This window comes from Heptranchias perlo, chromosome 33, assembly GCF_035084215.1.
Source record: "Heptranchias perlo isolate sHepPer1 chromosome 33, sHepPer1.hap1, whole genome shotgun sequence".
Lineage (NCBI taxonomy): Eukaryota > Metazoa > Chordata > Chondrichthyes > Hexanchiformes > Hexanchidae > Heptranchias > Heptranchias perlo.
Window position 1 is genome coordinate 25,708,606 of NC_090357.1, and position 109,221 is coordinate 25,817,826.

The window sequence follows — 109,221 nt, forward strand, 5'->3', positions numbered from 1 at the left end:
GCACCTGCCCTCCGAGTCATTTCTCCCCCAACAGAAACATGCAATTATTAAGGGTCTTCAATGGCAAATGTCACAGAGGAGAAACAGAGCAGTAAGAGGAGAGGTCGGGCAGATTTCTGAAAAGATCGGTCTTGAGGAGGCACTTAACCACGGGAGAGAAGAAGTACGTCGTAGAGTCGAAGGACGGGAGTTCTGGAGATTAGGGCCAAGAAGACGGTGCCATCAATGGTGGAGCAGAGGAACAGACAGGGTGCTGAGTGGGCCAGAGCCAGAGAATGAAGGGCTGAGATGTAGAACTGGAAAAAACTATAATGGTCGGGCAGGAGGGGAACCATAGAGAGATTTGTAAACAAGGACGAGGATTCTGAGTTCTGTTGGGAGACAGGGAGCCAATGGAGGTCGGTGAGGACGTAGGTGATGGGCACGTAGGATTTAGTGCAGAGATGGGATGGGGGGCAGTGAAGTCCTGGATGGTGTTCGTGTAGGGAGGAGCTGAGGAGGCAAGCGATGGATAAGTAAAGTCAGGAGGTTGGGAAAACGGGAAAGAGTTTCAGCAGCAGCGTGGGTGAGGCAAGGGCAGAGGTGGGCGATGTTGCAGAGGTGGAAGTGAGTGGTGTTGGTGAGGGCACAACTGGCACAATTGAGACAAGAACTTAACTTGAGAATTTAACATGCCACAGACCCATAGACCACATCTCCATTGGTGCTCCAACACATTAAGCCGTCACTCAGTTTTTCAAAACCTTTTTTCATTTCTTTGCAATCACAAACTGGAAACACGTCATCATGCCACCTGTGTGTGACATTGTTGTGGTGAAAAAGACACCTGGCCTTCGTGCCTCTCTCCCCTCCTCAAATGGCGCTGGACTGTCGACCTACAGGTGCCAACACCCCTCCCACTACCTCACTCATACGGGCGCTCTTCATGTGTGAGCCTGGACATCGCGTGTACACAAGCTGATCAACCTTAATCAGCATCACAGCTGAGCCCGAGACTGTCCACCCTCAATGTGCACACACCAAACCAAACAATTCTCAATGAATCAAAAGGTGTCAGCTGTGGCTCAGTGGGTAGCACTCTCACTGAGTCAGTAGGTTGTGGGTTCAAGTCCTAGTCCAGAGACTTGAGCATCTAATCCAGGCTGACTCTCCAGTGCAGTATTGAGGCAGTGCTGCATTGTCAGAGGTGCTGTTTTTGGATGAGATGTTAAACCGATGCCCTTTCAGGTGGGTGTAAGAGGTCCTGTGGCACGGTCCCAAAGAAGAGCAGGGAGTTCTCCCCGGTGTCCCGGCCAATATTTATCCCTCAACCAATCACGTTATCATTATCACATTGCTGTTGGTGGGATCTTGCTGTGCGTAAATCGACTGCCGCATTTCCTACATTACAACAGTGACTACACTTCATTGTCTGTAAAGCGCTTTGAGACACCCTGAGGTTGTGAAAGGCGCTACATAAAGGCAAGTTCTTTCTTTATTTTAAGAATTCGGTGATTTAAAGGCATGCCGACCATTGAGTGTAACTAGACTTGAGCTGGCTGTTTATTCCCAATCACTGGCCATCTGATGCGACAAAACCGATGACAACAGGAAATGTTTTTAATGCAAACGAGTGAGAGGGTTTCACCAGACTGGGTTTTCACTAAATCTAAAATTCATCTGAGTCTGAAACCAATGCCAACATTCCTCAGCCAGCATTTTCCCAGTTTGCTCCCAGATGTGACCCAGTTCCTGTTTCCATCCCATCATTCACAGTCCTTTTGGATCAGAGAGTGACAGAAGATTACTTTGGCAGATGTGCAGACAGAGTGTGCGTGGGGAGATCATCCTGGGACACAGCATCCCCTGTCGTCCCAGTCCAGCGATAGCTCCCTGCCTTGTTGCTCGGTTCCTGAAGGAGGCGGCTACATCCCTCCTGGACACTCAGTACATCACGGAGTGTCGTGGGCTGGTACAGACCCCAGACCGACAATGAAGCCCTGGTGCTGTGAAAGATAAGCTCACGATTTGTCACCCCTCAGTGCCATCCCATTCGGGCAGTGCTTGTTTTTTCCAAAGCCTTGAAGGAGGTTGTTCATCTGGACTGTGTTGAGTCTGGGGGTCACCTATAAGTCAACTCATTCGGAAGCCTATTTCGTGTTTTGAGGTAGGAAAACAACACCAGGACGATGTTGCGTCTGGGTTTGACTGAGAAAAAGGGTCCTTTAAAGTCAGACAGCGGCCAATAAAAGAAGGAATGTTCTATTGTGCCTTATGACTTCCTCTGAATGTTCCTCATATAAAATCCATTAAAAACTTCACTTATTTAAAACATACTCCCACATTAATAACGGAGGATGGAAGAAAAGGGAAGCAAGTTAGTAAAAGATTTTAAGATTAATCTGGAGATGAAGAAAGAACTCAGATTTATGTAGCACAGCCATTAAATCACTTAAGTGGCGTCACTATTGTTCAATAAGCAAACGCAGCGGCCAATCTGTGCAAAGCAAGATCCCGCAAACGATACGGGATAAATGACCAGTTCATCTGTTTTTCTTTATGTTTGAGGGATAAATATTGGCCAGGACACTGGTGAGAACTCCCCTGCTCTTCTTCAGATAGTGCCATGGGATCTGTTACGTCCACCTGAGAGGGCAGACGGGGCCTCGGTTTTTAACGTCTCATCCGAAAGACGGCACCTCCGACAGTGCAGCACTCCTCTGGCCTCAGCCTAGATTTTGTGCTCAAGTCTCTGAAGCGGGGCTTAACCCCATGACCCTTCTGACTCAGAGGTGAGGGCGCTACCACTGAACCGCAAGTAAAATTAAACTTAAATAAAAAGAAAAAACCAGGGAGAGTGAGACTGGGAGGAAGACGGGGACAATGGGTGAGGAGAAATAAGAGTCCTTCTCTATAGGCGCACTGCTGATGGGAACATCGCCCGGCGGTACAGAAATTCGTGTCCCACCCCCCGGTTTCCGATACGTGTGGTTATCGAATCCCCGTGCTGCCAGTGAGTCGGAAAGTTACCCCTAAAGTAATTTTCCTCACACTTCTGTGAAGCACCTTGGGACGTTTTCTACATTGAAGGCGCTACATAAATGTACTTGCTGTTGTAGAGTGGTTAAAGTATTTTAATTTTAATTTAATGTTATGATTGCATACATATTCTACTTCTAGAATTCCTATTACAATAACAAAGCTTTTGCTGATGTCACATTGCACTGTTAATGTAATTATCAGGTTTATTACATCGTTGTAATCCAAGAGCTGAAAACATAGACAAAGCAACCAGCCCGGGGAGACAGGACTGATCAGCCGATGTTTGCAAACGTTATAGAATCTTACAGCACAGAAGGAGGCCATTCAGCCCGTCGTGTCTGTGCCGGCTCATTGAAAGAGCTATCCAATTAGTCCCACTCCCCTGCTCTTTCCCCATCTCACATTTGGATTCCTTGCTCCCGAACGCCACTGGCCCGGTGAAATGTTCGGAGGTTGAATGAACTGCCTCTTCCTGGTGGAAAATGGTCAGCACTTCCGTGTTTCAAATCACCGTGTGTTGAAATCGCAGCCACAGATCCATGACTCATCACTTCACATTGCAGCACTCCTGAGAGTGGCCCCCCCAGCAAATTGTTGTTTGGGACTGCGGCACTCGAGAAAAGTTCAATGAATAACAATAATTTAATTAGGCAATAATGGACGTTGTGGAGAGGGTGTTTTACCATAACAACAAGAACAACAAGTAGTGTAATCAGACATAAATTGACACCGAGCCAAAGAAGGAGACATTAGGACAGAAGACCAAAAGCTTCGTCAAAGAGTTAACTTCTAACGAGCGTCTTAAAAGTAGAAGAGAGAGGTGGAGAGCCAGAGAGGTTTAAGGAAAGAATTCCAGAGCTTAGGACCTGGACAGCTGAAGGCATGGCCGCCAATGGTGGAGAGAAGGAAGTGAGGCTGCACAAGAGGCCAGAGTTGGAGGAACGCCGAGTTCTCGGAGGGATATAGGGCTGGCAGAGGTTACCAAGCCAGCAATCGCTGGCCCAATTCACCTAGAATTGCTCCATCAGGACAGGATCAGGTTTGGCTGTGATGCCCCTGCAGTTGAGTAGCCTGCCAACACACACTGTCTGGGCACTTCATGAAGCACTGAAGGGCGACCAGTGCCCAGACTGTAATCAGTAGTCAACACCCTCAGGAAGAAAAGCTGACAGAAAGAGAGGAGAAAACAAATGTCGATGTGGTGGGGACTAGTTACACGGTGTTGGCTGGGATCAGTGCAGTCTGGGCACACGAACAAAACCAATCACTCAATCACACTAATTTCACAAATCCAAGAAAGCAAAGTTAATGAGTTCAGTGTGTTCCTCTACTAATACAGATTCGACTGGCCGAGGCCCGAGATCTGAGTTCTTCAGTTTACACTTGGCCTCTCCCACCCCACCCCCTCCACCCCCCCCCTCCCCTCCCCCCACCATCTCCCGCAGGAGCCTCTTAAAAAATTTTGGCTCAAAAATAGTAATAAATCTGTTTATAAGTTATGGGCACCAGGGAACATTACTGAAGACCTACAGGACACAAAAAGAAAGAACTTGCATTTATATGGTGCCTTTCACGACCTCAGGGTGTCCCAAAGCGCTTTATCGCCAATGAGGTAATGTAGGAATCGCAGTAGCCAATTTGCATTTACAGACAGCAAGATCCCACAAACAGCAATGAGATAATGACCAGATAATCTGTTCTTCAGTGATGTTGGTTGAGGGATAAATATTGGCCAGCATCCCGGGGCGATCTCCCCTGCTCTTCTTCAAAATAGCACCAAGGAATCTTTTGCATCCACCTGAGAGGGCAGATGGGGCTTTGCTTTTAATGTCGCACCCAAAAGACAGCACCTCTGACAGTGCAGCACTCCTAGTGACAACCTAGATTTCGGGCTCAAGTCTCTGGAGTGGGGTATTGGGGGATGTGCCTCCTGGTCACTGTGGTCTCCTGGAACTTGTTAAATTGTCTTCAGGGGGTCAGAGAGGAATTCCCCAGTGTGTTTTTTTTCCCTCCTAACTTGGCCGAGGGTCTTTTTTTTGCCTCTCCCAGGAGACTGTGCGGCTGGATGTTTGGGGGGAGAGGGTAGATGGGGGTCCTGCTATGCGTGAGTTGCCCATGACAGATTAGGGGCAATCTGCTCTTTTCCTGTCCGTTGCTTTCATATATTCACACGTTACCCATTCAGCTGCCTCTGCCGCATAGATCCCTTTCTCTTGCGCACCGAGCCAGGCTTTATCAAACCAATCTGAGATGTGTTTCTCTGCAGCCTCCAGAGATAGCTAACAGTAACCAATTTTAACTCAGTGTGTGCTGTAAGCAGCAATAAAGAGTCCAATAAATAATCCAACAAGACAAATAATGTTTCATTTTCATCATAGGCACTAGAACGTATTGATGAGGCTACATTAGGAGAACTGCGTCCCAGTTATGGTCCCGTTATCTTCAAAATAATTTGGATTGAGAGGTTAGTGACTAGAATGAACAAAGGATTCAAAATGTTAAATTATAAGCAAAGACTGAAGAGACTGAATGATTTTCATTGCAGAAAACACTGAGGCAACATAGTTCGAAACTTTAAAGTGATGAGAGGAACGGACAATACAGTTGTAACTCCGTTTTTCTCCCTTTAGCTGTATTTGTGAGACTACAGGACATTGATTCATGATTATTAAACATCATGTGAGGCAGGGACTGGTAGCAGTTTAGTTTCTCTGAGTGATCGGTGTGTGGAGGCGAGATCCGTTCAATCAGTCAGCACTGGTTCACTGAGCTCCTTTATGAAGAATTTGGGTGGAGACTACAGGGATCGGCTGAGTTGATTAAATAGATCGGGAACACCGGGACGTTGTCCAATATATGGCAAGGACATGTGGATTTTTGCTGTTTCTGCTTTTTTTGGAAGTTTTCCCTGGTACACATTGGCTTCCTCAGATGTTTCAGACTGGGTTAGGTGGAGGCCAGATTGAAGGTAATAAAACCTTCTGCAAAGCTGGAGACTGCAGGTGTGCGCAGACCGTTGGAGGGGATGGGCTTGTTGGCCAAAATTACTTTATCCCTATTGCTTCTGATGTACTTACCAAGTTGAGAGATATCATTCCTGTCCGGTTTCCAGTACGAAATACCCTCCCCTCCAGGTTAGGCACTACATGGCTTAGGTGCAGAATAAAGCTCCCTTCACACTGTCCCATCAAACACACTAAGATTATGTAGAACACAGTGCGATGTAAAATATTGCTCCTTCAACACAACAACAACAACTTGCATTTATATAGCACCTTTAATGTAGTAAAATGTCCCACAATGCTTCACAGGAATGTTATCAATCAGAATTTGACACTGAGCCACATAAGGAGATATTAGGATAGGTGACTAAAAGCTTGGTCAAAGAGGTAGTATTTAAGGAACATCTTAAAGGAGGAGAGAGAGGTAGAGAGGTGGAGGGGTTTATGGAGGGAATTTCAGAGCTTAGGGCCTAGGCAGCCAATGATGGAGCGATTAAAATCGGGGATGCGCAAGAGTCAAGAATTGGAGGAGCGCAGAGATCTCGGAGGGCTGTAGGGCTGGAGGAGGTTACAGAGATAGGGAGGGGCGAGGCCATGGAGGGAATTTGAAAACAAGGATGAGAACTTTCAAATCAAGGTATTCCTGGAGGGGAGCCAATTTGAGTCAGCGAGAACGTAGGTGATGGTTGAAAGGGACTTGTTGCGGGTTAGGATATGAGCGGCAGATTTTGGATGAGCTCAAGTTTATGAAAGGTGGAAAATGGGAGGCTGGCCGGGAGAGCATTGGAATAGTCAAGTCTAGGGGTAACAAAGGCACGGATTACACTGCCCCAACAATGAGCCTCAGTCCCTACCACAGAAGACTGACACTGTGTAAATAGTTCAGTTCATTACTCCGGTCATTCTGTGTCCTCTCTAAATGAGATTGCCAATCTAGTTCCAAATCAACAGCAGTTTTATGTTGTTGGCCCATTCTCACTAGGAACTGGTTCAAGTCTGCTCCATCTCGTTTCACAAAGGAGCCTTACAGCCAGCAGACTAATTTGGGCTGGATTTGAACCCAGGTCCCAAAGATGAGAGATTATGGGCACTAAATTGGGCTGTAGTTGAACAACATTCCTGCCAACCATGGGTGGTCTGCTAGGGCTCCCTTTGGGCATTGAGCACGACTGGGAGCATGAGAGAGGCCACACATAGCAGGTCAAGCTGCGAGGAGATGGAGGATGAGGAGGCGCAGGGCACTGAGCAGGAGGCCCTACCCAATGAGGGCCTTCCGGGATCAATTCTCTTACCTCAACATGACCGAGGAGGATTGCATCCGACGCCTGAGGTTCACCAAGGAAGCCGTCATCGAGATCCGTCAACTGGTGCGGCCACAACTGCAGCCCCAGAGCAGGGTGAGGACAGCACTGCCTGTGGGTGTGAAAGTCACCGTGGTGCTGAATTTCTACGGCCCAGGATCATTTCAGGCCTCTGCTGGCGACATGTGTAATATCTCGCAGTATGCAGTGCACTGCTGCATAAGGGAGGTCACAGACACTGTACCACATGAGGAACAGGTTCATCACCTTCCCTCTCCACAGAGACAAGCAGAACGAGTGAGCACGGGGGTTCGCCCGCATTGCTGGCTTCCCCACGGTGCAGACATAATGCCCTGTGTGCCCCGCACATCAACCGAAAGGGCTTCCACTCCCTGAATGTGCAGCTGGTGTGCGACCACACGCATCGAATCAGGTCGATGCCCAGGATCAGGAGGCCACAGCTGGAATATCCCTGGAATGATGGAAAAAAGATCCAGCTTTTCAGAGGCAGTCTGCTATTGGTTGGTGCTCCATGAATTGGAACAAGGAGGGTGAAATTGGTCCACACCAGTCGGACAAAACGGGCTCATAGCAAAACGGAGGGCCTGCTTAACACCGCGCTCGATTTATTTTTCCCACTGAACTCAATGGGGGCTGCCGATCTTGTCCGTCTTGTGCTCCTGGCCAATTGCACCCCCACATATCTGTGATTCCTCGGACAACAAGTATTGTGTTACAGACCCAGGGGCGGACTAACTCCCCTGGAACAGCGCGTGATTAAACATAGAAACATAGAAAATAGGAGCAAGAGTAGGCCATTCGGCCCTTTGGGCCTGCTCCGCCGTTCAAAATGATCATGACTGATCATCTAACTCAGTACCCTGTTCCCGCTTTTTCTCCATATCCCTTGATCCCTTTAACATTAAGAAATATATCTATCTCCTTCTTGAATACATCTAATGACCTGGCCTCCACTGCCTTCTGGGGTAGAGAATTCCACAGATTCACCACCCTCTGAGTGAAGAAATTTCTCCTCATCTCGGTTCTAAATGGCAAACCCCGTATCCCGAGACTGTGACCCCGGGTTCTGGATTCCTTTGGGATTCTCAGTGAGGAAGGTGGCCGTCGATAATCCAGTACCATGGAACCATTCTGCATAGAACCATAGAAAAGATACAGCACAGAAGGGGGCCATTCGGCCCATCGCATTGGCGCCGGCTCGAAGAACAACCAGGTGCCCATTCTAATCCCACCTTCCAGCACCCGGTCCGTAGCCCTGCAGCTTACATCACTTTAGGTGCAGGTCCAGGTACTTTTTAAAAGAGTTGAGGGTCCCTGCCTCTACCACCAATTCAGGCAGTGAATTCCATACACCCACCGCCCTCTGGGTAAAAAAGTTTTTCCTCATGTCCCCTCTAATCCTTCCGCCAATCAGCTTAAATCCATATCCTCCAGTTCTTGAACTCTCCGCTAGGGGAAACAGGTACTTCCTGTCTACTCTATCTGGGCCCCTCATAATTTTGTACACCTCAATCAAGTCTCCCCTCAGCCTCCTCTGCTCCAAGGAAAACAACCCCAGCCTATCCAATGTCTCCTCGTAGCTGCAATTTTTAAGCCCTGGCAACATTCTTGTAAATCTTCTCTGCACTCTCTCCAGAGCAATTACGTCCTTCCTGTAATGTGGTGACCAGAACTGCACACAATACTCCAGCCGTGGCCTTACCAGTGTTTTATACAGTTCCATCATTATATCCCTGCTTTTGTATTCTATACCTCGGCTAATAACTGAGAGAATTCCGTATGCCTTCTTCACAACCTTATCTACCTGTACTGCCACCTTCAGGGACCTGTGCACAAGCACTCCAAGGTCTCTCACTTCCTCTACCCCTCTCAATATATTCCCATTTACTGCATATTCCCTTTTACTGTTTGCCCTCCCTAAGTGCATTACCTCACACTTCTCTGGGTTGAACTCCATTTGCCACTTTTCCGTCCACTCCACCAACCCATTGATATCTTCTTGGAGTCTACAGCTATCCTCTTCACTATCAGCTACACGGCCAATTTTTGTTTCGTCTGCATATTTGCCAATCATGCCCCCTACATTCAAGTCCAAATCATTAATATATACCACAAACAGCAAGGGACCCAACACTGAGCCCTGTGGCACACCACTGGAAACAGATTTCCATTCTCAAAGACCTCCATCGACTTTTACCCTTTGTTTCCTGTTACTGAGCCAATTTTGGATCCAATTCGCCACATTTCCCTGTATCCCTTGGGCTTTTACCTTTCTGACCAGTCTGCCATGTGGGACCTTGTCAAATGCCTTACTAAAATCCATGTAGACAATATCCACTACACTACGCTCATCAATCCTCTTTGTCACTTCCTCAAAGAATTCAATCAGATTTGTACGGCATGACCTTCCCTGAACAAATCCATGCTGACTGCCCCTGATTAAACCATGCCTTTCCAAATGACAGTTTATCCTATCTCTCAGTATTGATTCTAATAGTTTGCCCACCACTGACGTAAGACTGACCGGCCTATAATTGTTCGGCCTTTCCCTTTGTAAACAATGGTACTACCTTTGCAGTCTTCCAGTCCTCCGGTACCTCCCCTGTATCTATTGAGGATTGGAAAATGATCCTCAGAGCATCCGCTATTTCCTCCCTGGCTTCCTTCAATAGCCTAGGAAACAATCCATCCGGCCCTGGTGACTTATCAACTTTCAAGGATTCCAGTCCCTCTAGTACTTCCTCTCTCGTTATGTTTATCTTATCCAATATTTCACACCTCTCCTCTTTAACTACTATATCCGGATCATCCCTTTCCTTTGTGAATACAGAGATAAAATATTAATTTAAAACCCTACCCACATCCTCTGCTTCTACACACAAGTTACCCTTATCATCCCTGATAGGTCCCACCTTTTCCTTCGCTATCCTCTTGTTCTTAACTTACTGATAAAACATCTTTGGGTTTTTTAAAATCTTACTAGCTAATATTTTTTAATGCCCTCTCTTTGCTTTCCTTATTTCCTTTTTTACATCATCCCTGTACTTTCTATACTCCTCTAGGCTTGCTGCAGTATTTAGTTTTCTGTGACAGTCATAAGCTTTCTTTTTCTGCTTTATCTTGCCCCGTAGGGGGCAGCCAGAAAATCTCCTGATTTCCCATAAGGCCAGTCCGCCCCCCTCTCCCCCCCTCCCCACCTCTGAATGCACCAAACCTTAACAACCCATGCCCTTAATTTCTCACTGCAAGCATGTAAAAGGTGATCTCCCTTGTGCTGGGTGATTCAGTAAAACAATTGTCAGTTCAGTTAGAAAGAAATGATGAAATTCCATTAGTGAATGTTATGTTAAACTCGTATCGAACCTTGGTTAGACCGCACTTGGAGCACTGTGCACAGTTCTAGTCTCCATGTTATAGAAAGGATATAGCGGCAGTTGAGAAGGTGCAAAAAAGATTTAATAGGATAATACCAGAACTGGGAGGTTATGCTTATCAGGAAAGGCTGAATAGGCTGGGGCTCTTTTCTTTAGAAAAGAGAAGACTGAGAGGTGACCTAATAGAGGTCTTTAAAATTATGAAGGGGTTTGATAGGGTAGACGTAGAGAAGATGTTTCCACTCAAGGGAGCCAAAACTAGGGATCATAAATATAAGATAGTTGATAATAAATCCAATAAGGAATTATGGAGAAACTTCTTTACCCAGAGAGTGGCTAGAATGTGGAACTTTCTACCAGAAGGAGTGGTTGAGGCGACTATCATAGATGCATTTAAGGGGAAGCTAGATAGACACATGAAGGAGAAAGGAATAGAAGGATATACTGATAGGGTTAGATGAAGTAGGGAAGGAGGAGGCTCGTGTGGAGCATAAATGCCAGCACAGACAAGTTGGGCCGAATGGCCTGTTTCTGTGCTGTAAATTCTGTGTAATTCTATGTAATGAATGGGTGTTCGCGACTGGGATCTCAGAGGCAAGCTCGTGTTGCGAGGGTTCGAAAGCAAGCTCTGACTTGCACCATTAATGATCGGCGGTCTGAGCCCTTCTCACAGTTATTGGCTGTGGCTCCTTCCTTCGCACTGCAGCCGGTGTGTAAAGCGATCTGACTGCAAACAGCAGGGGAGTGTGTGAAAGGATTCAGCACGCCACATAATGACCGCTGTGAGCCCGCTTCTCCCCACAGCTCGAATCCTGGGAAAAGAATGTGTGATTGTGACAGTTTGTGCTGAGACTGCGGGCGGGAATAAAGTGTCACATTGTAACGCAGGCCAGTGTTTTCAAACCACCCACCTGCTCCCACCATTCCCCCACCTCCCTCCACCCAACCTGACAAAATCCTTGCCAAACAGGACATCGACCAAATAGTTCCATCAACTTGTCCGAAACTATGTGCAGTTAAAGTGAGGGATTATTTTGTGGGCACATTTCTGGCTCAGTGTACTTTCTGAAAGCATTTCTGCATCTCTGAGCACTGTCGCGGTAATTAACAGCTGGATTGCTGAAAGAGGCTCGCTGAGGATACATTTCGTTTTACTTCAGTGCTCTCGCTATCTCTAGGGAAGAGTTAGATTAGATCTGCTTGGCAAACCAGCACATGCCTCACTAACTCTGTCCCTCTTTCTGAAGGGTTTGTGATGATTCAGTTCAGAGAGTGGGTTTGCTGAGGTGGTCAGTGCTGTTACTTAACCCTTCTCAGAAAAAACATCCACGTGTAATAAATAAGTAACATTCAGGAAGCTTCCTTAAGTTTGGATAGTTTGACACCTGAGGACAGCCCCTTGGGGATCAGAGATATCTCATCCCCAGCATCTAGTGAGATCATTGGGAATCAGACTCCCCTCCCCATGAACACCATGAAGAACTGAACAAATGAAACTGGGCAGTGAATGTTGGCAGCTATTCGACTGTGGTCAGCATTAAAATCAAGCCTGATGCTGTCCAGGGAATGGGGCCTGAGATGTTCCTGGTCTGTGTGTCTCGGTACCATAATATCAGGCGCTGTATTCACCTACTGAACCACAGACGGAGTTATACTATAGTCCAACTGTTTTCAAATTACTTGTGATACATCTGATTTTTTAAAAATTAATTCTCGGGATGGTGGGCGTCGCTAGCAAGGCCAGCATTTATTGCCCATCCCTAGGTGTCCTAAAGTGGTTTGATACAACTGAGCGGCTTGCTAGGCCACTTCAGAGGGCAGTTAAGAGTCAACCACATTGACTTAAAGGAGCTGGCAGTGGTGGGAGCCTGGATTTAAAGGAACAGTACAATACTACACTGATGGTTCACACCATGGTAACAGGCATGAGGCAAGGGCCGCCGCAAAGGCTCTGTGGGGAAAGGCTACCGTTTAAAGCCTTCCCGCCATTGTTTACCGAGGGGCTGGAATCAGGGAAAAGCACCTCGGGCAGAATGCCAAATGAAAAATGAATGTAATGAAATGTAATGTACCTGTAATCAATAAGCTGTATTGATTGTAAAAAATGAGGCACCCTTGAGTGTCATGAACTGTAATTATCATGTACAATGTGTAACTGTATTGTTGGAATCATATCCGATCTGCACTTTATGTATCTTGCAAATTGTATAATCTGTATCATCTATGTTTTAAATGTGATATGACAACAGTATTGTATGTATTGTTACAAATTTTATGAATAAAGTATATATTTTGGAAAAAAAACAGGCATATGGCAAGATGCCAGTTACAGGCAATCAGGACCCAAAAGGCAGAAGATCAGGTCATGTGCCAGGTCACGCAAGAAACTGAAAGATTGCCATCGCGCCAAGCCGTAAATCACCGAGTGAGAGTGCAGGAGATACCAGACCTACAGCTCGGTGCATTTACTGGAAAAGATGCTTCACCAAACCATCCAACATCTTCTTTCATATTTACCAAGGAGTTCAGGAACAGGGTTAGAGTATCATTGAATGGAGCAGATTATACAGGAGGCTCTTCAATCAGTTATGAAAACTCTGACTGGATTTAAAGATGTAACCCTTAACCGCCTCATTAACCAGCAACTCTGTACAGTTACACAGTGAGAAACCCTGATCCTAACCCTGTTGATTGATGGGGCTCTCTATTTTACGTAACATCTAGCCCTCAACCAGCACCACCAAAAACAGACCATCCAGTCATTTATCTCATTGCCGTTTGTGGGATCTTGCTGTGCGCAAATTAGCTGCTGCATTTCCCTGTATTACAACAGTAACTACACTTCAAAAGTACTTCATTGGCTGGCAAGCATTTTAGGACGTCTTGAGGATATGAAAGACGCTATATAAACGCAAGTTCTTCCTTCCTCCCTCCCTCCCTCCCCCACTCCTCTCCAAATTCTGACCTTTGCCCTATCTTGGACTCAGTGCTTGCTCTGATTGGGGGAGAAGCGCTGCTCACCCTGATAAAAATAAATCCTTAGAGCTGTCAATCAGACGTGTGGGCGGGACTTGGGTCACAAGTTGCTGACACGAGGAGCAGAGCCCGCTGGCCACGCCCACACACTTGACCGACCGCTCTAAGTCGAAGCAGGTAATTGACCTCACTGCACGTCAGTTATTAAAGGGGGCTAATTATTTTCTCGTTATTGTCTTAGAATTAAAATGCAAGTAAAACCAGTGGAACATTGCAGCTATAAAGATGACCTGGACCAATGACCTATGACCTCAGTGCAGCTTGTGTTACCCACACCAGTTGTTTGCTTGCACAACTGTGCCCCACGGAGAGAGTGACCCAGTCAGTGGGTTGGTGAAGACAGCAGAGTTACTCCGCCCGAGGGTGGAGCCTGGGACTGGCAGTGGGTGGAGCCTGGGACTGGCAGTGGGTGGAGCCTGGGACTGGCAGTGGGTGGAGCCTGGGACTGGCAGTGGGTGGAGCCTGGGACTGGCAGTGGGTGGAGCCTGGAACTGGCAGTGGGTGGAGCCTGGGACTGGCAGTGGGTGGAGCCTGGAACTGGCAGTGGGTGGAGCCTGGGACTAGCAGTGGGTGGAGCCTGGAACTGGCAGTGGGTGGAGCCTGGAACTGGCAGTGGGTGGAGCCTGGAACTGGCAGTGGGTGGAGCCTGGGACTAGCAGTGGGTGGAGCCTGGAACTGGCAGTGGGTGGAGCCGGGGACTAGCAGTGGGTGGAGCCTGGAACTGGCAGTGGGTGGAGCCTGGAACTGGCAGTGGGTGGAGCCTGGAACTGGCAGTGGGTGGAGCCTGGGACTAGCAGTGGGTGGAGCCTGGAACTGGCAGTGGGTGGAGCTTGGGACTGGCATTGGGTGGAGCCTGGGACTAGCAGTGGGTGGAGCTTGGGACTGGCAGTGGGTGGAGCCTGGAACTGGCAGTGGGTGGAGCTTGGGACTGGCATTGGGTGGAGCTTGGGACTGGCAGTGGGTGGAGCCTGGGACTGGCAGTGGGTGGAGCCTGGCACTGGCAGTGGGTGGAGCCTGGGGCTGGCAGTGGGTGGAGCCTGGGACTGGCAGTGGGTGGAGCCTGGGACTGGCAGTGGGTGGAGCCTGGGACTGGCAGTGGGTGGAGCCTGGGACAGACTGGCAGTGAGTGGAGCCTAGAACTGGTACTGGCTGGAGTTTGGGACTGGCAATAACTGCGGGAGATGTCACATGACTCGAGAGATGTCACACGACTTGGGAGATGTCACATGACTAACAGAGGCTCTAAGTTGCAGAACAACATTTCATTAAGAAAATCAATAATCACAAATTAACCAATATGAATCTGACCTATGAGGAACGAAGTGTCTCAGACACTCAATTATAAATTGGACAAATCATCCCTTGCCTTTGTTTCAGAACTAAAACAAAAGCCCTGGCTCTCTGACCCAGACCCACGCGGGTCACTCCATGGCCGACTTTCCCCAATTTAACTGGATTCTCGCTCCTCGTCATAGGGACTTTCCAGAGACATAAGTGCACGGAACAAGCAGCAGCGCCATCAGCAGGCAGTGCCCAGGAGTGCCAGCATCAGCAGCCAGGCACAAAACATCACCATACACATAGGTATTCCCAGGATTTAATAAAGAAAGAACTTGCATTTGTATAGCGCCTTTCATGACCTCAGGATGTCCCAAAGCACTTTATGGTCAATGAAGTACTTCTGAAGTTGTAGTCACTGTTGTAACATAGGAAACTCGGCAGCCAATTTGCACACAGCAAGGTCCCACACACAGCAAGGTGATAACGACCAGATAATCTTGTAGTGATGTTGGTTGAGGGATAAATATTGGCCAGGCTCTGTGGTAACACTCTCACCTCTGAGTCAGGGAACTTGACTTGTTCTGCCCCACTCTTACCCAAGAGTATTGAGGCTCCTCCTTAGTGCCCTTATCCCTACTCAAGCCAAGATCAGCTGAGCCAACATCAGCAGAGACTGGGGATTGAACCTGGGCCCTTTGCTGGTCTGTGTGGTCTAGTACCACACTGGGCAGTGCATTAAACCACTGAGGCATTCGGAGTAACTGACCAATATTTATCCCTGAGCCAACATCACTAAAACAGATGACCTGGTCATTATCACATTGCTGTTTGTGGGACCTTGCTGTTGTGTTTCCTCCATTACAACAGTGACTACACTTCAAAAGTACTTCATTGGCTGTAAAGCACTTTTTGACATCCTGAGGTCATGAAAGGCGCTATATAAATGCAAGTCTTTATTAACTCTAGGAGTAGACCGTTTTCTGTTGAAGGGAAAACAGAGTCGACTGAAGTGTTGAAAAAAGGAGATGGATAGATTCCTGATCCAACATGGGGTAGAGGGGCAGATTGCTAGAACTGAACATGGACACTGATGACAGGATTGACCAGGATGGGCTATACGACCTTTCCTGCTTCCCAAATTTTTTTTAGCTTCTAATGGATTTTACCTCCTCCAATTTAATCCTTCTCTTCCGAGGTCGGAAGATGGAGCAGGCCCTTGGCCGCCAAGTCTCCGTTAATGCTGCTGTGGAACCAGGCACCGGTCGGTCGGTGAGAGTATCCTGAGGGGGTCAACCGTTACACATTGGGCAGGAAATTCTCCTGGTGCTGATCCACCAGTTCCCCGATCTCACCCACTGCCCACCCGGGGCATACAGTACAGTGCCCACCACATACACCAACCGTGCTTATCACAGGCAGCCGCCTACATGGAGCAAATGAATCAATTACAAAGGTACTGCTTATAACACATGAAGCACGCCTGCTATTTCGGGAAGCTGTTTGGGATTTTGTATTCCTCCAGAATATGTCAAAGACCTGGACACTACACAGGGTGGAAAGAAAGAGAAGGAAATATTAATAATTTGCCTTTTATCACATTCTCTTTTATATTGTACTTTTCACAGGGTCAGAATTCTTACAGCTCAGGAAAATTCAAGATTCCAAGCGTGGTTACAATTAGATTCAAACGGTGAGGAAAGGCTGATAAGTTCTCTTATATTCTGGTCATTATCTCATTGCTGTTAGTGGGACCTTGTTGTGTACAAATTAGCTGCCATGTTTCCCAATATTACCTGATGTGGAGATGCCGGTGATGGACTGGGGTGGACAAATGTAAGGAATCTTACAACACCAGGTTATAGTCCAACAGTTTTATTTGAAAATCACAAGCTTTCGGAGGCTTTCTCCTTCGTCAGGTGAGTGTGGGATTCCGCATAGGCGGGACCTTTCAAGGAATCCCACACTGTTGGACTATAACCTGGTGTTGTAAGATTCCCAATATTACAACATTGACTACATTTCAAAAGTACTTAATTGGCTGTAAAATGCTTTGGGACGTCCTGAGGTCGTGAAAGGCGCTATATAAATGCAAGTTCTTTTTTTCTTTTTTTACCCTTGGTAGATGTTGGCTTTTGACTCTCCAGAGATGCCAACCTGTTAGCTGGCACAAGACATGCACAGAACCTTAGACTATTGTCTAAATTAATGTACTTAACAGGAAGAATATAAACGCATGCGGCGAAGGGGATTGGAGCGGAGAGCTTCAGTTGAAGAGCCAGCACTGACACGATAGGCCAAGTTGTCTCCTTGTACGCTGTAATTGCTGTGAATAAAGCACAGTATGGAGACATTAAGGGGCAGATTTTCCTGTTCCTGTGCCTGGACCGATTGGATTGTCTTGGTGCAGAAAATATAGGAAAACCAGTGCGTTTGGGAGTGGGGCTAGAACCCTCAACCTTCTGGCATAGAGGCGAGAGCACGACCCACAGAGCCACGGCTCACAGATCACAATGTATTTGTTTCGTAATATCACCTTGGTTTTTTGAGGATAGAAACATAGAAAATAGGGGCAAGAGTAGGCCATTCGGCCCTTCGGGCCTGCTCCGCCATTCAAAATATTCCTGGCTGATCGTCTAACTCAGTACCCTGTTCCCGCTTTCTCCCCATATCCCTTGATCCCTTTAGCATTAAGAAATATATCTATCTCCTTCTTGAATACATCTAATGACTTGGCCTCCACTGCCTTCTGTGGTAGAGAATTCCACAGGTTCACCACCCTCTGAGTGAAGAAATTTCTCCTCGTCTCGGTTCTAAATGGCATACCCCGTATCCTGAGACTGTGACCCCTGGTTCTGGACTCCCCAGCAATCGGGAACATCCTCCCTGCATCTAGTCTGTCTAGTCCTGTTAGAATAGGATGAAGTGTTAAAATGAATTGGTTAAGTGTGCCTTCTCCTTTAAGAATAACTCCGACCTTTCGATGTGAAAGCTGTATCTCTATTGCTTCACAAATGTTTTACAAGGGTTGTACGCTTTTATTCCGGGGACGTAAATATTTGTTTAGTCCCTTTAAGCGACTTCCCATTGCGAGTCGCCTGGGAGTGGAAGGATGGGACTACCAAGGGATAGAAAGGCTGCGCTCTGCTGGTGTTGGGCTGACTGGACAGACAGCTAGAGGAGATTAATGGGCTCCGGGAGTAACGTGTTTCACGAAACAGGAGTCGTGCCAGAGATTCACCAGAAACAAAGCACCAAGGAACTGCAATAATTTCATATTAAACGGGCTTTTGTCTCAATCTGGTGCAGGGAGTTGTGCCGAAATCACTGGGGCTCGTGGGGTTAGGGCAGCGGGAGAATGACACAGTCAGCTAACAACACACACATGAGAAAGCAGGAGGGGTCAGGGGTCACGGCACCCGACCCACCCCCTCGTCCACTCCAACTCAAACACAATAGCAACCATCCCATTGGTTGGGTGCAGTTGTCTCCTCAGTAACACACACAACATACAGTTTAAGTTGGAAAAGAACATTCAACAATAATAATATAAAAACCGGAGAAATACTGCTTGGAATTTTCAGGAGTTTGTTTGTGTGTGTGTCTCTGTCTATGTATGTGTATGTCTATATTTTTGTCTATGTGTACGTGTGTGTCTGTTTATGAGCGTATTGTGTCTGTATGTCTCAATGTGTGTGTGTGTATCTGTGAGCATCTGTGTATCTGTGTGTGTGCTCGTCTGTGTATGTCTGGGTTTCTGTGTCTATGTGTGTCTGTGTATGTCTATGCCTGTGTCTGTGTATGTCTGTATGTGTGTCTGTCTGTGTACGTCTGTGTCTGTGTCTGTGTGTGTCTGTGTCTATGTCTGTGTGTGCCTATGTGTGTCTGTGTATGTCTGTGTGTCTGCGTCTGTGTATGCCGGTATGTGTCTGTGTATGCCTGTGTGTCTATTGGTGTATATCTGTGTGCCTGTGTGTGTATGCGTGTGTGTGTGTGTGTTTGTGTATGTTGTGTCTGTGTATGTCTGTGTGTTTGTGTCTGTGCATGTCTGTGTGTTTGTGTCTGTGTATATGTGTGTATCTATGTCTGTCTATGTCTGTGTCTGTGTATGTGTCTGTGTATGTCCGTGTGTATCTGTGGGTTTGTATATCTGTGCGTGTCTGTGTCTGTGTGTGTGTGTTTGTGTGTATGTCTGTGTATGTGACTGTGTGTCTGTGTACCTGTGCGTGTCTGTGTCTGTGTATGTGTCTGTGTATGTCCGTGTGTACCTGTGTGTGTCTGTCTGTGTCCAACCCGTGGATGTCTGTGTGTCTGTGCGGGTTGCAGATCCTGAACTGAAACCGTCTCTAATCCAAAGGACCTGATGTCACAGCAGCCCCAGTCAAACCTTCAGCTTCTTTCCCAGAGTTCTGGAGGGACAAATTCGACACTCTTGAGAAAATTCCAACACCCCCGGCAACCCCGACATCCCATGCACCTTCCTACCAGCCTGCAGTGCAGCCACTCCACACCAGCGAGAGCCCGTCCTGTCCCATCGCTGTTATGTCATCCATGGTAGTTGGAGAGGAATTCACAATTGGCCTGTCTGTCTGATCCTCCTTCCCGTCCATTATGTTATCAAGAGGTTTAAGCTTCAAATACACAATGGACAGAAATGCTGAAGAGAAGGCCTGCACTGACATTAATTTAGTACAAAAGGACCACATGGGGACTGTCTTACTAAGAGCCTGAGGCCATGGTGAAGAACTCCTTTCTAATGCTGATTGCCTTCTCCAGGAACTTCATTCCACACAGATCAGATCATAGACTGGCTGCACCAGGACCCACTTAAAACTTGGATGAACAACACACAGCCTGTCACAGCGATGAAGGCAAAGAGCTCCTTCAAAATGAAAGCAGAGTTTGCTGAGTATCTTAGCCGGTGCACAGCTACTGAAAATTAATTTCAAGGAGATTGTTCCACAAGGCGAACTAAAGGCCCCTCCCCCTCATCTCCCCCACACCCTCATCTCCACATCCCCTCATATCCCTAACACCCTCATCTTCCCGACACCCTCATTCCCCCATCCCCTCATATCCCCAACACCCTCATCCCCCCAGCCCCTCATCTCCCCACCCCCTCATATCCCCGACACCCTCATTCCCCCAACCCCCTCATCTCCCCATCCCCTCATAACCCCACCCCTCATCCCCACCCCCTCCATCTCCTCATTTCCCCACCCCTCACACCCCCACCCGCTCATCTCCCCGCCCCCATCTTCGCCCCCACCCTCTCATCTCCCACTCCCCCTCATCTTCCTCACCCCCTCATCTTCCCCACCCCATCATCCCCACCCCCTCATCTTCTCCACCCCCTTATCTCCCCATCCCCTCCCCCTACCCGCTCATATAACCTCCCACACTCCCTCTTCTCCCCACCTCCTTACCGCCCCCACCCCATTCCCTCATCTCCACCACCCCCTTATTTCCTGCTCCCCCTCATCTCCCCCACCCCCTCGTCTCCCCGCCCATACTCTCATTTCCCCACTCCCTCAGCCCCCCACCCTCTCATATACATTCCCCCAATCCCTCTTCTCCCTACCTCTTCAGCTCCCCCGTCCCGTCATATTCCCCCACCTCTCGAGTCCCCCTTCTCCACCCCCTCATCTCTCCATCCCCTCATCACTCCCCGGACCCTCATCTGCCCACCCTCTCATCTCCCCACCCCCTCATCTCCCCACCCTCTCATCTCCCCTTCCCCAACCTCTCATGTAACCTCCCCCACACCCTCGGCTCCCCACCTCCTCAACTCCCCCACCCTCTTATGTCCCCTCCCTCTCATCTCTCCCTCCCACCCCGTTCTCGCCCCTCCTGTCCCCTCATCCCCTCCTCCACATTATTCCCTCCTGCCCCCTCATCTCACCTCTCACCTGTCTATCGGCCAAGTCCCAGCCTCCTCCTCCACCATCCCTGGGTATTGCTTGTCCAGAAGTGGGACACGGTGGCTGGGTGCGACCCTAGGTGTCCATGGACTCCACACCCCAGGGATCTTCCTGCTGATCATCACCTACCTTGTCCTCAACTGATGAATCAGTACTCCTCCCTGTGACACACTTAGAGGAAGCACTAGGTTAAGCTCGGACACAGAATGTCCACCAGCTACAGTAGCTCGTCAGTGCCATCACCGGCCAAGCTGGTCGAGTCCTGAAGGACAAAGTTGCCAAACTGGGCCTGAAGAAACCAACACAAGGGACTAACCCACTTACCTCATGTTCACCAACCTACCTGTCGCAGATATGTTTGCCTGAGAGAAAAAGACCATGTTGAGCTGTCGGGGGAGGGTAGAATGAGGAAGAGAAACCCTGTTTTGGCACAGAGAGCATCTCTTCAGTATCCGTGGTTACCAGCACTGAGCGACTGTAAGAGGTGACTAAGAATAAAGAGAATACTAGTGTACAAAATTATGAGGGGCACAGATAGGATGGATACTAAGGAGCTTTTTCCCTTCGTTGAGGGTTCTATAACAAGGGGACATAGATTCAAGGTAAAAGGCGGGAGGTTTAGAGGGGATTTGAGAAAGAACTTTTTCACCCAGAGGGTGGTTGGAGTCTGGAACTCACTGCCTGAAAGGGTTGTGGAGGCAGGAACCCTCACAACATTCAAGAAGCATTTGGATGAGCACTTGAAATGCCATAGCATACAAGGCTACGGACCAAATGCTGGAATATGGGATTAGAGTAGACAGGGCTGATGGCCGGCGCGGACACGATGGGCCGAAGGGCCTCTATCCGTGCTGTATGACTCTATGACTCTATGACTCTATGACTTGCTGACAGTGGTAGCCCACCTTCAAATCCCCGCTCCCTGACACCTTCTACAGACCCCAGGCTAAAAATGCTTGGAGCCATCTCCTCAGACCCGAACAGCTCCTTGACGTTGGGAGGGGGATGGGGGAGTCAGAAGGTCACGACTCGCCCTCCCTTCCCCCCCGCCCGCCCCACAAGCATTTTGAGGTCAGCCAACGTGGCTCGGGAGAACCTCCTCCATTTTGCTGCTAGGAAACTCTCTCATCCGCCTTCGGGCTTCCAGGTTTCGGCCTGCGAGTCTGTGCAGTTTCCGACTCGGCCTTCGGACTACGTAAGTCGACATTCCCCAGTTCCCAACTCCGTCCCCTTCCTGCCAACTCGGCCAAGGCAAGCTCCATCACCTCGTGACCACTTGCAGTGGTTCTCCTGAAGGCATAAACACGACATCCAGATGTGAGGGACGGGCAGAGCCAAACCAAAAAAGCTGCTGCCCATCCACAGCCGATGGCACTGCAGGCCAGGCTCCCTACATCTGCTTCCCATCCACAGGGAGCCTGTTACAATTAGAAGGAAGGGGTTAGCCTCACAAAATTCCGCCAGGCCAGTCCCATCCTGCTGCCAGCACAGATTCTGCCCACTTCCATTGCAAAAATCACAGCGTTAATTATATAAGCCACCTGAACCCCTCGATCAGATTCCAGCCTCTAACTCACTACCGGGAATTCATTATTCTATGTTTATACTATCATTAAACCAAAACCTGCAGTTACGGAATCATACCGTTCCGATGTTATTCCCTTTGTCACATGATGCACTTTTGAAGTGTAGTCACTTTTGTAACGCAGCAGCCAATTTGCGCACAGCAAGCTCCCACAAACAGCAATGTGATAAACGACCAGATAATCTGTTTTAGTGATGTTGGTTGAGGGATAAATATTGGCCAGTACACCAGGGAGAACTCCCCTGCTCTTCTTCAAAATAATGCCATGGGATCTTTTACATTCAACTGACAGGGCCTCGGTTTAAGGTCTCATTCAAAAGATGGCACCTCCGACAGTGCAGCACTCCCTCAGTACTGCACTGGAGGGTCAGCCTGAATTTTGTGCTCAAGTCTCTAGAGTGGGACTTGAACCCACAACCTTCTGAGGTAGAAGCAAGTGTGCTACCCACTGAGCCACAGCTGACACTGGGAACTTGTTGTAACTGTGAGCAATTGGTTTTCCCTTTGCTCTGCTGAAGGCTCTGCATTGTGCTGAGTACGACTGCCCGTGTGTGAACCTAGACGGTGTTGGCAGGCTATTCGACTGTGGAAGACACCGTGTCCGAGCCTGGTCCTGTCCCCACGTGACGTCGTCACACAGGTACCATCGGATGCCCATCAGCAGCCTGGGCTTTGGCTGATTGCTCGCTCCCTGGCCAAGGGAAGCTGAGGTCAGTAAAAGCAGCAGCTGAGGCCGGCTAACCCAGCACAGGCCGGTGATTGAACCTCGGGCCTTCCAGCCTGTGTAGATTAGTCCTACACTGTGCTGTGCATTGACCCGCTAGGCCGTCGGTTATTATGGGTTGTTAGTGTGCACCTGGAAAATCTCTGCCCCTTGGGCTCACGTGTCTGCTCCTAAGTCCTCACAAAAACAAGATTACTGCCACACAGTGCAGATTGAAGGAGATTTGAGAAGGTAAAATGTTTATAGTCTGCAGAGAAGATGTGTGTGCGTCTGACCCAGCCGTAGTTCGAGCGGGGCCCGAGCTCTCTCTCTCTCTCTCTCGCCCTGGGGGCTGGGTGTGCATTTCCAGGGAGATTACTGCAAGCTCACTCTATTAGCGCGGCCTGTCAGCCTGGCCTGGGAGGGTCATTTGAGCTCTCGGCATGACATTCACTGTTTACATCGAACCGTGGGCCGCGGCCGAGGAATTCTCAGACCATCGCGGCAGCCATCTTGAAATGACCACCACTGCTGCGCGTCTGGTCTTACGGCCGAATGATTAACCCAGCAGGGCGAGCAAGGGGGCATCACGAGGAGATAGGGATCCAAATCCCAAAAACAAACAGGTGGCACTGGGGCACAGCTGGCATCAGGGCTTCGGTTCGGATATTTTCTTTGCAGTCAATGCCTTTACTACCCCCCTCCTCCCGAAGGCACTGACTCCCTCAATGGGGTCAGTCACCACCTCCCCCTGCCACCCTACCTCGCACAAGTTGCAAGTTATTTGAGCATGGTGAAGGGAGGGGGGCACCACCGCTGAGCCCAATCCTGCCTGACCCAATGTTCACCCACAGGCGCCTTCTGTAGGAGTCACTGGATGGTGATCAGGGGCAGCAGCCCAGGGACCCTGAGACAGACAATGCTGCCCCTAGCACTGACCTGGTACGATCAGGTACATCAGAGGGTGAAAGTTAATTGAATTCATTATTAACTAATTCCTCCATATCAGGAGTGAGTGCAGGAAACTTCCGTAGGAGGGGAACACAGAACCTCAACTCTGGTCACATCTAGTTCAGCCTGAACAAGCAGCAGGTATCGATGGCAAGAGTTGAATAAGCTTTTATCTTCCCAGTATTCGAGTGGAGGAGATTCATAGGCCATTTGAGATCCGACAGGCAGAGTGACAACACAGAGCGGGGCACGGAATCCAGGGTTTTGGTGGAGAGCAAGAGCTGGCCGTCAGCAGCACTCCTGCCTGGGAACCGAGAACAAAATTACGTGGAGCATCTGCCTTCTTGCAGTTACCTCCTGCTGCCCTCCATAGGTACGTCTGATATATAGATATATACACCACCATGCACATAGAACTCAGCTCCTTCACCCTATGAGGAGCAAAAACCTTCTTGTGCTCATTTAACAACAAAAACTTGCATTTATATAGCGCCTTTAACGTTGTAAAACTTCCCAATGCATTCACAGGAGCGTTATTAGACAAAATTTGACACCGAGCCACTTAAGGAGATATTAGGACAGGTGACCAAAAGCTTGGTCAAAGCGGTAGGCTTTCAGGATCGTCTTAAAGGAGGAGAAAGAGGCAGGAGAGGTTTAGGGAGGGAATTCCAGAACTTAGGGCCGAGGCAGCTGGAGGCACGGCCCCCAATGGTGGGGTGATGGAAATCGGGGATGCGCAGGAGCGCAGAGATCTCAGAGGGTTGTAGGGCTGGAGGAGGTTACAGAGATAGGGAAGGGAGAGGCCATAGGGGGATTTGAACAGGAGGATGAGAATTTAAGATAGTCTGTGATAGGGAGAGTCTCTCGTTGACAATATACAGCCCATGTTTGGGCTTCAGCACGCCTGGTGAGGGAGAAGAACTAAACCAGTCAGTGCTCCTGCTATCTAGGAGCTCTTTGCTGTAACGTTCAAGTCAGGACAGAATTTGCTTTGCTGTGATGCTTTCCATGTCAAATAGCCTGCGGGCGCCAACTGTTGAGACTTACGCGTGTAGAATGGTTTTTGGGCAAGGTGCTGCAGGCTGGCCAGACCCTGTACACCATATTTCAGAAGGTTGTGGGTTCAAGTCCCACTCCAGAGACTTGAGCACAAAATCTAGGCTGACATTCCAGTGCAGCACTGAGCGAGTGCTGCACTGCCAGAGGTGCCGTCTTTTGGGTGAAACATTAAACCAAGGCCCCATCTGCCCTCTGAAGTAGACATAAAAGAACTATTTTGAAGAAGAGCAGGAGAGTTCTCCCCAGTGCCCTGGCCAATATTTATCCCTCAATCAACATCACTAAAACAGATTAACTGGTCATTATCACGTTACTGTTTGTGGGACCTTGCTGTGCGCAAATTGGCTGCTGCATTTCCTACTACATTACAACAGTGTCTACACTTCAAAAGTAGTTCATTGGCTGTAAAGCACTTTGGGACGTCCTGAGGTCATGAAAGGCGCTATATAAATGCAAGTCCTTCTATATCAGCTCGAGTCATTGTTTTCAGGAGAACGAGAGGGGGAAACTGGAGCAGCAAATAGTTTACACAGAGGATTCCAACGCATTTAGATCCACGGTGCTGAATGTGATCTTTCCTTTGTGTGGAACGGATCCCGCAGTCTGAAGTTACCACGTGTCACACAGGCAGGCTGGTGCACAGTGCAGCCAGGGTTGCCATCTCTGGCTGGACATTTTCCTGGAGGTTTCATCACATGACCTCTCGCCTCTCACCACCCCAACCAGTCAAACAGCCATTTCCCGCCCATCTCCAGTATTTTTAGAAAACAACAGTCTTCAAAGAAAATGAAAAAAAAACATTTTTTTTTAGACCCCAAAGATTTTTCTCTCTTGTTGCTCATAGCAGTGTCCAGGAGGTTAATCTTTCATTCCTGGAGACTCCAGGACAATCCTGGAGGGTTGGCAACCCCTTTGAGTATCAGGGTGAATTGCTAGGCCGCAACAGGCCTAGATATTGACTCCGAGTACAGAGCCACCTACAGGGCTGGATGAGCAATTACATGTGACAGCGGCTATTTGCCGGGGGGGGGGGTGGTGGAGGGGGAAGGGTAGAGGGGATGGGTCTGGTAAATGATGACAGGAGTCAGTCTGTAGAAAGGGGGGTAAGCTTTTATTGTGATGTGTAGTGCTGCAGGCGCATGATTCTATTCCTTATGAATATGAACCTGCATTCGGGGAGGCAAACTTCTCGCAGTCAGTCAACAGACTCGTTGTGCTGTTTATCTATTGCCTGCTTCAGGAACCAGCAGTGTGTTTAGACACAGTAACTATTACAGTGAGCAGATCGAGTCCACTGGAGATTGTTTCTATGAGGATTTTGATACTCAGTGGTTTGAAACCTGAAAATCATCATGTGATGGAACCAATGAGCAGAGAAAATTCCTCACCATGTCTTAGACAAGTTGGCTCTCCCGTCACTGTAAGGCACTGAGTCGGGCACCTCCCACTCCCAGAAAAAGATTTGACAGGCAAGTCATTCTGGGGCATTTCTTAGTTCCAGTTTGCACGCAGTTACAAGCTGCTTTTATAATGGCGCTCTTTCAAATCAGATTCCAAGGGACCAGCGTCCATGCGCTCAGCTCCTCCTGTCTGCATTGTTAAATTCGCTCTTTTATCCCCGCAACAGACTTGTGGGCCCAGTTTTCTGTGGGCCTGTGAGTCTGTTGCCGGGATAGGGGAGCCGGGTAGAGGCCAAGAGCCAGCTCAGAGCTGTCACTCTCCCGGAATCTGAATGAACACGGCTGGAAGGTGACAGAGGAATCATTACCGGGGGCTGATGACAGGCCTGTTTGATGGCTTGATTACTTGGGTAGTGGAGTGTGATATGGGAGGAAGATAAAAGAGGGAATCAAAGTTTAAAAATGGGTGCCGATCTGAACATGAGCCGCTGTTGTGCGAGATTACACTCTTACACCACTGTTGGTTTTACGGTCCCCAGGCCGAGTTTTGGACGCTGGCTATCCATGTGTAGGAGCTGTGCGGCCTTCCTAACAGTGGCAGATTCTCCAAACCCCCATCTCAGGCTCTTGTTTTCCAAACTACTTCCTGCGGTTCCCCGCTTTCTACAAACTGTTGGTCAGCCAGGAAAATATAAACAGCACAATTTGTTTTATGTTTTGAGGGAGGGGCAGGAGATCCAGAGAGGATCAACAGTCCGATTGTCTGCTTGGTTCACACATTTCAAATTTTAAAATTCTCAATCCTAGTGTTTAAAAAGCCCCATGGACTCGCCCCTCCCTATCTCTATAATCTCCTCCAGCCCTACAACCCTCTGAGACCTCTGTGTTCCTCCAATTCTGGCCTTTTGTGCATCCCTGATTTCCTTCGCCATTCCATTGGTGACCATGCCTTCCTAAGCTCTGGAAATCCCTCCCTAAACCTCTCCACCATTCTCTTCATGGAGTGTCAGCCGTGGCTCAGTGGTAGCTCTCGCCTCTCAGTCAGTAGGTTCAAGTCCCACTCCAGAGACTTAAGCAGAGAAATCTAGGCTGACACTCCAGTGCAGTACTGAGGAAGTGCTGCACTGTTGGAGGTGCCACCTTTCGGATGAGACGTTAAACTGAGGCCCCGTCTGCCCTCTCAAGTGAATGTAAAAGGCACTATTTTGAAGAAGAATATAGAGTTTCTCCCTGGCGTCCTGGCCAATATTTACCTCTCAACCAACATCACTAAAAACAGATTATCTGGTCATTATCACATTGCAGTGTGCAAGTTAGCTGTCACATTTCCTACATTACAACAGAGACTACTTCACCAGCTGTAAAGCATTTTGGGACGTCCTGAAGTCACGAAAGGTGCTATATAAATGCAAGTCTTCCTTCCTTTTCCTCCTTTAAATCCTACCTCTTTGACCAAGCTTTTGGTCACCTGTCCTAATATCTCCTTATGTGGCTCAGTGTCAAATTTTTTCTGATTACGCTCCTGTGGTGCTCCTAGGGACGTTAAAGGCGCTATATAAATGCAAGCTGTTGTTGTTGGATCAGTCGGCAGAGCCTCTTGGTTTTAGATCTGACGGTTGTGGGTTCAAGCCCACACCAGGAGTTGAGTTTATAATCTAAGTTCCATGCTCTCCAGTGGGGATGCTCCATAGTCAAAGGGACTGTCCTTTAGATGAACCCTTAAACCCAGGTTGTATGCATTCAGGTGGCTATTAAAAGAATAAGCTGTAATTGGAGGACGGTAAGGTTCGTATTCTGGGAGGATAAAACCAAATGGGTTAAAGGATCATCTGTTTCCTGATGGTAAGTTCAGGACATAAGAGGCTGAGATCGATCGACTCTTGTTGGGTAAGGGTATCAAGGGATATGGATCAAAGGCAGGTAAATGGGGCTACAATACAGATCAGCCATGATCTAATTGCATGGAACAGGCTTGATGGGCTGAATGGCCTACTGTGTTCCTTGGAGCAATTCTAATATTTTATCTTTTGTTGTTTTTTGAACGTAATCAAGAAGTGAGTACAGGGTGTGCTTACAGTTTGGAGAGCTCGGGACAACAGAAGACCAGCCTGGCCATCACGCCCACTCCTTCCACTGATGTGTTCATTCTGTTGTAGACTTCACTCCAAACAATGAACAAAGCCAGTGGAATGTTGAACTAATTCACCATAACAAGAGAACGTAAGGCAGAGGAAATCATAATCAAACTGGCCAGGGCTCTGGTCAGAACACAGCTTGAGTCCTGGTTACTGAAAAACAAGGGAGACATTCAAGCCTTTAGAAGCAGTGTAGCGAGGAGCCACATGGCTGATCCCTAGTGACAGGGAGCTGAGATATGAGGAAAGACTGGAGAAACGTGGGCTTGTTAACCTGGAGAGGAGGAGCCCGAGAGGTGATCTTACAGAGGTTTATAAGATAGTTAAAAATATGGAAAAGGTAATTCTGGAATGTTGCTTTAAATTATGGGAGTAGAACAAAAGGACATAGGTTGGAAACTGGTAAATGGTTACTTCAGGTTTGGTATCAGGAGGTTCTTCACACTGAGAGTGATCAACATCTGGGCAGGGTGGTGGAAGCAAAAACTCTGGAACCATTGAACAACAGGGGGAGTGAAGGTTGTTCTGGATCGATGAATCAAAACTGGCACAATGGCCTTCCCCATCGCCAAGTATTTTGTGATCCTGAGGGAGCGTTCTGCATAAATGCTCCTTGATACCCCAAGGTTTACCAAAGGAAACTCCAGATTAAGAAAGATTGATTCGAATTTATGTCGCATCTCACAGGTATTTCAAAGTTCTTCACATTTAATGAGTGACTTTGAAGTGCAGTGGCTGTTGCTATGTCACCAAACACGGAAGCCCAAGGTTGACAGCATGAACCTCTGTTGACCTCATCTCAATGACCTTTTCTCTCACCAAAACCTAATAATCGGAGCTGCAACTGGAGGAGTTGAATTCCATCAAAGAACAAAGTACGTTGGGCCTGCGGTGCGGATGAGGAGTGAGTGGGGGATGGGGAAGAACTGGAACAGGGTCAGGTGCATCGGCAAAGTAAGGAATGAAAGCTGACTGACCCCGGCAGAGGTGGAAAGTAATTGGTCCTTTGCCTAGTGGAATTTCTCGGTCTTATCTCCCTGTAGCAGCGAGGTGCGTTCAGAGGGCTGCCTGGTATCTAATGAAACAGAATCCTAGAGAGAAAATCAGACAGGCAAATTGTTGGACACCTCCGCGGCCATATTGGAGTGTACACCTGCAACTTAGTGAAATGCCCTGTTTAGTAAAAAAGACATTGGGAGAAATTGTGGGGAAAATTGCACAGTTTATGACAAACCAGGGGGTTAAGTCCCACTGTGCAATATTAATAACACGTGCGCCATCTAAGGTTGCCAACCCTCCAGGGTTGTCCTGGAGTCTCCAAGACTGAAAGATTAATCTCCAGGACACTGCTGCGAGCAACACCCAGGAGAAAACATACAGGGGCATTAAAAAAAAATGTGTGCTTCTTTTTAATTTCCTTTGAACACTTCTATTTATTAGTTATAAAAGTATTGGAGGTGGGAAGAAAGGCTGTTTGACTGGGTGGGGCAGTTGTACGCACGAGGTCACGAGATGAAACCCCCGGGAATACGTCCAACCAGAGTTGGCAACCCTAGGACTAGCATGTTTGTAAGAAATTCCTCTGTCACAATAAGGTGTTAACTTTTTATTTTACGTGGGTTAGCATCTTAGTTAAAATGTCGGATGGAGGGATTTCATCCTGATGTTTGTTACAAATAGCACCAAGTAGGATTGAATCCTCAATCAGGTGCTCCAGCGAGGAGCGGAGCTCGTAGGGAGTGCTGGCTTGGCTCTAATTTTAAGAATGTGCCCCGTGGGCATATCTGGATTCCCCCACCCAAGAAAATAGTTTCTCTGTATCTACCCTTTCGAATCCTTTTATCATTTTAAACACCTCATTTAGGTCACCCCTCAACCATCCTAACTCAAGGGAATACAAGCCAAGTTTATGCAACCAGTCCTCATAATTCAACCCTCTAAGCCATGGTATAATTCTGGGCAATCCGTGCTGCACTTCCTCCAAGGCCAATATATCCTTCCTGAACTCTAGATGGGGTCTGACCAAGGCTCTATACAACTGAAGCATAACATTGTATTCCAGCCCTCTTGAGATAAAGGCCAACATTCCATTAGCCTTTCTGATTATTTTTTATACCTGTGTATTAGCTGTTAGTGTGTTGTGTACCTGGACACCCAAATTCCTTTGCTCCTCCACAGTTCCTAGTCTTTCAACATTAGGAAAATATTCCGATTTATCTTTCTTGGATCCAAAGTGGATGGCCTCACACTTCCCCAACTTGAACTCCACCTGCCACAGTGTTGCCCACACGTTTAATCGATCAATGTAACTTTGTATCATAGACCTTTCCACCATCTACAAGGCACAAGTCAGGAGTGTGATGGAATACTCTCCACTTGCCTGGATGAGTGCAGCTCCAACAACACTCAAGAAGCTCGACACCATCCAGGACAAAGCAGCCCAATTGATCGGCACCCCATCCACTATCGTAAACATTCACTCCCTTCATCACCGGCGCACAGTGGCTACAGTGTGTACCATCCACAGGATGCACTGCAGCAATTCTCCAAGGTTTGTTCGACAGCACCTCCCAAACCTATGACCTCTACCACCTAGAAGGACAAGGGCAGCAGGCACATGGGAACACCACCACCTGCACGTTCCCCTCCAAATCACACACCATCCCGACTTGGAAATATATCGCCGTTCCTTCATTGTCACTGGGTCAAAATCTTGGAACTCCCTTCCTAACAGCACTGTGGGAGAACCTTCACCACACGGACTGCAGCGGTTCAAGAAGGCGGCTCACCACCACCTTCTCAAGGGCAATTAGGGATGGGCAATAAATGCCGGCCTCGCCAGCAACGCCCACATCCCATGAACAAATTTTAAAAAGACCAGATTCAGCGCATTGTGTCATAGGTCAGATTCAGCGCGTTGTATCATAGGTCAGATTCAGCGCGTTGTATCGTAGGCCAGATTCAGCGCGTTGTATCGTAGGTCAGATTCAGCGCGTTGTATCGTAGGCCAGATTCAGCGCGTTGTATCGTAGGCCAGATTCAGCGCGTTGTATCGTAGGTCAGATTCAGCGCGTTGTATCGTAGGTCAGATTCAGCGCGTTGTATCGTAGGTCAGATTCAGCGCATTGTACCTTAGACCAGGTTTAGCACATTGTATAGTCGATGAGATTTGGCGCATTGTATCATCAGGTTCGAAGAGTAGAGCTCAGAGTCTGGTCATATATTGTGCATCCTTCATTTCACCTGGTAGGAAACTGAGTCACTTTCCTCATACCGTGAACATTTTTAATGGGGAGGAGTCTTCTTTTGATCTATTTGAGAAAAATTGAAATGCAGGACAAAATATTTTGTTGTGACAACCCACTTAAATCCTCCTCACCCTCCCATCACCCCAAGCACCATTCCCCAGTCCGCAGAAAGACTTCCTCACAGGCCTCTGCAATGGTTCTGTTGAACTCGTCACAAAAACCATGGCCCTCCCCTCTTCCTTGGAGCAGTGCATTGCTATGTCACCATGACATCCTCGGGATACAAGACTCCAGCTTCCCAACTTCAAACTGATCCACCCCAGAGTTTGTCTTTATGAAGAGCATCAAACAGACACACACACAACACGCACAGAAGTGGTGTTCTCACTTGGCCGTGTTTTATTAGCTAGTTACTGACTGATTATACCAGTTAACGAGGTGAAATCAGAAGAGACTCCAGTGCCTGCAGAGCTATTTACGACTTGGCTCCCGCATCCACCATTTATGACCCAATAAACAAGGCCTGTTTCCAATCTGTGAAGGAGAGGCTTTTGCACAAAGCTGCTGGAAGCCAGAGATGATTGAATCAGGCCGTATATCTCAGCTCCTTATGACGCTGGCACATAATGGCCTTGGACATTCAAATAATGAGCCAATTACCAAAACCAGGAGAGGTTTTCCAGCTATCTAATTGAACTGCTGTGAATGTGTCTACAAAAAGTCCACTAAATGATACCTCGATTATCAGCTTGGAAAATAGTGACAACGCTTAATATTCCCACAGCTAAGCCCAGGCTGCTGTCAGTTCTCAAACACATTAACAGCAAAGTCACTCTCTAGACGCAAAGTTATTTACGAACGTGTGCGTTGTGTTCACAACTATTGCCTCCTGTTACCAACTATCACCCCTCTCCCTCTCTCCGTCCACACCTTACCAGAAAACAACTCAACCCCCCCCCCCCAACCGCCACCGGACAACTGTCACCCCTCTCTCCCCCTCACCCCCTTCCACCATCCCACTCACCCCTCCTCTCTGCCCCTTCACTTCCCCCTCTCTCCCCATCCGCTTCCCCGTTCCCCCGCCCCTCCTCGTGGAATCCTGCCCTCACCAGACAAGCACACACGTGCTGGGATCACTGGACAGGAATCAGAAGCTGGAACCCTGGCTGATTCTCTTCATCACTCCAGCCCTAGCGTGCCGAAGTCGATAGAAGTGACCCTCATGTGTCTAAAAAATTTTTTACATAGAGCCTTTCACATCCTCAGAATGGTCCGAAGTGCAGTCACTGTTGTGATGTAAGAAACGCTGCAGCCAATTTGCGCACAGCAAGATCCCACAAACAGCAATGAGATAAATGACCAGACAATCTGCTTTTGGTGTTGTTAGTTGAGGGATGAATATTGGCCAGGACACCAGGAGAATTCCCCTGCTCTTCTTCAAGCAATGCCATGGGATCTTTTATAGCCACCTGAAAAGGTAGAAGGGGCCTCGTTTCACCCCATTTGAAAGATGGCACCTGCTATGTCGCAGCACTCCCTCAGTACTGCACTGAAGCGTTAGCCTAAAATATGGGATCACTTCCTGGAGTGGGGCTCAAATCCATGATTTTAGGACTCAGGGGCGACAGTTCTACCAACTGAGCCAAGCTGACACTTGTTAACCTAACAGAAATTGGGGTTTGAAACTGGGACCTTTTGGTTGGCATGGTTCAGTTCCCCATTAGTCAGTGAGCGATTGCGGGAACAGAAAGTTTCCTTTTCACCCTTTACCTGGGAATTCCTCAGAGGCAACCCCTCCACTTCCACGTCTTGCCTGAGGACAGCTCTACCTTTCTTTGGCTGGGCTCATGTTCAAGCCTTAAACCAGTCTGTTTGAGTCCCATTAGAAACTTCACACCTTAGGCCTTGATTCCATCTCTTTCTCCAGTTGTTCACTCCCACCGAACACAGCTCTGTGCAACCTGTTTGCCAATAGGTCTGTAGCACCAGCGTTCTGGCCATTTTTAGGAATCATATTTTAATCAAATACCCCCAAGAAAGAACTGTACTGTTTGGCAAGCTTGTGGGAGTGGCTTAAAGAACAGGATTGACTGGCAGGAGTTTCGGGCCAGGCTAACTGACTAAGGTACAGTCATATGCAAACGGACATTTCACACTGACAGGCCGATTGATATCATCACCATTTAACATGATTACTGGAAACAATACCCCGAGAGGTAACTCAGAGACACTCAGTCTCCTGGTGGAAGGCAGGAGATGGCCGGGCCATTGTCTTCCAGGAGAGAAGCCAGTTAAACAAGATCGGTTTGAGATCAAAACCCTTTACCCGCTAATGGGGGCCATCAACTCAGGAAACGACAGACACCCAGTAATCAGCACCCATTGTCTCTCCAGGTGCAAGGCCTGGGAGCGGGAAAACAAAATAGCATTTTTCACAAAGATTTCAAAGGTTATGAGTCACTCCAGGCCACAGGGAGAGGTGCCCAGACAGATCACCTGAGTCAATACATCGAGCAGATCAGTATAGTATCAGCTCGGCTCTGCTCGGCTCTGGTGGTCTCTGCTCTCTTCTCTCTGCTCCTCGGCATCAATCTACAGCGAGTCTCCTGCGGGGGGCTCGGCTCGATTCAATGGAACACCGCCAGAAGCTGAGCGCTGCTCTTCATCCCTCATCAACGGACCTCGACTCAAACTGGAACTTGGATACTGCGTCGGCGGTACGGAACCAGGAGCGAGACGTGCAGGAAGAAACTGTGAGCAACAACGAGCAATCGGGGTGAGCATATTGCCTGCGCCTACACATCCACAAATCCACGTGGCTGTGTGAGGGGGTGATTGTAAGTCCCAACCAAACCTTAGAGGGTTTTAGTGCTGGGGGGGGGTCCTGTGTTCGTTTATTTCACGGGGGTGAGGGGGTTTCCCTTATTAGGCCGTGGTAATTTAGCACGGTGGGGCTTATTGGTCAAGCCAGGGTTGCACTGTTTGTACTGTTTACTAGTGTTATTGTTAACTTATTAAACACAATACGATTGAGCCAGAAAACATGTGTCCGAGTCTGATCTGTCCTTATAATCCCCATCGTTCCAGAACTTATAGTAAGAGGTGTGTTTTCGGTACGCCCGAGAAAACCACTGACAGTCCCTCCACTCAGCAATACTCTTCCTCAATCTCTTTGCCGAGCTACATCTCTCCTCATCTCCAGAAGCCTCCTCAAAAGTTGTTTCTTGAACATCACCTTTGGTTATCCCCATCCTGCACAATCCCTCTCCGACATTCATCTAACAAAAGACCCTTAGGCACCCACCACCGTATAAATGAATTTTACTGTTGTAAAGCTGTCTGGGTTGAAGGAAGTGACTTTGGCCAAAACACATTGTTTTGATTAGGCTAATGGTTGGTTCTGGTTACGCAATGGAATGGTATTTTTGTCCTCTCAGCAATACCAACACCCTCAAACTCATAAAAACTCGTTGTTTTTGAAGAGGCCAAAAGTGGAATGAGAAATCACAATGCTACAAAAATAGTTGCCCATGTTAGCAGATATCTGAGACACTTTTACCACTTTCTAATACATACACAGCTCTTAAAATGACATTAGACTTCACACGCCTTCAGCCTGAGTCACATGGCACGTGCACAATTCCCGTTTGCCTGCGACATTCTGAGTAAACGCTGATGCTGAATCAGTCTGGAGCGAAGTATCTTGGAGATACTGACTCAAAATGGAGTGAAGTATCCCCCAGATACTGACTCAATGTGGAGTGAAGTATCTCGCAGATACTGACTCAATGTGGAGTGAAGCATCTAACAGAGACTGACTCAATGTGGAGTGAAGTATCTTAGAGATACTAACTCACCATGGAGTGAAATAACCCACAGATATTGACTCAAAGTGGATTGAAGTATCCAACAGATACTGCTGCCATATGGAGTTAAGTATCTTACAGATAGAAACATAGAAAATAGAACCAGGAGTAGGCCATTCGGTCCTTCGAGCCTGCTCCGCCATTCAATATGGTCATGGCTGATCCTCTATCTCAATACCATATTCCCGCTCTCTCCCCATACCACTTGATGCCTTTTGTGTCTAGAAATCTATCTAGCTCCTTCTTAAATATATTCAGTGACTGGGCCTCCACAGCCTTCTTTGGTAGAGAATTCCACAGGTTCACCACCCTCTGAGGGAAGAAATTTCTCCTCATCTCAGTCCTAAATGTGCTACCCCGTATCCTGAGACTGTGAGTCCTGTCATTCCAGGAATCAGTCTAGTGAACTGCTTGCTGCACCTGCATGTTTGCTTTTAGTGACTGGTGTACAGGGACACCCAGGTCCCTTTGTACATCAACATTTCCCAATCTATCACCATTTAAATAATACTCTACCTTTCTGTTTCTCCTTCCGAAGTGGATAACTTGACATTTATCCACATTATACTGCATCTGCCATGTACTTGCCCAACTTGTCTCACTCAACTCACAATCCCACCTAGTTTTGTGTCGTCAGCAGTTGGAAATATTACATTCCGTTCCCTCATCTAAATCATTGAGATATATTGTGAATAGCTGGGGCCCAAGCACTGATCCCTGCGGTACCCCACTAGTCACCGCCTGCCTCCCCGAAAAAGACCCATTTATTCCTACTCTCTTTTTCCTGTCTGTTAACCAATTTTCAATCCATGCCAGTCTATTACCACCGATCCCATGTGCTTTAATTTTTCACACTAACCTCTTATGTGGGACTTCATCAAAGGCCTTCTGAAAATCCAAATAAACCACATCCACTGGTTCTCCCTTATCTATTCTACCAGTTACATCCTCAAAAAAACTCCAGTAGGTTTGTCAAACATGATTTCCCTTTCATAAATCCATGTTGACTTTGACTAATCCCGTTGATATTTTCTAAGTGTCCTGTTATCACATGCTTTATAATACACTCCATCATTTTCCCTACTACAGATTGTTTTCTCCCTCCTTTTTTAAATAATGGGGTTACATTTGCCACCCTCCAATCTGCAGGAACTGTTCCATAATCTATAGAATTTTGGAAGATGACAACTAATGCACCCACTATTTCCATGGCTACCTCTTTTAGTACTGTGGGATGCAGATTATCAGGCCCTGGGGATTTATCGGCTTTCAGTCCCATTAATTTCTCCAGCACTATTGTTTTACTAATACTAATTTCCTTTAATTCCTCCTTCTCACTAGTGTCCTCTTCCGTGAAGACAGAACAAAAGTATTTCTTTAATTGCTCTGCCATTTCCCTGTTCCCCATTATAAATTCTCCTGTTTCTATACTGACTCAATGTGGAGTGAGGTATCCCCCAGACACTGAACCAATGTGGAGTGAGGTATCCCCCAGATACTGACTCAATGTGGAGTGAGGTATCTCCCAGATACTGAACCAATGTGGAGTGAGGTATCCCCCAGACACTGACTCAATGTGGAGTGAGGTATCTCACAGATACTGACTCAATGTGGAGTGAGGTATCCCCCAGATACTGACTCAATGTGGAGTGAGGTATCCCCCAGATACTGACTCAATGTGGAGTGAGGTATCCCCCAGATACTGACTCAATGTGGAGTGAGGTATCCCACAGATACTGACTCAATGTGGAGTGAACTCCCACAGATACTGACTCAATGTGGAGTGAACTCCCACAGATACTGACTCAATGTGGAGTGAACTCCCACAGACACTGACTCAATGTGGAGTGAGGTATCCCGCAGATACTGACTCAATGTGGAGTGAATGCCCACAGACACTGACTCAATGTGGAGTGAGGTATCCCACAGATATGACTCAATGTGGAGTGAACTCCCGCAGACACTGACTCAATGTGGAGTGAACTCCCGCAGATACTGACTCAATGTGGAGTGAACTCCCGCAGATACTGACTCAATGTGGAGTGAACTCCCACGGACACTGACTCAATGTGGACTGAACTCCCGCAGATACTGACTCAATGTGGAGTGAACTCCCACAGATACCGACTCAATGTGGAGTGAAGTAGCTTAAAGATACTGACTCACGATGAGGTTCACTGCCTCAGCTGCCAGCTGCCCTGAATATCCAATTGGCCATCTTTCACAAGTGAGCCTAGACACTGAGCTTGAGCAGGCCATTCAACTAGAGAGGGCATCACCGCTGGGCCTAATCCTGATTAATACCAGTGTGCACTTTCCAGCAGGGGTCACTGGATGGGAGAGGAAACCTTGTCCGATCTTCCCCCTCTCTGGTCCCTCCATTCATCTTTGTCTATGTCCACATTGTAACCTCTGAGCCTGTTATAGAGCATGAAGTCTAAGGAATAGTTTTTCAGACAGTGCCTGACCGTGGGAGTGAACAAACTAACTGAGTTTGGTTCTGACTAAGTTTTAGATCAGGAGAGATCATTTCCCGTGTTTTTTTCCCTCTGATTTTCTCCCCATGAAGCTTCACGTTGCTGTGTTGCAGTTCCACAAGTGCCAGTGAGTCCCCTGTGCCTCGCCTAAGTGACCGCTCTTCACCTCTGACCCTCCACTGTCAGCTGCCTAACAGTTTGGGCTGAGCCAGAGATACAGGTACCTTGACCAGTGGTAGTTATCCCCAGCACAGGGATCCTGAGGCCAACTGTAGCATCGCCGCTGCTGCTCAGGCTGAAATCAGCTAACTCAGCATAGAGCGGGTCCCAATCTGAGAAGGTCTCCATCAGAGAGGTTCTCCATCAGAGAGGTTCTCCACCGGACAGGGTCTCCATCAGAGAGGTTCTCCGCCAGACAGGATCTCCGTTTAGAGAGGGTCTCCACCAGAGCGGGTTTCCACCAGCAAGGTTCTCCACCGGACAGGAATTCCATTTAGAGAGGGTCTCCACCAGTCAGGGTCTCAACCAGAGAGAGTTTCCACCAGACAGGGTCTCCATCAGAGAGGATCTCCACCAGAGTGGGTCTCAATCTGAGAGGGCCTCAATCTGAGAGGTTATTCCGCAACCCCACACTCAGAGAGGGCACAGGTCGGACCCAAATATTAAACCTCAGGGTATCAGGCCCCAGGTTATCAGTCCCCAGGGTATCAGTCCCCAGGGTATCAGTCCCCAGGGTATCAGATCTGAGGGTATCAGTCCTCAGGGTATCAGTCCCCAGGGTATCAGTCCCCAGGGTATCAGATCTGAGGGTATCAGTCCTCAGGGTATCAGACCCCAGGATATCAGTCCTCAGGGTATCAGTCCTCAGGGTATCAGTCCTCAGAGTATCAGACCCCAGGGTATCAGATCTGATGGTATCAGTCCTCAGGGTATCAGTAACCAGGGTATCAGTCCCCAGGGTATCAGATCTGAGGGTATCAGTCCTCAGGGTATCAGACCCCAGGATATCAGTCCTCAGGGTATCAGATCTGAGGGTATCAGTCCTCAGGTTATCAGTCCTCAGGGTATCAGTCCTCAGAGTATCAGACCCCAGGATATCAGATCTGATGGTATCACACCAAAGAACATTGAAGCTGAGGGTATCAGACACAAATGTATTGACCCAAGGCACCTCACCTCATTGGTGCTGTAGTACTACTGGGATTTATGTGGTAGCAGAATGTCTTGACAAGAAAAACACCTGAACCAGAACACTTACTGCTGTAAGGGAATAGGTAGAAATGTCAGTTATTTAAATCTTCTGCCCCAGTGCATCAGTGACCTGCCCAGTGTGGCACCAACTCATACACACCAGCACCAGATTCAATTTGGGGTCCGTAATGAGTGAACTGGTCTCAGTTGCTGTTACAGTTCACCTCAGTACCTCTGGACCAGAAGAAGGAAAATCAGCCTGGGTTTTGCTCCAGTCTCCAATGATCCGTGCTGGGCAGTGCACAAGTGTGGGCATCGAATGATGAAAGGACCGGGCTCGGCTGCGATGCCAGCAAGGTGTCAGCCATAGCTCGGTGGTAGCCCTGAGTCTCTCCCACCTCTGAGTCACTCTCGCCCCTGAATCACTCTCGCCTCTGAGTCACTCTCGCCCCTGAATCACTCTCGCCTCTGAGTTACTCTTGCCTTTGAATTACACTCACATCTGGATCAAAAGATTGTGGGCTCAAGTCCCACTCCAGAGACTTGAGCACAAAATCTATGCTGACACTCCAGTGCAGGACTGAGGGAGCGATGCACTGTCAGAGGTGCCGCCTTTCAGATAAGACGTTAAACCGAGACCCCCATCTGCCGTCTCAGGTGGACATAAAAGATCCCATTGGACTATTTCAAAGAAGAGCAGGCCAGTTCTATCTGGTGTCCTGGCCAATATTTATCCCTCAACCAACAACACAAAACAGATGATGTGGTGATTATCACATTGCTATTTAGAATTTAGAATGGTTGCAGCATGGAAGGAGGCCATTCAGCCCATCAAGCCCATGCCGGCTCTTTGTAAGAGCAATCCAATTAGTCCCCTTTCCCCATAGCCCTGCAAATTATTTTCCTTCAAGTATTTATCTAATTCCTTTTTGAAAGCCGCGATTGAATCTGCTTCCGCCATCCTTTCAGGCAACGCATTCCAGATCATAACTACTCGCTGTGTAAAAAAGTTTTTCCTCATGTCGCCTTTGGTTCTTTTGTGGGATCTTGCTGTGCACAAATCGGCTGCCAATTTTCCTATATTACAGCAGTGACTACTCTTCAAAAGAACTTTATTGGCACTTTGGGACGTCCTGAGGCCGTGAAAGGCGCTATATAAATGCAAGTTCGTTCTTTCTTTCCCTGGTTGATAAGCTGCTGACACTCACTACGTTCACACATGACGAGAGGTCACAGAGGGTCATCGGCCGCTGTGTGGAATTGTACCTCAGTGAGGAGTCAACATCTTCAGGAGAGGAAGGGAGAAAATTGTGGGGGCGCGGGGGGGGGTTTAAAAAAGCATTTAAATTTATATTCACCCAGAGACCGGCTCGGTGTCAGTACTTAAAAGGAGTGAGGCGTCACATGAAAGGGTTAAATCTCCATGTGGACAGCAGGCATCGGAGGAAACAGGGGAATAGAAATCTGTCTCGAATTCAGGAGGTCGAAGGCATCGCTTACACATGTCAAGCTGTGGTTCTGGCTGTTAGATAATGGCAGTCCACTGACAAACTTGAATAACATGACTCCGCAGGGTCAAAGGTTAATGAGAGCCTTGTGGAGTGCAGGGATTTATGGGCTGATGGGAGAAAGGGGGCCACATGAAAAGGCCGGGGGCTGATAATCCTCCGACTTCGGGCCCAAACGCATTATTCCAATCGTTATCCATTCTTTATCCCTAGCTTTTCCTGATAGTTTTACTCTGAGGTTCTGTCACTGTGTTTTAAGAAGTCATTCAATTGTAGGGGCAAGAAAAAATGTTTACAAAAACGGACCAGCGAAGATGGTGATTAAAAAAAAAACTGAATCTGAGAGTTTCCAGCAAAACCCTCCTGCTCACGACAGCCGGTTTGGGAACTGTAAACTTGAGGGCGGGGGGGACCATTTTAACTTGACTGTGGTAACCTGGCGGCAATTTTTGTCCTGTCGTCAGCTGTGGCTCAGTGGTAGCACGCTTGGCTTGATTGTGGGTTCAAGTCCCACTCCAGACACTTTGACTATAAAATCTAGGCTGACTCTCCAATGTAGTACTGAGGGAGTGCAGTTGCTGTCTTTTGGATGAGGCGTTAAACCGAGGCCCAGTCTGCCCTCTCAGATGGACGTAAAAGATCCCATGGCACTATTTGCAGAAGAGCAGGAGAGTTCTCCCCGGTGTCCTGGCCAATATTTATTCCTCAACCAACATCACTAAAAAGCTGACTATCTGGTAATTATCACATTGCTGTTTGTGGGATCTTGCTGTGCGCAAATTGGCTGCTGCATTTCCTACATTACAACAGTGACTACACTTCAAAAGTACTTCATTGGCTGTAAAGAACTTCGGGAAGTCCTGAGGCGCTACGGAAATGCAAGTCTTCCTTTTTCTTTTGATTGGCGGGTTCTATAAAGAGCGGGGGATCCCCACCCCCAGGTTAACGGGCGGTGAAGTGGAAAATTACCCCCCAGGCGTCGCAGGGATAAGGGTTTAGGCCAAGGGTAGGGAGGGGTAGGGATCCGCCTTGGCCGTTAGTACAAAGTGGGCGGGTTCTCTTCAGCCGCCCGTTGAAGGCCCCGCTCAATATTTGGCTCCATTTATCGCAACAGGTGAACTTCTAGGGTCACAGACAATGTGATAAGATTTTCCTGAGCATTCAGCGCTGGGATGGGAAACCCCGAGAGTCGGTTCTCTGACTGGACGCCAATCGGGAGCGCGGATCTGGGACTCGCGTTTAAGCTGGCAATGGGCAGCGTCCCGGGTCGGGAGTGCGCACTGGAAAAATAACAACAACTTGCATTTAAATAGCGCCTTTAACATAGTAAAACGTCCCAGTGAACTTCACAGGAGCGATTACCAAACAAAGACTAACACCGATCCACATGAAGAGGTATCAGGACACATGGCCAAAGGCTTGGTCAAAGAGATAGGTTTTAAGAACCATCTTAAAGGAGGAGAGAGAGGCGGAGAGGTTTAGGGAGGGAATTCCAGAGCTTAGGGCCCAGGCAGCTGAAGGCACGGCCGCCAATGGTGGAGCGATTAAAATCAGGGCTGCGCAAGAGGCCAGAATTGGAGGAGAGCGTTGATTTCAGAGGGTTTTGGGTCTGGAGGAGGTTAGAGAGATAGGGAGGGCCGAGGCCGTGGAGGGATTTGAAAATAAGGATGTCACAAAAGAAGTGAGATAAAAATGCTGGGAAACACAATGGATCCAGCAGCAACTGCAGAGATAGGTTAAAGTGTTTTCCACAGAATTATTTAGTCTGAGAAAGGGTTCTAAACCGGAAATTTCAACCTGTCTCTTTTCCTTTATGGATGCCAAGGGGCCTACTGTATTTTTTTCCAGCATTTTGCCGCCTCCTTTCCATTTGTTTAAAGAAACGTGAGATTTTATTAAAATTTTAGACTCGGTATCAAGGGCCGAGAGGGCCACACGATGGAGGTGCAAGGGTGATAGGCCAACATAGGCACTGAGAGCATGGGAGGGAGGGAGGTGGTTCCAGGATCAGGCCCTCAGTGAGTCGGCCTCGCCCGATATTTATGTGGCTCTCTCGACGCTTGACATATGAAGCACTGGGGATCGGCCGGGGGTCAGAATGTTGGGCGCCAGCAACAAGGCCGCAGGCTGCCCCTATAGTGCCGCCATTTTTTTTGTTTTAATTGCTGTGGGACACAAAGACCCACTTCGAGAATTGGCCGTTGAAAGCCAGGGAACAACAGCCCCAGTATCAAAGGACGGCCTATTACAGGTCTTTGTGTCCCACAGCAATTAAAACAAAATGGCGGCACTACAGGGGCAGCCTGCGGCCTTGTTGCTGGCGCCCAACATTCTGACCCCCGGCTGACCCCCAGTGCTTCATAAGTCAAGCGTCGAGAGAGCCACATAAATATCGGGCGAGGCCGACTCAGAGGGAACGGCTGAGGACGGGCCTACCCGGCTCACTATCCAAGAGTAAAATTGCTAATTATTAAAATGGGCCTACTCTGGGTTGCCAACTCTGGTTGAACGTATTCCTGGAGATTTCACCACATGACTTCCTGCCTCCCACTGCCCCGCCCCCACACTTCCACCATTGGTCGCCCAACATGTCCATCCTCGTGGTGCCCCGCCTTCCCACGGCCAATTGGAGAGTGAACAGAATCTTTGTTATCCAATTGGATGATTCTTGACCACCAGTCAAACAGTCTTTTTCCCTTCTCCAATATTTTTATAACTAATAAACAAAAGCGTTCAAAGAAAATGAAAAAAAACGCACAATCTTTTTTAATGCCCCTATGATTTTTCTCCTGGGTTGGTCACAGTAGTGTCATGGTGATTAATCTTCAATTCCTGGAGCCACCAGGCCAATCCTGGAGGGTTGGCAACTCTAGCTTACCTTGAAGCTCCAATTGCGATGTGTGGAGATGTCCCTAATTTTGCACAGGCCTTGTGTACAGTCAGCGCACAGGCCCCTAGATTGCTCGGCACTCCCTGCCTGCGTTTCTCCACACTAATCGCATCGAGTGTGAAGTAGGTCTCAGGCTCCAGTGCTCGAGCTGCTTCCAGTCACATTACTGGCCCCAGTGTGTCTTACACTGAGGGTGTGGCGAGTCTCCCCTGCTTTCTCAGAAATGAGGGCTGCAATTCTGCAGGACCACGAAAGCCAAGAGATGAAGGCAGAATCGTAAAGTTCGACAGCTCGCCCGCTCCTCTTTGCCCCTTAAATTCGCTCCCTTAACCCCTCTGCCTCCCTGCCTCCCTTTTCCATTTTAAGACCCTCCTTAATACCCAGCTCTTTGACCAAGCTTTTGGTCTCTCCTCGTGATCTCCCCTCCGTTGGTTCTCCATCCATTTTCTTCCTCACATTTCTGTGAAACGCCTTGGGACATTTTTCTACATTAAAGGCGTCATTGTTGTTACATAAAAATTACAACACGGAAACTGGCCATTCGGCCCAACCAGTTCCTGTTATTGTTTACTATCCACATGAGCAATAGTCCTAACCATGTGCCCACCCTGTTCCCATATCCTTTTATCCCACTTTCCTTCAACCACCTAACTAACGTGCCCTTAAATGTTGACATGGTCTCTGCTTGAATCACTATCTTTCAATAGTGCACTCTAGAGTCTCACAACCCTTAGTGTTAAAAGGTTTCTCCTTTCCTAAATCTCCTACATTTAATCTTGTATCTATATCTCCTCATTCTAGATCCCTCAACCACTGGAATGGGTCTGTTTCTCTCTACTCTGTCCCATCCATTCACCTCTATCAAATCACCCCTTCATCTCCTCAGTTCTAACGAACCCAATTGTTGCTGCTGAGGCTCTCTTCTGAAAGAACAACTGTTAAGAGCTTTAACATGGCAAAATGTCTCAAGACATCTCATGAGGAGGATTTGACGTGTTGTTGAAATGGACGTGTGAGGCAGGAGGAATGAAACGGAGGACTTTGAACCTCCTCCCGCCAGGCCCAGCCACGGAACCTCGGCACGATGTTCAGGCAGCTTCCACTGAAACTCTGAGAGACCGCGAGAAATCAACAACTGTTGGAATTTAATGGTAAACCTGGAGCCTCCTCACTCGAGGGGAAGCTGTCCTGATCGCAGCGAATGAAGTGCTTGTTGAATGCTGCAATGTCAGGCCTTTGTACGGTCAGGTGGTATAAATAATGATGCAACCTCCCAGCCCAGCTTGTGCTTAAAGGGCTGTAGTCCAGATTTAAAGGGATGCAGCCACTTAATGGTAAGTCGCTGCATAAGAGGGGTCTTTTTGTATAAGCTGAATATTGCTCTTAAAGATATGGCAGCCTTGGCACAGGCTGTGTGGGGTGGTGATGGAAGGGGACAGGGCAGGCCAGAGCCAGGTAAGTGTGTGGCAAGTCCTGCAGACATGCTTGATGATGGGATAGTCCAGCTCTGATGTCTTTTGGTCTCCCCGACATGCCTTCCTTCATCTGCTACCACCTCAACCATGAAATATGTCAACTCACACCTTCAATTTTACCTTCATTTACCACATGTACCTAAAGTGCCCGAGGTCTCCTGATGTGTCCACATGTCCCACTTCTTTTATCATCTGTTCCTGTTCAGCCGCAGTCTTTACCAACGGCTTTCAATAATTGGCTACTTTTATCAGGATATCTAAAAAAGTAACTACCGTAATGAGTAGATAAACATTGTCCCAAAAGAAAATAGTCCAGGGGGTAAATATCCCGAGACCTCGTGCGGTCGGTGGGGATCGGGGAACGGTGGGCATTCTGCCCGACCTGTATCGGAGAGTCTGGCCGCTCTGCCCGATCTGTATCGGAGAGTCTGGCCGCTCTGCCCGATCTGTATCGGAGAGTCTGGCCGCTCTGCCCGATCTGTATCGGAGAGTCTGGCCGCTCTGCCCGATCTGTATCGGAGAGTCTGGCCGCTCTGCCCGATCTGTATCGGAGAGTCTGGCCGCTCTGCCCGATCTGTATCGGAGAGTCTGGCCGCTCTGCCCGACCTGTATCGGAGAGTCTGGCCGCTCTGCCCGACCTGTATCGGAGAGTCTGGCCGCTCTGCCCGACCTGTATCGGAGAGTCTGGCCGCTCTGCCCGATCTGTATCGGAGAGTCTGGCCGCTCTGCCCGACCTGTATCGGAGAGTCTGGCCGCTCTGCCCGATCTGTATCGGAGAGTCTGGCCGCTCTGCCCGATCTGTATCGGAGAGTCTGGCCGCTCTGCCCGACCTGTATCGGAGAGTCTGGCCGCTCTGCCCGATCTGTGCGGATTGTGAGCAAGGCCCCACCTGCGACTGGAGTTCTTGGAAAAATTACCCCCAAATATTCATAGTTCTAAAAAGATTAATAAAAATGGAGAAAAACAATCAGGAAGAAAGAAAGATTTGCATTTGTATCGCATCTTTCACGACCTCAGGTGCTTTACAGCCAATGAAGTACCTTTGAAGTGTAGTCACTGTTGTAATGTAGGAAACACAGCAGTCAATTTGCTCACAGCAAGATCCCACAAACAGCAATGGGATAATGACCAGATAATCTGTTTATTAATGATATTGGTTGAGGGATATATATAGGCCAGGGCACCGGGGAGAACTCCCCTGCTTTTCTTTGAATAGTACCATGGGATCTTTAACATCCACCTGAGAGGGCAGACAGGTTTAAATTTTCATCTGAAAGACAGCACCTCTGACAATGCAGCACTCCCTCAGCACTAGATTATGTACTGTAAGTCTCTGGAGTAGGATTTGAACTCACAATTCTTCTGATTCAGAGGCTGGGAGTGCTACCCACTGAGCCACGGCTAACATCAGAAAAACAACACACTGTTAAAAGGGTGCTGAAATAGGTGCAAAACAAAAAACATACAAAGCCTGTGTCCCTTTAAGAGGTCTATTAGACGTGGAGCTTCCTTTAAGCCCAGTCAGCGTGGATTTAGAGAGTAACCAGAACGATCCTGGGGGAAAGGTCAGAAATTTACACCGTCTGAGTATTTGAATATGTTAAGATCACTTCTCCACCCTTAATGAGGTTCCTGCACGTTACATGCAAGAAGACTCACGCCAGAACAGCCAACTGGAAAACCATAGGGAGTAGGAATCGGGCAGGAAACAGGCCTAAGGCCTACTCGCCCGACCTCTTGACCCTCCTTCACAAGGTCCTTATCTACATTACTATCTAGGACTTGGGGAAATCAGTCTTTACATGTCAACTTGACTGAGTTGGTGGTACTCTCATCTCCGAGTCAGAAGGATATTAGTTCAGACACTCCTCCCAGATCAGAATGCTGCTCTGAGGGGGCTGCCACAATTGTGGGAGGTGTTGTCCTTTGGTGAGGCCGATGGGCATTAAAAATCCCGCGGCACTATTCAAACGAGAGCAGGGCGTTCTCCTGGTGTCCTGGCCAACATTCTTTCCTCGGCCAACACCACCAAGAACGGGTCAACTGTGTTACATATCAAGACTTCACCAGATGTTTCTCTAATCCTCAGGGTGTACTCCTGTAAGTGAGTCCTTGCTCCCGATAAACCGGGCTATGATTTTCTATGCACAATATATCCCTCGTAGCATTGTCCAGGGGACGAACTGTAATCACTTACTCAACTGACATGAATCCTCTGGTGTTCCCATGGCCTTCAAACAGCAGAAGGATAAACACTCTATCAGACCATGTGGCTCAGGCTAGAAATTACAAATCACGGTTATTAAAGCAACAGTTAAGCAACAGCAGAAAGTCAATACAGCAGATTTATTTGATTATAGAAAATTTAATTTACCCCTCCTCAAATCATCGTCGCTGGGTCAAAACCCTGGAACTCCCAACCTAACACCATTGTGGGTGAACCTTCACCACACGGACTGCAGCGGTTCAAGAAGAAGGCCCACCACCGCCTTCTCAAGGGGCAACTAGGGATGGGCGATAAATGCCGGCCTTGCCAGCGACGCCCACATCCCATGAATGAATGAAAAAAATATATACATTATCACAAAACATGCAACACCTCGCTAACTCTTACACAGGTGTTTACGTCTACAAACCTTGGATTTTCTCTATGCCGCCTCCACACAGTACAGTGGAACGAGATTAACTGATGAACTGCTGTAAGTTTGCCCATGATATTCCATCTGCTTTGAAGCTCAACCAGGGACAAAGGAAATCAAATATGTATCTTCCACAATTACGTGACTGCCAAACATCCACAGGATCTAAAATACCGAGGAGGGTTACGTTCCAAAGCCCACAGTTAGAGTTGGGCCAGCAGATTCAAATTGAATAGCACAGTTCCTTCTTGGGGTCATAGGATCAAAGAATGGTTACAGCACAGAAGGGGGCCATTCAGCCCATCGAGTCCGTGCCGGCTCTCTGCAAGAGAAATCCAGCTAGTCCCACTCCTCCGCCCTATCCCCGTAGCCCTGCAAATTTTTTCCTTTCAAGTATTTATCCAGTTCCCTTTTTTGAAGGCCATGATTGAATCTGCCTCCACCACCCCCTCGGGCAGTGTATTCCAGATCCTAACCGCTCGCTGCGTAAAAAAGTTTTTCCTCATGTCACCTTTGGTTCTTTTGCCAATCACCTTAAATCTTTGTCCTCTGGTTCTTGACCCTCCCACCAGTGGAAACAGTTTCTCTCTATCTACTCTGTCTAGACCCTTCATGATTTTGAATACCTCTATCAAATCTCCTCGCAACCGTCTCTGTTCCAAGGAGAACAACCCCAGCTTCTCCAGTCTATCCATGTAACTAAAGTCCCTCATCCCTGGAATCATTCTAGTAAATCTCTTCTGCACCCTCTCTAAGGCCTTCACATCCTTCCTAAAGTGCAGTGCCCAGAACAGAGAACAATACTCCAGTTGTGGCCGAATCATTGTTTTATAAAGGTTCATCATGACTTCCTTGCTTTTGTACTCTATGCCTCTATTTATAAAGCCCAGGATCCCATATGCTTTTTTAACTGCTTTCCCAACCTGCCCTGCCACCTTCCATGATTTGTATACACGTACCCCTAGATCTCTCTGTTCCTGTACCCCTTTTAGAGTTGTTCCCCCTAGTTTATATTGCCTCTCCTCATTCTTCCTACCAAAATGTATCACCTTGGATTTTTCTGCATTAAATTTCATCTGCCACATGTCCGCCCATTCCACCAGCCTGTCTATATCCTCTTGAAGTCTATCACTATCCTCCTCACCGTTTACTATGCTTCAAAGTTTTGTATCATCCACAAATGTGGAAATTGTGCCCTGTACACCCAAGTCCAAGTCATTAATATATATCAAGAAAAGCAGTGGTCCTAGTACCGACCCCTGGGGAACACCACTGTACACCTCCCTCCACGCTGAAAAACAACTGTTCACCACTACTCTCTGTTTCCTGTTACTTAGTCAATTCTGTATCCTATCCATGCTGCTACTGCCCATTTTATTCCATGGGCTTCAATCTTGATGACAAGCCTGTTATGCGGCACCTTATCAAACGCCTTTTGAAAGTCCATATTACACCACATCAACTGCATTGCCCTCATCTACACTCTCTGTTACCTCATCAAAAAACTCTATCAAGTTGGTTAAACACGATTTGCCTTCAACAAATCCGTGCTGGCTTTCCCTAATCAACTGAAGTGACTACTAATTCTGTCCTGGATTATCGTTTCTAAAAGTTTCCCTACCGCCGAGGTTAAACTGACTGGCCTATAATTGTTAAGTTTATCCTTACACCCTTTTTTGAACAAGGGTGTAACATTTACAATTCTCCAGTCCTCTGGTACCACCCCCATATCTAACGATGTTTGGAAGATTATGGCCAGTTCCTCTGCAATTTCTACCCTTACTTCCCTCAGCAACCTAGGATGCATCCCATCCAGACCGGGTGACTTTTCTACTTTAAGTACAGCCAGCCTTTCTAGTACCTCCTCTTTATCAATTCTTAGCCCATCCAGTATCTCACTTATCAAGGATCAAGGTAAGCTGCTTTAGTAACGTGGATAGGTTGTGAAATTTCTCATCTATTGAACATTTATGTTACATAAGATAAGAACATAATAGGAGCAGGAGTAGGCCAATCGGCCCTTCGAGCCTGCTCCGCCATTTAATCAGATCATGGCTGATCTGATCCTAACCTCAAATCTAAATTCATGTCCAATTTCCTGCCCGCTCCCCGTAACCCCTAATTCCCTTTACTTCTAGGAAACTGTCTATTTCTGCTTTGAATTTATTCAATGATGTAGCTTCCACAGCTTCCTGGGGCAGCAAATTCCACAGACCTACCACCCTCTGAGTGAAGAAGTTTTTCCTCATCTCAGTTTTGAAGGAGCAGCCCCTTATTCTAAGATTATGCCCCCTAGTTCTAGTTTCACCCATCCTTGGGAACATCCTCACCGCATCCACCCGATCAAGACCCTTCACAATCTTATATGTTTCAATAAGATCGCCTCTCATTCTTCTGAACTCCAATGAGTAGAGTCCCAATCTACTCAACGTCTCCTCATATGTCCGCCCCCTCATCCCCGGGATTAACCAAGTGAACCTTCTTTGCACTGCCTCGAGAGCAAGTATGTCTTTTCTTAAGTATGGACACCAAAACTGTATGCAGTATTCCAGGTGCGGTCTCACTAATACCTTATATAACTGCAGCAATACCTCCCTGTTTTTATATTCTATCCCCCGAGCAATAAACGCCAACATTCCGTTGGCCTTCTTGATCACCTGCTGCACCTGCATACTAACTTTTGATTTTCTTGCACTAGGACCCCCAGATCCCTTTGTACTGCAATACTTTCCAGTCTCTTGCCATTAAGATAATAACTTGCTCTCCGATTTTTCCTGCCAAAATGCATAACCTCACATTTTCCAATATTGTATTGCATCTGCCAAATCTCCGCCCACTCACCCAGCCTGTCTATATCCCCTTGTAGGTTTTTTATGTCCTCCTCACACTCTACTTTCCCTCCCATCTTTGTATCATCTGCAAGCTTTGATATGTTACACTCGGTCCCCTCCTCCAAATCGTTAATATAGATTGTAAAGAGTTGGGGACCCAGCACCGACCCCTGCGGAACACCACTGGCTACTGGTTGCCAGTCCGAGAATGAACCATTTATCCCAACTCTCTGCTTCCTGTTAGATAACCAATCCTCCACCCATGCCAGAATATTACCCCCAATCCAGTGATTCTTTATCTTGAGCAATAATCTTTTATGTGGCACCTTGTCGAATGCCTTCTGGAAGTCTAAATACACTACGTCCACTGGTTCCCCTTTATCCACCCTGTACGTTATGTCCTCAAAGAACTTAAGCAAATTTGTCAGACATGACTTCCCCTTCGTAAAGCCATGCTGACTTTGTCCTATTAAATTATGTTTATCCAAATGTTCTGCTACTGTCTCCTTAATAATAGACTCCAAAATTTTACCCACCACAGATGTTAGGCTAACTGGTCTATAATTTCCAGCCTTCTGCCTACTACCCTTTTTAAATAAGGGTGTTACATTAGCAGTTTTCCAATCTGCCGGGACCTTTGCCGAGTCCAGAGAATTTTGGAAAATTATTACTTGACTATTTTCAGAACAAAGCAAGTGGGTATACAAAGTTGCAGTTAACCCATTAGCACACTTAAGAACACGGCTTCCTGAGAGCCAGCCTGGCTCCAGGAGTGAATACTATTAACTGTTAAACTCCCGTCTGTCAGCTCAGCAGCGATGATGGGGCCAAATGAATTCACTCCACCGTTGTTGGTTCTGAACTAGCCTGGCCGCGTCAGCCATCTGGATCCCTTTCTGTGACAGGTCTGTCTAACCAGCACTTCCTTGGTCTTCCTGGGTCTCTTGTTCCATGTACCTGTGTGTGTCGGGTCATGAAAGGTATTCTAGCTGTTTCCTTTCATGAAACGCACCGGAACCATCGCTGTGGTCTTTCTTGGGTCTTCTATATAAGGGTTGTTTCTTGTCCAAGCCATGTTCTTACTATATCATTCTTGATTCTTTGCATCCTGGATACTCCCAGTATTCCTCTCAACCAACTCATGTCTGCTGTCAGTATCTTTTGCTCGTCAACTTTCCTCATGTTCCAACTCTCCGATCCGTATAATAACATGGGCATAACCATCGCTTCATAAACTCTTAGCTTCATTTTTACCAAAATATCTTTAGCCTTCCATATCCTGCCTAATCTTCCGACTGTAATATGTACATCTTCCTGAGCTTCCCAAATGACATGACCTTTGCCTTCTTTATGTTAATGTGTAATCCAAATTTTCTACTTTCCATGTACACCTTATCAATTAACTTCTTCAGATCTGTTTTAGACGTTGCTATCAGGTCGATATCATCAGCAACTCAGATTGATTAAAATCTTGCCACATAAGGAGACTCTTCCATGTTTTACTGCAAGATTCATTGCTGCTTCCAGCACTAGATTTAAATAAATCAGGAGACAGTATGCATCCTTGTCTCACCCCAACTGTTGATACAAACCATTCCGATCGTTTCCAATCCAGCGCTCAGGGACTTGATAGAGATGTTTTCGATCAGTCTGACAAGTTTCTCAGGAATACCATACATCTACGTGGCTTAACAAAATGTGCAGTTCCCCAGCTGAATTATTTGTAAGAGAAACTATTTTAACCCCTTAAATACAGTAAAGAAAAGAAAAATCATACACCATATAAAAAACAAATTCCATTTTCATCACAAACTGGTCATTCATCTCATCGCTGTTTGTGTGACCTCACTGTGCACAAAATGGCTGCTACGGTCACCTACATAACAACGGTAACTGGACTTCAAAACGAATTTATTGTTTGTTAATCACTGAGGACAGTCCTGAGAGGCATGATAAAGCATTATATCGATGCAAGTTTTTTTTTCTCTTATAGGCAGAAAATTAGTTTCTCATTATTAATTCCTTCTTTTTGCCAGTCCTTTAGTCATCACTCCCAATATATTAGGAGAATGCTAACATAGAAACATGTTCTTATATTAGCATTCTTTTTAGTGTCACTTCCTGCTTATTACCATTCCTTCTTTCATCACTTCCTGCTTACTGCCATTCCTTCTTTCATCACTTCCTGTTAATTGCCATGCCTTTAGTTGACTCCTCTCCAGTTTATTGTTGCTCCGTCTAGTCTCACTTTCTCTAATGCCTTCGTGCTTCCAGTGGGTCTTCAGTCCTTTCTTGTGTGAGACATCGCCATCAATCCCTGACTGTTGTCACTTATATTTAATTTAGCTCAATTTTCACATGCAATAGCACATTTTGCAATCATTTCTTTAAGGAGTTCACACTCCCTTTAAATGAGTAATGCACTGACAATTCCATCGTAACTGTTTCTTCCAGAAAACCCCATCCTATTGAATCCAAAATCTGTTATTGTTACACTCCAGTTATTGTCGCTTTTGTAGTGCTAGGGAGGGGAGACAGAGAGAGAGAGGAGAGAGACGGGGACGGTATATGATGCAAATCTACTCGTTTTGGGACACTGAATTCGAAACGAAACGTGAATATAAAGTTGGAAGATTGCAAATGGGAAACTGAAGTTGGTCTTCATCGAATGACCCAGACAAGGCAAGTATTCCTTAAGCCGATCACAAGTGGAAAGGAAATTTTAATACCTTACCGCAAAGGCCCTAGAAGAAAGCCAGAGTGTGTGACTCTGCAAATTACAGGTACGACAGGTGTGGCCTAAATCCCTCTGCTCCTCTGCACTGTCCTCTTTCACATTCTCTGGGTTGACAGAAGCGATGACAGCAACTGTCATGGCTCTAGTTCACACAACCCAATTATCCTGCTCTCCTGGAGAGCACTGAAGAAAGCAGCACTCGAGAAAGGAGAGACAGTCGGCTGTTTGTTTTGTGGAAAAGTTGAAGAGTTTATGTAATGACCTGAGAACCACACTGACACATCTGTATTCAACCAGGCGAGCCTTAGAGTTGGACTAACATAAGATCTGTGGATAAAGTAGTGAGGTTTTAGATACACCAGCATGCGCAAGGAAGAGACAACCCAATCTTCTCCCCCCAGCACAGATCTCTCAGCAAATATTTTTAGGACTATTGGATACGGTTGAATGTTCTTCTTGTTGCCTTTAACTTTCTGTCCATAGCATATATCTTCAGGCTCCTCAGAAGATTTCAACCGTATCTCATCACTGGCATCTGTCCTCAGCTTGTCTTCTTTATCTTTCTTAGTCTATCTGATAAAACTGCTCTACCTCATGGACAAAGAAATGAAACTCCCGTGCAGTGACAGCTCACAGCTTGCTCAGGAGCTTTGAAGAGCCGTCGAGACTAACTTTACAAGGGGACATTATTCAGAAGGAAATAAGTCATTCACTGTCTTTGGGACTCTGGGTTGTGGATGTAAAGTTTACTGCTCAGAGATTTGATGGGGAAAGAGGACATGATCTCAAATCAATCATCTCACGAAGGGATGTCCAAGGCCTTTGTCATGGATTGGTCTTCCGTATAATTGAAAGTGCGTGAGTGTATGCCATCATCAACTTGCTGTCCCTTATATATTCTACTCTGTTATGGGGTAGATCATTGGACTGCTGGTCAGATGTCACTGGCAAACTTTCCAGGGTATTAAAATAATCTAACATGCTGCGATCATACACTTCAAATTGGATTCGGGAAAGCCCTATCGTCCTTTTGCAGGTTACCTAAGAGGGCAGAAATTACGATCGATTAAGTTTATGAACGCTTAATGTGCTTGTGCTTTATTCTTGAATGCATTATTTTTACACAGGTGTGGACCCATTTATCTTAGTTTCAGTTGCAAGACGAGTCGGTCATAACCACCAAGAATTGGTATAATGCTAGCTTTTTTTGTTATTCGTTCATGGGATGTGGGCATCGCTGGCGAGGCCAGCATTTATTGCCCATCCCTAATTGCCCTCGAGAAGGTGGTGGTGAGCCGCCTTCTTGAACTGCTGCAGTCCGTGTGGTGAAGGTTCTCCCACAGTGCTGTTAGGAAGGGAGTTCCAGGATTTTGACCCTTGCTCAGTTCGTAGCACTCTTGTCCCTTGAGTCAGAGAGTTGTACCTTCAAACTCCATTACAGACTTGAGCACTTAAACTAGACTGAGTTTAGTGCAGTGCTGAGGGAGTGCTGCATTGTCGGAGGTGCAGAGATGTTAAACTGATGCCCTGTATGTCTGTTCAGGTAGATTTAAAAGACACCATGTCAATATTTCAAGAGTAGGGAGTTCTCCTGGTGTCCTGGTCAACATTCTTCCCTCAACCAACGCCATTCAAAACAGATTATCTGCCCATTCATTCATTTGCTGTTTATGCGACCATGCTGTGCGCATAATAGCTGCTGGATTGGCCTATATAACAGACTGAACTAATCCATTGGATCTAAATCATTTTGGGGCCCCCTGAAGACTTGATAAGATGCTGTTTAAAAGCATTATTTTCCTCGGGGGAGGAGGCCCAGCAATCATTTGTTTCTTTTAAGGAGGTGGCACTTAGGCTAATTACCATGGAGGCCAGAGAGGAGGTTGGAGATCCATCAGAACACCCAATAAATACACACTGCAGTATTACAAATTCTGTACATTAACAGTGCTGAATTTCAAATCCTATGCATACACAGTGCTATATTTACAAATCCTGTACATACGCCATGCTGTATTACAAATCCTGTACACCCACAGTGCTGAATTACAAATCCTGTACATACATGGTGTCGTATTACAAATCCTATGCATGCACAATGCTATATTTACAAATCCTGTACATACACCATGCCGTATTACAAATCCTGTACGCCCACAGTGCTGAATTACAAATCCAGTGCATAAAGCATGCTGTATTACAAATCCTGTACATACATGGTGCTGTATTACAAATCCTGTACACACACAGTGCTGTATTACAAATCCTGTACATACACAATACTATATTACAAATCCTGTACATGTGCAATGCTGTTTTACAAATCCTGTACATATGCAGTGCTGTATTACAAATCCTGTACATACACAGTGCTGTATTACAAATCCTGTACATACACAATACTATATTACAAATCCTGTACATGTGCAATGCTGTTTTACAAATCCTGTACATATGCAGTGCTGTATTACAAATCCTGTACATATGCAGTGCTGTATTACAAATCCTGTACATACACAGTGCTGTTTTACAAATCCTTTACGTACACAGTGCTATATTACATATTCTGTACATACACATTGCTGTATTACAAATTCTGTACATACACGGTGATGTATTTACAACCCTTACATACACAGTGCTGTATTTCTGATCCTGTACACACACAGTGCTGTATTCAAAACCCCCACGTACACAGTGATGTATTCACAACACCGACATACATGGTGCTGTGTTTCTAATGCTGTAAGTACACAGTGTTGAATTTACAATCCTGTACATACATGGTGCTGTATTACAAATCCTGTGCATACAGAGTGCTGTGTTTCTAATCCTGTACATACACAGTGCTATATTTACAACCCCTACATACTCAGTGCAGTGTTTCTGATCCTGTAGATACACAGTGCTGTATTACCAAACCTGTAGATGCATGGTGCTGTATTTACAACTGTTACGTACACAGTGCTGTATTTCTGATCCTGTACATTCACAATGCAGCATTTCCAATGCTGTTCATTTCGTCACATAATTTCAGTTATGCAGAGAGACTGGAGAAGCTGGGATTGTTCTCCTTAAAGCAGAGAAGGTTAAGTGGAGATTTAATAGAGGTGTTCAAAATTATAAAGGCTTTCGATAGATTAAATAAGGAGAAACCGTTTCCACTGGCAGGGTGGTCAGTAACCAGAGGACACAGATTTAAGATAATTGGGCAAAAGAACCTAGAGCGGAGATGAGGAGAAATTATTTTCCGCAGCGAGCTGTGATGATCTGGAATGCACTGCCTGAAAGGGCGGTGGAAGCAGATTCAATAGTAACTTTCAAAAAGGAATTGGATAAATACTTGAAAAGGAAAAATGCGCAGGGCTTTGGGGAAAGAGACGGGGAGTGGGACTCATTGGATTGCTCTTTCAAAGAGCCGGCACAGGCACGATGGTCTGAATGGCCTCCTTCTGTGCCGTAAGATTCTATGTATACAGTGCCACACTTGCAATCCTGTACATACACAATCCTGTGCGCTATATTTCATTGCTCAGATAGGAGTTTCAATTTAATTAAATTTGAAATTTTAATCCACCCCAGGTTGAGCACACTTCTTGCAGTCACAAAATAGCAACAGTCACTTGCTGTTGTTAACGGCGGGCTGTGGGAGGAACTTGTGGCAAGGCCTCTATATCCACTCTCTTGTGTGAGAGGTAGGGTTGCCAACTCTGACTGGACATATTCCTAGAGGTTTCATCACATGATCTCCCTCCCCCCCACAAACAGCCATTTCACTCTCATCTCCAATATTTTTCTAACTAATAAGCAAAAGTGTTTCAAAGAAAATGAAAAAAACACACAATTCTTTTTTAATGTCCCGTTGATTTTTCTCCCGGGTTTGCTCACAGCAGTGTCCTGGAGATTAATCTTCAATTCCTGGAGACTCCAGGACAATCCTGCAGGGTTGGTGACTCCGATGAGAGATCATGGCATCTACACAGTCCTCACACTAGAACAATAAAGCACAGTTAACCACAACAGGCCTCACTCTGGTTTTATGCAGGACTAGGCCGCTTTGCCTAATGGTTGTTAAATTGACACAAACTTCAATCTGGTCTGATGGTCATTCACCATAGGAGGACTATACAAGCCTCACTGTGATCTTATGACTTTCAGGCCTTTCAGTACTTGCTGACATTCCTTCTTTAAAAGGGGTCCTGATCGTGAGGCTGCCTCTATAAAAAGGAGCCCTGATGGTGAATTCCCCCATTAACTGGTCTCCTGATGGATCCAGAGTATCGTTGCAGTTTATAGTACAGGAGGAGGCCATTAAGCCTATTGTGTCTAAGCTAGAGCAATCCAAAACTAATCCCACTGCCCCACTCTCTCCCCACAGCCCTGTATCAATCCAAAACTAATCCCACTGCCCCACTCTCTCCCCACAGCCCTGTATCAATCCAAAACTAATCCCACTGCCCCACTCTCTCCCCACAGCCCTGTATCAATCCAAAACTAATCCCACTGCCCCACTCTCTCCCCACAGCCCTGTATCAATCCAAATCTAATCCCACTGCCCCACTCTCTCCCCACAGCCCTGTATCAATCCAAAACTAATCCCACTGCCCCACTCTCGCCCCACAGCCCTGTATCAATTCAAAACTAATCCCACTGCCTCACTCTCTCCCCACAGCCTTGTATCAATCCAAAACTAATCCCACTGCCTCACTCTCTCCCCACAGCCCTGTATCAATCCAAAACTAATCCCACTGCCCCACTCTCTCCCCACAGCCCTGTATCAATTCAAAACTAATCCCACTGCCTCACTCTCTCCCCACAGCCTTGTATCAATCCAAAACTAATCCCACTGCCTCACTCTCTCCCCACAGCCTTGTATCAATCCAAAACTAATCCCACTGCCCCACTCTCGCCCCACAGCCCTGTATCAATTCAAAACTAATCCCACTGCCTCACTCTCTCCCCACAGCCTTGTATCAATCCAAAACTAATCCCAGTGCCCCACTCTCTCCCCACAGCCCTGTATCAATCCAAAACTAATCCCACTGCCTCACTCTCGCCCCACAGCCCTGTATCAATCCAAAACTAATCCCACTGCCCCACTCTCGCCCCACAGCCCTGTATCAATCCAAAACTAATCCTACAGCCCTGCTCTCTCCCCATGGCCCTGTATTTTCCTCTGCTTCAAATATTCACCCACTTTTTCCATTGTGCCTTCTTTAACCACTCCCTATGCAAAGCATTCCATATCTAACAATACTCTACATAAAGAAGTTTCTCCTAACCTCCCTCCTCACTCTCTTAGTGTCATTTTAAATTGATGATCCCACGTCAGAGAAAATATCCCTCCCTTATTCTATTTATCTAAACACTATATAATTTTAAATTATGCTGTAACTCTCTCTATAAAAGGAAGTCTTGATGATGAGTGTCTCTATAAAAGGATGTCCTACCTGTCTCTATAAAAGGATGTCCTTGAACTATTTGTGCTGGTTTCATTTATTGAGTTAATAAATATTGGATTTGGTTTTGTGATCCGATGCTCCCAGTGGGATGCAGCATTCACAGGGAGGGCATCTCAGGCCTGCTCTGTGCTGGCACCGCTCCCCACTGTGTGTACTGGATCGAGGAATCACCCCAGTAATTCGCTGGCAATCTGCCCATGAAATTTCACTAAAAACAGATAAATCTGAGAGGAAATGCAGGAATGACTCAGACATGAAAGTGTGGGTTTGGTATCAATACCTCAGTGAGTGACAGAAAGAGCTTGTGAATTTATTGCCTGTGTCTGGAAACCCCTGCTCTGTCTGCACATTTCTCTCGATGAGGTCACTGCCTAACTCCAGATTTCCATTAGTATTTTTCTTTACTCTTCTTCCCGCTGCTTCCAGCTGGCAGGTTCTAGAAACTCTAACTATTGCCAACCCTGAAGGCCAACTATCCAACGTAATCGCCCCCCCTACTAATGTGAAACAGATATCGGAGCGGGCACAATCGTGCATCATTTCCCACTGAGGACGGGCGTCTGCCAATCCACCCAGGTGTTCGTCAATCCAGCCAGGCATCTGCCAACCCAGCCAGCTAAGCCCATCATTCTTTCTCCTGTGGGACTATCGTCTAATGTTCTGTTTTGATACACCTCCTTTGTTGTGGGCTATTTTCCTGAAAACACTTTCAAGGGTAACACACTCACCCTACAAATAATTCACGGCCAAAGAACTTACTTCACATTTTGACTCTTAATGAGCTGCCAGTCACCGCTGTCAACTTAACTGTGCGTTCCTTCAGCACCAGGGCCGTGATTTTAGCACGGAGTCGGGAACTGAGCAGGAGGGTAGATTATCGCCTGGGAAACCCCGAAGTCAAGTGAGCCCGCTGGAATCTGCGATTGCAACTCAACCGAAGGCAATTGGTTTTACTTCTGGGTTTCCAGTGCAACAATCTGTCTGGCTGCCCGTCGGGAGGGGAAGCAGCCGGGAAACGGATGGCAGGTAAGTCTGATATCGGGCGGGGTGGGGGGGCAGTCGGAGACAGCGGGATTTTTTTTGACATTCCTGGTAGTCCTTTCTTCCAGAAGTCAAGTTCGCCACTTGGTATTTGAACACATGACCAGTTGCAAGCCCAGTTCCACAACCTCCTATTCTGCTCTACTCTTATCGAAAAATCCAGAGGGTGGCAAGAACTGAAATAAAATGAGGTGCTGGACACTTCAGTGAATAACACTGCCTTTTTAGTGAGTTCTCAGTCTGTGTCTGGCAGCAGACTATGTTAACTCATTTGGTTGATACTAATTTGTGCACAACCTCGAACAGAAAACCTGCTGCTTAACTGTGCATTTGGCCTGGATTTGGATGAAAAAGTGGTGCCTTTTCTCTTGGTTTCATTTGGGAAAAAATTACAAGGAAGCAAAGTGAAAGTTCAGTGCTGTGCAATTTGATGTAGATTTCTGACCAAAAAAAAACTGCTGGATGTCCATGAAGTTTAGATTGGATTCAGGATTCTGCTTTGCTCAGATAAGCAAACAATGTTGAAAAAGACACTACAGTCCATTATCTGCACTCCAGTTATCTGCCTGCCCAATTATCGACCAGAATTCTCATGGGAAAACATGAGATGTTAGGTTATTGTGCAGCCTGCTAATGTCTCATTAGTTATTTGTACTCTGTGCTCTTTTCTTGTTAAATAAAAACAACATTTTTTCTCACTTTGTTTTGTCTGTATTCCTCCCCATCACTAGGGTGTTGCAATGCAAGATAAAAATTCGTACTGATTCAACTATCCACTGATTTCTATCATCCATGCTGGTCTGCATTGAGGCTGCACGGGGAGGAGGGCACGAGGAGGGCTCCAGATTCAGGCCAGGAATAAGGAACATATACCAGGGTGAGCAGGAGAGAAGCAATTTGATGATCAGTGCACTATAAGTAACATTCATATTTTGAACTTCCTAACTAGCATCAACATTAAAGGGTGATTCTCAGATTATTAACAATTTATTATTTTCTATATATTTAATTTAATTGAGTGACAGCTGGAAGAGTGAATAGAGACCCAACAGAAACAACTCTTGGCCAAACATTTGCCTGAGAGAACTGAGAGACCAGCGGCAATCCCTGAGCTTTTCTTGAGACGTGTCGATCACAGGTTTGAAGGGTCAAATCAACTGCGGAGTGAATCTCGCCTCCGTTTCATTGGCGAGTTTGAGAAGCCGTGGGAAGCCCCTGCAGGTAGGGTAAAATTTGTTTCAGGTTCAGCATCCACAAAAAATTACCCACCTTAAGTATTTCAAGTAGGTAAATTGCCCCTTTAACGATCCGCCCGCCAGATTTAATAGGGGACATGACTTCCGGGTTTTGGCTGAGCGTGTTCTTGGGGGTTAAAATGACCCTCCTGGTGTTAATATGTCATCGTGACAGCAGTGAGAGGGTCACAAACCAACAGGGCAGGTGGCCAAAGTGACAGGAACTTTCTCCATTTTTTCCCCTCCTTTCCCGAAAGGCCGCTAACTCCTTTCTGGGGAGCAGTTCGGTGGGCACGGCTGCCCACTGATACCTCGTCCAAATCATCGTTATTCATGTTGATGGTGCACTGGAAGGTCATTCAACCATGCTGGGCATCCCAGTCAACCCAGGTCCTGTCCCTACTGCACTTTGTAGTCGGGATAACTGGATAGTGAGCAAAAGCAGGAACTCTGGCAGAGGACGACAATAGGTAAACTGTGAAGAAAATAAAGACGACATTTCTATGCAGGGCTACGGGGAAAAAGTGGGGGGATGGGAGTAACTGGATTGCTCTTACAAAGAGCCGGCATGGGCTCGATGGGCCGAATGGCCTCCTTCTAAGCTGTAACCATTCTATGATTCTATGTATTTTATTTGTCTTTGTGGCAGAGCTTACCAGCGATGGAATTGGTCCTGATTTGCTTTGGAAATGGCCATGCAGATTCTGGACTCACACTCTGTCCACATCTCTGGCTCTCTCTCTCTCTTTTCCTCTGTCTCTCCCCACCTCTGTCTCTGTATTCTCTTTCATTCTCTGCTACTGTTACACTCCCTCTCTGTCTCTTTCTCTTTCATTCTCTCTATTTCTCCCTTTCTCTTTCCCTCTCTCTCACACTCTCCGTTCCTATATCTTCCTCTCTCTTTCTCTATTTCTATCTTTCCCTCTCTCTCTGTTTCTGTTTTTCTCTCTGTGTTACTATCTCTCCCTAAGTCCCTCCCCCTCTCTCACTGTCTCTCTCAACACATGTTCAGTGATTACTGTTCTTGATTCACTGTTCTGGTAATGATACGTGTGATTAGTTAAAGAAGAGGGTTGGGGAATGATGTGTTGGTGCAGGTAAGCTGTCAGTCTGGTCCAAAATGGGAATATATTGACTGTGTGCAAGGCCAGATAATGTTCTGTCTGAACCTCAATAAAAACATCAGTTAGCTGTGGGGAAGAAAGTTTGGGCTAGAGAGTCACGGTGTAGACAGGTTTTGTGCTGTTTTCTTAAAGTCCCAATATGGGGGGAAGTTAGTGCCCAAGGTTGGGATTAAAGAGACAGAAAACCATGGGAAAGAAACATTCGCCACATGAGCTGGGGGATTTAGCCACTGCCGGTTAAGGACTCATAGATGGGTCTTAACACTGACTGGTGCTGTTTTCCATTGGGTGCAGTCAATTCTTCACCAGCGCCCACTGCTGCTGAGCTGAGCTGGAGTTACTGAACCTCCCGAATAGCTAAACAGACAAAGAGTAGAGTGGGAGCTAAGGTCCTCCAAGAACATCCATGACCACCCTGACCAACTACCCTTGGATCGTGCGTACGGGGCAAGTAGCAGCTACAATAGCCTAAGATGGTAGTCTAAGCTAAGATTCTGATTCAGCAATTATGAAACATGTAAGATTCTGAGAGGGCTTGACAGGGTAGATGCTGAGAGGCTGTTTCCCCTGGCAGGAGAACAAGGGGCCATAGTCTCAGGTTAAGGGGTTGGCCATTTAGGACTGAGATGAGGAGGAATTTCTTCACTTAAAGGGTTGTGAATCTTTGGAATTCTCTACCCCAGAGGGCTGTGGATACTCAGTCATTGAGTATATTCAAGGCTGAGATGGATAGATTTTTGGACTCTAAGGGAATCAAGGGATCCCAACATACTAAAGGAGGGGGGAGATATTAGCCTCCCCGATCCCTGCTGGAAAGGGCGGAGGAGTGGGACTAGCTGGATTGCTCTTGCATAGAACCGCCGCGGACTCGATGGGCCGAATGGCCTCCTTCCCTGTCGTAACCTTTCTATGATTCTATGAAAGTGCATGTTTCTGGCTATCAGATGGGACAGGTTCAGGTTCATGACAACCTGGACTCACACATGATGAATAGAGAAATGCTGATGGGTCTCCCAACACAAGTCTGTGCCTTGACAAGAGACGGGGAGAAAATTGGAACAAAAGGATAATTCTAAGTTCAAAGGTGCTCCTGTGATTTTTGACGCAGTTTCTGTTATCCCAGCTTGTGATGCTGTTGAAGAGCATAAAGAAATAACTTGCATTTATATAGCGCCTTTCACAACCTCACGATGTCCCAAAGAGTTTTACGGCCAATTAAGTAATTTTGAAGTGTAGTCACTGTTGTAATGTAGGAAACGCAGCAGCCAATTTGCACACAGCAAGGTCCCACAAACAGCAATGAGATAAATGACCAGATAATCTGTTTTAATGATGTTGGTTGAGGGATAAATATTGGCCAGGACACCGGGGAGAACTCCCCTGCTCTTCTTCTAAAAAATGCCATGGGATCTTTTAGATCCACCGGAGAGGCAGACAAGGCCTCAGTTTAAAGTCTCATCCAAAAGATGACACTTCCGACAGTGCAGCACTCCCTCAGTACCGCATTGGAGTTAGCCTAGATTTTGTGCTGAAGTCTTTGGAGTGGGACTCTGAATCCACAACCTTCTGACTCAGAGATGAGAGGGCAACCCACTGAGCCACAGCTGATAGCAGCAGCAAAATAGCTGGAGGAGACTAACAACACAAACTGTAACAGTAGGCTCTCTGGCTCTTGAAGACTCCAATCCGTTCAGCGCTGAGAGTCACCAGGTTTAGTCGCTGAGTCTGTTCTCCAGCAGCAAGACATCTGTCTGTGATAATCAACAGTCTCAGACAAGCCGCAGCTCAGGATGAAACCTTGACTCATTGACCGAAACACAAGCCAAGGTCACAGCTGGGGAAAAAGGCCGGTTACTTTTCATCGGATTTGAAAGCAGGTTGTTTTAACCCTTTGTCTCTTAAGAAGGTTAAAAATAGTCCTGGAAAAATAACAGAGGCTTCTGAAACCTTCACAATTAAAATGGATCTTAAAGGTCAGCAGTCGGGTTAACAGGGCGCAGAATTACTTCAACTGTGTGTTCACACTCATTTGTGGCCTGATCCTGTTTCCTAGGCAACAAGTGGTAAAATGTTGTTTATCCACCTTAAAGGCCGTGCAGAATGGGACCGGCTGGATAGAGAGACCATTATAATATTAGTTCATAAACTGATCTAAAATAAATGTTCGTGATATTTAAATCCACTCAGAAAGTTGTGATTCAAAATTACCAGTTGTATGTAGCAACGCAATGCAGAGCTTCGGAGCAGGCGGGCGGGATACAAACCATTCGCATGATCCTCTGCTCACCGAGTTCTCAATTTCAGCCGCGCTGCCCTGGGAGAGGGGGTGTCCCTGCACCTCTCTTGGCTGCTCCCTATTGACCAGTTTTGGAGCTGCATTGGAGGGAGTCCTGAGGACAGGCTATCCTCTGTAATCTCAGCTAGGGCATGAGGAGGCTGAACAAGGGGAGAGTTGGAGGAAACGACAAGGGGAGGGGGCAGGGGGGGAATAGCACATAACTGAAAGTCTCACTGTTGCCACAAAAAAAAATGATACACTAACAGATCTCCCGTGGCGTCGCTCGTGGGCAGTCTTGGGTGTGTGTGCAGTTGTGATGTTTAGCTGCTGACCTGGCCTGTTCCTTTAAGGCCATAGCTCTAAACAGGAAAATCAGATAAGGGTGCCTTCCCTAAAGGTACATTAGTTAACCAGTTGGGTTTTGACAACATTCTGGCAGCTCCTCATGGCCAGTTTTTCTGATGCCAACCCACAAATTTCCAGATTTACTGAATTCAATTATCCCACGTTATGGTGGGATTTGAACTCTCAACCTCCATTGTAGTTACATACAATTACATAGAATTTACATCACAGAAACAGGCCATTCTGCCCATCTGGTCTATGCCGGTGTTTATGCTCCACATGAGCCTCCTTCCCCCCTTATTTCATCTCACCCTATCAACATATCCTTCTATTCCTTTCTCCCCTCATGTACTTAACTAACTTCCACTTAAAAGCATCAATGTTGGCTGTAAATTGGTGAGGTCAATCAGAGAGCTGTTGAAATTCAGGCTATATTCTATATGAAATATATATATATCCATATCTCGATGCAGCTTACTGGGGAAGGGGGGTTGGTCTTGCCCGTTGGGAGTCCATATTGGAATTTTGGGTGCACGCTGCCCATAATTTTCCATCCATTAATGCTGAGGACCCCATATGCCCAAATTTCTAATATGGATCCCCAGCAGACAAGGCTCCCTGGTGGAAGCACAGACAGGTAAAGACCACACCCCTACCACTCTTCTGTTGATGGAGAATTCAATCAATCAATCAACCATAACCAGGCAAGCCGGAGACATCACAGAATCTCACCAGCGAGCTTTGATTTACCTGCCATCCGTCGTCTCCAGTTCTATTTTCCTTTTTGCGCTGTGGGTAGGGTAGCCGAGTGGCCGTGACACAAGACCAGTAACAGTTGGAGGTTGAGAGTTCAAATCCCACCATAACGTGGGATAATTGAATTCAATAAATCTGGAAATTTGTGGGTTGGCACCAGAGAAACTGGCCATGAGGAGCTGCCAGAATGTTGTCAAAACCCACCTGGTACACTAATGTACTTTTAGGGAAGGCACCCTTATCTGGTCTGGCCTACATGTAACTCCAGTCCCACACTATATGGTTGACTTTTAATGCCCTCAAGGCAGCTAGGGATGGGCAATAAACACTGGCTTGCTTGTGTAACACATATTCCACGAACAAATTTAAAAAAACAACTCACTTATTCCCATTTTTTTACCTCAACAGCCATTTTGGATCCAGTATAGAAAAGTAGTCATCTTCGAAGCCTCTGCCAATGCCCAACAATGGGTAACAGTGCTGTTGAAGTTAACCCAAGGTGGAACCCCTGCTGATTCTCTTTCCCTCCCAGCCACTGGCTAGGTATCTTGCCTCTACACGATGCTACAGCCAATGACCAAACCAAGATCTGCAACATAAAGCCTGGGGAATCCCAGCACCAATTCACTTGGTTTCGACCCTGGCTCTCACAGCTCATGACAAGGTGCAATAATGCTACATCACAGCTCTTATAATGGATTCAGTTCCACATGTGAATTCTCTGGCTGAGCCTAAATACCAGGTTGGAGCACAGAATAATAGCAGAGGTCGTACGCAAGAGCTATAAGCTGTAGGTGACATGTGCTGCAGAACCCCCGCGAAGCTCACCAGCAGTACCAGCGCGTTTTGTCCGGTACGTCTCGTGTTGCTGGCGCACGGGGATTCCCGCAGGGTTTCCGCTGTACCCTCATTGACATTGTACGAGTTCCTAACGTGATTTACATCCACCGCTGGGAATATAGGGGTCAGCAACTCCTGGGTCTGAGTAGACATGTGAGGCACTCGCTGTTGACGGCACGGTTTGAAATCGGGCATTTTTGGCTGTGCTGAGGTGGGGCGGGAGGCGACTAATGCCCGGGGGGGCAGGGGAGGGTCTTCGAATGGTGGTGCCCAGTGTAAAGTTGAAACCAACCAGCATTCCAATGCAAAGAAAGAAGCAGCAGGGCAATGGAAAGAAAGCAAAAAAAGCCAAAAGAACAAGGACTAATCTCACCAACCCGGGCAGTTTTAAAACTACTTTCGATGGCTGTTTGCCTGCCAGGATGTACTTCACTCCAGCTTCATGCCAATCGGGCAATGCATCAGAATTCGTGGGGCAGTAACAAACCCCCGAATGGATGATGTAATGATGCTTGCATCACAGATCGGCCAATCCTCTCGCACCGCCAACTCCGTGCTAAACGGTGCCGAGGCCAATTTCCTGCCCCCTCCAAGGCTCTCTGCCCCCTCCATGCCCAGCGTTTGCCTGTGCCACTGCAGCAAGGGAGAGGGGTTTCAGGCCCAATGTTTCCAATATGTCGGTCTGATTTTATGAACGGGCTGAGTGGAAATTGATTGGCTGCTGTAACTTTGGCAAAGGACCGCCGAAGTTATGACGGTCGATCGGGACAACCGCCTGCCCGAGGAAAGGCTTTCATTGACCAAACCTCAGAACTCGAGTCAGGATCCAATGTGAGGTCATCCACTTTGGACCAAAAAAGGATAGAACAGGGTACTTTCTAAATGGTAAAAAGTTATAAACAGTGGATGTCCAAAAGAACTTAGAGGTTCAGGTACATAGATCATTGAAGTGTCATGAACAGGTGCAGAAAATAATCAATAAGGCTGATGGAATGCTGGCCTTTATATCTAGAGGACTAAAGTACAAGGGGGCAGAAGTTATGCTGCAGCTATACAAAACCCTGGTTAGACCGCACCTGGAGTACTGTGAGCAGTTCTGGGCACCGCACCTTCGGAAGGACATATTGGCCTTGGAGGGAGTGCAGCGTAGGTTTACTAGAATGATACCCGGACTTCAAGGGTTAAGTTACGAGGAGAGATTACACAAATTGGGGTTGTATTCTCTGGAGTTTTGAAGGTTAAGGGGTGATCTGATCGAAGTTTATAAGATATTATGGGGAACGGATAGGGTGGATAGAAAGAAACTATTTCCGCTGGTTGGGGATTCTAGGAGTAGGGGGCACAGTCTAAAAATTAGAGCCAGACCTTTCAGGAGTGAGATTGGAAAACATTTCTACACACAAAGGGTGGTAGAAGTTTGGAACTCTCTTCCGCAAACGGCAATTGATACTAGCTCAATTGCTAAATTTAAATCTGAGATAGATAGCTTTTTGGCAACCAAAGGTATTAAGGGATAAGGGCCAAAGGCAGGTATATGGAGTTAGATCACAGATCAGCCATGATCTTATCAAATGACATCGCAGGCACGAGGGGCTGAATGGCCTACTCCTGTTCCTACGTTCCTATGTTCCAACCACTCCCATTCCCCACCACCCCCATTCCTCAAGCCCCCCACCCCATCCCACACCCTGTCCTTATCCTGCTTCCGCGCTTCTTTCTCTCAAAGACAAGAGATTTCAAGTCTGGTGTTTCAACTCTTGAGCAAAGAGGACGTACATCATACATGGTCCTCCTCCCTCTCCCAACTATTCACTGCCCTGAAATCGAGACACACCTCACCGTCTCCCACTATAACCCGTTCATTCCCAGGACCTCAAAACCGAGGCCCTCCTCACCTCCCTTCTTCCTACATCCTACGGGCTTCTAAAACCCAAGCTTCATGACATTTGACTGCCTTCTTGATTTCTCTCATTTGCACTCCTTTCCTGTGCAGGAGTCGAGACCTGGATTACCCATTAAACATAAAATCATGGATTTAGGAATTTGATTGTGTTGAGGTTATACTTGAACTTAACACTGGATCAGTTCTTGTTGATACAAATAATAGTGGCCGAATACTGAAACACAGCTCTGGTATAACGGGGACATCCCACCGGCCTCCTGTTTGAGCTGAGACCAGCTCTGGGTACACACACAGTGACCTGCACTCAAAACACAAACTTTCACAGAGTGATGTTTTGAAATTCCAAAACATTGAGCTATTTCAAATATTTTTAATCAAAGATGAGAGAGATATTAAATAAATGGCAGCTGTTCCATTTTATGAGAAACTTGTTTTTGAAACGATTGTAGTCTTCAAAGCAACTTTGGAAGCTAATTGGGGCACTTCTCAAAACACTCTGAGCGGAATAACAACCACCCTCTGGACATATCTGCCCGTCTCCCGGTAAAGTGACATGGATATCTGCTTCAATCAGCAACGTTCAGGCTTCTACTGCATTCCTCTGGGCGCTATTTTCAGGCAGACGTTAAACTTGGCTCAGTGGAAGCAATTTCATCTCCGAGTCAGAAGATTGTGGGTTTAGGCCCCACTCCAGACACTTGAGCACATAATCCAGGCTGACACTCCAGTGCAGTACTGAGGGTAGTGCTGCACCTGTCGGAGGTGCCTTCTTTCTGATGAGATGTTAAACCAAGGCCCCATCTGCCCTCTCAGGTGGATGTAAAAGATCCCATGGCACTATTTCAAAGAAGAGCAGGTGAGTTCTCCCCGTGTCCTGGTCAATATTTATCCCTCAACCAACATCACTAAAACAGATTATCTGATCATTATCTCATTGCTGTTGTGTGCAAATTGGCTGCCATGTTTTCTACATTACAACAGTAACTATACTTCAAAAATACTTCACTGGCTGTAAAGTGCTTTGGGACGTCCTGAGGTGGTGATAGCTGCTATATAAATGCAAGTTCTTTCTTTGTTTTTACAAAGATCTTTAAGGATTTCTAAGTCACTCATTTTTTTTTCACCTGTAGTAAGGACCGGATATCTCACAAATTTCCCTCCGATGGTCGCTGGGAGCACAGAGGCCTGTAAACTCCCCACATTTACATTGCAGGGAGCTCCGGCAGCGACTCTCCCAACTGCACACACGTTAATGACATTATCGGGTAAATTCAGTCAGGCTACACTCGCAGCCTGGAGCCTCACTCAAAGGGAGTGCAGATCAGAGAATTGGGCGTGGGGATCAGCTCACTCCCGGTTTACCGGTAATTTTAATGCTTCCTTTAAACTACAGAAGTCAAAATGAGATACGGCAGGGCTAGCACTCAGGATTTGCAGCATGTCCAGCTGGTTATGTGGTTGTGTTAAGGGTTTTCCTGGTCAGCCTGCACTCAGTTGGTTACTTTGACCTGAGCTGTGGGCTGATACAAAGCCGACAGGTCACAATGATCTTCAATAACTAGTGTTAGTTTTACTAGCTAAGGAGTGAGCTTTGACTCAACTGTAGCATTTCCTGCCTTTGAGTGAGAAGGTAATGGGTTCAAGCCCCACGTCGGAGAGGAGAGTCGCGGACTCTGAATACTGGGTTGACATCCAGTTGGATACTTGCCTCTGATGGGAGTGATGTAAAGGTGCCAGCTGTGGCCCAGAGAGTAGCACTCTTGTCTGTGAGTCAAAAGGTCTAGAGACTTGACTATGTAATCTAGGCTGGCAGTACCGAGAGAGTGTTGCAGGTGCTGTCATTTGGATGAGATGTTAAACCGAGGCTCCGTCTGCCCTTTCAGATGGACGTAAAAGATCCCATGGCACCATTTTGAAGCTTGTAAGAGGAAAGGTGAGGGAAACGAGTGGGGTTAATATAAGAATCTCCTAAACCCCACTGCCAGCAAAACTGAACGTAAGGACTTTAATATCCTAACCATTTTGAGGCATTTAGGGGGAAGCTAGATAAGTACATGAGGAAGAAAGGAATTGAAGGATATGTTGATAGGATGAGATGAAGTAGGGTGAGACGAGGCTCGTGTGGAGCATAAATAGCAGCATAGACCAGTTGGGCCGAATGGCCTGTTTCTGTGCTGTAAAATTCTATGTAAAAGAGCAGGGGAGTTCTCCCCGGTGTCCTGGCCAATATTTATCCTTCAGCCAACATCACTAAAACAGATTATCTGATTATTTATCTCATTGCTGTTTGGAGGACCTTGCAGTGCACAAATTGGCTGCCATATTTCCTACATTACAACAATTACTCGAGTTCAAAAGTACTTGATTGGCTGTGAAGCACTTTGAGATGTCCTGAGGACCTGAAAGGCGCTATATAAATGCAAGTTCTAAGGGGTAGGCTGTGGGAGAACAGCCAGGGCGGAATTACAGAAACATCAGGCCTGTCGAACCTCCTCAACCTCTTTAAGGATGTTACAGAGAAAAGTGGGTAATGGAACTCTCTGCTATTTAAACTAAGTTCCACATGAAAGGCTTCTAAATCAAACACATATCAGGAAGAATTGCCCAAAGAGTGGGAGATGCTGGCTGCTGAGCATTACCGATTTAGTGCCGCCTTCCAGCGTGTGTGAGAGAAGCAGCCTGACACTGGGGACGGGTGACGGAACATTTTAAGCTTTCAAAAGTGCTCAAAAGAAACGGGCCAAGTGGAAACGCTGTCCAGTTTCATTTCGCAGTGCTGGCTGTTAGTTTCTCAGGCATTAGGTGAGAGTGAGGAGCAGGCACACTAGGAAACTAATGACAAATTGCGAGCTGGAAGGGTCACTTAGGCTTGGGGTCAGCGCTAATCCAATAATAATGTTTACAGTTCTGAGCAGTGGCAGACATCACCCTGCTGGCTCCTAGTGTAAATGGGGAGCTAACAATAGGTCAGATTCAGTCCCCGGAATTCCACGTTTCCAACCTTCCCCAATCACAGTCCCCATTTACCGCAGCTCGTTACATTCGGCCGGAGGGATTTAAATTTTTTTAGATTAGTTTCTTGTTTCTCCCCCTTCCCTTTCTCTCTTGTCCTGGGTTGTTCCCCCTCCCCTCCCCCCCCCCCCCCACTCTCCATGGCCCGGAATGTTCTACCCATTAAAAGGACCATTCCCTTCGACTCCACAACCTGATAAAGTCACTGAGGTAAAATTTCCGCTGTGGTCAAATTGCACAGAAACCACCCCCCACCCCCTGTGGAAACAGGCTAAAGTATAAAATGGGCACAACGAGGGCCAATATGGGGGACTAACGTCCTGCGCCCAACAGATGCCTGAAAGATGTCCGACTCGATATTTCGTCGGGCGATTTTTCAGGCAGCCCTGATCAACCTAATGCCTGTTCTCGGCCCCCTCGCCGATATTCGATGTCAGAGAATGAAGCAGGATTCGGGCCTGCTCCGCTCGGGATTCTTAAGCCGTTGCTGGGTGACCACCACCAAAAGGTAAGTGGTTTTTAAATGTTAGTGTGGAACCAGGAGGAGGTGGAGTTCTCCCCTGACCCCGTGCTACAACCAATCGTCTCCACACCATTGCAGCTCCTATCCATACCGTCCCTCCCCCTCCCTCCCTCCTGGACATACCTTCAGGCCACTGCTGGAGAGGCAAGTGGTCCGAAATTTATTTCTTCAAACGGGCGAGTGGCCTGAGGAGGCGCCTCCCAATGAATAATAACGAGGCCTGAGGCCCAATTTCGGGCTTTCCCAGTTCAGGCGTTCCTTGCGGTCCCATCGCCGCCGTCCTGCCCGGAACTGAGTGCCGACTAATTTATACCCACAGGTGTGAAACCAGAGGATGAGAGGGGAACAGAAGTAGCCAACTCCAGCCCTGTGCTCATGCTGAGATTCCACAGGCTGCTGCAGCCCTCCAGTACTTGGCCTAAGTGATCGTTCTTCCTGGGTCAGCCGAGACCGTACGTGTTGGCGGGCTATTTGACCATGATGCAATCACAAACATACTTCCTCCTGTCCTCACGTCATGTCCACACATACACGCTTTCCAGCAGAAGTCACTGAATTGTGATTCGGAACAAGAACCCGAGCTGATTTTCCCCCTCCCTCGTCCAAGGAGGTCAAAGGTCGTACCCCTACAGTTATCCTAAATGAGATCTGCTCGCTCCAGTACAGACTGGAGAATCAAATCCAGGGGCTTCCTGGTCAGTCCTACATTGAGCCGTAAAATGCGCCCCCCTCAGTCCTGCCACCACCCCACCGGCCCCCCAACCCCGATGTTTTGTGCATGAATTGAGGCACTACAGGGCTGCTGACACCAAGGAGATCTGCACCCCAGCTCGAGTCAGAGGCTTCGGGAGGAAAGGGCAGAGAAGGACAGTAAACTAGGTGGAAGAAATAAGCAAGATCTTCAAACGCCTCGTGAAAGCCCCTCTGGCCGTTCCCGTTCTGTCTGTGAACACGTCAGTCCCAACTCTACCAGTGATTAGCACTGTCGCCGCGAGTCAGGAGAAAACTATTCCAATCTCAAACCCCGTCAACCCCCTCGTTAATGAGCCATGAAGGAACAAATACAGTTTAAAAGCTTCCTCTTAGGGTAGGCATTGACCTGAGGGTCAGCAGAGATGGACTGTGTCCAATTACATTCACAGTCTGTCCGTAACCTAATGCACAGTTCAAACCGCCTGAAAAATTCTTTGACGAACTCTTCCTCCCTGCTAAACACCGTTTATTTTAAGAATCTAATACATAATTCTGACTAAATCTTTATTCTCTGTCAAACATTCTTGTTCTCCTATTAACCTCGGTGCGTGAAGTGCAGTCTCTCTATTAAAGAGAGCTCAAGCTTTCTCAATGGAGTGTGGACACCAGGCCTGCTTGGCCGTTTGTAGCCTCTCAGGAGTGTTTACACAGCAAATTCCACCTCGGCTTTCTTGTTCTTTAAATTAAGTCACAGTTCACCTTCATATTTCAGCACCTTTTCTCGGCTGACAAAGGGGAAAAATAAATCAACAGGAATTCATTTGGGGCCTTCAGCTCCCTGCTCAACGCAGAGCCTGTCTTCCAAAGTTCTTGGAGCATTGTGAGCCCTGAGTAGACTGGCTTTGTGGGGCGGATGGAAGGGGGTCCCCTCATTAAACTTTGCTGAGTTCCAAGTGTCGTTCCTTCCAGAGGACAGATCTTTCTTCACTGCAGGGAACACACTTCCTGGACATGGATTGTAGGGAAGTGGGGAGAATTCTTGCAAACTTCATTCCCGGCGGGGGGTCTCGCTCACTGAGCGCTCGGATTGGAGAACTGGGCATGGAGGTCAACGGAGTCCTGTCACTGCGCTTCCAGTTTACACTCGGTTAATCTGGTTACTCCTATTTCAACTGATTTTTAAAATATTTTTGTTTTAAATAGTGAGAGCTGACGATATTGAGCAAACCGGTGAAGAGGAGTTATTGAGATAATGGGAGGGGCATGAATTGACTTGCTCAATTAAAATTACAGTAATATCTTGTGCTATTGACTATATCTCTACTGATGTTAATCCCTCTCCCTCACACCGTCACTCAGTAACCCCTCCCTCCAGCGCCCTGTGTTACTGACTGTATCTCCACTGATGTTAATCCAGCTCCCTCACACTGTCACTCAGTAACCCCTCTCCCCAGCACCCTGTGTTACTGACTGTATCTCTCCAGTGATGTTAATCCAGCTCCCTCACACCGTCACTCAGTAACCCCTCCCTCCAGCACCCTGTGTTACTGACTGTATCTCTATTGATGTTAATCCAGCTCCCTCACACTGTCACTCAGTAACCCCTCCCTCCAGTGCCCTGTGTTACTGACTGTATCTCCACTGATGTTAATCCCTCTCCCTCACACTGTCACTCAGTAACCCCTCCCTCCAGCACCCTGTGTTACTGACTGTATCTCCACTGATGTTAATCCAGCTCCCTCACACCGTCACTCAGTAACCCCTCCCACACTGGTCCGACAATAATGTGGTCAGTGTTCATATTCAAATAGAAATGTTTGAAAACCATCAACAACAGCTTACATTGAAGTAGCACTTTTTACATGGAAAGTTTTCCTGAGGCACTGCACAGTGAAGGGAGGGAGTAGATGACAAGTCTTTGCGAGAGGGTTAGGAGAGTGGAACAGACATGTTTTTAAGAAGACTTTGTAAAAGTGGGGAGGGAGGTGGAGAGGAAGAAGAGCTTAGGAAGGGAGTTCCAGAGAGTTGGGTCAAGGTATCTGAAGGCTCTGCCACTAAAGATGGGGCAGGACGAAGGAGGACAATGGGAGGCCTGAGTCAGAAGGCTGGACAACATGGTTGTTTTTCTTTGGAACAGAGGAGACTGAGAGGAGATTTAATTGAGGTGTATAAAATTATGAGGGGCCTAGATAGAGTGATAGGAAGGACCTGTTTCCCTTAGCAGAGAGGTCTAAGGAGACATAGATTTAAAGTAATTGGTAGAAGGATTAGAGGGGAGTTGAGGAGAAATGTTTTCACCCAGAGGGTGGTGGGGGTTTGGAACTCACTGCCTGAGAGGGTGGTAGAGGCAGAAACCCTCAACTCATTTAAAAAGTACTTGGATGAGCACTTGAAGTGCCGTAACCTACAGGGCTACGGACCAAGAGCTGGAAAGTGGGATTAGGCTGGATAGCTCTTTTTCAGCCAGCACGGACATGATGGGCCGAACGGCCTCCTTCTGTGCCGTAAATTTCTATGACTCTATGATGACGGGTTCTATAACTGAGATTAGGATTGTAAATTTGATCTGTTGAAGGATGGGGTGCCAATGTAGGTCAGCGAGCACAGAGGGGGAGAAGGGTGATTGTGGACTAGTGTGAGACAGGTTGCAGGCAGGGGAGTTTTGGATGATTTGGAACAAATGAGTGTAGAAGTCAGGAGACTGGCGGGGGGGACATTCAAGAAGCTGAGTCTAGAAGTGATGAAGGTCTGGACAAGGGTTTCAGTGGCAATAGAAGTTAGGTAGGGACGGAGGTTGGCAATGTTGGAGGTGGATGTAAGGGGTCTTGGCAGTGGTTAGGATATGGGGTTTGAAGCTCAGCTCTGGGTTGAACAGAAAGGTGCAGTTTGGTTCTGTCCAAGTAAGCTGGTAGGAATGGAGTCATTAGCAAGGGTGCAGAGTTTTCAGCAGATGGCTTTGGTCTTCTCTGTATTTTTTTTATTCGCTCATCGGATGTGGGCGTCGCTGGCGAGGCCGGCATTTATTGCCCATCCCTAATTGCCCTTGAGAAGGTGGTGGTGAGCCGTCTTCTTGAACCGCTGTAGTCCGTGTGGTGAAGGTTCTCCCACAGTGCTGTTAGGAAGGGAGTTCCAGGATTTTGACCCAGCGACGATGAAGGAACGGCGATATATTTCCAAGTCGGGATGATGTGTGACTTGGAGGGGAACGTGCAGTTGGTGTTGTTCCCATGTGCCTGCTGCCCTTGTCCTTCTAGGTGACAGAGGTCGCGGGTTTGGGAGGTGCGGTCGAAGAAACCTTGGCGAGTTGCTGCAGTGCATCCTGTGGATGGTACACATTGCAGTCACTGTGCACCGGTGGTGAAGAGAGTGAATGTTTAGGATGGTGGATGGGGTGCCAATCAAGCGGGCTGGATGGTGTCGAGCTTCTTGAGTGTTGTTGGAGCTGCACTCTTAAGGCAAGTGGGGAGTATTCCATCACACTCCTGACTTGTGCCTTGTAGATGGTGGAAAGGCTTTGGCAGTCAGGAGGTGAGTCACTCGCTGTAGAATACCCAGCCTCTGACCTGTCTTGTAGCCACAGTATTTATGTGGCTGGTCCAGTTAACTTTCTGGTCAATGGTGACCGCCAGGATGATGATGGTGGGGGATTCGGCGATGGTAATGCCGTTGAATATCAAGGGGAGGTGGTTAGACTCTCTCTTGTTGGAGATGGTCATTGCCTGGCACTTGTCTGGTGCGAATGTTACTTGCCTCTTATCAGCCCAAGCCTGGATGTTGTCCAGGTCTTGCTGCATGCGGGCACAGACTGCATCTTTATCTGAGAGGTTGCAAATGGAACTGAACACTGTGCAATCATCAGCGAACATCCCCATTTCTGACCTTATGATGGAGGGAAGGTCATTGATGAAGCAGCTGAAGATGGTTGGGCCTTGGACACTGCCCTGAGGAACTCCTGCAGCAATGTCCTGGGGCTGAGATGATTGGCCTCCAACAACCACTACCATCTTCCTTTGTGCTAGGTATGACTCCAGCCACTGGAGAGTTTTCCCCCCGATTCCCATTGACTTCAATTTTACTTGGGCTTCTTGGTGCCACACTCAGTCAAATGCTGCCTTGATGTCAAGGGCAGTCACTCTCACCTCACCTCTGGAATTCATCTCTTTTGTCCATGTTTGGACCAAGGCCGTAATGAGGTCTGGAGTCGAGTGGTCCTGGCAGAACCCAAAGTGCCGCTTGATAGCTCTGTCGACGACACCTTCCATCACTTTGCTGATGATTGAGAGTCGACTGATGGGGCGGTAATTGGCCGGATTGGATTTGTCCTGCTTTTTGTGGACAGGACATACCTGTGCAATTTTCCACATTGTTGGGTAAATGCCAGTGTTGTAACTGTACTGGAACAGCTTGGCTAGAGGTGCGGCTAGTTCTGGAGCACAAGTCTTCAGTACTACAGCCGGGATGTTGTCGGGGCCCATTGCCTTTGCTGTATCCAGTGCACTCAGCTGTTTCTTGATATCACATGGAGTGAATCGAATTGGCTGAAGACCGGCTTCTGTGATGGTGGGGATATCGGGAGGAGGCCAAGATAGATCATCCACTCCACACTTCTGGCTGAAGATGGTTGCAAACGCTTCAGCCTTGTCTTTTGCACTCACGTGCTGGACTCTGCCATCATTGAGGATGGGGATGTTTACAGAGCCTCCTTCTCCCATTATTTGTTTAATTGTCCACCACCATTCACGACTGGATGTGGCAGGACTGCAGAGCTTTGATCTGATCCGTTGGTTGTGGAATCTCTTAGCTCTGTCTATAGCATGTTGCTTCCGCTGTTTAGTATGCATGTAGTCCTGTGACCTCATTTTTATGTATGCCTGGTGCTGCTCCTGGCATGCTCTTCTACACTCCTCATTGAACCAGGGTTGATCTCCTGGCTTGTTGGTAATGGTAGCATGAGGAATATTCCAGGCCATGAGGTTACAGATTGTGCTGGAATACAATTCTGCTGCTGCTGATGGCCCACAGCACCTCATGGATGCCCAGTTTTGAGCTGCTAGATCTGTTCTGAATCTATCCCATTTAGCACGGTGGTAGTGCCACACAACACGTTGGATGGTGTCCTCTGTGTGCAGACGGGACTTCGTCTCCACAAGGACTGAGCAGTGGCCACTCCTACCAATACTGTCATGGACAGATGCATCTACAACAGGTAGATTGGTGAGGACGAGGTCAAGTAGGTTTTTCCCTCGTGTTGGTTCACTCACCACCTGTTGTAGGCCCAGTCTGGCAGCTATGTCCTTCAGGACTCGGCCAGCTCGGTCAGTAGTGCTGCTGCCGAGCCACTCTTGGTGGTAGACATTGAAGTCCCCCACCCAGAGTACATTCTGTGCCCTTGCTACCGTCAGTGCTTCCTCCAAGTGGTGCTCAACATGGAGGAGGACTGATTCATCAGCTGAGGGAGGGCGGTCGGTGGTAATCAGCAGGAGGTTTCCTTGCCCATGTTTGACCTGATGCCATGAGATTTCATGGGGTCCGAAGTCAATGTTGAGGACTCCCAGGGCCACTCCCTCCTGACTGTATATCACTGTACCGCCACCTCTGGTGGGTCTGTCCTGCCGGTGATGGAAGAGTCTGGGATATTGGCCGAAAGTTATGATTCTATGAATATGGCTGTTGCTTGACTAGTCTGTGGGACAGCTCTCCCAATTTTGGCACAAATCCCCAGATGTTAGTGAGGAGGACTTTGCAGGGTCAACTGGGCTTGGTTTGCCTTTGTCGTGTCCGGTGCCTAGTGATCCTGATGCCAGGTGATCCGTCCAGTTTTATTCTTATTGTGACTTTTTGTAGCGAGATTGTACAACTGAGGGGCTTGCTAGGCCATTTCAGAGGGTGATTAAGAGTCAACCATGTTGGTGTGGGTCTGAAGTCACATATGGGCCAGACTGGGTAAGGACGGCAGGTTTCCTTCCCTAAAGGGCATTAGTGAACCAGATGGGTTTTTACAACAATCCGGTAGTTTCATGGCCACCATTACTGACACTTGTTTTTTAATTCCAGATTTTATTTAATTAATTGAATTTAAATTCCCCAGCTGCCGTGGCGGGATTTGAACTCATGACTCCGGATTATTAGTCCAGGCCTCTGGATTACTAGTCCAGTAACATAACCGCTATGCTGCCGTACCCATAATGGTAGGAAATTCTGTCTCATCCATGAATTAATGTAAGATAGGCAACCTCACAGCATGGAGGTGGGTATGGGGTGGAGGGAAATGATGGGGAGGTAGATCTGGGTATCATCAACAAACATGTGGGATCTCACCCCATTGTCTGCAGCTGATGTCACTGGGGGGCAGCATGTAGGTGAGGAAGAGGAGGGGCCAAGGATGGATCCTTGGGGAATTCTGAAGGTGATAGCGCAGGAAGAGAAGCCATTGCTGGAGATGTGCTGGTTGAGTTGAGGCAGATTGGAATGGTACCATGCAAGGACATCCACTGAGATGGATCAGAGAGAAGAGGTACTGACAGGTAGGAGTAGAACCAAAAGAGGGTGGTCCCAGGGAGGCGGATTATAGGTGAGCATGGTAGACAATGGTTGACTGCATCGAATGCCATGGAAAGGTTGAGGAGAACAAGGAGGGTTAGCGTGCCGGAGAAAGAATATTAACTAAGCTAACTACAAACTTCTTAATCATTTCAATTCTTCCCTAACAGAACATTACACTGCACAGATGACACAACTCCTACTTGTCTTATCAATGTCCAAGGTGGGGCTCTACAACAACAACAAAAGAAGGAACAACATCAACAACAACATTGAGAACTTGCATTTGTATAGCGCCTTTAATGTAGAAAAACATCCCGAGGTGCCTCACAGAAAGCTGCACTCTGGGCAAGGCTACATCTATTGTCCACAATATTGTCTTCACCCTGCCTCACACAGGTCTCCTACTGATCGGCTGTAAGTACAGTACCAGACTCCAAGAGCCCAGAGTCACCACATGTCCAGCAGTCTCATGACTCATGAAATCAGCCTCCCCAACTCAGCCCCAGACTCTATTTGCTTTGCGCCCCACCTGATTACATCTACTACACTTGATTCGCCTTGAATCGCTCCTCTGTGATCTACCTGGCTGTGTCGGCAAGGACTGACGGCAGAGCGGCTGATCATCTGGCTTAGCCAGGTGTGCAGTGGTGGGTGCTCATCGGCTCCCCGCTGCGTGAGAGATCACAAAAAGATTGGTCAAGCCCCTATACCTGTAACTCATCTGAAAGCACAGTCAGTAAACAATCCATTACTTGGTTCCCTTCAAGTGCAACTCAACCCTGAGAGGGCAGGATCGCTAAATTTACCATTAAAGTCGTGGTGAATAGAAGCTTCTAAAGATTGACCAAGAGTTTGCAATATTAGTGTGCCTAAACTTGAGCTCATCCAAAATTCTGCTGCCTGTATCCTAACTCACGCCAAGTCCCTTTCACCCATCGCCCCTGTGCTCGCTGACCAACATTGGTTCCCAGTCCGGCAACGCCTCTTCTTTAAAATTCTCATCATTGTTTTCAAATCCCTCCATGGCCTCGCCCCTCCCTATCTCTGTAACCTCCTCCAGCCCCACAACCCCCCGAGATCTCTGCGCTCCTCCAATTCTGTCCCTTGCACATCCCCGATTTTCATCGCTCCACCATTGGTGGCTATGCTTCGGCTGCCAAGGCTCCAATTTCTGGAATTCCCTCCCTAAACCTCCCCACCTCTCTCTCCTCCTTTAAGATGCTCCTTAAAACCTACCTCTTCGACAAAACTTTTGGTCACCTGTCCTAATATCTCCTTATGTGGCTTGGTGTCAAATCTGATTGTTAACGCTCCTGTGAAGTGCCTTGGGACATTTTACCATGTTAAAGGCGCTATATAAATGCAAGTTGTTGTTATAGGCATTTTTATATTCATTTTATAAAAATTCATTCTTGAGATGTGGGCATCGGTGGCAAGGCCAGCATTTAATGCCCATTGCTAGTTGCCCGTAAGAAGATGGTGGAGGGCCTTCTTCTTGAACCGCTGCAGTCCGTGTGGTGAAGGTTCTCCCACAGTGCTGTTAGGATGGGAGTTCCAGGATTTTGACCCAGCGACGATGAAGGAACGGCCGATATATTTCCAAGTCGGGATGGTGTGTGACTTGGAAAGGAACTTGGAAGTGATTGTGCTCCCATGTGCCTGCTGCCCTTGTCCTTCTAGGTGGTGAAGGTCGCGGGTTTGGGAGGTGGTGCCGAAGACGTACTCCCAAAGTTAGTGACGTTATCCGTAAATTGTAATACTGTGTCTCACACACAATGGCAGCACTGAACCTGCTCCTTTGGGCTGTTCGCCAGGAAACAAAAAAGCTTTTGAAGCCACTGGGTCCCACTCCTGATTGCAGTCAAGTGACCCCGGCTGAGATCGCGCATGTATGGATGGCAGGTGAGGACAGCGGCAGGTGTGGCTGCGCTACCCCTGCAGTCGAATAGCCAGCTGCTGCTCGAGTCTGAATTCTCCAATCCAGCACAAAGACCGGCCGTTTGGGTGAAGGACCAGACAGTTGCCAATGCCCGCGGAACTGAACCCCAAAACGAGCCAGCGCCTTCCGGAGAGCTGGGTGGTGGGGGGGAAGGCTAGCAAAGAAAAAACAGAATTCCCAGAGAAGTGTAAACGTACGGAACTGGGCGCAGGCTCGTGGGGATTGAGCATGGCAAGAATTCCAAGCCAGTTACTTCATCAGGGCAATAAGAGAAGGAGAACGTCAGTTCTGCACCTGCCACTGGATTCCTTTCAGGACAAGTCGACAGCAACATCTCCCCTCACAGCCCTGAGCTGGAGAATGATTGACTTGTCTGAATGCTATCTTATCACCAGCTGACACTGTCAAAATCCTTGTCGGACGGAGGGGGAGGATGAGAGGAGTCTTTTGTACTGACAGCCTGGCAATGATACCTCAGCCCATCAATCATACATTCACCTGCTCGAACGCCCAGCACCAGATGCAAAGAGGAGCCGTGAATCATTCATTCCCTCCGGTGTCTCCTCCTGTCTCCTCCTGTAACCTGAACACACTAAACTGACAATTTAATTCCCATTAGTATCAACAGCAATCAGGTGAAGCCAGGACCCCGTAACCGAGGCAACATTGTCTGGGACGTGCACGGCCTGAAGGGCCATTCCCCCTCAGGAATTTCCTCCTTGCAAATTCCCGATGACAAACATTTCTCAGGTGTGGACACAGCTGCTGATAAATTCCTTCAGGGATATTGAGTCTGGGGGGGTGGAAAGGATTCATCGAGCCCCTCCTTCACCTTACAATAAGCATCGTTCCACTGCGACGCAAGATGGCTCTCCAAACAGTGTGAGGCTTGATTCCTGAGGTGGAGAGGCACAGTGCTTCCACCAATCCCCTCATCCGAGTCATTGAGGCAACTGGGCCTCGGTCTCCCAGAGCGAGGAAAAAGAAGCATCAGCTCTCGATCACCGCCCCATGCTGCCTCGTGTCCTGGATATCAATGAGGGAGCTCAGGGCACCGAGATACTGAAGCTCTTCACCAAGTTATACCGTTTGGTATGTGGGAGGTGGAGTTCTTCATGGCAGATAATCAGGGAGTGCTGCACGGTCGGAGGTGCCGTGTTTCGAATGAGACGTTAAACCGAGGCCCCATCCGTCCTCTCAGGCGGGCCTTAAAGATCTCAATGCATTATCTGGAAGGAGAGCAGGGGAGTTCTCCCTGGTGTTCTGGCCAATGTCCATCCCTCAACCAACTGAATATCTGGTCATGATCATATTGTGGGATCTTTCTGTGCACAAATTGGCTGCCGCATTTCCTACATTACAATAGTAAATACACTTCAAAAGTACTTCATTGGTTGTTCAGGTCTGGGGACGTGCTGCGATTGTGAAAGGCATTTTATAAATGCAAGAAATTTCTTTCTTTTTATGATTTACGTAGTTCCTGAAGAAAATGAATCCTGCTTAGAATCTGCTAATTGTAAGTGCGGTAGTTCAAAAGAAACCTGAGTGAGGGCTTGTAAATCCTTAGTTCGGCCTAATTAATGCAGTTTAAATAGAGCTCAGTTTGTCTCAAGCCACATTTATGGTATTTTACTTATTAAGCGTGTCAAATGTTGAAGTAAAATAGCTGAACTGAGGACTTAATCCCACTTGTCAGTGTGGGGACACTGATCCCTGTGAGCAGACCATGACTCGGACCCTCCGAATGTGTCATCGTGGACAAAGCTGAGGCTTCTGTTTCCTTCGGTCTGCTCAGGGCAAACTTCAAACACAAAGAATCCCCTACCTGGTCACATCAATCCGACACCCAATACTCCCAGGAATGTGCACTGACTTCCCAAAGGGCCCTGCATTAATCTTAGTGCAGCGGAGTCAATATCAAACTCCACACAAGGGCATCACAGCGACACGTTTTGTGGAGCGCACAATTCCCGACAGGAATCCAATTTTGTTTCACCCCTCGCCCCCTCCCATTAGACCGCTCATTCTGCAGTACCATGTTGCCTCCAAACATTTGTCTTCTTTAGAAAAAATTTTTCTCTTTCTAAAGCGGTGGCTTCAGAATTAAACCCTTATCGGTTTATTTATAAACTAATAAAAACCATGTGTTCATTGTTTCCTTCCTTCTGTCATCACTCAACAATGAGCTCCAGACAAAACACAGAGGCTTTATTTCATACGTATGAACCTCATGTTGAAAGCTCCTCGAGATGGTTCAGCTGGTTAAGCCAATGAGCAGATCAAGACGGTCCCTTGTCCGATCTGTAAGGAAACTACAACTGGTCTCAGTGCCCCTGGGATAGAAGGAAGGAGATCAGCCAGGGGTTCCTGCTCCAGAATGACATGCAGTGACCCCTTGCTGAAAGTGGCTACGTGTGGACTGAGGTAAGGAGACAATTGACTTGGCGATGATGCTGTCCCACGCCTAGCGATCAAACACCTCACCGGTGCTGACCGTCCGGGCCCACACATGACACATGGTTACCTGGCCCAGGTGTGAGTGGCTTCCTTGCTCAGGGACACTGAGACCAATTGCCCCAAACACTATCTCAGTCAATACCAGCTAACCCAACACAGGCCCGGAGATCAAACCTGGCACCTTCCTCTTCTGTATAGCTCAGTACCACACTGGGTAGTGCCTGTGCCCACTTAATCATTCATACTGTTCTCTGTTTATACCAAATGGGAAAGATTTGGTAAGAATTAACCAGGTAATGTGATTTTAAAAAAAGAGGCTTTGTGCTCTGTTCCTTCATGATCTACATTGGCTCCCAGTCCACCAACGTCTCATCCTTGTGTTCAAATCCCTCCATGGCCGCACCTCTCCCTACCTTTGAAACCTTCTCGAGCCCTACAACCCTCTGAGATCGCTGCGTCCCTCGAACTCTGGTACATCCCCCATTTCCTTCGCCCCACCATTGGTGGCTAAGCTTTCAGCCGTCTGGGCCCTAAGCTCTGGAATTCCTTCCCCAAACCTCTCCGCCTCTCCACCTCTCTCTCCTCCTTTAAGACGCTCCCTGAAACCTATTTGACCAAGCTTTTGGACCTATCCTAATGTCACCTTCTTTGGCTCGGAATAATTCTTTGTCTGATTACACTCCTGTGAAGCGCCTTTACTGCGTTAAAGATGCAGTATAAATGCCAGTTGCCATTATGCTCTGACTGGAGCTGAAGCCTGTAGGACTGCACAGTAATCGCAGGGTCTGTGAGGTGGATTTTGATGCTTATTTCCAAACATTCTCCTTAAATTAATCGCCAAAGAAAAAACATTTACAGTAATTAAAATAGAATATGAAAAATACTCCATAGACACTGCCAACACCACATGGGGTTTAAGTATCCATTGGCCCATGATGTGTACATGTGATGCTGCATTAGAATAACTTCCTGGCACGTGCAGTCCAGTATGGTTTTGCTGTAAGTAAGAAAAACAGACTTGCATTTATATAGCACCTTTCACAACCTCAGGACACCCCAAAGCACTTCATAGCAAATGAAATATTTTTGAAATGTAGCCACTGTTGTAATGTAGGAAATGCAGCAGTCAATTTGGGCACAGCACGATCCCACAAACAGCAATGAGATAATAACCAGATATTCTGTTTTCAGTGGTGTTGGTTGAGGGATAAATATTGGCCAAGACACCAAGGAGAACTCCCTGTCCTTCTTCAAATAGTGTCATGGGATCTTTTACATCAACTTGAGAGGGAAGACGGGGCCTCAGTATAACGTCTCATCCGAAAAACAGCACCTCTGACAGGGCAGCACTCCTTTAGCCTGGATATTTTTTGCCTTGGTGTCCAGAGTGGGGCTTGAACTGATAGACCTTCTAACTCAGAGGCAATGTGGGCTACCCACTGAGCCACAGCTGACAACATCAAAAGGCAGCTGGGCAGGTTTCTGAGAGTGACAAACATCTCTGCGTATAGGTCGGTGGGTCGATGGGGGCTGTGTCTCCTGGTCACCATGATCTGGAGCTTGCTTGATGGCCTTCAAGCATTGGGGAGGAACTAAGTCAGCTAAAGAATTTTTCTCTGTGTTTTATGCTTCTCCCAGGAGATTGCACGTCTGCGTGGGTGGGGGGACAGGCAGGATGGGGCGAAGGGGTGTAGAGTTTACAACATGCCAGGGTGGGACCTACCCCACAGACCAACTGGTCTTTTCCAGTCTCTTTACCAATGTTCATATTGGGAGAGCCATTCTGATTGGCATCGGCCAGATGCTGTTGCTCAACCAATTGGGCAGATAGCGATTCCCAATCCTGAGCCCGCCAATGGGAAGAAGCTCAGGGCAGTCCAGGGTGAGCCTCCTTCGAAGTCTCCCTCCCACCTCCAAAAGGAAGAACCCGTCATCCAATCAGGATGCAGGTCCAGACGTAATGGGGATTGGAGACACGCTACGACGAATCCTTGGCCAGTCACGGCCCTGGGAACGGGCACTGCGTGGCACAATGAGCAGGAGCTCAGCTCCAAAATGTTTCTGATCTTGCAACATTTCAGTCAATGGAGCTTTGCTTCCAAAACAGGCAAAAAACACGGCCATCATATATTCCCAACGTGGAGATGCCGGTGATGGACTGGGGTTGACAATTGTAAACAATTTTACAACACCAAGTTATAGTCCAGCAATTTTATTTTAAATTCACAAGCTTTCGGAGGCTTCCTCCTTCACATCGTTCACCTGACGAAGGAGAAAGCCTCCGAAAGCTTGTGAATTTAAAATAAAATTGCTGGACTATAACTTGGTGTTGTAAAATTGTTTACAATATATTCCCAAGTAACACATGCCACCTTCTGGCACCTTGCAGGATTTCAATGCAAATCAATTTGGAAAACTTTGAAAGTAAATTTAGTGCTTTCCTTAGTCAGCCTTGGCTCAGTTGGTAGCACTCTCGCTTCTGAATTAGAAGATCATAGGTTCTAAGCCCCATTCCACAGGTTTGAGCACATTAATCCAGGCTGACACTCCCAGTGCTGTACTGAGGGAGTGCTACACTGCTGGAGGTGCCATCTTTTGGATCAGACATTAAACCAAGGTCCCGTCTGCCCCCTCAGGTGGATGTAAAGGATCCCATGGCACAATTTTGAAGAAGAGCAGGGGAGTTCACCCTCGTGTCCTGTCCCAATATTTATCTCTCAACCAACATCACTAAAACAGATTATCTGGTCATTATCACATTGCTATTTGTGGGACCTTGCTCTGCACAAATTGGGGGCCGCATTTCCTACATTACAACAGTGACTACATGTCAGAAAGTACTTTATTGGCTGTAAAGTGCTTTGGGATGTCCTGAGGTTGTGAAAGGCGCTATATAAATGCAAGTTCTCGCTTTCTTTTCTTGCTGGGTTACGTCTCCATGGGTACGGACTGCACTTTGTACCTCTTCATGTTCGAGTCGAGCCAGCAGGGTTAATTCCTGTGCTCCCGGTCTCCCAGCGTGTAGCCTTGCTCGAGGGGAGTACAGGTCGGACCGCGGGCTACAACACCGATTGTCTGACCGCCTTCCTGTCAGGTGAGGGGGCCCCGCTAGGAGAGCAGAATAACCAGTCTATTCCAATGTGACATCCACATATGTGAAGTTTCTGGGTGGAAATCAAGAGAGGAAACTTGGGCTGATATTATTCCCCCCCTCTCTATAGAGAGGTTGATTCTGGTGCCCCTTCACCCAGGCTGGGATGAACACTGATTCAACACAGATGGTAGTTGGAAACCTTGCCAGTCTGTGTGGCTCCGTACCACACTGGTTGGCGCAGTTACCCACCAAACAATCGACTGAGCGTGAGTGTTGGTAATGAGCTGGGCCTGATTGCCAAGGTATCGACAACACTGTTCCAGTCAACCATCTGGAGGCCATAAGGGAGAGGAAAAAGATCGTGCTCATTGGAACTGTATCTGGACACTGCTGTCTGGTCTGGTTATTTCACAATCTCTATTCTAAATTAAACGCAGCCTTGCTGCATTCGTACTCAACAACCCAGTGCCAAATCAACCACGTACTGAAGGCTGGACCAGAGCCCAATAGAAGCCAAGCTGCCATATTCCCTGTTTTTGTGTCAGACGTACATGTGCGTTCTGACACACCTGTAGCAGCCCCACTCCGTTAAGGTGAGCTTCAAGGTAAAATGTGCCAAATCCTTTCTGTTAAATTGCCACCTGTCGTTCATTAACATCGACGAGGATGCAATTTCTGAGGAACTTTAGGATTTTAAAGTAAGCTCGCCTCGGATTCAGAAGGTCGTGGGTTCCATTCTCACTCCAGAGACTTGAGCAAATAATCCAGGCTGACGCTCTCAATGTAATACTGAGGGAGTGCTGCACCGTCGGAGGTGCCGTCTTTCGGATGAGACGTTAAACTGAGGCCCCGTCTGCCCTTTCAGGTGGCTGTAAAGATCCCACGGCACTATTTAAAAGAAGAGCAGGGGAGCTCCCCCCAGTGTCCTGACCAATATTTATCCCTCAACCAACATCACTAAAAACAGATTATCTGGTCATTGCTGTTTGTGGGATCTTGCTGTGCACAAATTGGCTGCTACGTTTCCTACATTACAACAGCGATTACACTTCAAAAATACTTCATTTGCTGTAAAGCGCTTTGGGAAGTCCTGAAAGATGCTAAATAAATGCAAGTATTTCTTTCCTTTGTCTGCAAGAAATGGAATGATAATATTCACTTGACTTAAAGGGACAGTGTGGCATGACAGAAATTGTCCTCTATTTGTAAGAACAACTGGCACAGGATAGGCCACCTGCCGCATACAGTAGGGAAAGACCCAGAAGATAAATGCATGGCACATGTTCTGGAATATTCCAGAAACTGAAACATGGGGCACAGGATACAGGGCACAGGACACAGGGCACAGGATACAGGGCACAGGATACAGGGCACAGGATACAGGGCACAGGACACAGGACACAGGGCACAGGACACAGGGCACAGGGCACAGGGCACAGGACACAGGGCACAGGGCACAGGGCACAGGATACAGGGCACAGGATACAGGGCACAGGATACAGGGCACAGGGCACAGGATACAGGGCACAGGATACAGGGCCCAGGGCACAGGACACAGGGCACAGGGCACAGGGCACAGGGCACAGGGCACAGGGCACAGGGCACAGGATACAGGGCACAGGACACAGGGCACAGGACACAGGGCACAGGATACAGGGCACAGGACACAGGGCACATGATACAGGGCACAGGACACAAGATACAGGACACAGGGCACAGGACACAGGACACAGGGCACAGGACACAGGACACAGGGCACATGATACAGGACACAGGACACATGATACAGGGCACAGGACACAGGACACATGATACAAGGCACAGGACACAAGATACAGGACACATGATACAGGGCACAGGGCACATGATACAGGGCACAGGACACAAGATACAGGGCACATGGCACAGGACACATGATACAGGGCACAGGACACAAGATACAGGACACATGATACAGGGCACAGGGCACATGATACAGGGCACAGGACACAAGATACAGGGCACAGGGCACAGGACACAGGACACATGATACAGGGCACAGGACACAAGATACAGGACACATGATACAGGGCACAGGGCACATGATACAGGGCACAGGACACAAGATACAGGGCACAGGACACAAGATACAGGGCACAGGACACAGGACACATGATACAGGGCACAGGGCACATGATACAGGGCACAGGGCACATGATACAGGGCACAGGACACATGATACAGGGCACAGGGCACATGATACAGGGCACAGGACACAAGATACAGGGCACAGGGCACAGGACACAGGACACATGATACAGGGCACAGGACACAGGGCACATGATACAGGACACAGGGCACAGGACACAAGATACAGGACACATGATACAGGGCACAGGGCACATGATACAGGGCACAGGACACAAGATACAGGACACAAGATACAGGGCACAGGACACAGGGCGCAGGACACAAGATACAGGGCACAGGACACAGGACACATGATACAGGGCACAGGACACAAGATACAGGGCACAGGACACAGGGCACATGATACAGGGCACAGGATACAGGGCACAGGATACAGGACACAGGGCACAGGACACATGATACAGGGCACAGGACACAGGGCACAGGACACAGGATACAGGGCACAGGATACAGGGCACAGGATACAGGACACATGATACAGGGCACAGGACACAGGACACAAGATACAGGGCACAGGGCACAGGACACAAGATACAGGGCACAGGACACAGGACACATGATACAGGGCACAGGACACAAGATACAGGACACAGGGCACAGGACACATGATACAGGGCACAGGATACAGGATACAGGGAACAGGATACAGGACACAGGATACAGGGCACAGGATACAGGACACAGGGCACAGGACACATGATACAGGGCACAGGATACAGGACACAGGGCACAGGATACAGGACACAGGATACAGGGCATAGGATACAGGGTACGGGACGCAGGACACAGGGCACAGGGCACAGGGCATAGGGCACAGGGCATAGGGCACAGGGCACAGGATACGGGGCACAAGATACAGGGCACAGGGCACAGGATACAGGACATGGCATAGGACACGGCGCAGGACACAGGGCACAGGGCACAGCACAGGACACAGAACACGGCACAGGACACAAGGCTCAGGCCACAGGACACATGACACAGAACGCAGGGCACAGGGCACAGGGCACACTGCACAATAACATATATAGGCCTAGAGATTCGGGCACACCCATTTTTGGGCATGCGGGGGAGCACAGGGAATGATCTGGTGGCCGGGGGAGGGGTAGTGGTGACTGAGAGGGGATGGGTGGGCCGGGGGGGGGGGGCGGGGGAATGGGTGCGGGATGGGAAGGGGAATGGTGGCCGGGAGTGGGGGGGTGTGCTGTCGCCCATGTAGGGGGTGAGGGGGGAGTTTAGTGGTAACTGGGGCGGGATGGGGGGAGGCTGTAGTCCGTGTAGGGGGGGATGATGGCCGGCAGTGGTCCATGGTCTTTAATGTGGGGTTGGGAAGGTCACTCCTGCTCCTCCTGGCTCCACAATCAGGTAATTATATCTTTAAAAGTTAACTTGTTAAATTCTTGAGGATAATCCCATTGTAGAGACTTGTAATGAAATATCCCCTAAAAAGATACAACTCTCATAATAAATTTAAATTGGTGGAACGTAACACATGTACCTAACCAGTCACAGGCAGAAGTTGTTCCACCTGGTTCACTAACACTGGGCCGTGTGGCACAGAGCAGAATTCACACAGGCTTTACACAATGTACGTTTATATAGCACCGTCAATGTAGAAAAACATCTCAAGCAGACCTCAGCAGGAGTAAGTGGGCCGATTGGGGGAGGTGGCTGAAAGTGCTGTCCTGCAGGTAGCTTTTAAAGAGACTATTGAAGAGATGTAACAAGGCAGAAGTGTTGAGGGAAGGAGTTCTGGACTAAGAGGTCTAGATGGTTCCACTGGTTGTAGACCAGAGTTAGAAAGGTGGAGCGTACTGCCAGAGAAATAGGGTAGGAGGAGATAGCAGAGGAGGGTGGGAGTGAGGGGACAGGGATTTGAATATGAAGGCGAAAATTCTGAAATTGATATGCTGAGGGACTGGAAGCCAATGGAGATCGACGGGGACGGAGGTGATAGTTGGATTGTGTACGATTGGATTTGGATAGCGGAGCTCTGAATGAGTTGGAGCTTATGTAGCGTGGGTCTCAGGAGGTCAGTGAGGAGAGTATTGCAGAAGTCAAGTCTGGAGTTGACAAAGGCATGGATGAGGGTTTCATCGGCAGGTGGAGTGAGGTAGGGGTGGTGGAGAAATTAGGCAGTCTTGGTGTTGGACTGGATATGGCGTTTACAGATCAGATTGAGAAGGAGACCATGAATGTTATTACAAGTGTTGGGTCTGTCTTAGGTACAGAAGTACTGGTCTCTCCTGTACATGGTCTTATTGCCTTACATTTAGGAGTGTGCCCAATATCTAACGATACAATAACGTGTCCCGGGGTATAACAATAAGACACCCTTGTGATCTGAACTTGTCTTTCGCCCAGGCTCTCGTGCGTTTCTCCAATCTTTTCAATGGCGGCCTGAAACATTCGGTGAGATGAGGCCAGGTGCGAATCATTGAGCTGCTTAATTACACAGACAGGAAGTGAACATACAACATAACAATCAAAGCCAATTTTACTTACTAACTCAATCTCAGTTCTCTCCTCAAAAATTGGGAAAAAATAATAAACCACGAGCCCTATCCCTTTCAGAGGCTGATTTACTTGTCCTTGATATTATTTTTATTTCAGATAACCTCTAACTGTAAGAACAGCCCTCCTGTATTTCAGCTCTCGGCACAAGGCCTCAGGCTTACTTTTCCCAGCCTCGTGTTTCAAGCTCAATGGTCCAAATGTCCCTTTTCTCTCTGTGTTTCCAGCCCCGGTGAGAGTTGTGATGATGACTTCCACCCAGTGGTATGTTTTTTATACTTGTTCTCAGGATGTGAGCATGGCTCCATCTATTGCCCATCCTTGGTGGCCCTGAAAAGATGGTGGGTCTTCACCTTGAATCGTTGCAGTCCGTGCGGTGAAGATGCTCCCACAATGGTGCTAGGTACAGAATTCCATGCTTTGACCCAGTGATAATGAAAGATGGCAATATATGTCCAAGTCAGGATGGTGTGTGACTTGGAGGGGAACTTGGAAGTGATGGTGTTCCCATGACATTACTATCCTTGTCAGCTGAGGCTCAGTGCAAGCACACTGGCTTTTTTTTTAGGTGTCAATGAGTAGCACTCATGGCTGAGTCAGAAGGTTGTGGGTTCGAATCCCACTCCAGAGACTTGAGCACATAATCCAGGCTGACACTCCAGTGCAGTACTGAGGGAGTGCTGCACTGTCGAAGGTGCTGTCTTTCAAATGAGACGTTAAACCGAGGCCCCATCAGCCCTCTCAGGTGGACGTAAAAGATCCCATGGCACTTTTCGAAGAAGAGCAGTGGAGTTCTCCCTTGTGTCCTGGTCAATATTTATCTTTCAACTAACACCACTAAAACAGACAATCTGTTCATTATCGCATTGCTGCTTGTGGGACCTTGCTGTGCACAAATTGGTTGCCACATTTCCTTCATTACAACAGTGTCTACACTTCAAAAAGTACTTAATTGGCTGTAAAGCGCTTTGGGACATCCTTGGGAACCCAAGTGATGAGGGACAACAGGATTTACTGCACCCCATATCAGTTACGCTTTCTACATTCTTGTGTGCATGAATATAAACGTGAATGAATTGTCAATCTCCAGTAAACACGAGAGAAGAGGCACCAGTCAGTGCCAATCACCAGCCTTTAAGTATATGACGATAGGCCTTGCTGACTTGTCGCTGAGACTCCTGTGGCACCCACAGGCCTGTTCTGCTTCGCAAGGAATGCTGTAAACTTTGATGCCCAGTATCGCTCGAGCATGGAATCCCAATAGCCATGGCACTGAGACAAAGGCAGATTCAGCATGCTTCTTACCCCTCCCCCCACCCGTGAAAGCGGTTACATGGATAACGGTGGAGAGAAACGATTATCTGGTCAGAGTCTCAGGTGTGCATTGACTAGACGTCTAGGAATGTGCAGTGGGGTATCTGGAATTGATGCTCTGAGCAAACATCTCTGTGTTCTACCTCAAAAACAGCACTGAAGTAAGGAAAGCACATTCCTGACCACGGGGGGGATATTAAGAGTGTGACTGGCAAACATATGTTAGCACTCTGCAGTGACCTTTCCCTGGTTAAACTTTCTCTTCTGAAGATATTACAATGATGTTTCTGTGAGGGGAGACAGTGGTTCAGTCACACATGGGTCTGACTCAAAGCAAATGCTTTGATCAGTGTTGCGGACTCTGGCTCTGTACTTCACCTCCATTAGAGATAAGGAGACACGTTGTCTGAGGGTGCATTCCTCTTCTACATCTCCTAATGCCGTAACCCTTCACAGATAAATCACAAGTAAGAGCTCAGGAGCCCAGTTCCTTCCCGCTAATGCTCTCAGTCCAGAGTTGATTGATAACAAGCTGCTGTTGTGCTCCGCACTCTCCTCTCCATTCCTCAGCCCAAGCTCCCCAACCCTGTGTGGGTACGGTAGCATAGTGGTTATGATACTGCATTAGTTATCCAAGCAGCTCTAGACTAATAATCTGGAATCATGAGTTCAAATCCCACCACAGCAGCTGGGGAATTTAACTTCAATTAATTAAATAAAAAATCTGGAATACAAAAAGCTACTATCAGTAATGGTAGACTTGCAGAGTACCAGATTGGTGTAAAAACCCATCTGATTCACTAATGCCCTTTAGGGAAGGAAAACTGCCGTCCTTATTCAGTCTAGCTTATATGCGACTCCAGATGCAAAGCAATGTGGTTGATTCTTAATCGCCCTCTGAGATGGCCTAGCAAGCCACTCAACTGTACAATCACGCTTCAGAAAGTCACAATAAGAATAAAACTGGTGGACCACGAGGCACTGGACATGACAAAGGCAAACCAAGCCCAGTTGACCCTGCAAAATCCTCCTCACTAACATCTGGGGACTTGTGCCAAAATTGGGAGAGCTACAACAGCCTGAAATAGCCATACTCACAGAATCATACCTTTCAGCCAACATCCCAGACTCTTCCATCATCCATCCCTGGGTATGCCCTGTCCCACCGGCAGGACAGACCTACCTAGAGGTGGTGGAACAGTGATATACAGGCAGGAGAGAGTGGCCCTGGGAGTCCTCAACATTGACCCCATGCAATCTCATGGCTTCAGGTCAAACATGGGCAAGGAAACCTCCTGCTGATGAATCAGTCCTCCTCCATGTTGAGCACCACTTGGAGGAAGCACTGAGGGGAGCAAGGGCACAGAATGTACTCCGGGTGGAGAACTTTAATGTCCATCACCAAGAGAGTGGCTCAGTAGCACCACTACTGACCAAGCTGGCCAGGTTCTGAAGGACATAGCTGCGAGACTGGGCCTGCGGCAGGTGATGAGCGAACCAACATGAGGGAAAAACATACTTGACCTTATCCTCACCAATCTACCGGTCGCAGATGCATCTGTCCATAACAGTATTGGTAGGAGTGACCAACAGCACAGCCCTTGTGTGAGACGAAGTCCCGTCTTCACACTGAGGACACCATCCATGGTGTTGTGTGGCACTAACACCGTGTTAAATGGGATAGATTCAGAACATTTCTAGCAGCTCGATGTGGTGCATTAGCAGCCGAATTGTATATTCTTGCACAATCTGTAACCTCATGGCCCGGCATATTCCTCACTCTACCATTACCAACAAGCCGGGGGATCAACCCTGGTTCAATGAGGAGTGTAGAAGAGCATGCCAGGAGCAGCACCAGGCCTACCTAAAAGTGAAGTGCCAACCTGGTGAAGCTACAACTCAGGACTACATACATGCTAAACAGAGGAAGCAACATGCCATAGACAGAGCTAAGTGATTCCACAACCAACGGATCAGATCAAAGCTCTGCAGTCCTGCCACATCCAGTCGTGAATGGTGGTGGACAATTAAACAATTAACGGGAGGAGGAGGCTTCATGAACATCCCCATCCTTAATGATAGCAGAGTCCAGCATGTGAGTGCAAAAGACAAGGCTGAAGCATTTGCAACCATCTTCAGCCAGAAGTGCCGAGTGGATGATCCATCTCGGCCTCCTCCCGATATCCCCACCATCACAGAAGCCAGTCTTCAGCCAATTCGATTCACTCCACGTGATATCAAGAAACGGCTGAGTGCACTGGATACAGCAAAGGCTATGGGCCCCGACAACATCCCAGCTGTAGTGCTGAAGGCTTGTGCTCCAGAACTAGCTGCGCCTCTAGCCAAGCTGTTCCAGTACAGCTACAACACTGGCATCTACCCGACAATGTGGAAAATTGCCCAGGTATGTCCAGTCCACAAAAAGCAGGACAAATCCAATCCGGCCAATTACCGCCCCATCAGTCTACTCTCAATCAACAGCAAAGTGATGGAAGGTGTCATCGACAGCGCTATCAAGCAACACTTACTCACCAATAACCTGCTCACCGATGCTCAGTTTGGGTTCTGCCAGGACCACTCGGCTCCAGACCTCATTACAGCCTTGGTCCAAACATGGACAAAAGAGCTGAATTTCAGAGATGAGGTGAGAGTGATTGCCCTTGACATCAAGGCAGCATTTGACCAAGTGTGGCACCAAGGAGCCCTAGTAAAATTGAAGTCAATGGGAATCAGGGGGAAAACTCTCCAGTGGCTGGAGTCATACCTAGCATAAAGGAAGATGGTAGTGGTTGTTGGAGGCCATTCATCTCAGCCCAAGGACATTGCTGCAGGAGTTCCTCAGGGCAGTGTCCTAGGCCCAACCATCTTCAGCTGCTTCGTCAATGACCTTCCCTGCATCATAAGGTCAGAAATGGGGATGTTCGCTGATGATTGCACAATGTTCAGTTCCATTCACAAACCCTCAGATAATGAAGCAGTCCGAGCCCGCATGCAGCAAGACCTGCACAACATCCAGGCTTGGGCTCATAAGTGGCAAGTAACATTTGCACTAGACAAGTGCTAGGCAATGACCATCTCCAACAAGAGAGAGTCTAACCACCTCCCCTTGACATTCAACAGCATTACCATTGCTGACTCCCCCACCATCAACATCCTGGGGGTCACCATTGACCAGAAACTTAACTGGACCAGCCACATAAATACTGTGGCTACAAAAGCAGGTCAGAGGCTGGGTATTCTGTGGCGAGTGACTCACCTCCTGACTCCCCAAAGCCTTTCCACCATCTAAAAGGCACAAGTCAGGAGTGTGATGGAATACTCTCCACTTGCCTGGATGAGTGCAGCTCCAACCACACTCAAGAAGCTCGACACCATCCAAGATAAAGCAGCCCGCTTGATTGGCACCCCATCCACCACCGTAAACATTCACTCCCTTCACCACTGGCGCACTGTGGCTGCAGTGTGTACCATCCACAGGATGCACTGCAGCAACTTGCCAAGGCTTCTTCGACAGCACCTCCCAAACCCCCAACCTCTACCGCCTAGAAGGATAAGGGCAGCAGGCACATGGGAACAGCACCACCACGACTTGGAAATATATCGCCGTTCCTTCATCGTCACTGGGGCAAAGTCCTGGGACTCCCTTCCTAACAGCACTGTGGGAGAACCTTCACCACACGGACTGCAGCGGTTCAAGAAGGCGGCTCACCACCACCTTCTGAAGGGCAATTAGGGATGGGCAATAAATGCCGGCCTCGCCAGCGACGCCCACATCCCATGAGCGAATAAAAAAAAAACCCCATTGGGATTCCGGTGTGCACTGGGAAACAATCCCTGTCCAAAGTTGAGCTCCCCACAGATGGGCCCTGGTCAGATGTACTAGGGTCACCACCCCATCTGGATCGGAGTGATGTGTCCTGAAAGTTTCAAAATTGAACGGCACACCATGAGCCCGGATTTTCCGATCAGATCTGCCCAATTTATGGTATTTACCATCGCACCTGTCCCATTTTCCTCTGTCGTTTCTGGCAATTGTAGGAAGCACCTGCCCATTTCTAGATAGTTCCATATAAATGAGGCAAAAGTGTACTCCACTGTCCATCATTTAGGAAGATAGGAACAGGGGTAGGCCATTCAGTCCCTCGAGCCTATTCCCCTATTCAATCAGGACATGGTCGATCTCAACCTCAACTCCATTTACCCGCCATTGCTCCATATCCCTTGATACCCTTACCCAACAAAAATCTATCGGTCCCAACATCCACAGCCTTTTGGGGGAGAGAGTTCCAGATTTCCGCTACCCTTTGCGTGAAAATTTAGGATTTCATTCCTAAGCGGCCTGGCTCTAATTTTAAGGTTATGCCCCTTTGTTCTTGATCGCCCCACCCATGCCACATGGTGAAAGCAGATAAATCAGTAAGTGAAAGCTGATCACCACCACCCTGTCACTTAATGGGAGGGGCATGCAGCGAGAGCTGGCAGAGGCTTTGGGAGCCTGGTTTGTAGGCCCTTTTCAAAATGACGCCAGTCGCATCGTTGGGGTTAACGGAACGGGGAAGGCTAGCGACCCCATTTGGAGGTGGTTACCGCCCGGTGCTTAGGGCTTTCTCCAGCCACTGCTCCCTTTGAGTGCAGCTCCCCACTAGGACCTTAAAATTGGTGAATTTACCCAATTTAATATGTTAAAATAGGCATAGAGGAATGTAGCAAGCACATGTTAAACCCTCATCCTCAATATCAGCATTGCTTCTACCCACCATTTGCCAGTTTTCAGTTGAGAAATTCCCAAACGGCCAACTCAGAAATGAGACTGGTCCAAGTGGACAGGTGGGAAACCGAACTCCTGGCATTGCCCTGCTGGTGAGGGGCTAGAATGGAGGGCCAGATCCCACCCCTGCCAGTGTAGAAAGTGTCAGTTCTATTGAGGGGGCTCACCAAATCTCTGACCCTCCCACGAGTTGAAAGGGTAGAGTTCGGGTTGGAGTTTGGGACTGAAGCATTGTTTCAGTGGAACCAGCTACTCATCGGGTTTTTTTGCCAACTTGGCATTCACGGGTGGTGCTGTTTAATGCCGCCATGCCTCAATTAAAACAGGACGTTTGAGTGGTATGGAGTTCACAGTCTTCCGTTCTGAGAACCGCGGGAAGAGTTTCCAGACCGCTCGTCTCCCTGGGCTGTAGTCCACAGAGAAGACAATGATTGAGAGTCCTCGCACTGAGCCCAAAGACACTCCCTTGCTGACAGAGAGATAGACCAGTTTTCTTTCATCCAACAAAGTGCTGACTGACTCTGGCATTAATGTATTGAATAAGCCATTTTATGCCTCTTTATTCACAAATCTGTCAACAATCCGTTATCAATCTGACACACAACAAGGCTGTGCTGTGTACATTAAATAACGTCCCACAGCCTCAAACTCTTCCCTTGTTTTGTACTCAGCCCAATCAAACCCCGAGTTATTTTCACCCTTTCCCAATTGAAGTATTGCCATCGCTCAACGTCTTTAACCCTTGCACCACTGAGATTGAAATATTTTGCATCATGTGATGGCTCTGACCATCCCGCAGCTCTGATTTGCAGCATGATTTTGACTGGCAACTATTAAAGCATTGAGGTATTCATGACGTAGCTGCGTGCAGCACTGTACAATAGCTACAGACTCTACAAGCCACTTTGTATTACAGTTTCTATCCATAGTAACAGTTTCAGACAGGAGAAGGCCTTCGGTCCATCGAGCCCTCCTAGCCACTGTATTCCATTGGTGCATTTCTAATAACCCTGAATACCATTTGTTGACAAGAACCTGTCTACTTTCTTCTTCCACCACCCGTGCTTGTCATCTGTTCCACACATTTACCACCCTTTCAGCAAAAAAGTTCCTCCTGCATTTCCTATTTTCTTTTGTTGTCCTTGATTTGTAAATCTGACTCCCTTGTGCTTAAATTCATGGCAGGAAAGCTTACTTGGTTCGATTTGTTCAAACCTTTCATAATATTAAACACTTCCATCATATCCCCTCTCAGTCTTCTTTTTTTAAAGGAGAAAAGACCGAGGGAACTCAATCTTTCCACATTGGTCATTCTCTTAAGTTCTGCGATCAGCCCTTCTCTGTACCCCCTCCAATAACTGAATATCCTTTTCAAAATAGGGAGACCAAAATTGCACACTGTATCCAGGCGTGATCTCACCAGGGATATATGCACTGTTCTTTGGCTCCATCCATTGGTTCCCACGACACATTATTTCACCCATCCGTTCCTCTCCTGCCTGAATTCCCTGTTCATACTATTGTATGACTTCCATCCTGACCAAGGAATGGATAGACTGGAGGTGGGCAGCATCATAATCCAATCCTGCCCTCATCCAAGGTCCGGACATCAGGAGAGGTAATTGGATATATATCAGGAGCAAGACTCCTCCCAAGATCAAGGTCTCTGGGATTGTAGGCACTAACACTTCCCTAATGAGATCAGTCAACTCAGCACAGACCAGGGATTGAAGCAGGGACCTTTCTGGTTGTTTGACTAAACTACTCGTTGCATAAGATCACTGAGCCCATGGAGGATCTCAAGGCCACTCTTATAGAGATAGAACCGTAACAGGACTCTGTGATTCCTTGAGGAGGGAGGAGAGGGAAGGAGTTCCTGTTAGTGACTCTGCAGGAACAGGCAAAGCTCATGTAGTAAGGACAATATCGGTCAAAGCTGTGTTTTGGATACATGAGTCTCCTTCTTTTTATTCATTCTTGGGATGTGGGCGATGCTGGTAAGGCCGCCATTAATTGCCCATCTCTAGTTGCCCTTGAGAAGGTGGACCTTCTTCTTGACCCCCTGCAGTCCGTGTGGTGAAGATGCTCCCACAGTGTTGTTAGGTCGGGAGTTCCAAGATGTTGACCCAGCGATGATGAAGGAACGGTGATATATGTTCAAGTCAAGGATGGTGTGTGACTTGGGGGGGGGAACCTGTAAGTGATGTTGTTCCCATGAAACTCCTGCCCTTGTCCTTCTAGGTGGTAGAGTTTGTGAGTTTTGGAGGTGCTGTCGAAGAAGTCTTGGCGAGTTGCTGCAGTACATCTTGTAGATAATACACACTGAAGCCTGTATGTTGTCCAGGTCTTGCTGCATGCGGCATAGCCTGCTTCATCTGCTTCATTATCTGAGGGGTTGCAAATGGAGCTGAGCATGGTGCAATCATCAGCGAACATCCCTACTTTTGACCTTTATGGGAGGAAGATCATTGATGAAGCTGCTGAAGAAAATTGAGCCTAGGATGCTGCCCTGAAGAACTCCTGCAGCGATGTTCTAGGACTGAGTTGATTGGCCTCCAACAAGCACAACCATCTTCCTTGGTGTTAGGTATGACTCCAGCCACTGGAGAGTTATCCCCCGATCCCCATGGACATCAGTTTTACCAGGGCTCCTTGGTGCCACACTCGTTCGAATGCTGCCTTGTGTCAAGGGCAGTCACTCTCACCTCTGGAATTCAGCTCTTATGTTCATCTTTAGAGCAAGGCTTTAGCGGTCTGGAGCCGTGTGGCCCTGGTGGAACCTAAACTGAGCATTGGTGAGCAGGTTATTGGTGAATAAGTGTCGTTTGAAAACACTGTTCTGAGCGCAAATGGAATCATAGAAACATAGAATCTTACAGCCATTCAGCCCATCATACCTGTGCCGGTTCTTTGAAAGTGCTATCCAATTAGTCCCGCTCATCCATTTTTTCCCCATAGCCTGAAAAATTTTTCCCTTTCAAGTATACATCCAATTCCCTTTTGAAATCCACGACTGAATCTGCTTCCACCACCCTTTCAGGCAGTGAATTCCAGATCATAACTCGCTGTGTAAACATCTCCCCTCTGGTTCTTTTGCCAATTATCTTAAATCTGTGTCCTTTGGTTACCGACCCTCCCGCCAGTGGAAACAGTTTCTCCTTATTTACTCTATCAAAACCCCTCATGATTTTGAACACCTCTATTAGATCTCCCCTTAATCTTCTCTGCTTTGAGGAAAACAACCCCAGCTTTTCCAGTCTCTCCACATAACTGAAGTTCCCTCATCCCTGGTACCATTCTAGTAAATCCCCTCTGCCCCCTCTCCAAGGCCTTTGACATCCTTCCTAAAGTGTGGTGCCCAGAATTGGACACGATAGTCTAGCTGAGGCCTAACCAGTGATTAATTAAATTTCGTTGACGCAATGATGGTTCTGATGGGACGTTCGTCTCCTGTGATTTTTCTTCTTGTTCCTCGGCCCAAAATTAGAAACCTAAAGCTGGGAATTATCAGTCAATTACGCTGACATGTTTAACAGGGAACGAGCTCGGGCCGAACATGAAAGAACTCATTCCAAAGCATTTAATCAGCGGAAAATCCAAAGTGACAGATTTTTGAAAGGCAGGTCATGCAAAGATTTTTCGAAATTCTTTGAGGTCGTGACACGCTTGGGAAATTTTTTGTAACTTGACTTTCATCAAATCTTTGATGAGATCCCTGGTCAGAGTGGTATGCAAGAAGTGAATCTCTCCTGGGGCCCGAGTGGAGTTGTAAATTGGATTAATTGGCTAAATGGGAAACAGAGGATAAGTAATAGTTCTAATTGGGAAGTGATGGTCAGCGAAATCCCAGAATCATCTGCAGCTCCTGCAGTAGGCAATGATAAAATGTGTTGGGAGGTTTTATATTTAACTATCTAGATGACCTGCTTGTGAAGTGATACGAAGGTAGTCCATGGAGTGAACCGGGGGCGGGGGGGAGATGAGAAGGATTTTTTTATGCAACGACTTGTTACGGCCTGGAATGTGCTGCCTGAAAGGGTGGTGGAAGCAGATTCAATAATAACTTACAAAAGGGAATACTTGGAAAGGAAAAATTTGCAGGGCTGTGGGGAAAGAGCAGGGGAGTGGGACTAATTGGATAGCTCTTTCAAAGAGCCGGCACAGGCACGATGGGCCGAATGGCCTCCTTCTGTGCTGTATCATTCTATGATTCTATGGAGAAGGTCTCGATAGGACAAAGATACGCCAATTGCACAGAATTTCAGCAGTAATCAGACTGCGCTCAATTGACAGGATAGACTGCCACGTAGTGCAGTACATCCACGTCAGCTGAAGCAGTCGGAAAGGAGCAGATTCCAAATTCAGCAGAAATTAGAGGGACCGGTCTTGGTGCCAAGATGGAGAGAGATGAAGCCGTTGCAGGAATGTGAACCAGGTAGGTTGAACTGCCTTCCCTTTCCTTTCTTCCTGTGTTCTCTGATAGGTTGTCGCACGCATTTCACTTGCACACACCGGGGACCTCAAAAGGTGTCCAAATCTCAGCCAGTTTCAATCTGTTGAAGCCTTGTCCAAAATGCAGTTAAGTGGATAGACCTCTCTCTCTCATTCATCTGTTGGCTGACCCATGGAACATGTGGTTAAGATACATCTGAGGAACAGGGGTTACCTGAGACCACAAGTCACTGTGAAGAGTCAGATACTGAACAGCTGTATGACAAGAGACAGATGTGGGAGATTGGATTCCTGCCCCTTCTTCTGACTTAGTACAGATCTAAAATCCAGACAACAAGGAGTTTGTAACAGCTCGGGTAGCCTAGCAACCCAAAAAAATAAGGGGGAAGAAGAAGTGAGGATTCAGGTCCTAATATCTGACAAGAAACAGATGTTGGTGCTCATCTGTAACCTCTGTCACCGGCACAAACACGATGAGCCAAATGTTCTCCATTTGTGGTATAATTTCTGTGATTCTGTGATTTAGACATCTTAACAGAGATAGAGCTTGTATCACTGATTAGCTTCTGGTGAGGGGATGGTCAATGCAATAAGTGAGGTTTTGTGAATTGTACTTCCCACTGCACCGACTGATGCTTCTCACAAGTGGTCAAACCAAAACGCAGCATGCAGCAACATTCTAAAACCTTTTATCATTCAACGTTTCAACGTGTAAGATAACATGGCCTAGAAATTGGTCCCATTTTTCGGGCGATACTCGGACTACTAAAGCCCCAATATGGCAGGCAGGAAGCGTGCACACATTTCCAGCCAGATGTGCGCCGCCCGCCACATTGGGTGAGGACAAAGCTGAGGCGACCTTTACCAATGCCTGAAGCAGGCATTGGGCCCTTTGCACAGGCAAATAAGGGGCTTGCCGTCTGTTTGAGGTCTTCTCTCCAAGGTTGGTTTGCTCTGAGGCAGCCAGTGCCATCGCTGGCTGCATGCAGGGAATCCAGGCCTAGGGATCGTCTGCCAACCAAGAAGGTAAGTAACTTACCTCAATGTGGAGCTGGGAGGAGCAAGGAGTGGGGAGAATATCTGGGGAGCCTAGGGCCTTATCATTTAGGGGCAGGGAATGCACCCTATGCCCCCCGTGGATATGGCCAAAATTCTGGGTCCATATGTTTTCTTTTCATTATAGTCTGTATTTTCCAAATGTCCTCAAGGCAAGGAACCCTCCTCTCAGATACGAGGATTAATGATGCAACTGAGAACCGTTAGTACATGGATGGGTATTTCATGTCAGGGAGGGTCACCCCATGAACGTGTTTAGCGACGATGCGGTACTTCTCGGATAGTTGGCCAACTGGGGACAGCTCATCTGCTGACCTTCAGCCTCGGGGTCAAAGAGTGAATGGGTCACCTGACCAGCCTCTGGGACTGGTCTCACATTGTGCCAAAGATTCAGACCATTCTTCAAGACATTTCACGCTAAACTGACCCTTCTGAAACTGGAATGTCCCCTGCAGTCCCACAATGTATGAGTCAAGAAGTTCTGTCAGGATAGTGTTGCTGCCTTCACTTTCCTAGCAGGTTCAGTTCCTCCGTTCTCCTCAGCTCCGCTACCATCATGTTGCTGTTGCAGAATGTCGTAGTGCAATTTTCGATTTTTAGTTTTTATTGAAACTGGGGTTACAAATTTACCCTGGTTCTGAAGACAACCACAACAGAATCTGTACACGGCAACCAGCTGATCAACACTGACACTTTGGACAGCTGAGCAGGGCATCAGGGGAGTCAGGCCTGCGTGGGAAAAGAGCTGCCTGCTTCATCACAAGTAGAGTCAGTAAACGTAACGTTTTAGCAAGTCACGACCATCAGCATCCATGAATGTGCAGGGTTACAAATGGGATCATGTTATTGGGTTCCATGGCACTAATAACTTATCACACAGTTCCTGCAGTATTTAGCACTTCAGATCTGAGGTATCATGGCTGGAAATTCCTGGCGGCCGCTCCTGCTCCGCCGCTGTAACCTCGCCAGAAGTGCGGGGGAATCCCGTGTATGCAGGTAAACGGGATTTCCACCGCTGTAACTTCAGCACAGAAGGAGGCCACTGGAAGCAACGCCAAGGAAATTCAAGGTTTTACTCGCTTGTTGCTATATTTTCAGCACAGAGATTACAAGGGGCAATTTTGACCTAACTTGCCAGGCGGCAAATCCACGGGATGGGGTGGAACGCCTGTTTTACTCCCCGCCCGATACTAGTCTCCACTGACTTCGATGGAGAGTGAAATCGGGCGGATGGTAAAACCAGCATGGCACCCGATCCCGTCAGTTTCCCAATGGGCGGGTTAGGTTAAAATTGTCTCTGCATCTAAACCAGGGATGGGAAACTATAGTTGTGAAGAAAGGCTTGAGATACTGGGGCTATTTCCACGGGAGCAGAGAAGGCAGAGGAGATTTAATGGAGGTTTTTAAAATTATGAAAAGTTTTGATGGGTGAATGGGGAAGGACTCTGATTGGTGAGTTATTGACGAGGGGACGGATCATTCATTTAAAATTGTCACTAAGAGAGTGAGGAGAGAGGTTTGCAGAAATCTCTTCATGCAGAAGCTTGTGGAGCGTAAAATGCTTTGTCACGGGAGTAGTTGAGGCAGAGACCATTGGATCTTTTAAGGAAAAAGTGGATTAAAGAGGAAGTTAACGTGTCACTGGAAGAAAGCAGCGCCGTGGGATTCGTTTTGGATTGCTCGAGCAAAGAGCAGGAACAGACATGATGGGCCGAATGGCCTCCTTCTGTGCTGTAAACGAGAACGACTCGAAACGGGTTTTGTACTGCGAGCACCTGGAATGGCAACCTTTCCACCATGGCATTATTTAAATGGCTCATTACCTGCTCCACGAGTGTTTAGTGCTTGCTGTAGAAGGTGCATCCTGATTTGATGGTTGGCCTAATTCTGACGACCCAGATGGCTTGTTCTGCCCGGAGTACCCAGGGTCGGCCCATTTTAATATTTTTGGCAGATGACCATCCCAATATTGGGGCATCTTGGATGGCCCACTAGTGGGGAGGGGGCAGGGTTGGAGATGTAGCGCAAGGTGGCTGATGGTGTCGTGCAGAACTCCTGTGTGTTTGCTTCCAAAAGCAACAGCTCTCTACTAGTGTCAACTGTGGCTCAGTTGGCAGCACTCTTGCCTCTAAGACAGAAGATAATGGGTTCATAGTCCCACTCCAGACACTTGTGCACAAAATCTAGGCTGAGACTCCAGTGCACTACTGAGGGAGTGCTGTACTGTTGGAGGTGCCATCTTTTGGATCTAAAAGATCCCATGTCACTATTTCAAAGAAGATCAGGGGAGTTCACCTGGAGTCCTGGCCAATATTTATTCCTCAACCAACATCACTAAAAAACAAATTATCTGGTCATTATCACATTGCTGTTTGTGGGATCTTGCTGTGTGCAAATTAGCTGCCGTATTTCCTACATTACAACAGTGACCACACTTCAAAAAATACCTCACTGGCTGTGAAGTGCTTTGGGGACATCCTGAGGTTGTGAAAGGCGCTATATAAATGCAAGTTCTTTCCTTCTTCAAAAGTAATTTTTTGTGTGAAGCACTTGGAGCATCAAAATTTAATGATGCACCAAATAAATGCAAGTATTATTTATTTATCATCTTCTCTGTAACATTCTCAATTATACCCTTTCTAACACCTCCCCAGGAGACTCTTTCTACAACAAGCTCACTGTAGAACCTGCTCTGTGACTCTGGTATGTATTTGGGTCCTTTTTACCCTTCCTACTGTAGATTATTTAGACTCTTGTATCTTAAATCACTTTCATTGGTAAATCCCTACTCCCCATATCTTGAAGAGTGTCTACGATGGACAGAAAAAAGACCCACATGTTCAATCCAGCCTGTCCCACACAACTGCAATGCTTTGTGCATCACAATGTAGACCCACCCCATCCGAAAGTCGTCTAATTTCCTGGGAGAGGAGAAAAAACAGTTAAAAGCCCAGGCCAAGTCACGGGGAATAAAATCTGGAAAATTCCTCTCCAATCTCCTTAGGCAATTGAAACTAGTCCAAGAGGCCACTCTGGCCCTGATTAACGTTACAAGGTGCCTACCTCTTCTACGGGCCTCAAAATGGTTCCAGCCTCTTTACTCCCAGCACAGGCAAGTGGCCAGTGCGTTCCGCTAACCGGTCACTCATAAGTTAAATCTCCTATGACTCTTTCCGTAACACAGTCCCTGTAACACACTCCATATAACACCATCTCCGAGACTCTCCCTATAATTACACGTCCTGTAATACTCCTCGTAACACCCACTTTGTGATCCTTTCTATTAAGGACTGTGATTCTGGAAGAGTTCCTGATTTTAGTCTGACTTTTACTCGTTGCATTAAAAATAAATGACAAATGATGCGTTGACTTATTTTACTGAAATCTTTATTCAATTTATTTTAGTTATTATTAGTTACATAAATTCAATGAAAAAGTTGACAACAACAACATGACTTGTAACACAAGCTCTGCTTTAAGGTGAATTGCCAGAGTGAGTGTGATAGTAATATTGTATTATTATGTTATGGGAGTGAAAAGTATATTTGCTGCTCAGAGCCAGAGCACGTATGAAGTGTTATTAATGTCTGACGCTCACATCTAAAGGCCTCGCTGAGGGACGAGGGGCCACCTGCAGCAGAAGATAAAAGGAGTAGATTTCACGAGTTAGAGCTCCCGGCACAGAGCTTCGCCCAGCGGGATCATGCATCGGGAATTCTGGTGCCAAGGTTAATGTGTCCGATTCCTAGCTGTCCAATAAAATTAAATGGACAGAAAATCGTGCAGGCCATGAACCAGGTGTGCACTGGGAGCTCCAATTGTTAAAATTAATCCCTTTATTTCTCTATAATTTGTATCTCTGACCCCTGTTCTTATGTTACCCTGGTGTCTATACACCCACAGTTTCTCATGGCTTCACTGGCGGTTCACTGTGATCCACTGATGGCCATTTTCATTGAGTGGAACAACAGAGCCTTTCTGTACATTATATTCTAAAATGGTGGTGAGGATTGTGCTACAGGTGTGCGTGGAGACCCCTCTTTTATTCTGGGATTCACCAACTCCTGTTCAGAAGTCTCTCCTACTACTACAAATACCTTCTCTTCCCCTCCCCTCCTCCCCCCACCCCATACCATGTTTTAAAATTCTCATCCTTGTTTTCAAATCCCTCCATGGCCTCACCCCTCCCTATCTCTGTAATCTCCTCCAGCCCACAAACCTCCGAGATCCCTGCACCCCTCTAATTCTGGCCTCTTGCGCAGCCCCGATTTTCATCACTCGTCATTGGCGGCCGTGCCTTCAGCTGCCTAGGCCCTAAGCTCTGGAATTCCCTCCCTAAACCTCTCCGCCTCTCTCTACTCCTTTAAGACGCTCCTTAAAACCTACCTCTTTGTCCAAGCTTTTGGTCACCTGTCCTAATATCTCCTTATGTGGCTCGGTATCAAATTTTGTCTGATAAAGTTCCTGTGAAGCGCCTTGGGACATTTTACTACGTTAAAGGCGCTATATAAATGCAAGTTGTTGTTGCAGGTGTTCACTCTACCTACATCCTCCAATTTAGCTGCTGCCAAGGAATATGGCAGGCAGCCTGCTCCGGGGCTGACTCAATGCGGCTTCGAGCTGTCCAACAGGAGGCAGTGAGGAGCAGCCTGGAAGAGATCCTGGGGCTGATTTCCCTCCACTTGCCTAAGCCGGGAGTGAAGAGGTTGGATTTTTGAGGCCCTTACAAGAGGTAATCAGTTCTAACTGGTTAAGAACTGGTAATGTGTTAATAGCACCCAATGCTCCAGGAGTTAGCTCATTATCATAATTATGCGCAGGTCCAGGTGTCAGTTTGGGCAGGTGCAGGGTGGAAAATTGCATCTAGGTGAAATTTAGAGGTTGGGACAGCAAGACAAAAAAAAAAATCGGAAAGCTTTTGAAAAGTCTCAACCCATTCCTAGCCTTTCCAAGGCTAAAGGGAGACAAGACTAAGAAACGACAAGAAGAAATGAAGGATAAGAAAATCTAGAGGGCAGGTTGGAGTCCACAGGTAAGTGACGGAGCTGCCCAGGACCTAACACCTATTTGATGGCTGCTGAAATGGAGCTGGTGCTGTTTGAGGTGATTGCATGGAAGGTGGCCCCGTTTGCCATCTCACGGCACCATCTCCAGGGGGTCAGCATTGTACCAAGCCTGAAGGGAGGTGGAGGCAGACTTGAGGCTGACCGGTACTATTGTTGAATGTGCCAGCCCAATACAATTTTGTAGCGATAGGTATCCTTGCAGCAGGTGGTACAGTTCCGCGTCTGATTCTTTGGTATCCCAATCCCTGTGAAGACAGTTCCCCCGTGGTCATTGCCAGTTAGGTGTGCCAGGGCCTGCAGATATAGTTGGTGGCATCTTGATGCATGCAGCCAATCACGATATACTACTTGTTGGTCACTGTGGTATGCCCACTTTCATTCACTGGCACTGAAAATATATCATAATATGATTGTGATGCTTGTGAGGAACTCTCTAACTGCATGGCTAATCAGGCATTCATATATTTTATTGGTACCATCAGGACTGCTGTCCCATCTTCCTTTGGGACCACCAGAATTAACAGGCTGACAAAATGAGTTACATGCACCTCTGTCTGCAGATGTGAGTGTTTGGACACTGGTGATGGGCTCGGAGAGCCTTTCATGCAGCCTGACCTGCCTGTAATCTCTCTGTTGAGTCTCCATCTTGTTTCTCCTGATGCTTCAGATAGAGGAATTCCCATTGGGAAACCCATTTTGTAAAAAAAATTATTCTCAGGGTGTGGGCGTCGCTGGCAAAGCCGGCATTTATTGTCTATCTCTAATTGGCCACCACCTTACAGTAGTTTGATATAACGAAGTGGCTTACTAGGATCAACCAAGTTGTTGTGGGACTGGAGTCACATATGGGCCCAGACTGGGTAAGGACAGCAGGTTTCCTTCCCTAAAGGACATTAGTGAACCAGTGGGGTTTTTACGACCATCCGACAGCTTCATGGTCACTTCAAACTGAATTCAAATTCTCAAA

At 47.5% G+C, this 109,221-nt stretch overlaps 1 long non-coding RNA gene across 1 annotated transcript; it reads left to right on the plus strand.

Moving 5' to 3' along the window:
- The first annotated feature begins 60,945 nt into the window (after positions 1–60,945).
- On the plus strand, positions 60,946–83,499 carry LOC137301331 (uncharacterized). The gene is made up of 3 exons (XR_010958278.1): positions 60,946–61,029; positions 61,178–61,373; positions 79,572–83,499. It is a non-coding gene; the product is annotated as an uncharacterized lncRNA (long non-coding RNA).
- Positions 83,500–109,221: the final 25,722 nt, after the last annotated feature.